This window comes from Zingiber officinale, chromosome 7A (assembly GCF_018446385.1).
Source record: "Zingiber officinale cultivar Zhangliang chromosome 7A, Zo_v1.1, whole genome shotgun sequence".
In the NCBI taxonomy this organism is placed as follows: Eukaryota; Viridiplantae; Streptophyta; class Magnoliopsida; order Zingiberales; family Zingiberaceae; genus Zingiber; species Zingiber officinale.
Genome location: NC_055998.1, coordinates 141,935,830 through 142,041,178, shown reverse-complemented (window position 1 = coordinate 142,041,178; position 105,349 = coordinate 141,935,830). Strand labels below are relative to the sequence as shown.

Sequence of the window (105,349 nt, the reverse complement as noted above, 5' to 3'; positions counted from 1 at the left end):
GAGGAGCATATTTTTATGTCACAACCTGAGGGATTTAGTCAGTCCTAACAAGAGCGGCTAGTTTGCAAATTGAAGAAATTGCTCTATGGATTGAAATAATCTGCTAGGCAATGGTACAAACATTTTAATTCATACATGATGCAAAACGAATATAGAAAATGTGAGTATGATTGTTGCATATATGTGAAGAGTCTTGAAGATAAATCACTGCGTTTCTTACTATTATATGTAGATGACATGCTCATTATTGTGAAAAAGATGAAAGAGGTCGATAAATTGAAGAGGTTATTGAGTAAGGAATTTGACATAAAAGATTTGGGAGAGGCCAAAATGATTTTTGGAATGAAGATTCATAAGGATAGAGTTGTAGGGAGATTATGGTTGTCTCAACGTAGCGATGTGGAAAAAGTGTTGGATATGTTTAACATGAAGAATGCAAAGTCGGTGAGAACACTCCTCGTGCATCACTTTAAATTATCTAATACATAGTGTCCAAAGATAGATGACAAGATCTAAGAGATGTCAAAGGTTCCTTATGCTAGTACAATTTGTCATCTGATGTATGTCACGCCATAGTTTGCATGAGACCAGATTTGATGCAAGCAATTAGTATGGTTTGTAAGTTTCTCGCAAATCTTAGTTGATTATATTGGGATGCAGTGAAGTTGATTTTTAGATACTTGAAAAATTACAATTGATTATGATATCATGATTAGTAGATAACCGGAAGATCCTTCAGTTGTTGGGTACGTAGATGCAGACTATGAAGAGATTTAGATGACAGAAGGTCTATTATATGATACGTGTTCACTGTGGTAGGAGGACCTATCTATTGGAAATCTATTGCCTACTATAGAGTCGGAGTACATGACAACACCTAAGGCAGTGAAGGAAGCTTTATGGCTAATAGGTTTAATCAGAGAATTAGGCGTTCAGTAAGGCGAAGTCAAGTTGTTATGTGATAGTGAAAGTGTTATCTATTTGGTGAAGATCAAGTGTATTATGCGAGAACCAAGTACATTGATGTGAGTTTTCACAAGATCAGAGAGCTGATTGCTTTCGGAAAAATTCAACTTGATAAGATTCACACTGCAGACAATGTTGCAGACATGCTGACAAAGCCAATGATCACAAAGAAGTTCAAGCATGCTTGAACTTGATTCATATCTCTAGATGTTAGAGGAAGGAAGCCCAGACCTAAAGATCCCGGTGGAGTTTGGTTTAAATACTCGTATTCTTCAAAGGGGTGAATATTCGCCAAGGTGGAGATTATTGACGAGTGACTCATATTTGGATGAAGGTCAATGCGAGGGATGTTATGGAAGAAAAATTTGTTAAGATTTTTCGTAATAAAATTTTATTATAATTTTATATAACAGAATTCTATTATGATTTTTCATAACAGAATTCTATTGCGATTTTTCATAACAAAAATTTGTTACGATTTTATCGGGTTTGGGATTTAGGTATTATTTATAGGGATCATTTTAAACCTATTTGAAAATAATAATCATTAAATATGATTCTCTTGCGTAGAGAGACTTCTAATAAAACTTAGGCCATTTTGTGGAGTAGGTATGTCGCTTAATCACGGTAACTTTTTTTTTTCTTCTTGAAGAAATTTTAGTTTTATATTTTTTTTTGTTTGTTATATTATATAAATATGTATCATTCGTGATTAAAACAATCTGTTGGAGATATAAATGAGGCTTTAGCAAATTTTTTTTTTATAAATATGTTTTATTCATCTGACAGAATATCAAGATAAATAAATTTGATTCTGACTAGACTTTACCTTGTCCCAGATTCACAAAAAGTATATAAAATACTTTTTTATCCATTGCTAGAAACTATCCATAGGTAGAAAGTATGAACTATTATATACAAGCTCATGATTATACATATTAAATGAAATATATTTAAGGTTAAATATATTTCATCCTGATTTGAAATTCAATTGAATTTGTTTTTTTATATTAGAGGAATGTTATAGTAAAACTTTGTTTGAAATGATGTAGTAGAAAGCAACATGCGACTTGAAGGACATGATCGGTTGTAGATTTTTACCTTCATCATTTTCCATAAAAATGAAGATGTTCTTGTCTCGATATAATTTGTTTTGTTCTATTAAGAATCTAATTTGTCTTAAGTTGATAGTACGCGATGAAGCTTGAATAGAAAAGATTGGTTTATTTATGAAGAGGAAGAATCTAGGGTTAATATTAATCAATCAATAAGCTTGACCAATTTTGTAAATATATCCTTAATATTAATATTAAAAAAATCGAAAGAGTTAAACTTGAAACAAGTTAAAAAAAAAACTCTATAAAAAGAAAAGTGGGAAATCAATTCTTCATATTCTATTTTTATATCTATAGGTATTCCATTTATATAGAAGAAAATAGAAAAAAAAAACAAAAGTACGGTGTTATCCTTTTGAAAAAGAAGTAAGGATTACTGAATAATATTCTAATGATTTGTACTTGTGTACCGTTGGCGATAAAGTCATTTCACTAATTTATATAAGTATTTTTTCACTGATTTCTATTATATCATATACATCATCATGATATAAAATCATTTGGATTACAAAATCAAATCAGATTATAGAACAAGATCTAATAAGTACTGCTTAATAAATTAGGATTCATTTATCGACAAATTTTTATCTTCCCTTTTGATCTAATTTCAATATTTTTTTTTAGTTTTCTTGATAGGTGTAATTACTATGGCTCACTAATAATAAATACTAATGATCATGCATACGCGTTATGTGAACTAGATCTCTTATATCAAATGGGGCAATACAGAGACATCTGAGAGAAGAAAAATTGACCTATGAAAAATGATTTTAATTTTTAAGAATTGTCCTTATTTTTATTTTTTTTATGGGCAAAACTCTAATATTTTTATAATTTTATACACCTTTAGGGGTACTTATAAAAAATTAAAGTGGGCAACTGTCCCATCAAGTTATACGTCCCTCCGCCCTTGGTTGCGTGTGTAATATAATATATGAACGCATGCGGGTATCGGACTCTCCGTAATAAAAAATTAATTTAATTTTTTATATCAGATATTTACGCCCATAAATTGGGTAATTGTACGTCAGACTCATGCAATAGTATGTTAGGGTAACGCTCTAAAATTTCAGTAGCAAGCAACTATAATAGACTCCCCTTACAAAAAATTAATTTAATATCATATTTGTAGTGTTGTCAATTCTGAAATGTGGGACTAAAGAAAACTTTAAATTTTTAATTGATTAATAAGAAAAATTCTCAATAATATACTGCAGTTGAGTCTCGAATTCTAAATCCCTAATTGATTAATGAGAAACATTCTAATAACACGTCGTAACTTAGTCTCGAACTCTATATCACTTATTGATATATTTGTGGAAATTACTAATAAATCTTAGAATTATTTTCGATGTGAATAGAAAAAAGGATATTAACGTAAATTTATTTAGGGCTCCACTAAAATTAGTTAATAAAGAAGAGAGATTCTTAATAAAATAGTAACATAGTTAGAATAAAAAAATTAGAGTTATAAAAATTTTAAATATGAAATTAAATATATAATAAAATCAAAAGGTTTAATAATTTTAGTTAAATTTGTTTACTTTCTTTTGTTTTGTAATTATAACTTCTAGTTAATTGAATCGCTTGAATTGTTGATATTGAAATGAATCGAGATTGATAAGGAGTTAGTCAATGATGTTGGAGTATATATTTTTTTGAGTGTCTATTTATTTGCTATCGGTCTCTATGGATTAATCACAAGTCGAAACATAAGTGTTTGCTATCGGTCTCTATGGATTAATCACAAGTCGAAACATAAGTGCTTGCTATCGGTCTCTATGGATTAATCACAAGTCGAAAAATAGTTAGCACTTATGTATCTTAAACTTATACTAAATTCGGTTAATATTAATCTCGTAATATTTTTTGATATATTTGATAGTCTATAATTAAAAAGAAACATTTTCTCAATATTTATTATAGTCGGTGCAACGGTAAAAGTTGCCCGAAACAGGTCAGGTGACTGGATACTCACGGGGAGACCCGAAGTGGTCAAGGTGACCGGATATAGATACTTATGGGGAAGGCCCAAGACAGGTCAGGGTGATCGTGGGAAGGCCTAGACCATGAGAGTAATGATGATAATTCATTTGAACGGAGGATTGTTGGGATTCAGTTAAAGTTTCACATTGAAAAGATTTGATAAAAATTATGAATTTAAAAGGATATATGATATTTCCATTGACATAAGGTCTTTTGAGTAGTACCCGAGAACAAAATCATAAAGACTTAGTTCTAAAATGAACAATATCATATTATTATATATAATAATATGGTCCTGTATCGGATTTAGAGTTATGAATAATGATATTTATATTATCCGTAAATGGGCGGGAGATCCATATTCTTATTTTCACATATCTTTGATGGTTGCTTGGGCGAATGTGATTTGTATAGGATTTTTAGTAGTAATTTGCACTCATTTTATGGTAGTTTAGGAGCTTACATTGTCTGATTTAACCTCTATTAGCATTTACTATAAGAAAAATGACTTGAGACGAAAAAATTTGTTTCTAAATATGATCTTGTTCCATCTCTAAACAAAGTTTGAGATGGAATATTATGTCTCAAAAATTTATTAGAAAAAATTTGGTGACTAATTTTGATGGAGAAATATATGATTAAAAAATTATTTATAAATATATTTTTAGATGAACCAAATGAATTTAATTTCAAATACCAGTTTTGTCTCTAATTTTATTTTAATTAGTTATTAATATGTCTTAAATAACATATTAAATATAATTTTATTCCATTTATAAATTTATTTATAATTCTATTTAGAAATCGGTATATAATTTTAATTTTAAATTTATCACTAAATTTGATAATATTTCATAAATATATTTCCCATTTACACATTATTTTATAAGAAACAATAGCATGTTTCAAATAAATTAAAAATAATTAATTTTTAAATTCAAAATTACCATATAATTAATATTGAGATAAATAAATATTTACATCATCAAGTAAATTTAACTATTAATCTAACTTTATAAAAATATTAATTTATGATATTGAAAGGACTTCCACTCAATTAATTGATTCATACATTCTTAATAATCACGAACAATAAATAATATTTGACAGGGAGCTTACAAATTGTAAGCTCGAGCTAGCGCTTCATCGATCACTTCGGGGCGGAGATGACCAATGAGCTCGTCACCACATGTTTACCATCATCGGAAGTCCAAGTCAACTTTCCCTCCACAAATTTAATGTCGGAAGTGGAAGGTCCGTCGACACCCCATTCTCCCCTCACAGTGAACGACTTCTGCTCGTTCAACTTGGTGAACGTCAATATCTTGAGGGTGATAGTAGCTGACATGAAAGTCTTCGATACAGTCACTGAAATCGTGTAGCTCGATCTCGTCGGCCCGACGTTTGTGACCGTCCGGCTCACCTTAGTCGTCGCCCTGACTTTCAGGGCCACCAAAATCGACGGGTAGTTGAGTTTCTCTTCCGTCATGCTCTTTGAGCAGTCCACGACTCCGCGTGCCATATTTCTAGTGCCTTTTTGCCGAATTTGCCGCAGATGTAACAGACGTAATCGTCGTCTGTGATGCCATAAATAAGATCAGGATCAACAACTTTGTTAGGGTTGATGTGCCTTGCGCCCTTGGCGAAATAGAGCGCCGGCTCGAGTTACTCGTCAAACATGTTGGCGTCTGCCGTGGTGACAAACGCCGACTTGATAGCTGCCAGTGACCAAGTAGGGTGTGTGGCCTTTAAGAGCGTGGCGACGTCACTGAGGTGAGGCGTCGACAAGGATGTGCCAGATCTGATAGCATACCCAGGAGTGTCATTGGAAGAAATCCAGCCCTCGAGGATGTTAAGTCCAGGGCCGGAGATGTCTGGCTTGAGGATTCCCGGCATTGCCCGAGAAGGCCCCCAGGAGGAGAAGTAAGCCACGACGAGGGTAGGGGATATGCCGAGATCCGTCCCATCGAAGACGATAGATGCAGAGGGGTCAGAAGACGAGATTAAATAATAAATGAGGTTAGAGCCATCTTGGGAGGCGAGCCATATTCCAGGGAAGTCCAACTCCGTGATAATGACGGTGGCACCCTCGAGTTTCGGGGCAATGAAGATCAACGCATTGGCGTCATGGGACTTGACGAACGTCGCCACATCTTTTGGAAGTTTGTTGTGGGCCTCATAGACCTAGACGCTACCCCGGTGACTATCATCAGGATGATCCATGTCGTAGGTCCTCGACTCGGTGGAGTAGTATAGGGGAAGGGAGTTTTTAGTGAAGTTGCGGGGTTGGTCGACAGGCTCTTCGGGAATCACCTTTCCGTTGGGGAGTTTCACGGAGGCCCTGAATCTTCGGTCAACCCTGCTTGCCGCAACATTGAGGACGCACGGTGCCTCATTGGCGAGGGTGAAGTTGTCAGGTACGTCGTTGCCGGCGTCGCAGCTGACGAAGATCCCCTTCTTGACTGCGGCGAACGAACCAATGGCGACGACATCTTGGTCCAATGGCGTATATTGGCTGCCAATCGAGATAGAGAAGATGTCGACGCCGTCCTTGACACCTGCGTCCAACCCAGACCCGATCCTGGAGGAGGACAATCCTGGGCGATGACCCTGGGCCTAGATTTTGAGGGGGCCCAATTTTTTTTTTAAATATTATGTTTAATAGATATATTGCAGGAATGAAAATAGATTTAGGGCAAAAAATTATTTCTACCGCCTGCACTTGCGCTGCTACGCTCCGCGATGGAAAACTCGCCGCAGCGCCCACCTCAACGCCGCCTCCCGCCTACACCTGCGCCTACGAGAAAGAGGACTCAAGATATGTCTTCTCCTCCCTTTCTATTTGAAATTCTTTGTCCTGTCGCATCTCTTCTTCTTCTTTCGCTCACGGCTCTTCAACGGCTATTTCTGTGATTATGTCGCATCTCTTCTTCTTCTTTCGTATCTCTGTCACTTCTCAAGATTTTTTTACCATTAGTTTTGTATCCACAGAGATGATAAATACAACCCATTGAATTAGAATTTTCATTGTAAAGTTAAGCTTTGGTTGTCTATTGTCGTTGAGAAAAAATATTGCTCTCAAATTTTTGTTAGATTTGAACTTTTGGAGGAGAATTTTGTTCGTTCAGTGATGCTTGGTGATTGGTGTATGACAATGTAATCCTCTTTCTTGCTAGCTAAGGTAAGGTGTTGTTTTTCTTTACTCACTTGAACAATTGCTATTTCTTAATAATTTTACTAATTAGTTTCAATTTGATAATGATTTAATTAGTCATCTATGGAAAACTTAATTATTTGTTGTAGCATGTGTATTTAACTCAGAATTCAGTCTTTCTTCTCTTTTTTATTTTTATTTTTAGTGTTTAAAAAATAAAACTTGTTTGCAGCATGATCGCATGTTGACCTTAGAACTTCTGACCTTCGTAGTACAAAGTAGTTGTGAGTTGATTTGTTACAGAAATTTAAGATGAAATGGACCTTTTTTTATTAGGTTTCTGACTTCCATAAAAGTTGTAGCATGTGTTTATAACTCCAAATTGTTTAAGGTCTTAAGGCGCAAGTTGATTTGTAAATCTGCTTACATCACGGAGATCATGGAAAGATAACCAATAGGCTAAGATTTAACTGAATAGGGATATCCCGACAACAGATTGAAACTATGGGGTAAAATGATGATTCAAAAACTATGGAGGCATTCAAAAAACAATAGTAAGCTATAAGGGCAAAATGAAATTTCCCTCTCTCTATTTATAGCTTATACATAACAAAAGTGCAGTGTCAAAATCTAGATCTTAACAGTCACCTCCTTTTTCTATTTACTTTTATTGCATACTTGATATAGTTATACGAACATGTATCCATGCCCTAAATAATTAGTCATTTCTTTATTAATGTGTTGATAGAAATTTCAAATTAGGTGAATGAGCTATCCCTTTAGCCAGTGTCAAATAAACTATCAATAATCCTACAAAAATAAGAAGAGAAAATTGCTAAAGGACTTATGATTGAAGCCGTTAGATTATAGATCTTAGAGAATTATAGCACTTGAGTACTTACTCTATGAGAAATAAAATTCATAATGTCTTTAATACTCTTGGTTGTTCAAGAAACCTCTAAAGTACTTACTCTGCTTGGACTTATGCGCTTGAACTTCTGTTGTTATAATTAGTATTATTGTTTCTTTAAGTATCATAATTTTACTAATTAGTTTTAATTTGATAATGAATTAATTTTCTTTTAACAGGGGTTGTCTGATGAGGTGCTTAACTTAACGACCTAGGATATTTCCATTAATATTAAAAACTATCATATTCCAGGTGCTATTATTCCTTTACTAGTGAAATAATTTGAATTATCTATTTTTTTTTTGTAATTGTTGTGGTTTTGTATATTATAATATATTATCTAAAAAACATCTTTCTGGATGTGAGAAAAGGAAAAAAAAAGAAAAAAGACTAGAATAATTGACTGAATCACAAAGAGGTGCTATTAATAAATTCTTTATTAAAAGTTCTCATGAAAATCCACAAAATTCAACTATGACTGTGAATAATGTAAACGAGTGTAATCAGATTCAGATGTTAATGAAAAAAGGAAAAATTTGAGTGAGCATGAAAATATTTTAAATAGGGTAGATAATGAGAATATTGACATTGATGAATAATTTATTTCTTCACTTGATATATATGATCCAAGAAATTAGAATAATTTTGATAACAATGTACGTGATATTTTAGTTGAAAAAGGACCTATAAGAGAAATGAATATTGTATATCCTTCGGACGACACTTCTAGGTATTTTTCTTGTGCTCATTATTCTAGCCGTAGATCCAGCCGTAGAATTTAAATCGCCAGACGTCACATCAGTGCATGCCACTTTGGACATGCGGCGACTGCGGCGGTGGCACGTGGCATTTCCCCATTGGTCCGCATTTAATGAATGTCATTAAAAGGCATAGGCACGCGCTCGATCTTAATGGAGGTGATTTGCACGAATTCTCAAGAGATTCGGGTGACATCAGCATTGACCACACACATTCGAAGACACCGAAGGAGAAAGCCCAAGTACAAACACGTGAAGCACCGATCGACTTCAAGGATCGGTCCTATGGTCGACCGACACTCTTCGGTAGACAGACCGAAGTCCACCCAGTATCACAGTCGATCGACCTATTGATCTCAAGACTTCTTATATCCAGACAGTCGGACTTGCAGCCTCTTTCGACTAGACTTGAGGGGGAGACATGTGATGCGGTGATGAGGGGCCCACCTAGTGGAGGGTCATTATCACGGTGGAGGTCAAAGGTCAAAGTCAGGGCGGTCAACGCCCCTGTACCATCGGTCGGTCGGGCGGCCCACTCGCTCGACCGGGATAGAGAAGGCCCGATCCTACATCATCATAGTTCGGCCACATACCAAGCTTTTGACGCTCAAAGAAGTGTGTCGGTGAGGCACACGTCGAGCGGCCAGCCCGCTCGAACTTACATCAAACCTCGGAACCAGCCAAGCGGAGCCACAACTGAGCAGATTACATTCAAAGCGGGGCTCGGGCAGTGGGAGGTTGGCCGAGCAGCCATCCCGCTCGACTCTAGAACGATAGCGTCCAGACGACTGATGGTTGGCCGAATGGCTCACCCGCTCGGCCCAGTAACGGACAAAAGGAGGATCTGCGATATCCTTTTGGGAGTCCGTGCCATCGACAGACAACATGGTCGGCGACATAGTCAGGTAGTGGATCGTACGACGGAAGCTTCCACTGTCACGTCAGAGATATGCTTGGGTGTTAAAGTATGATGTCAGGGATGCTTTCCTGACATGTCTTTTCAGGAAAAATTTTGAGAAGTGTGCATACCTCGAGGAGCCCTATATAAAGGGCCCCAAGCTTCAACGGATGTATGCTAGTTTTTACTATAGCCACGCTGTTACTCTGCTCCGCTTCTTTGCTTCCACATCGTCGGTGACTGACTTGAGCGTCGGAGGGCCATCGTCGAGGAACCCCTTCCTGGCTCGGCACTGACACTGCTGTGGTTGCAGGTCCCTCTAGTTCGGAGTCCAGGCACGGTCAACAAGAATACCACGTCTCCTAACATCCATCACTTTGACTTCGGACAGGATAATAATAATAATAATAATAATAATAATAATAATAATAAAGCCTTATTATGTTAGATAGATTAGATCGGCTATAAAATATCTATGTAATTTTTTTTCTAGGTTAAAACCTAGCACATTCCTATCTTATATTGAATCAGGGTTTTACCTTTAGCTTAAAATCTTATTGATCAAAGTTTATATATTCATGTTCGAGTTTTAAAAATATAAACATGATATTCTAATATGATTCGTGTTGTCTACGGGTAGCTTCTGGAGTATGCAAACTGATCGTCGAGGCTAGTGTTCGACACTATCTCCGTAAACGATATTGCTCCGCTACGGTGCTTAACGGATTGTTGCAATTCGTTCCCAAGATACAACGACGACGAACGTCTCGGAATCGTAGCACTCCGACTTCCGAGACCAGCGAACCTTTAGTAGACTTCTTGGACTCTTGAATGCACAAGATGTGATGAATGCTTGAGGAAGAGAAGAGAAGATTGAGTGACCTTTGGGTGAGTGGATGTGTTCCTTGGGCTGGATCGATCTAGATCATCTATTCTGAAGGGTTGTAACCCTTCACCAAGCCCACTTCAATCTCATCCATCAGATCTGAGGAGTTGTGACCCTCAGATCCCGCCTATTGTCATCAGCCATCGGATCTGGATCCATTGATTCGATGCTTCAGATCAAGCCTCATCCCAGGCCATCAGATCGTTACTCTTTGCGATCCAACGCTCTAGATCGCATCACAAGCGATCCATCATATCTATTTGATCAACGTTGATCAACGGTAGCCATCCATTCCCTAAGTCAACTATCCAGTCATCTCCCTTTGCCCACGAGGATGCCGCATAGACGCTGCCACGTCAGGTAAGAACCTGACACGTCACCCGAGTGCCACGCAGGCACTGCAATGTCACCTAACACGTCCCTTTGCAATGTCACCTGAAGTGCAAAGTGCGCCTACAAAGCGCCCATTGCGCACGTGCGCACGTGCGCACGTGCGCACGTGGCGGGTGGCGGGTGGCGGGCTCATAGGTGCGAGCACCTGCTCGCCCTGGGCTAAGGGGTCACCTGTCCTTTTATTTTTTGTGTTAACTCCATTAACACATCTTCATTAATAAGTAGAGAATACACATCGAAAATTTCCGATGTGGGACTATTCTCCTATGCACTTTATTAATGAATAACAAATGTTATTTTGGGTTGACTTTAAACATTAATTTCTCATTCACTCTTAATCGGTTTTGAGCAAATTAATAGTCTAAATCTATCTAAGCGAATCGTAGATTTCAATTTTGAAGTCAATTACGACTTTCAACAATTGATGGCTTCCTTTCTCTAAATCGTTTTGGTCCATTTAAGGTCCCAATATCCAACAATTCGAAGCTCAACAATATAAATAATTATGACTTTTGAAATAAAATTTGAGCTCAAATTTATTTCGAATGGTGCGAATTGGTACCTAATCTGAAAGGACTTAAATTCAAATTGGATTCGAATTATTAGAACTTTTAGCATATTTACATTATAAAAAATTATTTCAAATTCAATTTTAATTTGGTAATTTTAAATATAAATTATTCTGATTCACCCAATAAATTTGAAAGCACAAGTTAATTCATATCTCGCAATTAACTTTTTAGATTTTATCCGACCATACAATTTTTTTTTTATCCGACTATTTTTTTTTAAATGGTTGAAATTCGAATCTGGATATTTTAATGTCCATAAAATGTTTTTTTTCAGCAAAATGTGTGTTTCTCGTAATTCTTTTTTAGTCACGTGTCAAAAAATGATTCATTCATATTTAACGTCTCCATCCATTCATCCTTAGACCAATAAAAAAAAAATAAATCACTAATAACTATTGATTATTAATAAAAAATATGAAATCATCATATTAACAGTCTAAATAGATCCTATAAATATAAAAAAAAATAAATATAAATATACAATTTAAAATGTATTAATCATTAATACGAGTAACCAAGATATAAGGAGGATATATTTGAAATTTTGAATGTATCAAATTTTAATCTTAACATCTCATATTCGCCCTCCAAAATATTTCCTGTACATATCCTCGGTCAATGATTATTCAGCTACTGAACATGTCGGTTACCTTCCCACTCCCATGCTTATCATCAAATTCTTTTAAAAAACACGTGGGTAATTACTTTACAATTTTTATTGTTTTTATTTATAAAACATACTTAAATCTCAAAAATCATTTGCCTTCCAAAAATTATATTTTAAATAACATTTAATTGTAGACAAAAATTTAAAAATAACAACAGTAAGCACAATGTTTATCTTCAAAATATTTTTATTTAATTTTATTATAGCAACTACATAATATAACTATTATAAAGTATTAAAATAAATTATGTTAATTTAAAATATTATATTAAACCTATTTTTATATCATTTTTATTAAATTGGTTAAAATTATTTAAAATTTATCAAAATTATTTTAATATTACTTAAAATTTTATGGCAACTATTTAAGTTTATGATGACACAAACTTAACTAATTTTTGACTATCTTATAACAACATTAAAATAAAAATATTAGTAAGAAAAAGCTATTTTAATTCTTAAACGTTTTTTTACCAAATTTATAATTACAGCACCTTTTATTTTTTTAAATTTTTTTTATCAGTATATATATATAATAATAATAATAATATTTATTACGGGAGTAACGGATTCTGACTAGGGGCAATTTGGTAAATACACTTACCCCTCTCTCTCTCTCTTTTGCTCTGTTCTTGAGCTCTTCCTTTCCTTTCCTTTCCAGTCCACTCCATTCCCTACTTCAACATCTCCAACTCCATTATCGTCCAATCTAGTCGAGTTCAACTCGAAATCCATCAATTTTGCTTCGAAAAAGCGTTTTTTGATCGGATTTTCGTGTTTTATGGAAGGAGAAATGGAGTTTCCGGAGGACTTCCGGTGCCCAATCTCGCTGGAGGTGATGACTGACCCGGTGATCCTCTCCTCCGGCCATACCTTCGACCGCTCCTCCATACAGCGTTGGATAGACTCCGGTAACCTTACTTGCCCGGTCACCAACCTCCCCCTCCCTCCCTCCCCGTCCCTCATCCCCAACCACGCCCTCCGCCGCCTCATCTCCTCCTTCCTCGCTCGCCGACCTCCTCCCTCCGCTGACGCCGACTCCGACGATTACTATCACCATGAAAGTTGCCGCCTTTTTACCCGCCTCTCCTTCCCCTCCGACTCTGCCTCCCTCTCCGGCGTCCTCCGCCTGGCCCAGCAAGGTGGCGCCGCCGCCCGAAGCCTTATCCTCGACTCCGGCGCCGTCGCCTCAGTCCTACTTCCTCATGTCGCCGCCTCCGACCGCCCCGACCTCCAGGACCTCTCCCTCCGCGTGCTCCTCCACCTTTCCCTCGAGGGCGACGACGCTCGTCTCGGCCTCGTCGCCGAGGGCGCCATCGACCCAATAGTCGCCGCCCTCGTCTCCTCCTCCTCCTCCGCCTCCCTCGCCGCTACCCTCCTCACTAGCCTCGCCGTCGTCGAGGTCAACAAGGCCACCATCGGCGCCCACCCCCTCGCGATCCCCCGCCTCGCCGCGCTCCTCCTCGACGGAGGCGCGCGGGAGCGCCGCGAGTCCGCCACGGCCCTGTACGAGCTCTGCAAGTTCGCGGACAACCGTCGAAGGACCTCCATCGCCGGCACCGTGCCGCAGCTCCTGCGCCTCGCCAGAGAGGGCTCCGAGAGGGCGGTCCGCGTGCTGGTTCTCCTCTCCAGGTGCCGCGAAGGCAAGGACGAGATGATCAACGCCGCCGGGTTCGCCGCCGCCATGACCGAGGCGATAAGAACCGGCACCCTGTTCACCATCGAGCACGCCCTCTCGCTGCTTAACTTGGTCTCCTCAGAAAGTAAAGCCGTGGCTCTGGAAGCCATTAAAGAAGGCATTTTGGACCTTTGCTCTGCTTTCTCCGGCGACCTCAACCAGAAGACGAGGAAGAACGCCAAGCAGCTGATCTTCACACTGCAAAATGCGCGGTTTCAAGCCTTCTTCCCATGACTTCAATTCCTCATGCCTCATACAAGAAGCAAGCATAGGTTAGCAAAACTCTCCCTTGTCGCTAGATTTCCTTCTTGCTAGAACACATTGGAGAAATCTTAGGAATAATTAGGCTGTTTATAGTGAAAAAGCTTGTAGTTTTCAGGAAACCAATTATCCAAAAGCTCGAAACTTGTTAGCTCAATCTGTTATGTTTCAATAAGATGATTTACTCTTAGCAACACAGTTCAGTGGTAGTGCCTGCATTACTGTCTTTCTTTGAGGTATATCCACTGTCAAAATGCTAAGTTGATAGGTTTTAAAGGTTGGACAATCGATGGAGCAAGACGGAGGAAACTTGTTATGTGCTGTGTCGCCGATCAAACAGGGACGCGAACTTGGTTAGTTACTAGAAAGCTGAATCTGAAACAAATAATTCAGCCATTTTCGATATCACTGAAGTACTCTTTTGATACTAGACAGAAATGAAGATGGGATCACTTATCACTGTAGATAGAATCGTTCTGTTTCAGTCGATGTCGGTATTGGATGAATTGCAAAGCTGCAAGTAGTTTTTTTCAGCAGAATTTACATTTCTGCAGACTGGTAACGATCGTATCGAACTGGAGTGACAAACCGGTTCTTGTGAGTGAACTGGGGTTTCCCAATTATTTGACGCGCCATTTCAGAATCATCCAGTTTTAAAAATCTTTTAGTTTTCAAAGCAGATGCACGACGACCCAGTTTATAAGGAGGCTACGATCACACACAAATAATACACAAAAGTAGATATAGAAGTCTTTGCTCGACAGACCTTTATGTGATAGCACTCTGATACTAGCTTATCGAAAATGAGTTTGATTCAATAACAAAAGATAATCAATAACATCAACTAAATAGAGTTATATAGACCCCAAACCTTAATTTGTAAAATACGAAAATACCTTTAAATATCAAAAAAAAAAAAACCCAAAAATTATAAAGAGATGCTTGGAATCTCTAAAAAGATCCTAAACAATATTTTTTTGACCCGAAAGTTGACGGATTAAGGGTTCCACTTGATAACAAATATAGATCTCAATTTGTATCATAGATCATCTCATTCTAATATCCAAGTTAAAAGTTATGATCAGTTGAAATTTAACTTTGCCTGCATTAGTCCTACATCACTAGATTGGTTTGCCATGAACAATTAATGTTTGATTGTATATTTGATTATGTTATTGTATCTTAGAAAACAGACATCTCGAAGTACTGTCAAAGGAAACTAATCTACTTTAAAGAAACAATGTCAACGGAGACTTCGGTGGCTTAATTTCACACTCGGACTCGATAGTCGGGCACACGGCGTCCCAACTTGACATTTGGCTTCCCGACTTGCAATTCGCACTCAGCTTAAACTTTGTAGCACTCGGGAGCATTCGAAGTTTGTCCAATGACATCCCATTCGGACTCAGAAAGTCCACTTAAAAGTTCAACATTAGACGACTCATGCTAGACAATTAACTACTCGGCCAACTCAACACTCTCGGCACTCAACAAGACATATAAAATTTTATTTTATTTTATTATTTTATCTTTAGCTATATTATTATATTAGATAAAATTAATAATATGAATAACTGCTAAAATGTTCCTAAACCATGAAAAAAATACTTATTTTCAAACGTCACTATAATTTTCTTATATTTGATTATTGATCCTCGCTTGATAGAAACTTAAAAGTGTTTCTAAACAAGATTTATATGTTGGTTGTTTTTTTTTTTAAAATGAAACGTTGTGTTCTTATTGTTCCTTTTGCTATCGTAATATCGAAAATCGAAATTACTATGTTGGGTTACTATATTGTCTATGAATTATTACTAAGACTAATGAACCCAAAAGACAAAAAAAATAAAAAAAAAACGAAAAAAATGAACGCAGTTAATGAGAAAGTGAAAATTGAAAGTAGGAGATAAAGAAAATTTACACTTGGATAAAGATTTCTATAATTATTTTAAAAGATAATATAGATATTTTTTTTATATGGAATATCATTTTTAGGCATGTGCCTACAAATGGAAAATTGTTGGAGAAAATCAAAATCTAATTAAATTCCACAAAATATGACAGAAGGCGGTTCGGACCGACCAGCCTCGACCCGGCCGGGCTAAGTCACCCCGATATTTCGAATGATTTTATACGAGTATACGCGGTAGAGTTACCGCATACCGGTATCTGACTTCCTGTTGTTCTCTATAAAAGTTTATCAATGCGGAACAAGTTAAATACACGCATCGTAATTCTCTCGTCTTCTCCCCCTTCGCGAGGGAGCGTGTGCGACAAAGCGAAGCGGCCGAGCCAACGAGGTAGCGGCGAAGTAGGGCGCCGAAAGCCACCGCAAGCGGAAGCTCCGGCGGAAGGGAGGGCGGGCACCTCGATTCGGCCTCACTTCCTCGTCAGATCCCCGGATCGACGACTCCGTCCTATCGATCTCCTGCCGGTGCGCTCCCCCGTGGTTATTCTCCCCGGAAATCTTTCTTTATTCTTGAATTGTAGGGTCTTTGGGCGCGGAATTTAGGTTACCGGTTCCGGCCTGTTGGAATTCTTGCATTGTTTTCGGCTTGCCGCTCGATTAGTGTCTGACCTCATGTGGCTGAAAAGATTTGGTTTTTCTTCTGAGTTAGGGTTTCGATCTTGGAGCACGGGAGCAGACAGTGGTGACCTGGAGATGAGCGTCGAGAGCCCCGGAGCAGTCCGAGGGTAGGGTTTTGGCTGCACGGGTCTGGCACTGGACCCCCATCTAGGGTTCCGGAGGAGTTCCATGGGAGAGGGGGGAGTCGCGTGTGCACCCTCGCAGCGTATCATGGATCGCTTCCCGATTCCGGAGTCACTCTGTGGGGGCAAATACGTGGTTTCTTCGAATTCCTTTAGGGCGGAGAAGAGCTCGAGGAATGGCGAGAGGAAAGATGATGTCGAGAGGAAGGGTGAGTATGGTGGTGAAAAAGAAATGAAGCTGGATAAGAAGGTGAAGAAGATGGAGTTGGAGAAAGGAGAGCTTGTGCTGGAGAGGCATCGGAAAGGGGAGTTGGAGGAAGGGGAGTTCCTTAATGGCGAATTGGAAAAGGAGGAGCTCCGAAATGGTGAAGTGGAGAAGGGGGAGTTTGTTCCTAGGAAATCACGGAAAAGTGACGTTGAGGTGGGAGAACGACGAAAGAGAGATGAGGCGTCAAGAGAAGTTATTTCAGATCGACGGAGTAAAGTAGAGCTGGAAAGAGGGGAGTTTGTTCCAGATAAATGGAAGAGAACAGCAGAACCGGAGAAGACACAGACTCAGTCCAGCAGAGGAAGGAAGTTGGACAAAGACAAAAATGATGTACTGGAGAGATTGCGGAAGCATGCCCGGGATTTTTCTCCAGAGAACAGTCACCGGAGAAGTGATAGACACACAAGTGATGCTGACTCCAGGAAGCGATCATCATCCAGATGGGATGGCAGTGTCTCTGATAGGGATGCTAGGAAATCATCAGGCGAGGCTAAGCACGATAGGCACCATTCTAATTTGCCTGATCATTCAGGATCAAGGACTAGTTCTGCTAATTCTGAGAGATGCCGTAGAACTGAATCCTCCTCTGCATTCAAGGTCTTATCTTCCAGCAAGTATTCATCTTCTAGATTCACTGATCCATCTCTTTCTTCTGGAGGTACCCATGATCGCCACAGTCCGGGCCATTCTGAGAAGTCACCAAAAGAGCGCAGCAGCCACTCTAATAGCAAGGACCTTAGTCCTCGACGCACCAACCGGTCCCCACACGAGAAGAGTCGCCACTTTGATCGTAGGGATCGTACTCCAAGTCGTTCAAATAGATCTCCACGTCTACGAGTTCGTCACCAGGATCACAGAGACCGAACTCCTGTGCGCTCAGTGCGGTCACCAAATCCACATGATATACGGCATTCTGCAGATCACCGAGAATCAAGCAGGAAAAATAAAGTCGGCGAAAAGCATCAATCTAGCAGAAATGATGATAAAGTAGGAGGAAAGGATCATGGTGAAAAAGATATTACTAATGGTAAGTCAAATAAGAGTCATGCAGACAGAAGTAGTGTTGATAAACTCTGCAAGGAAAAGCTGTTACATAATTCAAATAGGCAGTCTAGTGAAATTCCGCCTCTGCCGCCTCTGCCACTACCTCCTCCTCCTCCACCTCCTCCACCTGCACTTCCTCCACCACCACTTTCTGCACCAGGAGGTTTTGAAGATCCATCATCAATGGAAGAGGATATGGATATATCAGACACTCCACCACGTGACCCCATCTCATCTGATATTGATGCATGGAAATGGTTTTATCTTGATCATTTTGGTACTGAACAAGGGCCTTCGAAACTGGTTGATCTCAAACAGCTAGTGGATGACGGATTCCTCCTTTCTGATCATCTGATAAAGCACGCTGACAGTGATAGATGGGTTACCGTTGAGAATGCAGTTTCCCCCTTGGCGCAGTTGAACATTCCCTCCATTGTTTCTGATGTGGTAACCCAGATGGTAAGTCCTCCAGAAGCCCCAGGGAATTTGTTAGTTGATGGTGCTGTTCTTTACCAGGAAACATCCGGTTCTATGCCTCTGCAACAAGCACTTCTTACTGATGAACCTTCAATTTTACCAGAATTTATTCAAGATTATCATATAGATGAGAGGGTGAAAATGTTGTTGGATGGATACAGTATTATAGATGGAAAGGAGCTCGAGATTATAGGAGGTACTTTTATTATTCTGTTTTTTTTTTTAAATTTCATCTTCAAAACCTTTATTTATAAATGCAAGGTTAGGCCGATCTTTGCACTTGCCTATTCAGATCCTACTTATTTAAAACAAGAAAAATTTATTTGAGGCATATCTTTCTTTTATGAGTGGTGATAAAATACTATTTTGTGTTAACGGTTGATCCTAATTTTATTTGTCTTGTGAAATTTCACAATCTTGCAGAAGCTCTGAATGCGTCATTTGAGCATGTGGACTTGGAAAACTGGGGTCAATCTGAAGGTATTATATATTCCTACCTTAATGTCTATTTTGACAAAATAAAAACATATGAAGAACCGTTCTTTTGATATGCTGTAGTTTGAATATGCAAAAATTGACTTGTGATTCTCTAGTCTTTTCGAATATAAGCTTGTGGCTGGTCATCTTCCCCTCCCTCTCTGGTTTTTAATTACTTTACTAGGTACTAAAATCTTCGATCTGCTACTTCTTCCATGGCCCTTCAAAACAAAAATCGTAAGTAGAATGACATGAATCTGTCATATATACAAACAAGGAGAGATGATGTTGGATGATGGGAAAATGTTCTCTCATTTTTGTTGAAGTTTTTTATTGTTAGCAGAAATGTTTCCTTTACACTTTTGACTGAATTTCTTGGAAGACCAGTGACTTCCAAACTGCAATAATTAGACTGTCTCTTCATGTTTGATTTATTCATTTCATTATTTTTATTATCTATGCGTGGCTTGTAGGTTTCTCAAGATTCAAGGCTCAAACGCCATTCATGTATCCAAGAAATGAGGTTGCTAGAGATCAAGAAAATTTCTCAACAGAAGTTACCGAAATTAGGCCAGTTTTTGCATCTTCTGAGATGGATCATTTTGTTCCTGGTGGTAGCCATAGTGATTGGTTTGCTGGGAGGTGGTCTTGCAAAGGTGGTGACTGGAAGAGGAATGATGATGTTAATCTTGAGAGATCTTACAGACGGAAACTTGTCATCAATGAAGGTTATCCTCTTTGTCAGATGCCAAAGTCTGGGATTGAGGATCCTCGTCGGCAAAAGAAGGAAGATCTTTATTATCCTTCCCGGAGTAAAAGGCTTGATCTGCCAGTTTGGAGTTTTTCATCAGCAGATGATAATAGTGATAACAACATTGATCAAAGTAAAAATGTAGTTAGTAGCAGATCAGTCCAAACTAAACCTTTGCCTCCTAGGGGTACGAAGGGTATACTTCTTCCTGTTGTCCGGATAAATACCTGTGTAGTAAAGGATCATGTTTCTTCAGAACCTTCTGGAAAGGTTAAAAGCATTGAACTGCACCCTTCAAGATCTTCACGATCACACTCTAGTAGCGAAAGGAATTCTCTTCGTGAAGGTTCCTCTCGGTCAAAGAAGTCGCATGAACATGACCAACAAATTCTGCAACGATGCAAGACTGTGCTCACTGTTCCCAGGGATCGGATTTGTACTGTCGATGATTTATCTATTGATGCGGGTGATTGGTTCTATCTAGATGGTGCGGGCTGTGAACATGGACCTTTCTCATATTTGGAATTGCAAGAGTTAGTTGGTAAAGGTACCATATTGGAGCATAGCAGTGTCTTTAGGAAGAATGACAATACTTGGCTACCAATTACTAAAAAACTGAAGTTTTCCGAAACTATAAATACTGAAGGTGGAGCAGGCACATCCGCTGAAAAAGGTTGTTCTACTCTTGCTCAGTCATTTCTAAACAGTGCTAGTAGCTCTTCTCATTCACTTCATAGCTCGCACCCTCAGTTTGTTGGGTTTACACGTGGTAAGCTGCATGAACTTGTCATGAGGTCATATAAGAACCGGGAGTTTGCTGCTGCTATCAATGAGGTTTTGGATCCATGGATAATTGCGAAGCAACCAAAGAAGGAAATGGATAAACATTTTCCATTTAACTCATCTATCACAAAAAGCTCTGCTGTTTTAGCTCATGATTTGTCAAGGGATACTAGCTGGAAATCAGGTTTGTTTCTCATTAATGCTTTGGATGGTATGCTCATCCTCTGTTCTCTATTCTGTACAATTCCTCATACATCTGAGCATGTATTGAAGTCCCATTGGCTGGTAAGACATTAGGCACTTTATATGCATGCACACCATCACCAATATACATGTGTTATAAATTAACCAATGATAAAAGTTAAATACCACATTGATAGGATTGATCAGGAAATCAGTTGCTAAAATTAGTTGAAAATTTATAATCATAATGTGAATTCAACGATATAGATTGTTAAGTAATCCAAACTTGCCTAATATCATCCAATGCTTTATTATAACGCATAAATATTAGTCATAATTAAAGTTGCAATAAAACTATCTTCAATTCCATAATTTTTATATGTTTAATATTATATCGTATTTGTTTTATTTAGTGCTAGGAATGAACATACTAGTGATCTCACCTCATAGAAGCACATAGAAACATTATGTATTTTGAATTGCATTACTTTTTTTTTTTAAACATATTTATTATTTGAATACTTATTCAGCAATTAGTACTATTAAATATACAATTTTAAATTTTAGAAATTTTCTGTGAGTTTTTAAAATTCTGGATATATGATATTTTGTAGCATTTTCTTTATTATTTTAATATATTGATTATTCAAAGAATTTATTATGTCTAGAGATGCCATTTCTATTTTGTATTAACAAAATCTAATAATCCTAGCAGTGAAAATATTTGTGTCAGGTGTATTTGTTAAGTAATGTGTATTGTATATATTGAAATACTCTATAATCCCTTTTTCACTTACTCTTGCCTACCTACTTCTAGTGTTTCATGGCAGCCAAAGCCAACATATGCACTAAATACTATATACTACTTTATAATATTGCCTGCTTGATGTTTTCTTCACCATCTGTCCATTTCCCATCAAGAAGTAATGACTAATTCACTCTTCCTCTGTGACATTGTTGGTTGAGATTTCGCCACCTTCAATATATCAGGTTCCAATATCAAGACTCACCCTTGCTCCACAACAACATTGGTGGAGACCTATTTGCTTTTGAATGCAAGTATATAAACTACTGTAATCTTTGACAAAGATTTTAATTTCTATTGGTCTGATCTAATGGCATAATGCAATCAATGTTGTAGCAATTTTGCTTGATTCAAGAAACTTTCACAAGTTGGTCCAATATCTTGTTAGTTCCATCTTATTCACATTAGCAAAACTTCTGGCAGATTCACGCATTTCTAACTGCTGAACCTTATGAAATACCACCGTTGCCTAGTTCCTTGTACCATTTTTCCTTCCCTCTTTTGTTTCTTAATACTTTGTACGTGTAAAGTCTAATTAATTAGTTCATACCTTAATCCTAAAATTACAAAGTACACTTGTTCACCTCAGCATCAAGTGCTTGGATATTCCTTAGCTGCTTATCCTGAATCTTTGTTGGAGATACACTGTTAAATTCTGTCACACCTGCATTTAGCTCTGTAAATTATCAATCTCAGTGGCGAATTTTCGGCATTTCTGCTTGTGCATGCTCCCTTCAACTGTCTTAGAGTACTGCTCTCACCAAGCCTTCAAAAAAGAAAAATAACTAACACACACACACACACACATGCGCGCGCGCGCACACACACACACATCAACGACAACTTGTGCATTCTTGTACTTCAAGCAGAATCTGTTAGATATGAGGTACTTCTAGCCATTTCTAACTTTATTCTAGCATGCCTCAGAAATTTGTCTGATTCATTGGTAGATCTAGGAATACCTTGTGCATCCTGATTTGGACTAGTTCTTTCCACAACTATGCTGTAAAGGACTTGTAAAACACATGAGGATTCACCTTAGTCACATCAATTCTTTTAATGGCCATGCATTTTCTTTGTTTTTGTATAAATTGGGCGGTCAATATTTCTGCTTTACAATGATTGGATGGGTGTGCTATTTACATACGAGCAGACTAATCATGATTTAACTTTTCCTACATTGGTATACCCTGTGATAGTTTACTTGTTCGTTCATATGATACTGCTCTCTGGTTTTACTTGTTCCTACATATGGTATCAGTCTATGTTTATTTTTTTCCTTGAATAGAATCCAACGGTTTTACTTAGCTCCTGATTTTTTTTTTTAAAAAAAACTTATCCTATACGCTTATGCAGAGGATTTGTTGTATCGTGATGGAAAAAGAGCTCGATTGCTCATTGGAGATAGTGATGAGGACTCTGAAATGGGGGAGGCTGTAATTCCCAGTGAGAAGCTTGACTGCTCATTTGAGGAGTTATGTGGTGAATGTGATGTCTTTGCAGATCTTGTTACTACTTCACAGGCAGAGAATGAAAACTGGGGTCTGTTGAATGGGCGCATTCTTGCTAGAATCTTTCACTTCCTAAAGAGTGATATGAAGTCTCTTGTCTACTCTGCTTCAACATGTAAACATTGGAATACATTGGTAAATTTTTACAGAAATATTTGCAAACATTTTGATTTGTCCTCTGTTGGACCAAAGTGCACAGATGCTATCTTCCACTTGCTTATGGTATGTTTACTTACAGTTTTTTTAAACTAACCTGGTTTATGTAATTGGTAAATACTAATTTTAGATGGCCTCACAGGGTGGTTGTGACAGGAAAAACCTTACGTCCATCGGCTTAATGAACTGTGTCAATGTTACTGCCAGTGCTGTTGAAGAGGTCCTCCTGGTGTTTCCACACATATCTTTTATTGACATCAGTGGATGCTGTCAGTTTAAAGAACTAAAAGTTAAGTATCCAAACATTATGTGGATAAGAAGATCAGGTTCAGCTAAAAGTAAAAATCTCGAGGAATCTTATTCAAAAACAAGAAGCCTAAGGCAGATAACAGAAAATTACTCATTGTCAAGAACGTACCAGTTGTTGAATGGCTATCTGGATGATTCTGACGATCTAGGAAATTTTGCCACTGATGAGCCAAATTCCTTCAATAGAAACAATATTTCAGGCCTCCAGTTCAAGCAAGGTTTTTACAAGCGACCCAAGCTACTTGATGCTAGAAGGTCTTCAGAACTTCTATCTAGGGATGCACAGATGAGACGCTGGTTGCATAGAAAATCTGAGAATAGCTATAAAAAGATAGAGGAATTTATTGCCAATAGTTTGAGGAGCATCATAAGAGGGAGCAAGTCCGAAATCTTTATGCCCAAAGTATTTCCTAGATTCTTGCATTTTATTTTATTTTCTTTCTTTTTGATACCTGCAATAAACATATTTTGCATGTATATGGATTATGTTTCCACATCATATTAATGTTTGATTTCTGTTTCAGATTTCAAAAATTGAAGATAGGATGAGAAGTGGCTATTATGTTCGACATGGCTTGAGCTCTATCAAGGATGATATTAGTCGGATGTGCCGTGATGTATTTAAGTAAGATAGTGGATTTTTCTTTTCACCAGTTGTGAAGCATTAAATATTTTTATGGCTTCTCATTATGTCAATCTTGGTAGCTATAAATTATAAGTTTTAGATTAAGTTTGCTTAGCTTATCCTGTTAGATTTTAACTGAGCAATGAACATTTCGATAGATCAAATAGACGGAATGATGGAGACATGAAAAAGATTATCATTTCCTTCCTTCAATTGATAAAGAAGTTGGACAACCCAAGGTTGATCAGTGAAAGAGATGAGATGGGAAAGGCAGGAAAAGACAATTCTGATGCAGGAGCATATATATCTGAAAAATACAAAAAGAAACAAAGCAGAACTTTGGGTGAAATTAAGAGGAGTCTCTCCAAACTAAAGCAGAGAGCAATGGATTCTGAAAGTGAAACATCAGAAGAGAATGAAAATGATTTCTCTGATGAAGATGAAAGGGCTGACGATGAAAGTACTGCTTCTGATACAGAAAGTGACATGGAAGTTCATTCAGGAAATTCAACATGGGAGTCAAGAGGAGATGAGTTCTGCAAATTGGAGTCCATTGAGTCAGTGGCAATAGATGACCGGGAATGGGGTGCTCGCATGACTAAAGCTGGTTTTGTTCCTCCTGTTACCAGAAAGTATGAGATCATTGACAAATATCTTCTTGTAGCAGATGAGGAGGAAGTACAAAGGAAAATGCAAGTTGCATTACCTGATGATTATTCTGAGAAACTATTAGTCCAAAAGAATGGTATTGAGGAGTCAGATATGCAAATTCCTGAGGTTAAGGAATACAAACCCAGAAAGTCTCTTGGAGTTGAAGTAATAGAGCAAGAAGTATATGGAATAGATCCTTATACGCATAACCTCCTCTTGGATTCTATGCCAGATGAACCAGAATGGGTTCTTACAGATAGACATAAATTTATAGAAGAGGTCTGGTGAATGTATATGGTTTACATTTAAAGTCGTCTTTCCCTTATATTGTTGCTTTATTGAATTTTTAATGCCACGTGCACTTTTCTGCCAGTCTCTTCTCCGGACATTGAATAAGCAAGTCAGACAATTCACTGGTGCTGGTAACACTCCAATGGTTTATCCTTTGCGACCTGTTTTAGAAGAAATGCAAATGAATGCAGAGGAAGGAGGTGATAGACGAACACTGAAAATGTGCCAGGCCATCCTAAAGGCTATAAGGAGCCGTCCTGATGATAATTATGTTGCTTATAGAAAGGTATTTCTTCCAAATCAGCTGCACGATACTAGGTAGGACCGTATTCGATGTGGTTGCCATTTTGCTAATCTTAGCATTTTCATTTGTTCTATCAGGGCCTTGGGGTTGTCTGTAATAAGAAGGAAGGATTTGAGCAAGATGATTTTGTTGTTGAGTTCTTAGGAGAGGTACTACTTTTCTAATTTTCTTCTTTTACATAGCAGTATAATTTTGTAAGTTATATCATAAAATTAGTGCGGCGAATATGTGTAGATCACTTTTAAGTGTTCACAATAATCCATATTCTATATGAGAAGGGACCATGGTCAAACATATGATAATCTGGGTCCCTTGGTCTAGTTTCACATGCAATTGTACACAAATCGTAAAAGACTTGGTATGTTTAAATAATTCAAATCTGTGCTTGTCTTAAGATAATATAACAATGTTCTACATAATGCAACTCTTTTATTTTGGTGACTACAAATAAACCTTCGTTTCACAATGCTATAGAGAAAATGATCGTGCAGAGAAAATGAAAATTTTGGAACTAAATCATAGCAATAGTATATAGTAATACAATGTACCTTGTCACTGTGTTTCTACTCAAATGTGAATTGTTGGGCAACACAGGCAATTTGTACTTGAATCTCTCTGCTCAAGCTGAGATGTTTCATTTTGTTTAAATTCAGGTTTATCCAGCCTGGAAATGGTATGAAAAACAAGATGGTATACGGTCCTTGCAGAAAAATAATCAAGAACCAGCACCTGAATTTTACAACATATATCTGGAGAGACCGAAGGTGGTATCATGCATTTTCAACCTAAATACTAGCTTGTCGCATTTCATTCAAATAGCTAATTTCTATTTTTATATAATAGGGTGATCGTGATGGGTATGATCTTGTTATTGTTGATGCTATGCACAAAGCAAATTATGCAAGCAGAATTTGTCACTCATGCCGACCTAATTGTGAAGCAAAGTAAGCCATATCTTATATGGACCTTCCTCCAGCTGCCTATTTATGTTTAAAAAAGTACTATTATTAATTATCAACATGAGTTGCTGCTTACAAAACTGCATTCCATATGGGGTCGTAGGCTAGGTTACCATTTAAAATTTCAGACTGTATTTGTTTGCTAATGTCCAAATTTACTAGCCAAATGAGGGACTGAATTTGGCATTTGAAAGAGAAATGTGTTCTTATGTCAGTATGGGCTGTGCACATGCAGTACAAATGGGCAGCCCAGTGTACGAAGCTCTCGCCATGCGGGGTCCGGGGGAAGGATCCATTGTACGCAGCCTTACCCTGTTTTTTGCAAGAGGTTGTTTTCATGATTCGAATCCGTGACCTTTTGGGCACCTGTAGTACAACTGACTTCATAAAAAATAGGATTGTTTTTTTTAGGTATTTTTGTCGATATGGTTAGATTGGTATGATATGTGACATGAAATGCACCAATCTGACAGATCAGTATTGAACCTGTACTTTTAAATGTTGGTGGTATTTGTAGATTATATTTTTAATTGCATTTGAATTTTTGTTATCCTAAGAAAATCAAGGGTTTCTAGTGGACTCAGTTTCAGTGAAAGAAATAAAATTTCTTCTTTCTTAAGATAAAAAGGGAGTTGGTTATGATCATGTGGACTTGTTCTGACAGTTCCATCTTTTATTCTTCTTGTTGTTTGCTGAAACAACCTTCACAAAATCAGTCATATGTCCCATTATTTGGGCTAGCTGTATGGATCTTTTCTTGCCTTTTTTGCTTTGTATAAATCCTTTCATCAATAGAAAGGTCATTTTGTTTTTTTAGTGTGTAGAACTCCAAAATCACGGATGCCAAGTCTTAATATTCTCACATTCCATGTTACCACACTCTTCAACATCAGGTTGAACCACCACTGAGCATGCTCCAAGTTCCCACATCTCATGTACAATCACTCAAAATTTTAGAATTATGCACAACACTGAATGATGTGCAATCTTCTCGTTAATAACAACCTTAATATTAATATCAAGGACAATCTTTAGAATTATGCAAGATGTACCATGTCTGGATTTTTTTTAACTTTCTTCATCTAACTTTGTTAATACCCCTTTTGACTTGTATAACGGTTGACCTGATATAAATATCTTCTTTATAAGAAATTTTTAAGTTGCTCATGCACTTGCTAGCATTAGCATGCAGGGAATTTCTCCTTTGCATTTTTTAATGTTAAAAAGAAAAAAAAAGTATTAGTCTATGTAATTATTAATAGGAGATATCTTTTGCTGGTCATTACAGACAAATTTTTAACTGATCTTACATTTTTCTCTAATGTGATTAATATCCACGTGTAGCCTTCTCTCTGTGGGCTATGAATGAAGCAGCTAGGACTAGTAGTTCAAATAAATCTTAACAGGATTACTTCATTTTTTTTTTTAAAACTTTTTTATCAGCTTAATTTTTATTTTGTGGTGGATGTGATATTTATTCTCAAATCATGCGCTGATGTTGTCTCAAAATGTCTGTTTTAACTGTTGTTTATTATTGCGAGACAGAGTTACAGCTGTTGATGGTCAATACCAGATTGGTATTTATTCTCTAGGACCAATTGGTTATGGCGAAGAAATCACCTTTGATTACAACTCTGTGACAGAGGTGTGCATCATGCCAAAGAAACATTTTGTCCTATTAAAGTATCTCGACTATTTAACACTTTCATTCCTTGCAGAGCAAGGAAGAATATGAATCCTCAGTTTGTTTGTGCGGTAGTCAAGTTTGCAGAGGCAGCTATCTGAATCTTTCAGGAGAAGGAGCATTTGAGAAGGTAATGCTGAAAATGTGCAATGATCTAGTTATGTCATTGATCAGATTTTGAGGTGTCAATTGGCCATGTTTGGTCAATGAAGCTCTGCTGCTATTGCCCTGCATGTCATATTTTTTTTTTTTATAGATTTTCTAATATGCATTTATCCCCTCAATCATGCCAATAATCTATTGAGAGCATTCGCTCATTTTTATGGTGGGATTTAGATTGTATCTATACCATAGCATTGCTACATGACATTCCATGTCTATGCAGTGATACGTCTAAACTGGTATTCATGGTTGCTCTCTTTTGTTTGTTTAACTGATTCGCCGTATGCATCAGGTTTTGAAGGATTGCCATGGAGTTTTAGACCGTCATAAGCTAATGCTAGAGGCTTGTGATTCCAATTTTGTCTCCCAAGATGATTATGTTGACCTAGGAAGGGCTGGTCTGGGACCTTGTTTGCTTGACGGATTACCTAATTGGCTTGTTGCCTACTCAGCTCATCTGGTAGTATTTCTGACCATCTCACATATTTCTGTCCTATGTATATTGGCTTATTAGCTGACAGTTGCTGTTCCAAATCATTGAAGGTGAGGTTTATCAACTTTGAGAGGAAAAGACTTCCGGATGAAATTTTAAAGCATAACCTAGAGGAAAAGAGGAAATTTTTTTCAGATATATGTCTTGAGGTTGAGAAGAGTGATGCTGAGTTACAGGTACATGCCAAACTTGAATTTCTGTTATACTGTTTATTCTGTCTGATTTCCTTCTGAGTACTAATCCTTTCTTTGAATATATAGGCTGAGGGTGTATATAATGCAAGGCTTCAGAATATTGCACTCACTCTTAATAAGGTAGTCTTTTTTGTTTTCTCATTGGTAAAATGCCACCTTTATCCTATATTCAGGTATATGTGTGTTCCATTGGTTGTTAATAAGTCATTCCATGAGCTTAACCTATGGCCAAAGTGGTTACTTCATTCCAAGATAATTTTTTAGGCTGTGTATTGTTGGAGGGGTTGAGAGTGAGAGAGAAGAGGAAGGACAGTGGGAAGAATTCTCAGAGGGGACATAAAGGGCATTCTTTCTCATTCTCTTTGAGGTATGAATGAGAAGGGCAAAGAAAAAGTCTATCTATATCCTCATTTTCCTTGCCGACTTCCTTGTTCTTATCCAATTGCCATTTCACCAGAACCTTCGACAGGCCCCTTTTGGCAATCTTCCCACTTACCAATCTGACAAGAGCAGTGCCACGACCACCATCATCCCCATGCCCTGCATGCTTATAATTTTGCTTTTCTTGGCAATATCGGGGCTGGTCGTGATCCCGTCAATGAATAGTGTATTGTCAACTTGATGGAGTGCTAAGACTAAATTTGAAGAGATAGGCTTAGCTCTTGTGCTGCACCAATGGATAAGCAAAACGGGATCACACACAAGAAAGGGGTATCTGACTTCTTATCTCCTTCAAATGAAATCATCAGATTTATCTTTTTCCTCATCTCTCTCCTATACCTCCTTTCTCTTTCCCTCAAAGGAAACATGATAGCAAAAGGTGGAATCTGCCATCCCAACAGCCTTACACGGTCGGTCCCACAACCATCTGTGAGGAGATACATCGGGAAACTGTAGTTGGCCAATGCAGAGGAGAGTTTTTTTTCCTTGACTTTGTCGAGATTCGAATCCTTATCCGATAATAGCAACTCTGCTCCGCACTAGCCAACTCAACCTTAGCCCGGGGACAATTTATCGTGCAGAAGTTCCCTCAAAGGAAACATGTTAGTAGAGCAAATTCCAATTTCTAGAAACATGGGACTAAATTAGACATCAATATGTGATTCGGTAAAATGATTTTGTATTTTCTTCAAGGATGCTTTAATCTTTTCTGTGGATGAATGCCTAAACAAATTATTGCTGGTTGATTAGAACTAATTCTATTAAATGCTGTTTTTATCTAAACTTTAATGCCGCTTCACACATGACCTAGCCATTTTGGAAAACCCTTGGAACCTTTTGATCTTACATTAGAGATCTTTGTTACCGTGTTGCTTGCTAGTTTTAGCTCTAAGAAGTTCTATTTTAATATGACGCTAGCATTTTGAAACTGATCTATGGTAGTGTTATTTCTACACGTCAGAATCTAAGTACTCATAGGAGCCATCTTTCAGAGATTGCAACTCTCATCTCGGAACGTCTTCATGTTTTTTTTGACCCCTCAAATTGATCTACAACACATTTGATCATTATTGGACTATGCAGGTAAAGTATGTTATGAGGTGCGCATTTAAGGATGCAAAGAAAGCTCCACCTCCGATTGAAAAATTCTCGGCAGAAGGCATGGTTTCAGTCCTTTGGAAAGGGGAGGGTTCCTTGGTCGAGGACTTGCTACATTCCATGGCACCTCATGTAGAGCCAAATGTACTTAGCGACCTAAAATCCAAGATTCAAGCCCATGATCCATCTGGTTCCGATAACATCGAGAATGCAATCCGCAAGTCTTTATTATGGCAAGTCTTCGTGCGCAATCAAATATTGCTTTCCTGATAACTTTGCTACACCTATATTCTAACCGAAGTACTTTCTTTTACCAGGTTGAGGGATGAATTGCGAAATCTTCCATGCAGCAAGAAGTGTCGGCATGATGCTGCTGCAGACTTGATTCATATATATGCTTACACAAAAGTGTTCTTTAAGATCCGGGTAAATAATCGACAAATGCTTCTACACATAATAAGAAAGGGCCATGTTTGACATTTTGAGGCATGAATGCAGGACTACAAGTCTGTTACATCTCCCCCAGTCTACATCAGCCCTCTGGACTTGGGTCCCAAATATGCCGATAAGATGGGGTCAGGTTTCCAGGAATTTTGCAAGACCTACGGCGAGAATTATTGCCTGGGCCAGTTGATCTATTGGTACAGCCAGATGAATGCTGACCCAGAGTGTCGACTAGCGAGAGCTCGCAAAGGTTGCTTATTGCTGCCCGATATCTCTTCCTACTACACAAAGTCCCAAAAGCCATTGCGTGAACATTACAGCCTTCGGACTGTACGGTTTATGATGTCGCGGATGGTGAGTGCATTCCCTAATACTGAGTTTTCTCTGTTAGCTCCACAAGTTCCTCGTCGAATTATCTGACTATGAAAACTCTGTGATGATGGTAACAGGAGAAAGAGCCACAGCGGCCATGGCCAAAAGATCGAATATGGCTTTTCAAGAGCAACCCTAAATTTTTTGGCAGTCCGATGCTGGACGCTGCCCTCAATAAGTGTCCATTAGACAAGGAGATGATGCACTGGCTCAAGACCAGGCCGGCAGTGTTTCAAGGCTGACAGACCAAGCGTGCAGCAACAACATGCTTCTATAGTCCTCACGACATTCCTGGTGCGTCCATTGACAAAATTCTTTTGTTCTCTCTCACATAGAGCCCACCTTCTTTTAGCTTGTGGAGAGTTTGCCCTTTTGTTTGAAGTAGCATTTCCCCACATGTACAGCTTCCTCAGCTTGTAATTTGTATTGATTATTTAGGATAGCTCATCATTGATCCAATGTAGAAAAAAAAATCTCTTTAAAAAAAAAAACCTGTTTCTTTTGCTAGTTCCTGGAGCTGCTGTGCTGACACATTGTACAGATATTGATGATATGTAGCATGCAATCACCATATGGCAAGTTCTTGTGCCTTGTTTCTTTCTGTATTGACATCTACTCTTTTGCCTTCAATACTAACCGAGTGTTCCTTTTTGTTATTTTGTAGCCTCATTTACTATCTCTTAGGAAGCATTGCCCTGGATAGCTCACACAGAACTGCATAAACTTGCGCTTTGCAAGGATGTGAAGTATCTCCATTGACAAACTCATGAACACAACCATCCACCTCGACTGCACTCCTCCCAATCACTTTCTCCATTCCTCTGCAGCTCATCAATCTCCTTATCAATGATGCCTCGTTCCACTTCCCCTCTGCTGCGTATATGTTAGATATCAGCACATACACTCCCCCGTCGTCTGCCCCTACCTTCCTCAACTGCTCGACTGCGGCCTCTGCTAGCTCAGTGCACTGATGGACTCGACAGGCTGCGAGAAGTGAACCCCAAATGCTTGCAGTTGGCTCCGTCGGCATTGTCTCGATCACTCGTCTAGCTTCCTGCAGCAGCCCCGCCCTGCCGAGGAGGTCCACCAAGCAGCCGTAATGCTCGGCCTTTGGCTCTATCCCGAAATCGCTCCTCATCCTCTCAAAGATGCACCGCCCCTCGTCAACCAAACCAGTGTGAGCACAGCCTGTTAGGACAGCGACGAAAGTCAGATCATCCATTGGAACCCCTCGTTTCTCCATCTGGTGGAAAAGCTCGAGAGCTTCAGCTCCAAAACCATGGATGCCGAGTCCTACCATGCTCACGTTCCATGTCACCACGCTCCGCTTTGGCTGTTTCCGTGACAACGTCCAGCAATCCAGTGTTCTTCTTCAGGTAGGAGTGTATCCATCGACCTTGATCAAGAGCACCCAACTGCGAACATGCAGAAATGGCACCGACTGCGCAGACTTGATCAGTTCTAATTCCTTCAACGAGCATCCGCTGGAAGAGCTCCAAAGCTTGTTTTGGGTATCCACATCGCACGTAGCCATGGATAAGAATGCTCCAAGACACTACATTTCTTTGTGGCATTTCGTCGAACAGTTGTCTGGCAGGGCCTATCATGCCCCCTCCAACATACCCATCGATCATGGAATTCCAGCAGGCAACGTCTTTGTTGGGCATTTCATCGAACAGCTCTCGAGCGCGGCCGACATCCCCTACCTTCTTCCCGTATCCGTCGATCAAAATCGTCCAGGAGAACGCATCCCTCTCCGGCATCGCGTCGAACAGCTTCCGAGCCTCCGATGCGTCCCCGCGATCCACATATCCAGCCATCAGAGAGTTCCACGATACCAAATCCTTGAACCGAGATCCATCGAACAGCTTCCGAGCGGAGGCGATCTCTCCGCGCTTGCAGTAAAAGTTGATCAATCCGTTCACCACGAAGGAGTCTTCGGCGAATCCTTCCTTGAGAGCGCTTCCGTGAACAGATCCCCCTTCGTCGAGTCTGGGCACCACGGAGCAGGCCTTGAGGACGAAGGGGTACGTGTAATGGTCGGCCAAGACGCGATTTTGACGCATCCGGGCGAAGGTCAGAAGGGCCTTGATCGGGGAGGAGGACCGAGCGTGGAAGCGGATGATATTGTTCCAGGCGAAGGCGTTGGGCCGGGGAATATGGGAGAAGACGAGATCGGCATAGGAGGGCGGGATGCGGGCGGGAAAGGCGGCGCCGGGGAGCTCGCAGACGGCGTAAAGGAGGCGACTTGCTACCGAGGGACGGTGGACGAGGGATGCGGCGACAAGCTGCGCGTGGATCTGGAGGACTTGGGAGGCGGCGGCGGCTTTGTGAAGCAGGGAGAGAAGGTTGGAGAAGGATGCGGCCATGGCGCAAGGAAAGAGGATGCGCAATATTTTAAACTACTCGAAATTTTAGAATTCTCAAAATACCGCTTATAATTGTCATTCTTTATTATGTAAAATTTTAATAATTTGAGGATTATAGAATAACAATATCAAACCGGGCATCCATATCAATTTTTCTATTATTATATTTAAAATTTAGGATAAATTTTTCTATTATTATATTTAAAATTTAGTATAAATAATTTATTTTATTAAATTTAAATAATCTCTTTTCACTATATACTATATCAAATATCTTAAAATTTTTATCATTCTTAAGTTTTTATTATTTTCTTCTTTTTCTTTTATTTTTTATTATTATATTTATGGAATGAGTAGAAGGAGAAAGATTGAGTGGAAAGAGAGAGATTAAAAAGAAATATTATTTTATTTTTAGAATCAATATTTCATTTTTAAAATTTTTAAATTTAGATAATCATAAGGTAATTGATATTTTGAATAGGGGTAATTGATGGGATGAAAACAATAATTTCAAAGTTCGCTTTTACCCCAAAACTCGTTTTGTTTTTAAAATTTAAACATAACTAAATAAGTTTCATTCGGAAAATAAAAACACAAGTGAATTATCTATTTATCTTCTTAGAGAAATATTTGACTTGAGCAAAGAGACAAATATTTATTAAGATTTTTTTGAGGCAGATTAAATATATAAGTGTAATTTACTATGCACTCAATGACACAAATATTCAATAACAAAAAAATGGAAAAAGGATTTTAAATATATAATTTTTAAAAAACTAATTAAGTTACAAATATTTACTTATTTACTTATTTATTAAATTAGTGATCTGTCGCTAGCAATAGGAAATGTGTGCCATTGATTAATGAAATTTATTAAATACTAATAACCATTTTATTATTATTATTATTCAATAACAAAGTCAAAGTAATTATAATGACAGGTTTGCACGATTTATACTCTGAAGATTACACGCGCAAAAATGAAATTTGATATTTTAAAACAATTAATAATTTTCCGGAAGAAAAATAAAAATTGTTACAAAGAATAATTCTTAAGGATGGAGGAGACGCGATCGCGACCGTCCATTTCGTCTTTAATATTCGTGGTACATCAGAGGGGCATTTCCGTAGAAAAGGTCGTCCCCGCTTCGAGTTCAAAAAAATTCGAAGCCAATCTCGATCGATCGCCGTCGAAGTGGAGCAGGAAGAAGACGGCGAACTCCTCGGCGACGTCGGGAAGAAAAAGGTGCGATTTTTTATTCTTTATTTTTGTCCTCGATCCTTCCCCTTCCTCCTGCCTTTCGAGTCGTCGAAGTGACGGCTCGCGTCGCTCCTCAGTCCTCCCTCTTGCCTTTCGTTCCACTCCATCTTGCAGCCACCCCACCTCACCCGATAGCTCCACCTCCCACCTTAAAAAAATCCTACCTTTACCTTTTATTTCGGCAGAACCAACTCCTTTCCTCTCATATTCATCCCTCCTTCATGTTTGGTAGATCCCTGCTGCGCTTCAGGGTTGTTTTCTAGGGATTTAGCTCGATCCACAGAAGAGTGGTATCGGGGCGTCTTGGGGAAAATGGTGGGATCTGCGACCAAGGGTCTGGCGGCGAGGCAGGCGCTGTCGTGCGTCAGTGACTCTCCCAACTCCGGAGGAGTGTGTGAGCTGGCGGCTGCTGCACAGAGCTCAGATGCTGGAAGCACGGATGGTATCGTGTTCGGGTCGAGGGAGGACGTGGAGAGACTTTTGGCCGAGAAGATGAAGGGCAAGAACAAGCACGACTACAAGGTGATAACTTTCCTTGTTGAGGTTTTCAGTTGATTTTCTACTGCTTTTGCATGATTTTGTTGTTTATCTCGGCGATTCCTCAGGGGAAGAGCGAGAAAATGATCGAATATATCAAAAAGCTTCGGATTTGCATCAGAAGGTACATGGAGCTCAATGATGGGTACACTGAGGAGGTAGAGAAGCTTAGATATTCGTTGGAGACTGAAGAGAAAAGGCATGATGAGATTGGTATTTACCCTTTTTAATCTTTAACTTGAACGAAAATTCAACAAACTTTCATTTGATTTGATTGTGTCAAGTGTTATCAATGGCTCAATTGATATCTCATTTTTCATAGAGTTCCAGATGAGGTCTAAGATCAAAGAATTGGATGCAACCACATGGGAGCTTCAAGGAAAAAATTTATTTTTGCAAGAGCAGATCAAGAAGGAAGTATCTGATAAATTGGTGAGAGCCCTGAATACTCTCATGCCTACTAGTTGATTGATTTTCTTGTGAATAACGAGAACTAGAAAACCTGCATAGGTTGCTATCGAATCTCATGAGAATGAAAGGCGCACAAGAATTGAAGTTGAGAATTCCCTAGAAAGTGTAGCAGCAGAGTTTGAAAGAGTTACTCAAGAGAAGGAATGTATGAGTGACCAGGTATATGTTATAGTTCATTTCAATAATTCTTTTGATGATCTTTATTAACTTTTCTCTGTTATATATTATTTTTCCAGTTAAAAATATTACAAGAAACTAATAGAAGATTACAAGAGTACAATACCAGTTTGCAACATTACAACAGTAATCTTCAGAACGAGGCCAACAAAAATGGTGAAACAATCTCAAGGCTTCAGAAGGAAAAAAGTTCTCTAATGGAAAACCTGGCTAGTACAAGGGACCATACCAACTCACTGAAAAATCAGTTGGATGTGTCCAGGGTTTGTTGTCTACCTAATATACACTTTATTACGTTAGATGTCCTTGCTTACTGTCTCAATATATTGCCTTCTTTCCTTTTACAACACTTTTCTAATCACATGAGTAGTATTGTAGTAGTTCTATGCATTTTTCCCCCTTCCTTTTGTGTTTTTTAATTTATAGGTTAAATTAGTAGCTATTTTGTCATTTCATTGCTTGTGAAGTCTTTCATCTTCCGATTATTGGATCCAAAGGATGCAACAACTCGTCTTTATCACATCCTTCCATAGCTAATCATTTGGCATGAGTTCTCTAATCTGATTATGGACTATCTTAGTATCTTATGTCTTATTGTGGAAGCAATTTCTCCTTTGCATCCACCTTCCATTTAGTATTAACAATCTTTCAACAAATAACAAATTTGAGGTGATACTTTGGTAAACTTCACTTGACCATTATTTTGTACAAGTACAGTCGTTAACATTTCACATTCATGCTTGTTTATATTCACAAAAATGTGGTTGCTTTTGGTTCTATAGCTGTTTTGGTAGTTGTAGTTTGATAGCGTTGCCCATCTTTGCAATAATTTGTCTGTATGTTTTTTACCTCAGTCATCTCAGCAAGACGCCATTAAACAGAATGAAGAGCTAAAGAAGGATGTCAACTTCCTTAGAACTGAACTGCAGCTAGTACGTGATGAGCGTGATAATTTATTACCACAAGTGAAAAACTTGACTATAGAAGTTGATAATTACAAGGAATTTGCTGGCAAATCATCCAAAGATTTGGATAGTATATCCACAAAGATTATTGCTCTGGAGGTTTGTTTTCAAATGAGGCAATCTCATCACGAAACCTGCTTCTTTTATGGATTAACTCTTTATTACTTACAGGAAACATGTGCTTCACAAAGAGAACAAATACTATTGTTGCAGCATCAGCTTGCTGCTTCTCGTGATATGCTTAAGGTCGGTGACTCTTAATACTTTGTAATAATAAATATCATCATCATTAAGTTGTGTTTGTCTCAACTATATGGGATTGGCTAGAATAGTAAATCACATTGGGAAAGTGCAATATTGTTTTTCTATCGTGTTAATGAGAATTAATATATATTTAGCCAATAACTCCAGCTTGTCTGCCATCAAACTCCATGTTTCTGACATTTTTGCTGATTTTATAGAGAGCTGACTTGGCAACCATTGAGACAATGACAGAATATGAAGATCAGAAGAGAATTATAAAGGATTTGCAAGATCGTCTTGCAGATTCAGAATGTCAGATAGTTGAAGCTGAAAAATTGCGAAAAAAGTTGCATAACACCATATTGGTATTTATGTCACTTCACTAAGTGTATTCATTGTCAAAAATAATCTAATTGATCATGAACTTCTTGTATACTTCATGAGAACCTCATTACTACAGGAACTTAAAGGAAATATTCGAGTGTTTTGTAGAGTTCGCCCTCTTTTACCTCCTACTTGCTCAAATGGCACAGATGGAGCTGTTGTTTCTTATCCAACATCCCTCGAGTTTCTTGGGCGTGGTATTGACTTGGCACAAAATGGTATGTCAATGTGTCTTTTCTTTCCACAGGATTCTTATACCGACAACAATGTTCTATAATATGCAATGTCCACCCTAATACAAGATATTTTCCGGACCAATGCAATGACGAACAGCCCAGGTGTATTCCTTTGCTTTTGACCAAGTGTTCAATCATGAAGCTTCACAAGAAGATGTATTTGTAGAAATCTCACAGCTAGTTCAAAGTGCACTGGATGGCTATAAGGTGCTTTATTTGATCTTCGAACTTTATTGCTTCTAGAATTATTGTGATACAAAGTTTGGTTTATCCAAAGCACTTCAATTTGGTCTCTTTTTTTTACCTTTTAGAGATGCTTCTCTTGTTTCTTATCAAAAAGAATTTTTGTATGATGATTTCATGTTTTTATGAAGATGCCATTGTCCTTTTAGGTTTGCATATTTGCATATGGGCAAACCGGTTCTGGGAAAACCTACACCATGATGGGCAATCCTGAATGTGCTGAGCAGAGTGGCCTTATACCAAGGTCACTGGAGCAAATATTCCAAACTAGTCAATCATTAACATGTCAAGGTTGGAAATACAAAATGCAAGTAAGTTTATGGTTCCTTCTTATTCTATTCGTCCTAATGCTTTCTCCGTTCATCTTCTTAGCTTGATTTACTTCAGAAATTTCTATTTCATAGGCGTCTACTCTTGAAATATACAATGAGACGATTCGTGATTTACTATCTCCAATTCGCGGTAGTAATCCAGAAGCAAATGGTACCAAGCAATACACGATCAAGCATGATTCAAACGGAAATACAGTTGTATCGGATCTTACGATAGTAGATGTTTGCAGCATGGAAGAAGTCTCATTCCTCCTACAGCAAGCTGCGCAGAGCAGGTAAAGTTAGGATCATCTTAAAACTAGTTTGTTCATCTTTTGCACTTGTTTCTTTCGTGTAAATTCATTCATCCATTGGACTTTCTGTAATGCTTAGTCTGGCTTGCTTGAACATCTGCATTTCATGTATTTATAGACTCACCACAAAAACCTTAAACACAACTAATTCTATCTAAAACATAGGCATAATACTAGCTATGCCAATATACATATTATCACCTAGTTTCTTCGAAAATATTGATTGCTAAAGTGAAATTCAAGCCTGAGAAATTCATGTGAATTCTGTGAGTAGGTCTGTCGGCAGGACCCAAATGAATGATCAATCTTCAAGAAGCCACTTTGTCTTCACTCTAAGGATCTTTGGTGTTAATGAGGTTCACGATCTTAACTATAAGTTCCATAAGAGGTTTGCTTTGTTTTGAACTCTGAAGCTAAGTGAATATTATCAACTTCAGGATACCGAACAGCAGGTTCAAGGGGTGCTTAACTTAATTGATCTTGCGGGAAGTGAGCGCCTAGCTAAAAGTGGCTCTACCGGTGACCGCCTCAGGGAAACTCAGGTAGATATATATCTTTGTACTGACTGAATTATAGAGAGTAACTTATATGTTTACTTGCCTTTTATCTCATTGTTTTAGGCAATCAACAAAAGTTTATCAGCCTTAAGCGATGTAATATATGCGATTGCGAAGAAAGATGACCATGTGCCTTTTAGGAACTCTAAGTTAACTTACCTTCTACAGGTAAGTATCATTATATATTTTTAACCGAATAATCCTCCGTTTGGCTGATCAACACTTTGTTCATTGATAGCCGTGCCTCGGGGGGGATTCAAAGACATTAATGTTTGTCAACATTTCACCAGAGGCATCATCAGCTGGTGAATCTCTTTGCTCACTTCGCTTTGCTGCCAGGGTCAATTCGTGTGAGATTGGCATTCCTCGACGCCAAACACTTACATACTCATGAGAGAAATGTTCAAAGCCTGCTAATTGCTGCTACCGCCGTTACACGATACGCAATTCAAGTTCTAACATTGTTTTTCTGCTCACTTGTATAGTTTGGAACCAAACTTGCATATTGGAGTTGAATCTGTAACTGGAATTCAAAGTGCTGTTATTTGTAGCAACGGGAGCTGTTTCGTGCTCACACCATGTATTTTATTTTCGATCGTTTTCACACAAACCTATGAAGAGTTAATTTGTGAAGAGTAGTGGTTTGATCACATGAAATGATCAGATAAATCTTTTCATCTTGCTAATCTTTTTTCACAGCATTGATTTCTTAAGAACCGTTTACGACGGCACAATTCTTTCTAATTTCACCTGAAGAACCGGTCTTCACTTGTATGCTGCCCATCCTCTCCATTGACAATGCGAACTGGCTGAAGAACCTCACCAGGGGGCCTTCCACGAGACTCGTAATGGCTTCTCGGGCTGCCTCACTAGTCATCAGAGCTGCGTCCGATCCAAAAAGGCCTCTTCGCTTCAGTACATTCCGGTAGTACCCGACATCAAATGTTCGGAAACTTCCTGGATCCATTTCGATGATTGTTGTGTTGTCATTTGACGACTTGCATTTGTTCTGCTTCAGGTTCATAGCGTAGAGGCTGTCCATGGAAGGATCTTGCTCACCTTTGCCAGAGAAGTTGTAAAGCCGATCGTGGATCGATTGGCAATGAGCAATTCCGATCGTGTGGGCTCCTGAAGCACCAACAAAATGACTTGTAAGTTCAATTGTTCGATGTGTTTTTCGGTTATTAGCCAACAACTACTTTGTCAAACTTTGCTGCACTTGAACATCAGGGTAATTTGTTGGTAACCGAAAGAATGCTTCACATATTTTGCCATACTTGCAACTCACCAGATAGTAGAACAAGGTCTGTAACATCTAGTCCTTTTTTGTTAAAAGAACTCAGCAATGTGCTGAAATTCGATGTCGGGGATGGAATCTCCGACGATGCTTCTGAGAACTTTGATACTAGGCCATCACGACGGCCGGTAGGAACTCTCCAAAATGGTCCTCCCTATCATCAAATAAGTTGTCTCATTAAAACTTCTAGCACTCTTTTTTCATTCAAAGTCTCAATATGATGTATCACATAGACTTACTATGATTCCAACAGCATCTCGAGCAACCAATGCAAGAATGTCAGCACACGATACGATTCCTGGGCATTCTTCTTCGACCGAGCTCTTCACCCGATCAATGAAGTCAAATCCACGAAGTGTTTCGTTCGGGATTGCTGCCTTCTCCGCTTTGTTCTTTCTAGTTGAATTGATGAGGATAGAGCCATCACAACCCTATAAAAGCAATCAAGACATGTTCATCGAAAGCAAAACAACAACTTGTCGAAAGAGGTGAGTTGATACCCTGACAAAGCAGTCATGGAAGTGCATTCGGAGAAGAGAGGCAGCCAAAGAGGGTGCATTGGAGATGTGCTCCCTAACAAAGTCTAGGATCATCATCTCAGCTCGCGGGCAACTATTGGCATAGAAACCGATCTCTAAATCGGCTTGAACACAGCTCAGGAGGCCTAAAATTATCGGTATCGCAGAAACTGAAAATCTCATGTTCCTTGTTGTTGCAGAGGCAAAACAAAACTGTCATATGATGGAACTGGTTTGGCAGCATCAAATATAATGGTCTCCAAGTTATACCAAACTGTAGACTTGGAGGAAGCTTTATACTCTTTAATAAGCTAAAAGAGGTGAGCATATGTTCTATCTTTCCAAAGGCAATGAAATTATACAAGAATCTTTGCAGAAAGAAATTTGGTTTGAGATTAAAATGGATAGATGAACATTAAAAGATTGCAGTGATCCTTTGATCATGCTAATTCTAATCATTGTTTAAGAATGTTGTTTCACGTAGTTGAAGAGAAAATTGGTATATTTTTCTTTTATAAAGGATGAACTGTTGTGTGCGTGGACGGAAAAGTATCTGATCCTTTTGTTTTCTTTGTTTTTTTAATCATGGTATCCGATTCCTCGAACCAACTAATTCTAGAAGTGATTGATTCAATCTTACAAAAATTTTCTATTAACCACCAGGATAAATCGAAAAGTACTAGAAAAGACTCATTCAAACGACCAAGTTTCTTAGATTCGTCGTCCTTGGAGAAAAATCTATGCAGTGTTCCGTAGTTAAGATTCAAATATTAGATATTCTGGATAACCATTTAAAGGATCTAACCAACCGTTGTACAGTTGCCCCAAAGTTATTTGATCCATTTTCTCTTCAAAGAGGGTAAAACATGTATAAATGAATGCATGGAGTTTCTTTTCATTTTCATTGAATAACACTAAATTCATTCTTAGAAAATAAAATGTTGAACAAGATAACAGTGAATCTGGGATGATCTGGTTCGATCTTATGAAAATTTTCTATCGGTCATCATGATAAATTGAGAAACGCTCATGCCATACAACCTAGAAACTCAACATTCAGTAATTGCACGTCCATTTAGAAGAAAAATCTTTATAAATACATAGATACTTAAGTGATAACTTAACATCCTTCCACTATACCATAACTTCGAGGGTAAATTGATTCTTACATATGGTAATTAAAAGAGCAACTAAGATTAAAATTCATTGAGTATGTATAAATTATATTGGAATTTATTTGATAAATGATAGATTATCTACGTCCATGTATGACTCACAACTCATCTCTATATTATATAAAGGTAAATTATAGGATAAATTTATATCCAATTGTTAAATGATTAAATGATTAGATCACATGACGAATTTATTTGGATTAATTGTTAATCAGATAAAATTTGATTTTTGAGTGTATTATGGTTCGAATTTATCCAAGTATATTTTGTCTATTTTCAAAATTAATTGAGTAAAATCTTAACACTTTATTTTTTTTTAAAAAAAAGCTTAACATAGCATCCCACCTCCCCAATTTATATTTCTATAGTTAGATCAGCCGAAAACCCAAAAACTTATTGAGTATGAAATAAAAAATGAGGTATTTTTGATAAATTTTAAAAGAAAATACCCTCTTAATAGTGTGGATAGAAAAAGAGTTGCCAAATATTTATATCTTTAATTGTTTTTTATACCATTCACTTCAAACATGTACTTATTTTTTTTTTTACAAAAAAGCTAATAATAAACATGTACTTAAGTCTTTCAATTTTCAAACTCTATTTTGAAGAACAAAATCTAAAATTAAACAATTTTCAATGGCAAGCAAAGTTGGTACTTAACATGAATTGTAAGCCACTATAGACCTTATGATCAAATAGCAACACTCGAGCATAAAATTATCATTACTGAAGCAGTCAAATCTCATTTAGAAAAATACAAAAAACAGTGAAAAGAAATATTTGAGGAAACATCCAACAAGTCATTAAGATTTAAGATCCTCTGAGTATTGCTACTTGTCTACTACAGAACAGCCAAAATCCAATATATTGCAGGTGTTCTACTAAAGCCTCTTGGATCCAGATAAAAATCAACCAAGTAGTTTACTTGATCTTCTTCTTTGGCCTCAACTGCAAATTGAGAAACAGTAGGAAATAGCTTAAATATCGAAGCATTCTGATCGACAAATTCAAAATAACAGAAACATAAATAAAAATTGCCTGATTGCTGTGGCCACACTTCTTTTTCCGGCAATTGACTGCCCTTGGATGCAGACGTGCATAACACCTGATGAGATGAACCGATGGTTTGGTTACTGAATATAGAATAAATTTAAGTAATTTCATGTAGTGACTGAAGAAAGAAACTTGCAGAATATCGATTCCAATAAAATCTATACTGCAATCAGCAAATTACAGTACTTCAAGGAATCACCAAAATGAGGAAAACATAGAAGTTTTTAAAATTTCATAGTTTGTATATGACTAGAGCCAATTGGCATTTGGCAGGTCAGAATATTAATATGCCTCAAAAGTTCAGCTCATTAGAAAAAGTGTTCCTTAGCACATCTAATTGATTCATCACCCCTGCCAATTACCATTGTTTAGTTTCAATATTTGCCATATAGAACATACAATTGAGGTAAATCAAATGAAAAACCATATTTTAACTTTGCTTATGTTTGCAATCAGAACCTACAATGTCTTCAATCTGACCAAACTGAACAATCTTGGCCAATTTAATAGCCCTGTTCTTTCTTAGAAAGAATCAACTTTTCAAAGAAATCTAGATGGTTTCTCTTTTATAAACATCTAATGTATGGATAGATCTTCAACATTTGATAGAAACGTTATCAAAATATAATCTAAAAAGAACTACAGAATACACATATATAGGGCCCTAACAAGTGCATTTACTACAAAATGCATGTAAAGTATTCGGACTTAATGTTTTGCATGTTACACCTGTGAAAATCAACTGCGAAAAAAATTCAAGGCAGCTGATAAAGTAAAGGCGTATCAATCTTTGGCCCTATGGCAACCTCTACTGCACGATAAGGCTTGGAGGATTTAATCCATAGTTCCATCCAAAACAACTTCAATCGAAATTCACGTTAAACCAATATGGAATCACACAGGCTCATAGACACAATCAAGCGAACCAAGGCACGAAAAAGAAAATCAAACGTTTAAACAAAACAGTAAATTGAGGAAATTGCAAGCTTACTTTCTGCAGATCATCTTCTCTTGGTTGTACTTCCTAGCAAGTGCCATGAGAGAAGGCTCAATGATTCCACCCCTCAGCCTCAGTACAAGATGCAGTGTAGACTCTAAAACCCAGAAAACCACCCATATAACTCGTCGTATTACGAAAAAAGTACGCAAATCCAAGTAAAAAATCATAAAACGCGAACCTTTCTGGATGTTGTAGTCAGCGAGGGTCCGCCCGTCCTCGAGCTGCTTACCAGCAAAGATCAGCCTCTGCTGGTCCGGCGGGATCCCTAGAATCACGAGAAAATGAGCAACGCAAAAAGGGAAAACAACTATCGAAATGGATCGAGTAAGTCAAGCAGACGGATCCAGAGATGAACACCTTCCTTGTCTTGGATCTTGGCCTTGACATTGTCGATGGTGTCGCTGCTCTCGACCTCTAAAGTGATGGTCTTGCCCGTAAGGGTCTTCACGAAGATCTGCATCGCGCCGGCTTTCCACGATCGCCTTCGCCGCCGCCAACAAAAGCCCTAACCTTCGAGCGTTTTATAGTGTTCTTAGTGGGGCTCGCTAGGGTTTCCACCTAGTAACTTATTTACGAACTGACTAAATTACCCTTTACAGGCCGGATAGCGTCCGATTCGGTTTTCTTTAACCCGGTTCGATTGGCCCACGGCTCCCTGGCCCAAAAAATAAACGGGTGCGGATTCAAGTTGAAAGATATCCAAACCCGTACAAAATTGGCTATAAATAAATAAAATTATTCAATTCTTTTTGTGTTCTTCCTCGGTGCGTTCTGAACCTTCTTAACCTCAAATCCCTCGTTCCGGATTCTTTCCGACGCGCGTGGAGATCGTCGAGGTAGAAATCTGCAGTCTTTGCTCTTCCATGGGTTTCAATGCGATTACTTTTCTAGTGAGATCGATTAGATAGTAGCAGAACAAAAGTTTCCAAATCCTCTTTCGTTTAGAAGTATTTGCATTTTTTTTTGTTGTTTCATTCTGATTGATCGAGGAATTTTAAATGAAAAATAAAAACATCTTTTTGTTCAGTTATTTCATCTGCTTGATCCACATTTCCCATTCGTCGGTAGTTCTTATGTGATAATGGCGAGGATCGACGTTGGTTACGCATCGGCACCCGAACCATCACCTTCAACAGATTAGCCTACTACTTTTCTGTTTGAATCATCCATTGGAAGTTTGAAAAAAAAATATTCATCCAGTGAGTGAATTGGGCAGAAATCTTTAGTATCACTTACATTTCATTATTTTGACAGGAAATATTGATCGCATTTGGTTTATATAACACATACTTTCCCCCCAAAACATGAGAGATTGCTGAACATAGGGCGCTCACATTCTGTGAATGCTTGAATTCCCTTTTGCAGATAGCTTATTCTCCTCTAAGAATATTGCTTTTGTTGAACAATTGGCTACTACAAATAAAAGCTTAAGAATGCTTGATTGGATTGTTGGCTTTTACGCAAGTGATAATGAATGGCCACCATCTGAAGGAAATGAACCTTTAAGTTGTTTGTCACTCAGATTCTTCTTGATCGTTAACTCAAGCTCTTCTTCCTTCATATCGGCAAACTGAATCAAATGCTTAAAGCTCTTTAACCTGCCGAGATTTCGATGGTTTGTTGCACTTGTCTCTTCTTTGATAATTTCAACTTCTGTGCTTCTGTACCTGGCATACTGGTAGCACAATTTTATGCAGAATAGAACAAGGGCAAGACCACAAACAATACCACATATTAGGAAGAGACCCCAGAAACTACTGAGACTTAGACGGTTCGCTTCTATGTCAGAACCTCCATAAGCACATCCACCATGCGATAACCATTTATCATGGATTTTCTGGAGTTCACCATCTTCAGACAATGATAGAATTGCGGTAGACATATCAACTGCAAGAGGAGAGTCTCTTTGGAAAGCCTATGAAGCAGGAAGTGTGTTACCGTATTAAAATTGACAACACTAATTATATCAGCAGATAGAAAAGTCAATGGAATTGAGATGCTATTTTCTAGAAGAAAAGAAAAGAAAAATAGGACTGGAAATTGAGTAACATTCAAAAAGTGTCTAAAATATAAGATTTGTATAGTTTCATTATTTGCTAATACTATTTGTTCTCCTCATTAAAGAAGCATCCTGGTCTTTGAATTGTCAAAAGTTCTTATGAGATGTATTTTGTCATTGGATTAATGTGAACTCTAGAAACTTGTGCTTAGGTACTGATGAATAAGAAATTTCTATGAATGATTTATTTTGAGGCTAAAGGTAGCAATGCATGCATTATTCAATCGAGGAACTTACAAATCCCCATCCATTTTTTGTGAATTCTTGGCCCACTATCCTGAACTGGCAGTAGGTGGACAAGAACACGTCAATGTATAGAACCTCATCGACTATGGCTGCAACACCTCCACCCTTTGGTCCAAGCTCGAGTGCCTTAGCATATTGTTCGGGGGAGTTCAAAGGTACAAGCCTGGACTCAGCAATATTGAGATCTTCTATCATATAGTTTCTTGAAAACTTACCTTCCTGGTAGCCGATAGGTTCAGAGGTCGAGAGCAAGCTATCAAGCCCTGTGATCCCTGATGAAAGCTGTTGAACAGTCAGGATGGATGTCAAGCTTGCTGTGTAGCTTGAAGTGATGATCAGGACTACAAACATCCACACTATCAGCACAAAGCGGCCCAGTGTACTAACTGTGTTCTCTCCTGAACAATTTCCAGACATAAAATGAACTAAATCTCAAAGATGGACGAATCAATTGTGGGCTATCAAATGGAAAGATCACTTACTGTGGGCAAAAAACATTGTTGAAAAGCTAAACCTGCAAGTGTACAGGTCAGTATAAGTTGTCTCATATACCATGCAATTACCTTAAAGAAATAGCTAACAGAACTTTGTATGAAACAATGAAACATGCTTTTTATAAGTGGACTGTGCTCTATGTCAGATCTTTCGAAAGTTCTTTTACTGAGTAGCTGATAAATTTTATCATATACATGGTCAGTCAGCACAGATATTGAATAGCAATATAAAAACATTAACAATAGTTGAACTCCTATGTGATGAACTTATGAGAGATGACCTTCAACTAGCTAAAAAAATGTATATAAATGGCTCAAACAGATAGTGTATCACTAGATGTGTCAATTTTTTGAACTAGTATTGTTGCATTAGATGTGTTGATTCTTGTGCAAATTAATGACACTTACCAGAACATTGTTGCTATCTGTCTTCTAGGTTTCCCTCGGAACTCAGGGTTGAGTCGATGTTCAAGAATCCAAACAACAGCCCCTACAACCAAGAAGAAAGCTCCCGTGACACACCACATTTCAGCTGTGAATGGCTTCATGAAAGCCCAAGCACTCGAGCTCTCCTCCCTAACCCGGGTGACTATTACAAGTCCTGATTCAGCATATGGCTGTGTGAAATCCACAAGTCTTGTCCTGTTCCTCACAATGGCCATATCCCCCACCACGGCATCAAGTTCCTAAAAATAGAGAGTGATCAGAAACCATGCCACTGATGGAGCAAAACAAAAGGGGAGTTACAAGATTCAAAACTTTAAAAAAACTCTCACATTTCTAGCAACCATTCTGACAATCTCGTCATAGTTTGGATTCTTGGAACCATCTCCTATCAGGATGAACTTGCATGGAACCGGGTACGGCAGCTGTTTAATCGCAGCATTAAATACATCAATGCAGAACCCACTTAGATTGTCAGGGTCTGAATTGTTGGTAATGAACTCTTTGAAGCTAACTTTGTTGGGCACACCAATTCTCAAAGGCTTGCCATTGTTGGGGAACACCCACCCACGGGGCTGTGTTGTGATCTGGCCGGGCCACACCACAGCATAGAGTTTCTGTGTGCCATCATTGGAGAAATTCTGTTGCTGCTTGTACAGAATCTCAGGAGCAACAACTGATAGCCTAGAGTAGTTTGACCAATACCCGATCAGCCGTGACCCTGTTCCTCCTACATTAAGGATGTCATAAGCTGGCTCAACCAAGTTGCGGTCCGAATCAAACTCGATCCGACCGATCAAGCCGGTAAAGTTGGTGACTAGTAGCTGCCGAAGCAACTGCTCGCCGCCGGTGAAGACTTTGAGTGTCGAAAGGCGAAGAGTGCTTCCCTTCTCATCGTGCAAGTTACGGTCATCTGTAAAATTGATTGTTCCGCCTGAATTCAGAAATTGATTGATGGCTCGAGCTGTTAACCAGATTGAGTCATAAGCATATCGACCATAACTGATAAGAAATCTTTTCCTTGGATCAGGTTGTATTGTGTGCTGCCGGAGCATGATGACTCCTTCGACAAGGCTCAGTGTGCTGGAATCAATGCCACTAATTGAGTCCAATTTCGAAGAAAGCCAATCTGTAGCAATCCATACATAGCCAGCGGCCATCATGCCAAGGTCCTTGGCAAGGGAGAGCACGTTTAGACCAGAGTCTGGGTTGACATGGACCACATAGACCCGAGACTCCATCAGGTTGACCTGGACCAGGAGGTTGTTGATCACAGTGGAGTCCGCGTGTGGCGGGAAGCTAGCCTTGTACCCGATCTTGGATCGCTTTTTGGCAAGCGCATCGCCGAGGGCAGTGATGCCGCCGCGGCCATAGTCATCATCGACAAAGATGGCCGTCACCTCACGCCACCCGAAGTGTTCAACAAGGTCAGCAACGGCGTTCATCTGGAAGGCATCGCTGTGGGTGGCACGGATGAAGTATGGGTACTCCAGGGGGGAGAGGGTTGGGTCGGTGGCGGCAAACGACACCAACGGGACGTGAAGCTCATTGACAACATGGGAGATGACATGGCCGATGCCAGAGGACTGCGGCCCAACAACCGCGATCACATTCTTCTCCATCAGTTGCAAGGCTGCAAGGAGATTCAATTGAATAAGAACATCAATTGTGAAGCTCACAAACATAGCTATTCATCATTAGTTTACCTTCCACTGTGCCGACAAAGCCACTGCAATTAGTATCTTGTTTGATGACATTGAGTGTGATCCCTGCAAGGATTGTTGAGTCCCTATTGACATCCTCCACAGCTTGATCAATTGCAGGCATTGCAGCTCTTCCAATGATGGAATTGAAAGTGAACAGAGCACCAATGTTGACCTCACTTGGCTTGGAATCGGCAGCAGCAGCAGTCTGTGCCATTGTTCCATTTAACCCAAGCATGAAGTAGAACCAAGCAACCAGTAGTGGGGGAGCCAAGCCCATACTTCCTTGCTGCACAAAGTTCAATGCAAATAGTTAGGTATGATCGGTAATGATAGAAAAAAAAAGAGAACTTTATTAGAGGCCATGAAACCTGGTTTGATTGGGAGAGAGTTAATGTTGTGAGACCAAAGTCTGAAGTAAAGAATTCAATGCCTGCTTGCTCTGTTATATGCTGCACTGCATCAGAGAATCAGAATCACCTTTATAAGCTTGGCAAAGAAGGAAAGAAGTAGTCTGAGCTTCAAGAAGAAGATTGTTTTTCTTTGTTATGTCAATTAATTGGACAACACACAAGTGTTTGGTTGTGTGGATTGCATTAAGTTGGAGAGAAGTCTGTCAACCACATAATTTGGATTGGATTGGACTCTGAGCACTATTTAATCAAATTATGGGCGACACTATGACACTGTGTTTTTGTTGTTAGTGTTATTGGGATAAATTAGAGATCAGAATTGGTTCGCTTATGAAGGAAAACTCATGCGAGAATGGGCTCGATGGAGTCCAACTTGAACGAACCAGTGCAAGTCTTTGACAGAAAAGGTTTTGTGGAAATTTTACTGAAACAGTTTAATGAGCATTCATTTGAATGTTTTGTTGTAGAAGGTGGTTGATTTGATGAACTGAGGTCAATTTATCGCTACTGATAAACATTAGGCGATAGAGATCCACATATACGATGGTGACTTTGGAAGTGATACTGATGGTATTCTTTTGTTGTACCTAGAGGAGGATTTTGGGAAAAGGCATAAAAGAAAATTCTACAATTCGATACATGTTTGTGTATACTTGTCTATTTTACCACCTTTGTATTGAAGGCTCAAAATTCTTTTGCGCGATTGTTGGTTCTTTAGTGTTCACTTGTCGACCATAATCATATTGTTGCTAGTTGAGTTCCACATTCTTAGTTTGCTCGTACCAAGCTAAATATCAAGTCTTGACTAGTTAGCACCGCTTGATCCTGTCCGAAAGTTGATGAGATGGATGTTGGGGATGTGGCGCTCCTGCTGATCTCATGTGGTGTGGACTTCGCTCTCGCTTGCAACACAAGTAGCGTCAGTGCCGAGCCAGGGAAGGGGTCCCGGTGATGACCCTCCGACGTTCAAGTCAGTCTCTGACGAAGCAAGAAGAAACGAGAAGAAGCAATGAGAGCTGTAGCGTAACAGTAGAAATCGCGTGTAAAGCATACCTCCGTCAATGCTTGGACTCCCCTTTATATAGAGCCTCGGAAGTGCGCGTTCACGTTTTCCAAGGTGAGCACACATCTCAAAGCTTTCCCTGAAAAGATGTATCAATAAAGTATCCCTGACATAGCACCTTAACGGACCGAGCATATCTCTGAAGTGATAGTGGAAGCTTCCGTCGTACGATCTTCTGTGTGACCATGCCGCTTGTCAGCGGCATTAGCTCCCAAAAGGATGTCAAAAGATATCCTGATGTGTCTGTTGCTCGGCCGAGCGGAATGGTCGCTCGGCTGAAATTTTGCTATCCCTGCGCTGTCTACTGTCACGCCGAGTGGGATAGCCGCTCGGCTGAAAGTTCACTGTCCAAGTGTCGTCCACTGTGGGACCGAGCGGGATAGCCGCTCGGCGAGTAGTTCACTGTCCGCGTGCACGTCTAATGTCGAGTCTGCTGCTAGGTTGAGCGGAGGAGTCGCTTGACTCGGCTTCTGCGTATCCCTTGAGTGCCGGTTTGATTACTCCTTATGTTGAAGGTGGTGGGCCGATGTTTAATCCTTGGTCGGAATATGCCTCACCTAATTGGCCAACATCGTTCACTCAATGACCATCTTGACTTTGACCTCCACCGTGACAGCAGAGTGGAACCCCTCCTAATCACCCCATCACCGCCGATAGAGGCTAGCTTTGAAAACTATCTTTAACTCCACAATGCGGTTGTGCTCGTCTAAACATGTGAGAAGTGTGAAACAAAACTAGAGAATATTTAGACTTGATGGGGAATTTATAGTTATTTTCAAGTATATATTCTCCTTTAATGGGTGTAAAAGAGGAGAAGGAGAAGAATAGCATGCCATTGGATTAGACAAGAAAGCGATCACCATTTTGCTAAATGATGCATGTTTAATGGACAAGAGAAGATTTGCGTGTTTCAATTTCAACTCCATGCTATTTTTTAAAAAAAAAATCAAATCAAATAGAAAAATATTTTGAAAAAGTTTCACAATTTGATTTGGATGATGTGATCACAGTGATGCTTATTGTTTTTGTTTATGAAATAAAGATGCCCGTTCTTTTTTATGTGATTGAATGAAGTTTAGATGAAGCTAAATGGAGATTCAAATAGATTGTTTTATGTTAGAGGTGAAATAAAAAAAAACCCAAACTAATAGAACAATTATACAAAAATTTTCAAAATTTTAATGATTTTAAAGATTTAGAATAACTTTTTTACTTTAGAATAAAGATTTTAAAGATTATATATATTTATAGTACAAAACATGCCGGACATACTTTTTTTATAATCGTATTTTTGTTTCTTTTGACTTTGAGGATTCTCATAGCACAAGGAATTGAATAACAAAAAAAATAGAATCGAATTCTAATTCTTGATGTTGAAAATCATTATTTTGCAAGAACACTTAATAACCTAATTAAGAACATCAAGATTTACTTCAATTGAATTGATCAAATTATTTTTTGAATAAAAATTTGTGCTTTTCAATTCTTATCATCTGCAAACCATGAATTCATGTCAAAGACTGCTTGCATTTAAATATTTTGTCATAATTATCGCGTGCTTAGAAACAAAATTTGATAGTTCGAGGTGCTTTTTGTAATAACTAAAGCGAGATGCCTGCAAGTCTGAGAAGAAACCTACGTAAACAAGAAGTACCATGAATTGATAGTTTGAGATGCTTAGAGGGTATAAAAAATTTACGACAATGGTGTAGTCAGGATCTTCAACTATCTTGGGCTAATGTTGTTTTATGACTGTGCTTTCTATGATTTGCTACTTCTCGATGCGTTGAACGACAAACAAAAGAAAACTCTTTTTGAATTTGAGCTGAATATATAAGTATAAAAATTACTAGACAGCTAGATTTGAACTGAATATATAAGCTAAAAATTATTGGGTTACTGGGTTTCACTAGGATGGAAGCCTAAAAATTAATGGGTTGCTGGGTTTAACTGGGATGGAAGCTTAAAAATTAATGGATTATTGGATTCGGTCCCAATATATAAATCTAAAAATTATTCGACTACTACGCTACACTGGACTAGAGCCAGGTAAACCCAACCCTGGCTATGTCATTGTGTCGAGAGTCATCTGTGCTTCCCGAGTTAATCGGATAGGAGGGATGCTTCCATCCTCACAAACTAGAGTGGTTGAGTAAGAATGATGGATGCATGAGCTATCTCCTCGCGACTGAACTGCCAATCTCTGGCTATGCTTGCAGAAAACTTGAAGGCTGACATCGTCAGTGAATATGATATCGCTGCCTGGAACGTAACGATCTCGTGGGCAGAATTGTATATTGCTGATGGGTGCAGCTTTGCCAACAATAATCTCGCCTGAAGCGTAAACAAGCAAGCACGCACAAGTTAGACGATCACCCGTACTGTCATGGTTGATCATTATTGTTCCTCCGTGTTGGCCCTGGGACGGATTGGCGGGGGCACTGGGGTGAATGTATTTGCCTTTTTGCCACCATGATTGATCATTATTGCACCACCACTTGTCCTCTCGGCTGTCGTAATTTACCTCTCTCATGATGGTCTGGGGTCGGATGCGATGGGGGCGCTGGGGATGAGTGATTTCATCTTTTTGCCACATAGTTGATCATTATTGTTGATGGGTGATTCATATTTGAATAAATGTTAATGCGAGAGATGTTATGAAAGAAAAATCTGTTAAAATTTTTCGTAATAAAATTCTGTTACGATTTTAATTATATGTAACATAATTTTATTATGATTTTATATAATAGAATTTTATTATGATTTTAATCAAAGTCTCACATTGAAAATATTTAATAAAGATCATGAGTTTAATAGGATGTAAAATATCTTCATTGGTATGAGATCTTTTGGAGAGGGTCCAAAAGCAAAGCCATGAGGGTCTAGGCCCAAAATAGACAATATCATGTCATTGTGGAGATATGTGAACATCCTTCGATCACAACAAATGGTATCAAAGTCATAATTCATATCAGATGCAATGTGTGGGGTGGCCTTGAAGGCCCGAAGTAGGTCGGGGTGACCGGATGTTCGGGAGAGGCCTGAAGCAGGTCAAGAGTGACAAAATGCTAGCGGTAGTCCGGACCATGAGAGTAATTATGGTATTTCATTTGAGGGGAAGATTGTTAGGATTCAATCAAATTAAGTCCACATTGAAGATTTGGTAAAATTATGAGTTTAAAAGGATATAAATATTTCCGTTGACATGAGGTCTTTTGAAAAGAGCCTAAAAGTAAAGTCATGAGAACCTAGGTCGATTATTAGGATTTAATCAAAGTCTCATATTAAAAAGATTTAGTAAAGATTATAAGTATAAAAGGACGTAGATATCTCCATTGACATGAGGTCTTTTGAAGAGAGGCCAAGAATAAAATCATGAGAACGTAGTCTTAAAATAGATAACATTACACCATTATAGAAATATGTGAACATCCTTCAACCACAACAATTATCATCGGATTTTCACTTCTAATTCGACCTAGGACGAAGAATTTTTTTATGCATGTTTAGGAATTGCAGAGTGAATACTGAGAACCATGCTTGATGTTCGGACCGGTCAGAAATCAAGTTAAGTTGTAAGTCAAGGAGAAAGAAGCTCGGCTTTGGTGAAAGGGGACCCAAAACAGGTTAAACTCTCTCAGCTCGGTCAATGTTGGATTCCCTCACCTCACTCTCAACCAGACTCCATGAGCTCGATGAAACATCAAAGAAAATTATATATAAATAACTTGTCCAAAAAAAATCAAGAATCCTTAAAAACTGAATGTCCAAAAGGCAGCTATAGCCTACCTGTTCTTTCAATTGCTACTTTCATCTCGGCAACCCCAACCTGCATATATATTCATAAGCAAGAAAATCATTCGAGTTCATCAAATTTATGATAGATTTGCACTAGAAAAATTCAGATGAAGAATACAATTTTTAACTTAATTATTTGTCATTTTTGATGCATCTTCCAAATTAAGAACTCCATGAATGATAGAGCAATTTAAGGTGCTATAAAGAAAAAGCTTGTTTTCTAGCATCGCAAGACTATATCTTTAACAATACATAGCAAAAGGTAATTCACTCGTTCCCGCGTCCTCGTCAATCCATCCCTAGGCCAAGATTGAGGAGATAAATCATGGATAACTACTAGTCATTAGTGCAAGTGACCAAGATATAGAAAAAGATATACTCAAATGCATTGAGTTTTAACCCTAAAACCTCACGTAGCATTAGGTCTGGGTCGGTACGGTATACCGTACCCAAAATCGAATACCATATATTGTACCGAAAAAATCGGTATTCTAAGAAATGATCCTGATATCGTACCGACATTTCGATATACCGAAATGTCGATACGGTATCGGTAAAATATCGTCATGCCGAAGTTATATATATTACATATAATATATAAAAAATCATTCTCTTGTAATGAAGGGCAGTGATCACTATTCACCAATACAAAATAAATCCTTCAAGAAACGCGGCGTGAGTGTCGGCTGTGCAAGTAGAGAATCACGACGTGATGTGAGCGTCGGCTGCGCAAGGAGCCAAGGAGAAGAATCGCGATGTGAGGGCCGACCGCGCAAGGAGAGAATCGTGTGTCGCGACGTGTGCGTCGGCTGCGCAAGGAGAGAATGTGGTTTCGGGAAAAATTTAGTTGTTTAGGGTTTGGTTTAGGCTTTAGGAAAATATAAATTAATCATTTAATCTATAGTTACTCTGTATTTCGGTATACCGAAATATTTTAAATTGTTACCGTTATCGACAAATTCGGTACGATATGATACCGTATCGAATTTTTTGATATACCGAAAATTTCAATATATACGATATTTTTTCGGTATGATTTTTGGTATTTCGATATTTTTTTCCAGTCCTAGGGAAAGCTAGCTAGAGGGTATCTGCAAGGATAAATCACGAAACGATAAAGATTCGGCTCTCGTCGACACCCTCTTCTCCTCTGCTCTGCTCACCTTTCTAATTAACGCTTATAGCGTGCATGCTGTTATCCTCATGGGGCCAGACCTTAGGCTCGTTACGTTAGCTCCCTCCCTTGAGCAGACCTATATATATAGGTAACAAACTTAAACACCTCCCGGCGTTAGCTAGTTGGTACTCTCTTCTTCATCCGGGGTGATGTCGAAAGTGTGGGAGTTCAAGAACGGGGTGATACAGAAGGTGGAGAACCCCGGTGGTCGTCAGCCCCGAAAGGTGTTGGTCCACCTGTCAACGCGGAGGTGATAACTCACACAAGATGCTAGAGAATAGGAGGAGGGTAGGAGCACTACCCCGACATGCTGCCAGAACTCATCCAATTATGCCTAGGTCGGTACGGTATACCGTACCTAAAATTGAATACCGTATATCGTATCAAAAAAATCCATATTCTAAGAAATGATATCGTTACCGTACCGACATTTCGGTATACCGAAATATCGATACGGTATCGGTAAAAAACCATCATGCCGAAGTTATATACATTACATATAATATATAAACAATCATTCTCTTGTAATGAAGGGCAGTGATCACTATTCGCCAATACAAAATAAATCCTTCAAGAAACGCGGTGTGAGCGTCGGCTGTGCAAGTAGAGAATCACGACGTGACGTGAGTATCGGCTGCGCAAGGAGGCAAGGAGAAGAATCGCGATGTGAGGGCCGACTGCGCAAGGAGAGAGTTGCGACGTGTGCGTCGGCTGCGCAAGGAGATAATGTGGTTTGGGGAAGAATTTAGTCGTTTAGGGTTTGGTTTAAGCTTTAGGGAAATCTAAATTAATCATTTAATCTATAGTTACTTGGTATTTCAGTATACCGAAATATATTAAATTGTTACCGTTACCGACAAATTCGGTACGGTATGATACCAAACTGAATTTTTCGGTATACCAAAAATTTCAATATATACAGTATTTTTTCAATACAATTTTTCGATATTTCGATATTTCGATATTTTTTTCCAACCCTACGTAGCATCACATATTACATGTGGTTCCTTATTTCATCAGATGTAATGTGGGCATATGGTCGATAGCAAATTTCACAAACAAACATGCAGAGATATGGGTAGTATATTCCATTCAAATACTTCAAACATATATATGGAGCATTACTTCAAGGTTTATGATAGAATCAACATTGCATATTGTCAAGATATATATGTTTTAAAACATTTTATAGAATACTAATCGATCGAGTTTCAAGGCAAGTGATTAACTACAACAGATAACAATAATAAAAAATATATATTTTTCAACACTTAATATCATATCCATACCTGAGCAAGATAAAACCTTTCACATAGCTTGCTTGTCGCCTACCTCATTCCACAACCCCTATAGATTCCCATTGCCGCTTATCAATGTCTTCATCTTCTCTTTCAATGTCTCTCGTCATAGTTCTATTGGTGGTTACTGTCACCATAGTTCTAATGTTGGTTACTGGACGTAAGTTGCCACTGCCATCCTCACTCCCACCCTCGGCGTAACCTTTCCACCGTTGTTATCATTGTCATCCCCACCCCCACCTCTAGTGATCACTGCCTCCAACGAGAAGACGTCTAAGTTTCGGTATACCAAACTACCAAACTTCGATACACCGAACTTTTATGAATTTTTTTTAATATTACGAACTAGGATCAAGTCATTATGAGCAATAAGTTGCAAGTTTGAATGATGTTGTTTTGACTTTTTTGTGTATGTGAATTTCTTAAGGTGTGTAATGTCATCTCCTTTACCAAAATCTTTCCATTCTGGGGTATACTAAACTTTGGTATATCAAACCTCTGGTATACCGAAGATTTGGTGTACCAAGTATTAGTATACCAAAGATCGGCATACCGAAGTTTCGTATAAAGAACTTCAGTATACTGAAATTCGGTATACTAAACTTCAGTATACCAATACTTGGTATAGAGTGTTGGGAGATTGTTAGTGCAATATTTCCCAGGTCAAGGTTGACCTAGTTTGACTGAGCTTGAATTGGGTCAAGCTCGAGTCTTAATGTTTATGTTTTGATGGTTTGACAATACATGTTTAACAATACATGTAGACAACACATGGAGATTGTAGGTGCAATTGTTCATGTGTGAAGATTATGATGGAGAGTCAAGTAGGTCAAGGTTGACCGAATACTTGATTGGAAAATCCTGGCGAGTGAAGCCAGGTGAAAGTCCTAACTTGGAGGTTAGGCAAAGAAAAAACCTAGTGAGTGAAGCTAGACAGTGAGGAAATCCTAGTGAGTGAAGCTAGGTGAAAGACCTGGTGAGTGAAGCCAGGCAGAAGGAAAGACCTAGTGAGTGAAGCTAGGCAGTGAGGAAATCCTAGTGAGTGAAGATAGGTGAAAGTCCTGGTGAGTGAAGCCAGGCAGAGGAAAATCCTGATGAGTGAAGCCAGGTGAAAATCCTGATGAGTGAAGCCAGGTGAAAATCCTGGTGAGTGAAGATGGGTGAAAGACCTGGTGAGTGAAGCCAGGCAGAAGAGTAATCCTAGTGAGTGAAGCTAGGTGAAAATCCTGGTGAGTGAAGCCAGGCAGAGGAAAATCCTGGTGAGTGAAGCTAGGTGAAAATCCTAGTGAGTGAAGCTAGGTGAAAGACCTGGTGAGTGAAGTCATGCAGAAGAGAAGTCCTAGTAAGTGAAGCTAGGCAGAAGGGAAGTCCTGGTGAGTGAAGCCAGGCACGGGGAAATCTAGATGGGTCAAGGTTGACCAGACATCTGGTGAAAGTCCAAGTAGTTCAAAGGGATTGATCGGATACTTGGCAAGAGGAGAAAAGTCCAAGTGAATCAAAGGGATTGACCAGACACTTGGTGAGAGAGTCCTAGCTGGTCAAGGGTGACCGGATGCTAGGTTTTATATACCAACAAGTCATGGTTAACTAGATGTTGGTTCAGGGGGCTTTGGACTTGATTTTGGGCAAAATCAGGGAGCTGGATCGATCAACTGATCGATTGGCTCATGCCCAATCAATCGACTGATCGATTGGGAGAGTCCTCGTGACAAGCCTTCTCCCAATCGATCAGTGGATCGATTGGGGAGAAGCATCGCGCAAACAGAAGGCCTCCCAATCGATCGACCGATCGATTGTGAGCCTCCAATCGATCAGCCGATCGATTGGGAGTCGCGATTCTGCGCGATAAGCCCTGGATCGATCAGTCGATCGATCCAGGCATTTCCCGAGACCACAGAGGCGCTCTGGATCGATCCAAAGCCTCCCCGATCGATTGGGAGCGTTCCAATCGATCGAGATCCGACCGTTGGCGTCGTATTGAGCTGCAGGCGTTCGATTCCTTCGACAGAGCTCACACTGTTCATCTCCGATCTTCACAGCAGCTTCTCCACAGCGTTTCCCACTCTCACCGCCAGTTCTTGAAGGATCTTGGAGAGACATCCAAGTCAAGAGGCGTGACTACAACAAGAGGAAGAAGCTAGGGTTAGAGTTTTCATTGTATATCTTGTAAGATATTTCTTGTATTTGTCTTCCTTTGCTTTCTTGTTGTATTGAGAGTATTGTAGGGCTTCTCCACCGTTGGTAGTTACCATAAAGGAGTGTTTTTCATAATGGAGGGTGCGTGAGTGTGTGGATTCTTGGATTAGTCACCTCTTGTAATGTGCATACCAAGTAAACCCTTAGTATTAGCATTGTGTTTGTTTTCTTTGTTTTTTCCGCTACATATCCTTGAAGAAACAAGCAACGAAGAGCACGACGAGCGCACCGAGCTATTCACCCCCCCTCTAGCTACATAATCGGTCCCAACATAGAGAACTATAGTACCGAACTTTAGTATACCAACACTTGGTACACCAAATCTTCGGTAAACAAAAGTTTTGGTATAAAAATCTTCGATATACTGAATTTTTAGTATACCGAACTTTAGTATACCAAAATTTTAATATTATTTTATTTTATATCGTTCATATCAAAATTAGTCATTATTGTTTATATATATTTGATATTTTTGGTATACCAATTACAGATTGTAAATTATTGGATATCAAATCTCTCATAAATTATAATGATGTTGGATTTTCAATCAAATGCTACTTTAGTAGATTATATTAATTCCTTTTCCTTTCCTCATCAGTTTGTTGTCAACATGTCAATATTCTACCTAGTACATGACTAGTTTAATATCCTTGCATAATGTATTTTTTTTTTCAAAAAAACTACCATAGTTTATATTTGATCTCATAAATCACTTATTGCAAAACAGGATAAGACGGTATATAATAGATCCTTTTCAGAGACTCCGTATTAACGGAAAATTCGTATGCTAGGTTACCCTTTATTTGATTAGTTTTCTTCCCACTTTTTTTTTTCATGTGTACATTTATTATTGGAATTCACTTTATTATTACTTTTTAAGATAATGGTGGTTTGATATCATTGGCATATTGTGTGAGTTTACTTTAAGATTTGCAATTGGCAGTTGGTTTAATCTTGAATTTAGTTGTACATGTTGTATCACTACTAGTTTTGGAGTTACCTCATATTATAAATGATAGTGTCTTTGAAGTTGCTTCAATATCATCTGATTTTTGGGTTTTGGTAGCAGGTTTGAAGGTTACTAGACCTTTGCTAAATTTTCAATTATAAAAAATTAATTCTTCTTTACGATTTTGTATGTTTCGGAAAATAATTTTGTCTTATCAAGAATAAAAAATGAGTTGTTTTTTTTCTAGTACCGCATCCAAATATGCTTTTGATTTTCTTAAATCCAAATGGTGCTCTTTCAATTAGTATTCTTAACTACAAGATCTTCCATTGCTTAAATAAATTATTAATCGATGAACACTGATATGAGGGCAACACGTTTTCTGTTTGAAAAGTTATACGCTATCGATGTGTGATGTGTTTTACCCCCATGACAGCCTTAATTCATCTTTGCTCTCTTATTATAGGAATTTATTGAAAATGAGAAGGGCAATGGAGAGCCACCCGGAGGGATCAATTCGCATCCTCAACTGAGTTTGTGACAAATATAATAAGTTGTTGCTTCATTATACTTTTCATCTTTGGTGATACTTAGTTTTTGGTTTTCTGTGTAGATCCTATGTCATTCTTCACCAAAATATTGATGTAGTTATGCTTAGCTATTTTTCAGTTGAAAAACCTCGTAACCTCATTAAACTAGATAAACATCATCCCTAACATTTATTCACTAGAAAAAAAAGGATGAACTCTCACAAGGGTTATACGTCATGAGGGAATTGGTGGAAACGATGGCTTTGGGGGCAACTTTGGAGGCTTCGGAGCCTTGAAGGCCTCGTGGAAGGCAGGGGTCACTCCTGCCAAAGGTGGTGGTGGCAATGGTAGTACTGGTGGCAGCGATAGTATTGGTGGTAGCGGAATCGGTGGAAATGGCGACTTTGGGGGCTTCGAGGCCTTGAAGGGCTCATGGGAGGCGGTGATCATCCATGCCGGGGATGGGGGTGGCAATAGAATCGGCGGAAACGACAACTTTGGGGCCAATTTTGGGGCACGCCCTTTCCGCCACTGCTGTCGTTGTCGTCCCCACACCCACCCCTGGCGATCACCGCCTCTGACGAGAAGGTGTCCAAGTTTTGATATACCAAACTTTCGTACACTGAACTTTTATGATTTTTTTTAATGTTATGAAGTAGGATCAAGTCATTGTGAGCAATAAGTTGCAAGTTTGAATGATGTTTTTTGACTCTTTTTTTTGTGTGAACTTGTTAAGCTATGTAATCCTTCTCCTTAACTAAAATCATTTCATGTTGAGCTATACTAAACTTCGGTATATCGAAAATTTGATGTTCAAGTGTTGGTATACCAAAGATCAATATACCGAAGTTTGGTAGAAAGTGTTGGTTGCTACATCTGGATTCCATTCTGTTCCCCTGTACACAAATTTTGTACAAGCACAGAACTTTTCCTAACTACCCATGTGCTCTACTGAAGTTAAACTTGGATTGCAAACGATGCTTAACATTATTAATCCAAGTTGCTCTTCAGAAGTTAAACTTGGATTGAAAACGATACTTAACATTTTTACTCCAAGTTCAACCCATGTGCTCTTTAGAAGTTAAACCATATTATAGAAGTTAATTAAATATCTATTTCAAAAATTGATTTCCAGGTTAAACATGGCGAGACACTTAGCTTTCTTGGGTATGAGATCATCCACCACTTCCTAGACAAAAACTTTCAAAGAAATTGGATATTTAACTTCTTACAGTAACCCTAGGTTTAACTACAGAAACCACAATAGAAACACAAGATCGAAACGCAAAATTGAAATATAAAACCGATAGCACGAAATCGAAACATAAAATCACTAGTCTCTTGTGTTGGTGTTTCAGAATCCATGCAAAGAAAATTAACTAATTAATTCGAAGCGGAAACCATTAATTCGAAGCTAAAGATCTCTTGATCTTCTGCTGTATTCCTCTCCTCCTCTTGGACGTTGTGTGGGCAACGGTCTATTAAGATGGAATTCACCCGAACCACTTCTTCTCCAAGACTCTCGAGCCACCAAGGGATGCCAAAATAGAAAACTTTCTTCCTCTTCTTCTCCTCCAAGCAACCGGCCACCAAGTGCTTCTCCTCCTCTTCTTCTTCCTCTCCAAGCAACCGGCCACAAGGACTTTTCAATCCTTGATATCACCGGCCCTAAGGAAGTAAAAGAGGAGATAAGTGGGGCGCCGACCTAAGAAGAAGGGAGAAGGGAAGGGGCCGGCCACATCAAGGAAAAGAGAGAAGGCTTAAGGTTATGTATTTTATGAGGCACCATCTCCTTTTCTTTTATAATTCTTGGTTATGGCAAAAACAGAAAGTTTTAAACATAATTAAAACTTCCTTATTTGTAGCATCCCTTTAAAAAAAAGAAATTTTAACAACAATTAAGATATCTCTTTTCTAAATTTCCTATTGTACATGGCAATAAAGAAAAGTTTTTAAAATTAATCTCTCTTTTTTAAATATTGTAGACGACTACAAAAAAGGAAAGATTAAATTTAAAACTTTTCTTTTAAATCATGGTTACAAAAAAAGAAAATTTTATCAAAATTAAAATATCTCTTTTAAGCATTATAGATAACTACAAATAAAGAAAGATTTTAACAAAATTAAAAATTTTCTTTAATCCTTTGTAGATAGCTATAAAAAGAAAGATTTTAAAAATTTAAAACTCTCTTTTAAAACCATGTGGATGGCTATAAAAGGAAGGTTTTAACAAAATTAAAATCTTTATTTTAACCATTGTAGATAACTACAAAAAAGGAAAGATTTTAAGAAATCTCTCTTTTAACCATTGTAGATAATTACAAATAAGGAAAGATTTTAACAAAATTTCGTTTTAAAAACAAAACTTCTTTTTCCTTTTCTAGTGGCTGGCCCCTAGTTGGGCACCAAGCTTGGTCGGCCACCTCTTGGCTTCCAAGCTCATGCTTGGTCGGCCCCCTTGCACAAAGCAAGGATATGACCGACCCATTATTTGTGTAAGAAGTGGACTTTATGGATACAAGGATTTATAGAGGCTACAACAGGGACCGAGAGGAGAAATTGATTTTGGTCTCTCGATGAGCATGAGCTTCCTGTGTTCGCCCCGAACACCCAACTCAAGTTCATCAATAATAACTCATACCACTAAAGAGTTATTATTGAACTACCGCACCAATCTCAAATTACATTATGGACTCCTTCTTATCATAAGTGTATTAATCTCCCTGTGTTTAAGATATTGAATGTCCATTCATTAAATGAGTTACTGATAACTCACTTAATTAATATCTAGCTCCAAGAATAGTACCACTCAACTTCATTGTCATGTCGGACTAAGTCCACCTGCAGGGTTTACATGATAATCCTTATGAGCTCCTCAAGGGGACATCATCAACCTAGATTACTATGACACAAGTTCCTTCTATAATCAACAACACACCATATAAATAATATTATTTTCCAACTTATTGGGTCTATTGATTTAATGAACTAAATCTCACTCATTGATAAATTAAAGAAATACATACTAAGTATATGTGCTTGTTATTATATCGGGATTAAAAGTATGCACATCCATAATAATAGAGGTTTTATTTTTTTATGTAATTAGTATAAAAAGAAATTACCTCAAATGGTCCTGCTCAACACACACAGTGTACTAGTGTAATTTTATAGTCAAGATAAATTAATATCAAATTACACTACAACCACTCCAATGGTTTGTCCCATTCCATCTTGGTTATAAGCTACTATTTATAATTTATAAGGAACTGATAACATGATCTTCTGTGTGGCACCACACAACATGTTATCTATAATATAAATTAAATGGATAACTACATTTAAAATAAATACAAATATTTGACCAATGTGATTCTTATGTTCATACAAAAAGCTAGACTTTTAGTATACATCCAACAGAAAGAACTTCAATATATCGAAGTTCGGTATACTAAACTTCAATTTACCGACTTTGGTATACTGGACTTTAGTATACCAACACTTTGTAAACCAAAAATTTTGTACACTATACCGAAGTTTTAGTATAGAGAACTTGGGTACACCGAAGTTCAGTATACCGAAATTTTGTATACCATCACTTGGTACATCAAATTTTCGTTATACCAAAGATTCGATATTTCGAAGTTTTGATATAAAGATCTTCAATATTTCAAAGTTTCATTATATCATATTTTAGTATACCAAATTTTTTATATTATTTAATTTCATAACATTCATGTCAAAATTAGTCGTTATTTTTTATATATATTTGATATTTTCGGTATACCAGCCAAACAAAATTATTTGATATTAAATCTATCATAAATCATAATGGTATTATATTTTCAATCAAATGCTACTTCAATCCAACACCATTTTTATATATATAAAAAAAATAATTAGAGTAATCGTCTCGTATATATATATTAATATTTTTTACTTTTGAAAATTAATTTGAAAAATTAATATATTATTATTATTATTATTTGATACAACAAATTCAAAAAATATATTTTAGTAATTTGGAAAATGGAATGTTAATCCAAATGCTTTTGCAGATTATTAATATATCTTGATGCATTAATTAAGAGTTAAATTACGCTTAATTGTAGCTGACCAAAAAACTTACCGTTTGAAAAATTAATATATTATTATTATTATTTGATACAACAAATTCAAAAAAAATATTTTAGTAATTTGGAAAATGAAATGTTAATCCAAATGCTTTAGCAAATTATTAATATATCTTGATTATTAAGTTTCCCCACAATATCATGACCCATTTAAAGCCAATAAGACTAACTTACAAAATTATTTTAATCTTAATATCATATTTTACGCAAATAAAAAAATTATTATTTTTTCAATCAAACAACCATAATATTTACTTTTTGATATTTTTTTCACAAATACATCTATTCTATTTCATTCAAATTTTAATTATTTTAAAGTAAAACTATTCTTTTAAAATTTTAGATATTTAATAGGTTTAATATTAAACCTATTATATATATTTAATATGTTTAATCATCATTAATATGTTTAGCCATGGCTGCTGAGACACCCTCATTTCGGATCTAATAGGTTTTGTCACCTATAAGTTGACCCTGCTTTTTTTTTTTATGAGTATAACCATTCACATGGGAGTTGTCGGTGCCGGCTCACATGGGATGCTAGTGTCGGCTCACTTGTGCTACCCCTCCTCTTCGCTCATATATCTCCCCCACTAACCTAGTAATCTTTATCATTGTGGTGGTTCTGATGATGACGTTAGCCACCACCTGCGCTTCCTCCTGCTAATTGCTTCTGCTCTAATCATCTGCTCCAATGGAAACAGTGACTTTGGGGGCTTCAGGGCCTTGAATGACTCGTCACTCGTGGGATGTAGTGATCACCTGCGCTAGGGTGATGGTGGCAGAGGTAATACGAGTGGCAGCAGAATCAGTGGAAATGACGACTTTGGGGGTGATTTTGTGGGCTTCGGGGCCTTGAAGGGCTCATGAGAGGTAGCGATTGTTGGAGCAATCTAGATACCCTAGGTTTTGATGTTTGGGCAAAGGTTTAAGTTAGGGTTATTGTTGTGTTTGATATGCATTGTGAGTGTGCAGGATACAGGTAAAACAAGGAAAGTCCAAGTGTAATCTTAGCAGAGGAGAAAAGTCCAAGGATGAATCTTGGCAGTGTAAGTCCAAGTATGTAATCTTGGCAACGTAAGTCCAAGTGTGACTTGACAATGAATGAAGTCCTGGAGGTGAGGAGACTCTTGGCAAAGGAAGACCCGACAATAGGATAAAGCTGAAGGAAGCTTCAGAAGACAAGATGTGAAGGATGGGGAGACATCCGAGGGGCGCGAGGCTGATGGAGGAGGCTAAAAGGCTAGGTCTAGGTTGGTCGAGGTGAGGACGAGTGCTGAGTGATTGTACTCGGAGTAAAATCCTATGGGTTTTAGTGGGTTACTGTAGCAGTCCTGTAGCGACATTGTAGCAGTACTGTTGCGACACTGTAGAAGCACTGTAGCAGGCGACCGGTTACTATAGCAGTCGACTGATACACTGTAGCAGTCGACTGGTACACTGTAACAGTCGACCGTTGGGTAACAGTCAACTTCACTTAAAGGACCAGTTGACTGGTGCATAGCGGGAAAATAGCTTAGTGTTTTCCTCTCGAACTCTATTTAATAGAACTCGGGGTGCTTAGGCATAGTTGATGAAATAGATTTGGTTAAAGCCTATTAGAGTCTCCCAAGCCTTCGTGTGATCCGTGTGTTGATGCAATCTCAATGGTCCGTGCGATCATGTGTTTTGGTGTTTGGGCAAAGGGTTTAAGTTAGGTTCACCCTTGTTATTTGATATGTGTACTTGAGTTGTGCAGGACTGCAGAATACCCATGTGACTCAAGTTGACGGCTTCGGGTCCAGTGAAGGATGGAGCATCCGAGGGACTGTGGACAAGGCAGCGAGGGCAAGGGTCGAGGGAAGCGACTTCGAGGCATACGCGAAGGATGACATTGGGGACGAGCCGCGGGCTTGAATGCATCCGAGGGACGAGAGCCAAAGGAAGTAGACTTTAAGGCAAGAGGTCAAGGCTGCAAAGAAGCATCAAGTGAGTTATAAGAGTGAGGGTGCGAGTGCACGAGAGATTGTACTCGGAGTAAAATCCTAGTTTTAGGGTTTCACTGTAACGTACTGTAGCAGTACTGTAGCGCTACTGTAGCAATCGACTGCATGTTTGAGTAGTCGACTGGTGCAGTCGACCGCGCGTCGACTGAGTGCAAACAGAATGGTTCTGTTCGTTCGGTCAGTGTGGATCAGTCGACTGCACTAGTCGACTGGTATCGAGCCGTTGGGATGTAACAGTTGAATTTCCACAGAGGGCAGTCGACTGCATGTTTTGGCAATCGACTGGTAGGCGGGGTTTTCAACCCGCGGCATATATAACCAAAGCTTGGGAGCTTGGTTATAGTTGACGAAATAGAGATGGTTAATCTCTATTAGAAGTCTACTTGTGTCTTAGCTTGTAAAGAGTCCTTAGTGAGAGTTGTGGTGAGGTTTCTTCACCCACAAAGAGCTACGTGAGCTAGCCGGAGGTCTTCCGAGGAGTAATCCACCAACGGATAGGGATCGTCCACCTCAAGGACACGCCGTGAAGTAGGAGCTTTATCTCCGAACCACATAAATGATTGTGTAGCTTGGTTTGCATTCTTTCTTGTCTTTAGTTTAATTTCCTTTAGCTTGTTTGTTTTGTATATTCCGCTGCGCATACTAATAAGTATAGGAAGATCAATCGATTTGGGGACGCCGTCTATCCAACCCCCCTTCAAGCCGGCCAACCGATCCCTTACACGGTGTGCTTGTATTCAAGTGTTTGTGGCAAGGTTTCTCCACCGACAAGGAGCTTGAGCTAGCCGGAGGTTTTTCGGGGAGTCATCCACTGACGGATCGGGATCGTCCACCTTACGGACAGTCATGGAATAGGAGCTTTATCTCCGAACCACGTTAAATCAACGTGTTAGATTTGCTTTCTATTGTTAGTATTTATTTTTGTTTTCCGTTGCGTACTAACAAGTGTAGGAAATGACGATTTGGGTGAGACGTTATTCCCCCCCCCCCCCCCCCCCCATTCTAGCGGACGTCAAGGTCCCAACAGCGATCACCCCCACCGAGGGTGGTGGTGGCAATGGCAGCGACAATGGCATCAGAATCAGTAGAAACAACAACTTTGGGGGCGACTTTGGGAGCTTCAGGGCCTTGAAGGGCTTGTTGGAGGCCGTGATCACTGCCTCCCACGAGCCCTTCAAGGCTCCAAAACTTCGTATACCAAAGATTTGGTGTACCAGGTGTTGGTATACTAAAGATTAACATATCGAAGTTTAGTATAAAGAGAACTTTAGTATATCAAAGTTTGGTATAATGATCTTAAGATCAGTATACCAACCCTTGGTAAACCAAACTTTTATACACCATACCAAAGTTTTAGTATAGAGAATTTTGGCACACCGAATTTTAGTATACCAACACTTGACATACCAAATCTTTGGTATACCAAAGTTCGGTAAATTGTAGTTTTGGTATAAAGATCTTCGGTATACCAAACTTTAGTATACCAAATTTTTTATATTTTTAAGTAGTCGTTATTTTTTATATATATTTGGTATTTTCGGTAAACAAATTATTTGATATCAAATCTATCCTAAATCATAATAGTGCTGAATTTTCAATCAAATGCTACTTTAGTTTTATATCTAACACTATTTTTATATATAAAAAATAATTAGAGTAATCATATACATATTAGTTTTTTTTACTCTAAAAACTAATTTGAAAAATTATACATTATTATTGATCCGGCGGTAAAAATCCGGAACCCCATAAGGAGTCAACGCTGAGGGGAGGTCAAAGGGTCCAGTGGCTCGCCGGAAAAGGGCGAGCCGACCGGACTCAGAAGAAAGGGAAATCTGGTAGTAAAAGGCACCCTGGTAGGGACCAGGGGTCCGACGCTCAAATAAAGCAGTGCGTAATAACCGAGCGGAAGGAGGTGCCGCCCGGACGGCGCAAAGAATCAAGGCCGTCCGGACGACGTTCATCGCCCGCTCGGCGGGCCAGGCACCCCAGTCAGACGGTGGGTAAAAGACGGGGACATCTTCTGACAGCCATCAAGTCGTATGGCTGTGCCATACTTCTAGTCTGACAACGGGTGGTCCTGCCGTCCCATCAAAGAACATGCTCGGACTGTGGCAGCATGGTGTCAGGTAAGCTCTCTGACAAGTGCATACCGTGGTATGGGTTGCTGACACATACGCACCTCGGTGGGCGTGCATCAGTTCCTTCTCCGTCTTATATAAAGAGGCTATTACTTCGCCGAAGGTACGCAGAATACGAATTTGGCAGCCACTTTCTCCACCACTTACCTGACTTGAGCGTCGGAGGACCGTCGCCGGGACACCCCTCCCGGCTCGGTTTTGTTGCAGGTTCGCCGGAGCACTCGAGGATCCAGCAGAGAGCGTCGCGTGCCCAGCGTCCACTGACTCTTGATTCGGACAGGATCAATTATTATTATTATTATTATTATTATTATTATTTGATACAACAAATTCGAAAAAAATGGTTTAGTAATTTGGAACAATGTAATGTTAATCCAAATACTTTAGTAAATTATTAGTATATTTTGATGCATTAATTAAGAGTTAAATTCTGTTAATTGGATAATGCAGTAGGACCAAAAAACTTCATTTCTAAACCCAAGTGCTTCATCTCTTGGTAGAGAAGGGGCGCACAAATAAGGCCATTGTTTTGTCCAATTAAAAGATTGGTAGAAACGTATGTGAGCAATAATGACCACTTGAAAAGCCACGACGATTCTCCATCGTTTGCTATATCATCAACTAGTCGATCGGTTGAAATATAGACCCTTTTCAAATTCTTTTATAAAAATAATTTTAAAACTAAATTGAACCCAACGTGAATCAAACACGGAACTTTGTGATACGAAGTCGACTAAAATTGCACAACAAAAACAGTTATTGAAATCTTTTAAAAGTATTCACTATTTATTATATAAAAGAATCCTCTCCAAAAGAACTACAATAAACAATCAAGTTGAATGAACCACAATCTCAAAAATATCTTTTGAGAAATATGAAAAAATTAGATAAACCTTTTTAAAAATTCTACAATTTTAAATGCGTCATTTAGTAAATTGTATAAAATTTAAACACAAGAAAAATAACCTTCAAATATATACAACAAGGTGAATCAACCATTCAATAACTTAGAAATAACTCACACATGAAATACCTAAAATCATATACCCTTATCTCATTAATGAGATCTAATCCAAGAGACGCCGATCTATCATAAAGCAATCTCTAAATAGACTCCTCCCCCACTTCAACAAGTACTACAACTTCTCCATCATAAATCAAATGAAAATATATCAGAGTTGTGGTGGCAAAAGGTGAATATGTTCACCCCCAGCGCCTCCGTCAACTCGTCCCAAGGCCAACACGGAAGAGGTAAATCACGGGCGGCTACTAGCCTTTGGAATAATGACTAGCACATAAGGGAGACATTTACCTCGGCTTTGCCGAGATTCGAATCCCAGACTTCATGGTGGCAACACCTCATGCGCTAGTCACTAGATCCATCCGAGGGGACAAAAAAATCTATCAGACTTGTGCTCTCGTGCGGAGTGGTTCAATATCCCATAAAATACTTGGTAGTTCCTCAACTAAGCTGCCACCCACATGGTTAAACTTAGTTTTAAGCTCACAAATAATCTCTTGATTTGTAACTTCCGTCTAACCATTGCTTTGATTCCGAATATTCTAAGTTGCTGAGAATACATGCTGAAATTAAGTCAATCAATATTGTTACTATGGTAAATTGGCAAAAGCCTAAAGTGGGTGTCTATAAGCTCAACACTGATGGGTGCTCCAAAGGTAACCTGGGTCCCTCTTCTTATGGGTTTATTGTTAGAGATTCTAATGGAGTGATTATTAGAGCTATGTAGGGATCCATTGGTATGGGAACAAATATTAGAGGAGAAATATTTGCCATGTGGAAAGGTTTGCAATTTTGTATTGATAACCTTTATTTTCCTTTATGGCTTGAATCAGATTCCATGGTTGCTTTACAAATTAGATTTTAGACATTTGGTACTGAATACTAAGACCTTGATTGGTAAGTATAATGTGCATTGTTTTGTTCCAACTAAAGCTATGATTCGGGCACCCCTACTAGCAATACATGCTCCTGGTAAGCCAGCTGCGACGATAAGTGTAACTCCAGTGCAATGTAGGAGCCGATCGCCTACCTCCATTGGCCAGCAATCTAACTGCAGCTCATCTAGCAACTGAAATGAAACAAACATGGGAAAGAAGAGAATATTAGAAGATTAGACTCGTTATCAATCAAACTATTCTGGGCATAATATAGTGGATTCACAGCATTGAAAGTATATTCACACTCGGAGGCAGGAAGCAATGATGCAACACGGGGAAGTGGTAAGCAAGAATCTACTGACGTATGTGAAGGGTGCAAGCAACCCCATTGGATAAAGATTGGTATCCCTTAGTGATGATGGACGACTCATATTTGGATGAAAATCAATACGAGAGATGTTATGAAAGAAAAATCTGTTAAGATTTTTCGTAATAAAATTCTGTTAATCGTAATAGAATTTTGTTACGGTTTTTCATAACAGAATTCTATTATAATTTTTCATAACAAAAATCTATTATTATTTTACCGGGTCCAGGTTTATACACTATATATAGGGGTCATTGTAAACCTATTATACAATCATAATAATCATTAAATGTGATTCTCTTGTGTAGAGAGAATTCTAATAAGGGTTCGACTGTTTTTGTAAAGTAGGCACGCCGCCGAACCACGGTAACTCTTTTTCTTCCTCTTCCTCTTCCTCTTCCTCTTCTCCTTCCACGAGTTTGCTCCTTTTGTGCGTCTTTGTCTTGTTGCTCCATGCAATCTCTTTCTCTCTTCATCTTCTTCTGCAATAGAGTTTGAGAGGTGTTGCCCCCTCTTTGCGCAACAATTGGTATTAGAGTTATAAGTTTTGGCAGATTTCTTCAACATATCGGAGACGACTTCTCCGAAGTTTGATATGGTAAAGTTTAATAGAACTGGAAACTTCGGATTATGGTAGAGAAGGACCAAGGACTTGTAGGTGCAACAAGGCACGATGAAGGCGCTAGGAGAAAGGAAACTGAAAAGCATGGAGAGATCAGATTGGGAAGAACTTCAGGCGAAGGTAGTGGCAATAATCAGACTTTGTCTTATGGATGATGTGATGTACCATGTCATGGACGAGGAGTCACCGGTGGCAGTTTGGCAAAAGATAAAAAGCGGGTACATGTTAAAGTCATTGATAAACAAACTGTATTTTAAGCAGAAATTATTCAGACTGAAAATGACAGAATGAACCGATCTGAGTTAGCATAACAACGTATTCAATCAGATTGTGAGCAATCTGAAGCGGGTTGATGTGAAAATTGAAGATGAAGACAAGGAGCTGATGTTATTGAATTCTCTACCTTCATCTCCTACGCATGAGAATTTGGTTACTACTTTGATGTGGAATAAGGAAACTCTTAAATTGGAGGAGATCATAGGTGCATTGCTAGGCTTTCACCAAGGGAAGAAAACAAGCGTTGGAGTTTCTCAAGGAGGACTTGTGGTAAATAGCAACCAAGAGCGTGGTAGAAGCAAATCTCGAAATGGATTTGGCAACAAGAACAAGGCTCGTTCTAAGTTGAGAAGGAAGAAGGTGATTATGTGCTACAAATGTGGCGGCAAAGGTCATATCAAGAGAGATTGTCCAGAGATAAAGAAACATGTTGTAGAGAACAAAGGTAGTTTGGCAAAGTCTGCAAACATAGTTGAAGAGAAAAATTGAGAGAGTGATGATGGAGATATGCTATCAGTTATGTCGATTTTAGAGCAATTAACGAATGCATGGATTTTAGACTCTGCATGTTCATATCACATGACTCCAAATAAGGAGTGGTTTGACACCTATAAGGCAGTGGATTTTAGTTCAGTGTTGATGAGAAATGATCCATCATGTAGAGTTATCAGTATAGAGAACGTCAGAATCAAGATTTTTGATGGTGTGATCAGAACTTTATGTCATGTCAGATACATACCAGATATAAAGAAGAATTTGATCTCACTAGATATACTAGATGATATTGGTTGCAATTACAAATCAGTGAGCAGTGTGATAAAGGTCAGCAATGGAGCTCTGACGGTAATGAAAGTATAAAAGATAGCAAGGAACATCTACAAGTTGATAAGGATTATAATTATAGATAGAGTCACCTCGATGGAGTCTGAATCAGACAGTGCTGTCTTGTGACATATATGTACTTCACAAGAGAAATTTGTTGAAGGGTGTCAAAATGTGTAAGCTTGAATTCTGTAAATTCTATGTTCTTGGAAAATAGAGCAAAATATAATTCAAGACGACAACAAACAAATCAGAGGGGATTCTAAACTACGTACATACGGATCTCTCGGGACCAGCCAATATAACGTCACGTGGAGGACACTTGTATTTTGTGAGTTTTACTGATGATTATTCATGAAAGGTCTGGGTATACTTTATGTGGCATAAATCGAAAACTTTTACAAAGTTTAAATTGTGAAAAACTGAAGTGTAGAACCAAACCAGAAGGAAGATCAAATGTCTTAGGTCAGTAATGGAACTGAGTACGTAAATTCAAAGTTCCATAAATTTTGTGAGAAGAATGGGATAATGAGGCATTTCTCAGTTCGTAGGACATCTCAACAGAACGGGGTGGCAGAATGGTTGAACAGGACAATCATTGAGAAGACAAGATGTCTCATGCTAAATGTAGGGCTAGCTAAGAATGTTTGGGTGGAAGCAGTTAACATGACATGTTATCTCATTAATAGATAACTAAGGGCAACACTTGAAGGCAAAATATCAAAGGAAGTATGGACAAGGAATCAAGTATATTACTCTCATCTTTGAGTTTTTGGATGTCCAACATATATGCACACATCTAGTGAGGAAAGATCAAAGCTGAATGCGAAGTCAAAGTAGTGTATTTCTCTAGGGTATTAGAAAGGAGTTAGACTTTAAGCTTTGGGATCCTAAGGTAAACAAGGTGGTGATCAGCAGAGATGTGGTGTTTGACGAGAAAGCTACGCTACAGCGTACTTAGGAAGAAGGAAAGAAAACACCACAGAGCAACATGGAGAAAAATGTTGTGCAGGTGGAGCTAAAGACTCATGACTCTGATGATTCTAGCTCAGAGCACACAGACCATCACATTATAGCTGGTGACAGAACGAGACAAGTCATAAAACCACCCACCAGATACAGATTCGAAAACTTAGTATCTTATGCGCTTATCACTAATAACGGAAACCCTACATCTTTTCAGGAGGCGATACACAGCTCTGAGAAGGACAAGTAGACGAATGATATGGCAAAGGAGATGAAATCATTGCATAAGAACCAAACGTGGGATCTAGTGAAACTTCCTGAAGGAGAGAAAGCTATAGGGTGCAAGTGGATATTCAAGAAGAAAGAAACAATGTCAAAGGAAGAAGAAGTGAAGATCAAGGCTTGGTTGGTAGTAAAGGAATATTCACAGAGAAAGGAGATTGACTAGGAAGAAATTTTCTCTTTAGTGGTAAGACATACGTCAATTAGAGTGGTGTTGGCTTTGGTAACACGTCATGATTTATAGCTGGAGCAAATGGATGTGCAGACAATATTTCTTCATGAAAATTTGAAGAGCAGATTTTTATGTTACAACCTTAGGAATTTAGTCAGCATGGACAAGAGTGGTCAGTTTGCAAGTTAAAAAATTGCTCTATAGATTGAAACAATCTCCTAGGCAGTGTTGTTAAAATCGAGAGTTTAGGTAAAATCGTTAGAACAATCATAAAATCAGATACTAAAATCGAATCGTAAAATCGTAAGATTTTACATCATACTTTAAATCAATTTTAAAAGAAACCTGATATATTCTTTTTAGTTAATCATTAAATATTTTAATCCAAATTATAACATAAATCTACATATATAATATTTTAATTCATATAATCATAAACTACTCATATTTAAACTTTTAAATACCTAAATACTTACCATGAAAATACAACATAAATTCAAGTCTAAACTTAAATCTAAAGATAAATAAAACACAAGATAACAAATTAATATAAATCATTCATAGACAAATGTAAATCTAAAATCATCCCAAAACGATATCATTTTGTCCAAAACAGTTCCCTTTTATTTATGACACAAAATCGATCAAATTATCTCAAAAATCATGTTTTTACAAGTTTAAATGTGATTTTACGATTTTGATCTGGTTTTACGATTTTGATCCGATTTTACGATTTTGATCCGATTTTACGATTTTGATCCGATTTTACTTTAATACACGATTTTATCATGATTTCACTCGATTTTATAAGTAAACTCATGATTTTGTATGATTTTATGAGTTGACTCGCGATTTTGATAACATTGCTCCTAGGCAATGGTACAAATATTTTGATTCATACATAATTCAAAACAGATATAGGAGATGTGAGTAAGATTGTTATATATATGTAAAGAGACTTGAAGATGAATTACTGATTTTCTTACTATTATACGTAGATAACATACTCATTGTTACGAAGAAGATGAAAGAGGTCAACAAATTAAAGAGACTACTGAGCAAAGAATTTGACATGAAAGATTTGAGAGAGGCCAAGAAGATTCTTGGGATGAAGATTCACAAGGATAGAGCTACAGGAAAATTATCGTTGTCTTAATGTAGGTATATAGAGAAGGTACTAGATAGGTTCAAGATGAAGAATGTAAAGTCAGTTAGCACACCCCTATTGCATCACTTCAAGTTATCCAGTACACAATATCCAAAGATGGATGACGAGATCCAAGAGATGTCAAAGGTTCCTTATGCTAGTGCAGTTGGTTGTTTGATGTATGTCATAGTTTGCATGAGACCAGATATGATGCAAACAATTAGTATGGTGAACAAGTTTCTCTCAAATCCTAGTTGACCACATTGGGATGCAGTGAAGTGAATTTTCATATACTTGAGAACAACTAATTATGACATCATATTCAATAAACAATCGGAAGATCTTTTAGTTACTGGGTACGTAGATGCAGACTATGCAAGAGATTTAGATAACATGAGGTCTACTATAAGATACGTGTTCATTGTGGTAGGAGGACTTATTTGTTGGAAATCTATAATGCATTGTCTACTACAAAGTTAGAGTACATGACAACAATTGAAGCAGCGAAGAAATCTTTATGGATTATAGGGTTGGTCAGAAAACTTAGTGTTCAGTAAAGTGGAGTCAAGTTGTTAAGCGATAGTCAGAGTGTTATCTATTTGGTGAAGAATCAGGTATATCATACGAGAACCAAGCACATTGATGTGAGGTTTCACAAGATCATAGAGTTGATTGCTTTTGAAAAAATTCAATTTGAGAAGGTTCGTACTACAGCCAATGCTACAGACATACTGACAAAGCAGTGACCACAAAGAAGTTCAAGCATTACTTGAATTTGATCTATATCTCTAGATGTTAAAGGAAGGAAGCCCGGGCCCAAAGTTCCAGGTAGAATTTTATTCAAATACTCGTGTTCTTCGAATGGGTGAGTATTCGCCAACATGGAGATTGTTAGCAGGTGGCTCATATTTGGATGAAGGCCAATATGAGGGATGTTTTTGGAAGAAAAATCTGTTAAGATTTTTATAATAAAATTCTATTACGATTTTATATAACAGAATTGTATTACATTTTTCGTAACAGAATTATATTATGATTTTTAATAATAGAAATCTATTATGATTTTACCTGGTATAGAATTTATATACTATTTATAGGGATCATTGTACAATCATAAAAATAATTGAATATGATTTTAGAGAATTCTAATAAAAAATGTATGTTTTTACGTAGGCACACCACCGAACTAAGACACCCCCAACTGCTCCAAGACCTGCTCTCTTTCGTGATATCCTTAGTCCTGTGGAACACGTAGACCTTCGTCAAATCGACAAAGCCCAGTTCGTGGAGGTGGACCTCGGGAGTAGGTGTCAAGAACGAATAGGAACACGGGAGGCACCGACGGCGCAGCGGCATCGATGGGCGGGTGAGCGTACTCGATTGTGCTGCACTAGGGATAAATCTCTGTCTGGTAGTTGGTAGCGCTGATGCCAAAGTAGTGGGGAGGGAACTGGTTGCAGGAGAAGCAAAGGGGGAGAGGAGCGGATCGGAGCGAAAGAGGCGGCCACGGGGACAACGCACTTGCTCACCTCCACCTTGGAGCGGGTGATACAATGGTAAGGAAAAGCAAAAGAGCTGTATTGGCATGGAAAAGCAAAAGAGATGTATTGGAAATGGAAATGCTCTGCTCGTTGATAAAGAAATCGAGCCTATAAATAGGCTTTACATAGGAACTTTTCAAACTCTATCTCCTATACAGTAGGATCAATAGATAAGAATCAAAAGACTCGAACAAATTAAGAATGGCTAACACCTAAAAACTTGGACAATGGCTAAAACTTTCAATAAATAAAATATTTTAAATCTTAATACTCTCCCTTAAACTGAAATGTAAAGAAGTCAGTTTAAAAGAAAAGTAGCAGTGCGTGAACAAACTCCAAGTAGACCACACAACCTTACGAATGTAGCCAACTTGAGCAGCTTGGTCTGTGTATCTGCAACTTGATCTTCACTTCGATAATATACCGGTTTGATTGTTTCATCATTGTTGAGATCTCTTAAAAAATAATACTTCACATCGATATATTTGCTTCTGCCGTGTAGCACAGGAATTTTAGAGAATTTGATTGTTGAATTGTTGTCACAAAAAACTGTAGTAGCTTCAACTTGTTTGAACTGGAGCTCTTCAAGAATTCTTCTCAACCAGATAGCTTGACAAGCACAAGTTGTTGCAGTAATAAATTCAGCTTCTGTAGTTGACAGGGAGACAATTGGTTGCTTCTTAGAAGACCATGATACGACCCCTGTGCCCAACACAAAAACATAGTCTGAAGTGCTTCTTCTATCATCTTGATCTCCTATATAATCATTGTCAGTAAACCCGAATAACTCTAACTTTTCACCCTTCCTGAAGAATAGCCCAAAATCTTTAGTTCCTTGTAAGTAACGAAGGATTCTCTTGGCAACTAACAAATGTATTTCTATTGGATTTTCCATATATATGCTTATTAAACTCACAGAATACATTATGTTTGGCCTTGTTGCAGTTAAATACATTAAACTACCAACAATTTGTTTATAAATTATACTTGAAGGGCGTTGGAATTCCATTCTGTTTAAATTTTTCGTACAAGAATTGTACAAGTACAGAACTATTCCTAGCAACCCGCACGTTCAATCAGACATGTGTTTGATCAATCAAACAAGTTCTTGAATGATCAAAGCACACCTTGATCGAAATACAAGATTGATGGCCTCTTGTGTTGGTATTCAAAATCGATATCCAAAATCGATACGAAGAGAACAAAACTAGATACGCAGCGGAATTAAAAAACTAGTTGTACCTTTCTTCGTAGCTAAAGATCTCTTGATCTTCTGTCGTTTTCCTCTCCTCTTCTTGGGTATCGTGTGGGTGACGATTTACAAAGACAAAACCACCCGACTCCTTGTTTCCAATCTTTCGACCACCAAGAAATGCTAGAATAGGATGCCTTTTCTTCTTCTTCTCCTCCAAGCAACCGACCACAAAATAAACTCTTCTCCAAAGGGGTGACGACCCTAATGAAGAGGAAGGGAAAGATGCCACCGACCCTAGGGAAAGAAGCAAGGGGAAAATAAGAGAGGAGGGGTGCCGGGCACAAGAGAATAGAAGAGGATCTTTTATAATCTTTGCTGACGGCTAAAAAGGAAAGATTTTAACAAAATTCTATTTTAAATAAAATTTTCCTTTTATTCCTATTGTGGATGGTTAAAAAAAAGAAAGATTTTAACAAAATTAAAATCTCTCTTTTAAACCATTGTAAATAGCTAAAAATGAAAAATTTTAACAAAATTATGTTTTAAATAAAATCTCCCTTTTATTCCTATTGTGGTCGGCCCCTTGCTTGGGCACCAAGCAAGGCTTGGCCGACCCTTATCTTGGGCACCAAGCAAGGCTTGGCCGGCTCGATGCTTGGGCAACAAGTAAGGCTTGGTTGGCCCCTTGCTTGGGTAAGAAGTAGGGTTTGGGTGGATGTGAGGTTTTATATATATAGAGATTACAACAGGGACCGAGAGGAGGAATTGATTTTGACCTCCTAATGGACTTGAGCTCGTATAAATATGAGAGGGCGATCGAGATTGAATCGGGGTGGAGGAAGTATTTAAATGGAGAGACAAGGAGTAACGCTTGGAGGAGAAGATGAACAAAATGGACTCGTATAATCGACTCAAATTGGGCCGGCCCATTATAAAATTTAAACACGATTACGGTCTACTGAAGGAAATTTTCAATTTAGTACCAAAATTATATTTCCAGTTCCAGTCGCCTTCCACAGTTTTAAAATTGTCAAATTGACCACCCTCAGAGCTTAAAATGCTTCTTGTTACCTCTAACCACTCGCATTGCTACTATCAAATGACTTAGAAGAATAATGGCATGATAATTTTCCGATAAGTAGCTCCTATCGCGATGATATATCGTTCATCAAGTCTTACATCAGAAACTTTAGTTTGTAGTTGTTGGTTATCTCGAACGGATTCAAATCGAGCAAAGCTCAATCAAACAGATCTAAGATGGTTTGTAGTATTTTGTTGGCACGAACGGCATCTTCGTGATGACACCATCATTCGACTTCCCGCGAATGATGATTTTGACTTCAGTTCCGGGCTTGTGGACACCTGACTTGACATACCCCATGGCGATGTTCTTTTTCAGGCAGGGACTGAAGCCGCCACTCGTCACCTCTCCGATCTTTTCACCGCTGCTGCTGAAGATCTCGCTGTGGCTTCGTGGGGGTGGGCCTGTCGAGAAGAAACCGACACGCCTGACTGGTGGTCCTTCCTCGAGTTGCTTTAGGATCACGTCCGCACCCAAGAAGCCACCTTCTTTTCTCCTTCGTTTGCCTATTGCCCACGAGAGGCCAGCCTCAACCGGCGTGGTGTGTTGCTCCATGTCATTACCGTATAGACAAAGGCCAGCTTCAAGGCGAAGACTGTCGCGGGCACCTAATCCTGTCGGCCTTACTTTCCCTTCAGATTTCTCCAGGATGGCTTTGGCAAGATCTACGGCATTCTCCGATGGAACAGATATCTCGAAACCGTCCTCGCCTGTGTAACTGAAACATTCAGAAAGATGAGATAAGGCAGTGTAAAATGGTGGCACAATAATGCAAAACCAACTACAAAAGCTTTCCGGTACTTAAGATAGAAACTTAGAAATGATTTCGAGATAAGTAGAGATCGATGATTAAACAAGTTGACTTAAATAGTTACGAAAGAGATTAGGATGTCAAAGGTATCGCCCATTAGTTTCATAGAATACACTGTTAAACGAGAAATCTTGAAAAGCAGTGCAACTTTTGTATCATAGATCAGAATTTTATCAGATTTCGAACGACAAAGCAAATATTAGATACATGAACATGCAAAAACAACTTTAAGAGTAACAAAGACCACCGTCAAAGAATCGTCTAACACTTTTCTTGAACTGAGACGCACAGAGTTAGAGAGTTTGTGGTGCATATATTTCACTTTGTTTACAATAAATTTCGATCTTTACTGCTTATACATAATATTACTTGAAGAAATAAACAGCAGGAAAATGATCAGATTTTACTTCACCAAGATCTACCAGTGTGTGATGATGATATAACAAAGAAGATCCAATTTCTTTTATTTCCTCGAAACTCATAGTTCGATGTCTTGACCTAAAGATCATTTACTTGCTAAGTTCTTTTGTTGCACTATTATTCTTAATCCAATCAAGGGTGATCGAACGATAAAACACCATGTAATTTTTTTCTGAAAAAGAAAGCCTATTGTATCTGTTCCAAATTGATAGATGCCTTGGACTTTCGGTACACAGAAGTTTAATTCTTTGAAAACAAAAAGAGAAAATGCACCCGGTTCTTGTGAGAAAACAATGGGATCCGTGGATGTCCAACGTGTGGAAGTCACCGAAATAGATTTTGCTCAGATCCACCTTTGTCAACAACTGAAGAACTGGTGCAGCGAGAGGGCCCTAAGTTTGTCCGAGAAACAGTGAAAGCCAATTTGGAGTTAGCGAGACAAGAAATTTGATCAAAAAACAGTATGTATTACATATGAGCAAAGAAAATGAAATGGAATGCTGACAGTTATATTTAATACTAAACATGAAAGTAAGAAGAGAAATGTAATCATACTTAAAATATGAGAAAGCAAAGGCATTAAAGATCAAGAAACACATCGTCTTCCATTTTCTAATTGACGCCCCACCTCATATCAAAAGTTGATCGTTAGAATTTCTCAAGAATAAATCTGACAACAAAAAGATGTTTATATCTATCACAATGTTTTAATTTTCTAAATTCTTTATGGATAATACAAAAATGGCCACATCTATAACTGTATGATACACTGGCCATTTGCTTGTAGTAGGTCAGTCACAAATTTGATGGACAAATGAATGTGATATCAGATTGCAACAATATGTTTGCTTCAATGTTTTAATTTTCTCCTTCTTCCTAATTAGGAGTTCAAGGATGGCATTTCGCATGCGCTATTTCGTCAACAAATGGTAGAACTAAACCCTGAGCTCTAAAGTAATTTGATTGTGTTTAATGCTCACATTGCATATGATGTCCATGCAATGTACATAATTGAAACACCAACCATCACACAACTGATCAACCTCTTTACATTTGACTAAAAGCTTGAACAAAGGTGAATTCAGATGATTGCCAACCTCAAAGCTGGAAATGACATAGATCACTGTTTCATGATGAAGAACGAGCAAAATGCTCACCAAGAACATCACCTTTGATGAACTAGATGAAAACACAAGTAATAGAATCTCAGAGAAAGGGAAATCGTTTAATGTATGGACTGATTTCTGTAAGAATCAAAATCAATCACAGAAGGAAGAAATTATCATCAGATTTATGGCCTTAAAATCGGCCTGGAGCAGATGTCGAATACCTGGAGGGCAAGTAGCGACCTTTCGTCGTGAATGTGCCAATCGACAACCCCTCCCTTCTTCTTGAAAGCTTCCATATGCGCACCGATGTGCGCCAGGTCCTTGTCCCTACAGCCTGCGTTCACCACCAGGTAGACGTGGTCGTCCTGCACCTTCGTCACCACGGAGTCATCGATGGCGCCGCCGCGCTCGTTGGTGAAGACGGTGAGCGATCCGGTGCCGGGGCGCATCCCGGCGATGTCAGCCACGACGAGCGTCTCGAGGAAGGGTATGGCGTCGCGGCCACGGAGGCTGAGGCCGCACATGTGGGAGACGTCGAACAAGCTCCCGGCGGCGCGGCAGTTGAGGGTGGAATCCATGATGGAGTCCTTGTACTGGAGAGGCATGCTCCACCCCGCGAAAGGCACCATCTTTCCGCCGTTCTCGACGTGAAAATCGTACAGCGCCGTCTTCTTGAGCTCCGCCGGCTCGGCGGCCGGGGCGGCGGCGAAAGTGCGGGGTTTGAGGGCGGATCCGGGCTTCGATTGGGCGATGCGCCGGGAGAGGCATTGCCCGAGCTGCCACAGGCCACCTCCTCTCATCTCGGACTCGGATTGGGTCGGATTGGAGGGGGAAAGCGAGGGATCTGACAGAGAGGAAGCTCGGCGGAGGGATAGGAGGGCAGATTGGAGTGAGATCTATATGCAGAGGAGGAGATAGAAGAAGAGACGAAGTGGGTGGAGGAGGATTCCTTGATCCATTGCGGTGTGCGGGCAAGGGATGGGTCGTGAGTGGCCGCCATTGATCTCTCTCACACGCACCTCAGTTTTTGCTATTCAGCTGTTTTTTTTTTTCCATTATCCAAAAGAAATGTTCTCAAAACATTTTACTTGGAAAATACGTTTATTTATCATTTAAATTTTAATATTGTAAATATATTTCATTTTGATATAATTATAATGATAGTTATCATTATTCATTAGTTTAAATTTTAATATTGTAAATATAATCATTAGTTATCATTAGTTTGATATAATTATATTTCATTTTGACCAAAACATCTCGTCTAATAATAATTTTAATCAAAACTACTGCAACAAATATTAAACATAAGTTTCAATGGTATTTGTATAAAGGCTTTTAAGTTTAATAGTGGTATATTTATAATATAAAAATTTAAAGTGGCAGATATGCAAATTATAGTTGGAGTCTTCAAATTTTCCCTCCACAAAACAAACTCTTTCCTGTTGAAGTCTACACCATCAATCAAATTGCATCAACAAGATTATTTCGATGAAGTTGGTTTGATCTACATCTTCGAGAGATTTCGATTCGAATCCGACTCAGTCACGACATGATTCCGAGTGATTTGCTCGATGGAGGTGCAGCCGCTCAAGGCCATGGTGAGCTCGAGCTCGTCTGAAAGCATTTGGAGCACCTTCCGAACCCCAGCCTCTCCGTCAGCTGCCAATGCAAAAACCACTGGCCTTCCGATCTGCGATCAACAAGGGAGAGTTATCTAAGTAGAGAGGAAAGCATTCATAATCCTTTATCTTCTTGAAAATGGCTAAATTTATCGAGAAACGAAGAATGGTTATCGGCATTCAAGAAGAAAACACTTACAAATACTCCGGATGCTCCCAAGGCTAAGGCCTTGAAGATGTCGGTGCCTCGACGAATACCCCCATCCAAGAACACTGGGACTTTCCCTTGTGCTGCTTTGACAACCTGGTTTAGTCGTCAATCAATTGAATTTACGATAAGTACTTATCTCGGAAATTCAAGATTGTGAATACTAAACATGTTTATGTACCTCTTCCAAACAAGTAATGGTTGCCGGGACATAATCGAGCTGACGAGCACCATGGTTAGACACGACGATGCCAGCAACTCCAGCTTGAACAGCCAATCGAACTGCAATTGCCAGAAACAATAGATATGATCATGTCGAAAACAAAAACATCGGCGTTACTGATTGCTTACTGTCCTCGGCAGTCATTACTCCTTTCAATATAATTGGGAGGCTTGTAATTGTCTGCAACCACTTCACATCCTGCACAAACAGTTGTTATAAGTAGCAATAAGATGTAGTAACTTTCTTTGTTATGTTAATCGGGTGTCGGTGTCTTTGCGAGTGCTTAGAATCGGCACACCTTCCACGATAGGGAACGATCAACTTGGCTGCCGACGTACGATGCTAGCCCCGAATCATTAGTCTACAAAAACCACAGATTGTTTGTAAGCAGCATGGTATAGGGAAACAAGATTCACAACGGCCTACCATATCCATCTTTTCAATGTTCAGCTCCACGAAGTTCTTGAGTGTCAGAGAAGGTGGTAAAGTGAATCTGAATTGAACCGAGAATCGGATTTTTAGATTAAGAATCGAATTATGAAGCATACTCATCAGGATCAAATACAGTGCCATGGAATATAAGACCTGTTCTTAATGTCTGCTTCTCTTCTTCCGAGTCTCGGTGTGTCCACTGTGAGTACAATTGCCTTGAAGCCTGCCTTCTCAGCTCTCCCGACGAGTTGCCTCACTACATTTCTGTCCTTGTAGACCTACCAATAGATTCAAATACGAAGAATACGATCGATATCAGAAAGCAAAGCTAATGAAAAGAAGTGAAGCCAGAAACAAGACTTGAATATGCATAATTACATAGAGTTGGAAGAAGCGAACTCCGGGCCCTGTTGAGTTAACTTCTTCGACACTGGAAGTCGACCATGAGGATAATGTCTACAACACAGAACAGGAAGAAGGATCATTAGGAAATCGATTTATTACGAATAACAAACTAGGGGAAGTGATAAGACATTGAATTGGTTATGACCAGTAAACAAAGTTGATGGTAATTCGCTTGTCTCAAATGTGAGATTTTCTATTATGTTTCTAAGTGATGAGCAAGATTTTCTATTACGTTACCGATGACAAAAGAACGATAAACTGTGACTCAAGAAATTCTTGTATGTATAACAACAAACCATGATAGTGTTGGCTGCTGACGCTGCTCTAGCTGTTGCAAGTTCCCCTGTTTGGTCATTACAAGATACACAAAAACTACAATAAGTAAATTAGGCAACTCGATTAGTATATCTTCTTCGTACATAAGTTAGTGAATTACTAAAGCATGAAGAGAATATGGTTCGAATGTGAAGCCTAACCGAGGTCGAACACGAAAAGAGAAAGTAGCCACAAAATACAATATATTAGTACTATTCTCAAGTGCTAGGGAGAAACCTTCAGGATGTGCCATCTTCTGCATAGCTGTGGGGGCAATCATGATAGGCATCGAAATCTTGAAACCCAAGATTGTTGTGGTCATATCGATATTCGATACATCAACCAGAATACGGGGTCGAAAGCTAGAAGAAGAAAGAAAAAAAACATTGTGAAAACTATCAGATTTAGATTCAATAACTGCATTTATCATATATGTTGTGTGCAGAGTTTCAAAACTAGAGAATTGTATAAATGAATCAAACGTTCATGAGTAAATTTGTGTTCAACTTGATATGAGTGTTTATGTTCATTCAATACACATAAAGTCAATTAAATGAACAAACTTGAATAACTTATTAAATTAAATGAACAAGCGTGAATATATATGTATTCAACTCATTTATATTCATGAACAAAGATTATAAACTATTGGTGAGCAATGTCCATGAGTTTGTGAATTATATTCATCAATAAAACTCTCTTCAATATAACAAATAAACAAAGAAATTTTCAAAACGAACAAACAAACTTATATTATCCAGCTTAATAGCCTATCAAACAAATTTAAAATTGTAAAATTTTTAAACAATTAAACAAGCTTGAACGGGGAGTTCAATAACATTTAAACAAATCAATCTCAAGTCAAACTTAAACTAAGCTCAAGCTCATAAAGAAGAAATCAAGTCAAGCTTGAATAATCATTTCAACAGCTTGATTCATTTTAAAATCGGCTTGACTTAACTTGATTCGATTACCTTATCAAATAAACTTAAACACCATAAAGCTTAGCTCAACTTGACTTGTTTATGGCCTTAATAAGGCATATAATACATGAAACTAGCTTTCCACCCTATTTAGTAGAAAAGATAGTTCGAGTGCCCGACAACACAGGCGAGACCATTTTACCTATGCACTACAATTTCCTGAATCAGATGACGTTTCTCAACCATTGGTCACTGTATTGTGTTCCTTTTTTCTTGGATCTCATTAACATGAATTAGCAAGTTAACTTTCCTTCAATTGAAGTTAAAAGGATCCCAATGCAAGTGAGCTAGCAAGAAACTCCCTCAGGACCAGGAACAAAACCAAATACCACTAAGATCAGCCATGGATACTCTCAGGATCTAATACTAAAAGGACAATAAATTGTATGCTAACACACAATATACTCACAGAATCCTCGAGAATGCGCTTCGATTCTCCCTTAGTGTCCACTGATCTTCAGCTCCTGATGCAAAGTAATCATATATCATCTTTGGTAACTTCTGCTTGGCAATTTTCTCATACTCAGAAACATTGGTGATTTCCATCCTCATGCCGAACGCCTAGTTAATCTGTCTCTGAGTCAAAAGAAGAAGAAAAGAAGACAAAACTTTTCTTATCATTCATATAAAAGAGAGAACAGACAGAAATCCCCTCTTTCAGTAATTATATCAAGCAAGTATCTAAGAGATGGACTCAAGACTACTCATAATAAGAACGCAAAAGGAAAATGGAATCCTTCATCACCTGTACACAGATCTTGGAGATCTAAACAATATTCTAGCATATCCAGCAGAAAGCTTAGGGGAAAAACCAAGGAGGGATCTTAGGGGAAAAAACAAGGCCTCCACTGAATTATTGGAGGAAAAACATGCACATAATTCTAAACACCGAAGACAAAGAATCCACGTAAGGTTCACGTGGCTAGGCATTCTTACAAACAGTGGATGGACATGAACACCCTCTTTCTTCCATATGATCTATAAATCGAACAAACATGCATCATAATGTTGAAAAATCAAATTTTCTCATCGAAAACAACGAAGAAATGATGGTTTCTGGCGTGGATGAGCATCAACACGCTTCGTTTGCGTTTTCTAAGGGGAAAAATCGAATTTTGGGAGGAAAGTGGAAAGGGAATAGCAGCTAGGCAAGCGATGAGCACCTTGTCCGGCGATGAGCAGAGAGAGAGAGAGACAGAGGGGATTGCTATTTCACGTATATTTTTATTTAATGTTTTATCATTATTTTATACTCATTACCATTATTAAACTATAAATGATGACGTGACGTACGCCTCCGCATGCGCGCCGCCGTCGCGCTCCTCTTCCGCCGCGACTACTCGGCCGGGCTCCAGCTCTATCCTGGCGGCGTCGGCGGCGGCGGCGGCGAGGGGTACTCGTGGTGGGCAGTGCCGCAGGCGACGTCGCCGGAGATATTGGGGAAGAGGGGAGGAGTGTCGATGGTGGCGCAGCTGCAGGTGGCGTCGACCGGTATATATGGACTCTGCCGCCACTGCTCCTCCAAGGCGACTGCCGGCGCCGGGTCAAGTGTAATCTAACATTAACAAGATACAGATGATGGAATATCTTTTTCTGCTGAGTCAAAAGAAAATCAGCTGACCGAAATCTAGAGAAAAAGATCTCTGAATTAAATTGCCATTTTTTTGTTTCTCAGGATTCTGGCGAGCGAATAAGTTCTTGTATATTCTGTTCTTTCAATTATATATATTTATACAGAGAAGAGAGAATTGCGTTAGAGAAGAAATTGCAAGGATGTTCTATGTTTTGTGTTGCTTAATTTAGAGTTGCTTTTTAAGGATGGTTATCGTGAAAGGATCGATTCTCTTTGGAGACAACAAATTTAGCTATTTTATGTAAAGTAATTTAAGTTTATTCTTATTCTTGATCATTCATCTACTCATTACATTCAACGAGTAGTCGAGATACGGAGAAAGTTCCATAAAAAAAAATTGATTAATTAAGTTGGTGGGTAACGTCGTTATGAGATGATTCATCCGGTCTCATATAATTTTTTCGCGTGATCAATCCGGTTTTACAGAAATTTTTCATATACCATCAGGATAAATCGAAAAGCGCTCATAATGGATAACGTATGTCAAAATGGAAACTATTTCAGATGTTAATACAATACATGAAAACGAAGTAGCATATATATGCCAATATCTCATTTGTGTAGGTGCATATATTCCTAAAATATGATCATGGTCTAGTGGCTAGCGTATGAGATGTTATCATTATGAGATTTGGGGTTTGAATCTCGATAAAGTCGAGGTAAATTTCTCCCTTACGTACTAGTCACTATTCCAAAAACTAATGGCCGTCCATAATTTACCTCCTTCGTGTTGACCCTGGGACGGGTTGACAGGGGGCGCTGGAGACGAACGTATTCACTTTTGCCACCATATATACCTGAAATATATGTAGATATATAATTTGGGATGATCGATCCAGTTCCATTGAATTTTTCTACTAACCATCAGGATATATTGGAAAGCACACACGACGGGTAGCCCAAGAGTCTAGTATCTTGTGATTACACGCCCCATTTAAAATTTTTTTTTTTATAAATACATTATAACTAAAGATTGAATCATGCATACTAAATGATAATCTAAATATTCAACTACGGCACCATAGGTCCATGGCCCCAGGCGCATCTTCTAGGTGGAAGATAATCATAAAACGGGGGAAAATAGAGATAGATGATATATCCAAAATAATAAATTAAAACGGATAAATCCAAAACCGAAAACAAGCGTTATATTACCTAATGTTCGTTCATCGATTAATCTGACACAGGTGGATTAAATAATATTAAATATTTTACCAAAGTACAGCTTTGACTAAGAATATATAATACTCAACATGAAAGCTAAGTGAGAAGAGAAATGCAAATATGAGAAAGCAAAGGCATTAAAGATCAAGCTAATTAAGAAACACATCGTCTTCCATTTTTTAATTGATGCCCCACCTCAAATCAAAAGTTGATCGTAAGAATTTCTCAAGAATAAATCTGACAACAAAAAAATGTTTAATTATATCTGTCACAATGTTTTAATTTTCTGAATTCTTTATATATGGATGATGAAAAAGATGGCCACATCTATAACTTTATGGTACACTGGCCAATATTTGATTGGAGTTGGTCAGTCACAAATTTGATGGACAAATGAATGTGATATCAGATTGCAACCGAGCATTCAGCAATTCTTCCTAATTAGGAGTTCAAGGATGGCATTTTGCATGCGCTATTTTGTCAACCAAAGGTAGAACTAAACCCTGAAATCTACATTTATTTGATTGTGCTTGATGCTCCCATTGCATATGCTCCCCATGCAATGCATGTATAGTCATACGGGAGGTAATTGAAGGGTGACACCTCGTGCTAACCCTGACTCCAAGTCATTCTCGATTCTGGATTGTCCCCGACTCCATAGCACTCTCAGCTCCGAATCATCCCCCGACTCTAGACACTCCCGGCTCAGGATCGTCCTCGACTCTGTGCCGCTTCTAGCTTCATGCAATCTTTATATATGTATCGATCCTAACTCCACTGGAGAGGCATGGAGTCATTGCTCACGGAAGATATGGATAACGTAGTCATTTTCTTTGAAAAACGTGGAAAAACATATCCATTTATTCCAAGAAACGTGGATAGCATAAGTAAAAAATTTTGAAACACGTGGAGAACATGAAGATATAACTACAACTCTATAAAAGGTCGCTTGCTCCCGTAGGTAATAAGTACTTGCACAAATATCTAGGTACTTTGAGAAATCTGAAACCACAGTTTTCTTCATTCTCCCCAGTTGAAGACTTACTTGAGCTTCGGAGTAACTGTGCTAAGGAACTCTCGGTCGTTATTTTAACCCTCTCCTTATTTTCCCCCGATCAAGCTCCAACGGATCTCTCCACAAACCTTAATTGTTCCTGGGTGAACGAAGACAAAGTCAACCTCAATGCCAATTTACTGGTGGTTCATTTGTCGGCGGTCTCAAGAAAGATCAAATTGATATTGTCTATGGGAAACACTGAGTTATGACCTAAACTAAGACTTTGAAATAGATGACATCGGAAGATCTAACGTTACCAGTTATCACCATCGCAATGGATGATTTTAACAAGTTGGGCGTTGCAGTGGCACAGGAAATGTTGTAAGGGCAACCCCAACAGCCAATACTATTAGTACCTAACCCTTCATCCACCTCAATCCCTTGAAGCTCCGCAAGCGCCTCATCAAAGGTTGACCCGACCAACCGGAATGCCCTCGGCTACAATCCTCACTCTAATTGGGATGTCAGTTGGGCGAGCGTCATCCCTGGAATATTCAGGAGAGACCCCACATCGAGACGCTTTGAAGGGAAAAACTACTACATCTAGCGAAGGCCCTCAATTTTCTAGAAATATCCTTCAAGACGAACTGTTGCGACATTTCCAAGCACTACGGATTGGGGAATATAATAGAACAACTATTCTCAAAGACCATAGATGTAAGTTTGAAAATATTTTCATGTTGTATCAATACAGATGACATTAAATGCCGAGTCGTCTTTGGTTTAAAGGTGGTTCAATCATCTCCCTGCTTCTTCCATTTGAATGTTTGAAGAATTCATGACAATGTTCATGCATCACTTTACCAGCCGTCGGAGATATTAAAAACCTTCACACAATTAGTTCACCCTTAAGCATAAACTTAAAGAACGTTTAAAAAATATTTACAATAGTTTAACTAAGCAATCATGGATGTTTCCTCAGTTACATCGAATGTCCTAATCAGTACATTCTCACACGGCTTGATAGATAGAGATTTCTTTAGGTCTCTCAAGTAAAGAAGTCTCCCATTGATTTCGACGGCTTGCAAGCCCGAGCAATTAAGTACGTCCATTATGAGGAAGCTTAGTCTATGAAGATAAAGCAACTTCTGACTCTGATTCCCACCTCTAGTCAGCTAGACCGTAAAACTCCCTCTCTTCTTTTGCATAATAGAGAACTCGCAAATCAGATAGGAAGAAAAATTGTGCAGATTGTGGAAATAACCCCAATCCCTACTCTTGAGTTGGGTGAAGGGCTCCTTGAGGGGAATTGTTATTGCGCTTATCATCTTATCATCAATCGGATACTCATTCTACTTGAGATTGTCAACATATGCGAGAGAATTACGGTGAGTGGCTGACTTGAAAGATATGAAAATTATAGTCGTTGAAGCATCATCCTTCACAACCACATCCAAAAGTCTTAAAATTTTCCCTCCCCAAAACAAACTTATTCCGGTTGAAGTCTACACCATCACTCAAATTGCATCAACAAGATTATTTCGATGAAGTTGGTTTGATCTACATCTTCGAGAGATTTTGATTCGAATCCGACTCAGCCACGACATGATTCCGAGTGATTTGCTCGAGTGAGGTGCAGCCACTCAAGGCCATGGTGAGCTCCAGCTCGTCTGAAAGCATTTGGAGCACCTTCCGAACACCAGCCTCTCCGTCGGCTGCCAATGCAAAAACCACTGGCCTTCCGATCTGCGATCAACAAGGGAGAGTTAACTAAGTAGAGGGAAAGCATTCATAATCCTTTATCTTCTTGAAAATGGCTAAATTTATCGAGACACGAAGAATGGTTATCGGCATTCAAGAAGAAAACACTTACAAATACTCCGGAAGCTCCCAAGGCTAAGGCCTTGAAGATGTCGGTGCCTCGATGAATACCCCCGTCCAAGAACACTGGGACTTTCCCTTGAGCTGCTTTGACAACCTGGTTTAGTGTCAATCAATTGAATTTACGATAAGTAGACATCTCGGAAATTCAAGATTGCGAATACTAAACATGTTTATGTACCTCTTCCAAACAAGTAATGCTTGCCGGGACATAATCGAGCTGACGACCACCATGGTTAGACACGACAATGCCAGCAACTCCAACTCGAACGGCCAATTGAGCTGCAATTGCCAGAAACGATAGATATGATCATGTCGAAAACAAAAACATCGGCGTTACTGATTGCTTACTGTCCTCGGCAGTCATGACTCCTTTCAATATAATTGGGAGGCTTGTAATCGTCTGCAACCACTTCACATCCTGCACAAACAATGTTATAAGTAGCAATAGGATGTCGTAACTTTCTTTTTTATGTTAATCGGGTGTCGGTGTCTTTGCGAGTGCTTAGAATCGACACACCTTCCACGATAGGGAACGAACAATTTGGCTTCCGACGTATAATGGTAGCCCCGAATCATTAGGCTACAAAAATTTCCACATATTGTTTGTAAGCAGCATGATAGGAAAACAAGATTCACAAGGGCCTACCATATCCATCTTTTTGATGTTCAACTCCTCTAAGTTCTTGAGTTTCAAAGAAGGCGGTAAAGTGAATCTGAATTGAACCGAGAATCGGATTTTTAGATTAAGAATCGAATTATGAAACATACTCATCAGTATCAAATACAGAAATGGGCACCCTCATGGAATGTAAGACCTGTTCTTAATGTCGGCTTCTTTTCTTCCAAGTCTCGGTCTGTCCACTGTGAGTACAATCGCCTTGAAGCCTGCCTTCTCAGCTCTTCCGACGATCTGCCTCACTATATTTCTGTCCTCGTAGACCTACCGACAGATTCAAATACCAAGAACATGATCGATAATCAGGGAGCAAAGTTAATGAAAAGAAGTAGAGCCAGAAACAAGACTTGAATATGTATAATTACATAGAGTTGGAAGAAGCGAACTCCGGGCCCTGTTGAGTTAACTTCTTCGACACTGGAAGTCGAACATGAGGATAATGTCTACAACACAGAACAGGCAGAAGGATCGTTAGGAAATCAATTTATTACGAATAACAAACTAGAAGTGATAAGACATTGAGTTGGTTATAACCAGCAAATTAAACAAAGTTGATAGTAATTCACTTGTCTCAACTGTGAGATTTTCTATTATATTTCTAAGCGATGAGCAAGATTTTCTATTACATTACCGATAACAAAAGAACGATAAACTGCGACACAAGAAATTCTAGTATGTATAACAACAAACCATGATAGTGTTGGCTGCTGATGCTGCTCTAGCTGTTGCAAGTTCCCCTGTTTGGTCATTACAAGATGCACAAAAACTACAATAAGTAAATTAGCCAACTCGATTAGTATATCTTCTTCCTACATAAGTGAGTGAATTGCAAATGCATGAAGAGAACATGGTTCGAATGTGAAGCCTAACCGAGGTCGAACACGAAGAGAGAAAGTAGCCACAAAATACAATCAAATAGTACTATTCTCAAGTGCTAGGGAGAAACCTTCAGGATGTGCCATCTTCTGCACAGATGTGGGAGCAATCATGATCGGCATCGAAATCTTGAAACCCAAGACTGTTGTGGTCATATTGATGTTTGATACATCAACCAGAATACGCGGTCGAAAACTAGAAGAAGGAAAAAAAACATTGCAAAAAGTATCAGATTTAGATCCAATAACTGCATTTATCATATGTCAAAACTAGAGAATTGACAATGATAAAGCTATAAATGAAGCTAACGTTCACGAGCAAACTTGTGTTCGGCTTGGTAGGAGAGTTTATATTCATTCAATATACATAAAGTCAAATGAATAAACTTGAACAACTTATTAAACTGAATAAACAAGTTTGAACACATATGTGTTCAGCTTGTTAATTTTTCTTAAATAATGTTCATGAACAAGGTTTATGAATCATTTTCATTAATAAAATACTCATCAACATGGCATATAAACAAAGAAACTTTTAAAATGAACAAACAAGTTTGTATTATCAAGTTTAATAGTCAATAAAACAAGTTTAAAACTGTAAAATTTTCAAACAATCTTGAACTGACTTTGACTCCTTGATAACATCTAAACAAATCAAGCTCAAGCTTGTAAAAAAGAAATCAAACCTAAGATTGAACAACAATTTCAATAGCTTAGTTCATTTTAAGCTTCGTTTGGCCTGAATTGGCTCATTTACTGCCCTAACAAGGCGTGTAATACATGAGACTAGCTTTCCTTCCTATTTAGTAGAACAGATTGTTTGAGTGCCCGACAACAGAGACGAGACCATTTTACCCATGCACTACAATTTGCAGAATCAGATGAGGTTTCTCAACTATTGCTCGGTGTATTGTGTTCCTTTTTTCTTGGATCTCGTTGAGTTTGAAGAATGACAGCACTAGCAAGCTACTCCCTCAGCACCAAGAACAAGACCAAATATCGCTAAGATCAGCCATGGATTCTCTCAGGATCTAATACTAAAAGGACAATAAATTGTATGCTAAAACACAATATACTCACAGAATCCTCGAGAATGCGCTTCGATTCTCCCTTAGTGTCCACTGATCTTCAGCTCCTGATGCAATGAAATCATATATCATCTTTGGTAACTTCTGCTTGGCAATTTTCTCATATTCAGAAACATTGGTGATTTCCATCCTCATGCCAAACGCCTAGTCAATCTGTCTCTGAGTCCAAAGAAGAAGAAAAGAAGAAAAAACTTTTCTTATCATTCATATAAAAGAGAGAACAGACAGAAATCCCCTCTTTCAGTAATTATATCAAGCAAGTGTCTAAGAGATGGACTCAAGACTACTCATAATAAGAACAACAAAAGGAAAATGGAATTCTTCATCACCTGTACACGGATCTTGGAGATCTCAACAATATTCAAGCATATCCAGCAGACAGCTTATGGTGAAAGAGAAGGAGAACAAACAAGCCCTCCACTGAATTATTGAAGAAAAAAACAAACACATAGAGACAAAGGAATCCAGGTAAGGTTCACGTGGTGAGGCATTATCGCAAACAGTCTATGGACATGAACACCCTCTTTCTTCCATATGATCCATAAATCGATCAAATATGTCCTCATGGGGATTGAGTTGGTAATACATCGATTTTCACAAACAGTCTATGGACATGAACACCCTCTTTCTTCCATATGATCCATAAATCGATCAAATATGTCCCCATGGGGATTGAGTTGGTAATACATCGATTTTCAACAGGTGTAGAATGTTGCCGGTGGCATCGACCGATATATATATATATATAATTTTTAAAACAGATGAAGGCGATGAACCATATGGGATCACAATGATCATTCATCTACTTCTTACATTCAATTAGTCCAGATATCGAGAAAGATACATACCAATGCTACAGAGATTGATCTGATGCCAAAAAGGAAACTATTTGGTGCTGTGATAATGAACATTTTCAGTTGTTAATACAACACACGAAAAAGTAGCATAGGACATTATCTCATATGAATGAAATATATAGATGCAACTTGTTTTCAAAGTTACTTTGAACAGAAATCCTTGAATATAATCACTAGATTTCGAGATCAAAAGGGGCCGGTTGTGCTTGAGTTGATTTGAATGCGAAGCAATGGTCCAACTCTCCTCCTCCATGCCTTATCGGTCCAAGCTCCTCTCCAACATCTTTCTGTGTACTCAAAATCAGTCTCTATAGCCTCCGTTCTTGGTAGAAGATGATTATCCAAGAATTAACCTGATGAAACCAATTGTGTCCGATCAGAGAACTGAGAAAATTTGAGATAGATCCAAAATAAGATTAAAAATTTTTAATCGTGATAATGAAACATTCTAGAAAAAACTGGATAAACACAAAACAGAAAACAAGCATTACTTAATGTTGATAACCACCAGTTCATACTTTGTAAAACAATTGATTATTTTACCAAAGCAAGCCGGTATTAGCTCTAGCTATTGCTATCTTTACAACATTGACTACGAATAGTCAACCAATCGGAAAATGAAAAATTAGTTTTCCTGAACATTTTCAATGAAATAAATGAGTCACGGATTCCGGTGATCAAGAACTTGAAAAATATACTGACCTCGTACCCTTCAACTCTTCGGTTTTTTGGGTGGCGGTGGCCCCATGCTGCCCATATCAGGTTTCCGTTTGATCCCGAGGAAGTGTTCAACCTGTGGAACCAATTCATCAGGAAAAAAGAGTCGGACAAATCTGATGTCAAATGTTATTTTCACATGAGTACCTTTTTGTCACCGAGCATGGGTGTCAAACTCCCCAAATGATCTTTCTCGACAGTAGCAAAACCACTTCTGGGGTCACTGGTTTGCCTGCATTTGCAGAAAGCATGTGATGTCACTTTACAGATTATGTTTCTAGAAAGGAAAGATTAGCACAGAACAACACAAGAAGCACTGGATCAAATTTAGGCTTGGTCATGCAGATTAATTGTATCGTTTGCTAAGACAGTTGTTATCATCAATTTGCGCATTTGGGGCATGGGGTTCATACCTATCATAACAACACGTTAATGGGCAGGTACTAATTGAAAACCAGGTTCAGCTTGCAGATGGATATTACAAAACCCAATAGTAGTCTAATAGAATGACCATTCATGATGAGATTCAGGTAAAGATTGTTGGGATCCAAATCTTACCTAGACAACGACATATTCCTAGAATCAGATTGTAAGATCAGAGCTACAAATGTTAAATTATATAAAACATTTATAAATTTTAATACAAACAAACTTCCAATATCTAGTATTATCACGAGCATTTCAAAATCTGCATCAATCTAAAATAGCACAAGGCGTAACTAAAATTATCTATACAGCAAATATAGCAAATTTAAGATTAAAACAACATATTAGTTATAATGTCAAATTTAAATAATCCAGAGTTCCATTAGAAGTTTTTTTGTATGAAAATTAAGTCCAACATTTTGTGAATGTGAAATTCTAAAATACATGCATAAACACAAGCATATTGCATTGAGAATACAGTCTTAATTGTAGGATCGTGATCCTGAGAAATCATGCAATAGTATATTGAGATTTCAACTCAATTAAAATCTGATTTGTGATTTGGATCGTTTACTACCCCAATTTGGATCATAGAGTGGTAAGATTCTAAGGTCTGAATTGCAATTTTAACAACCACACTTCAGACCTACAATAGCATGGTGCTAATGAATTGGTTCTCTAACTGGAAAAGGTTCTTCACGCACATGGATATTAAGACCCAAAAAATTATAGCAATAACAGTAGCATATCAGAAATTTTTTGGGATCAATGAGATACTAATTTAGTAGACTATCATGCATACCCTGGTTTAACATGCCCACTTAGCACCAAATAAGGTGTCTTAAGTTGGGCTTGAGCTTCCCTCATTTTTTCCACTGCATGCAATGGAGTGTCTGAAGCTTTCATCTGCTTAGTCTTCAAATCCTCATGATATTGTTTCATTCGCTTCTCCTGCTTCATCTTTCCTGGACCTTTGCCATGAAATTTATGTGAAAGCATTCGAAATGCTTCCTTAGGCGTCATCTGCATCACATTATCAAATATTTATTATTAGAAAAAATCAAGAAATATACAAAACTAAGTTGCTAAGCATGACAGGATGCATTATCAATCAAAAAAGAATATGCAAATGAACCTGTTACTGCATAACCAAAAGAACCCACTCATTACAAGTGAACCAATTCTTCAAACATACCGTTCTGGCTACATAATCATTAGACTAAGAAATATGTTAACATATCCAGCAAGATTGTGAAATCAAGGTTCATATTGTTAATCGTTTAAGAAGTTTCAATTCTTGAACAGCAAGGATCATATAAAATTATATAATATGTTAAGCAGAATTATACTTTATTTTGAATAGTTAAGATATCTTAGAATATGTAATAGAATGATATGTCCCATTTGATAACATAATAACATCATTTTTAAAACCATCAAACCCGTTTGGCAAGGGACCACTTCACCTAGGTGGTAAGCAGCCTGTTGTAAGTGAACATTTTACAAGGTGGCCTGCTTAGGCTGCCCAGATGGTTTGCTTGGACGGTCCATGATGATTTGGGGTAAAAAATACAGTTAATAAGGTTTGTATTGAAGCACATAGAATCAAATCAAAGTGAAACATTGAGGCTCTTTTCAATTTCGATTCATAAACATGAATTTGTGAATCATACAATTTTCGACAACTAGGAATTTTAGTCACAAGTATTGCTTATGATAGCTACAAGAAAAAGAAGTCCATGTCAACAAGACTTCTCTTGTAAAATGTATCATCCCATCCAATCATGCTTATCCCATGTATTTGGAGTTTACTGGATGAATCTTATTCCTTCATTCCATGCAAGACAATATCACTAGTAATCCTCAGATTATTTGTGTTTTATTAGATTCATCTACCCTTTACTTCTACAATTAATTCAACTTTTCTCACTATAAACTATATTGTCATTTTTAAATATGTTCATTTCATCTATTAAAGTAACACCTAAATGCAAGACAATATGTTCTAAAATTCGCTAGGCACTAGTCGGGCGGCGGACCAGCGCCTAGCGCCTAGGCCGCCTAGGCGGGGACTAGGCGGCGCTAGGCAGATTCCTCGGTATTCCTTGTTTCATGTGGACTGTGGATAATGTCATATACAAATCTAAATGTTGTTTTAAATAATTTCATAGCAATGGAGATCTAACTATGTATGCTAAAAAAATTTTATTTTTTAAATCTGAATATCTGATAAATGATAATATTTATTATAATTTTTAAATCTGTTAATATATAAATTAATATTTAATATTATTTATTAAAAAAGTTAAATATATTATTTATATATTAAAATCTGATTAGTGATTATATAAATAATAAATTATAAAATTAATAATGGAATTTTATATATTTAAATTTGTTTTATATCAATTAATAAAATTTATTAAAAAAATAAATTTTAAATATATTTAAATTTTAAAGGAATTGTTTGAATTTATTAAATTAAAAAAAAAAACAAAAAACACCGTCTCGCGACGCAACACTGTCGCGAGACTCGCGACTCGCGCGACAGCTCGGACGCCACCGGCGCCTCGCGGGAGGCCTCCGGCGCCGCCGGAAGCTCCGCCGGACGTGTCCGGCGAAGTCCGCCGTTGCTTCCAGCGGCGCCGGAAGCGTCGCGGAAAGCTTCCAGCGCCGCTGGAAGCATCACGCGATGCTGTCGGACGCGTCCGGCGGCTGCGGACGCGTCCGGCGTCGCCGGAGACGTGCCGCGACGATGACTAGGGCCGACGAGGCCCGCCGAGGCCCGCCGAGGGCCGCCTAGGGCCGCCGAGAGCTGCCTAGGCGGCTGGGCCGCCGAGGTCACCCGCCTGGGGGTTTTCCGGCGCGGCTTGCTGCCGCACAGCGACTAGGCGGCGCCTAGGCGGCCGCCTAGCCCGCGTTTTAGAACACTGATAATTTCTAGTAAATCCATACATCCATCCTAAAATTCTAACTTCAGCAACATTAACTTTTTGTAAAGTTTACCAACCGCCCAACAGGCTGATCTATACTGGAGAATTATCATAGTCATGCAGAAATTTTCTTTTAGCCTAAGGGAGACACGATAGTCACACAAGAGACTCCAAAAGCTGTGCTCCATTTAGAGCACCAATTTGTTATTTTATTATTCATCCATGTCTCCTTTCACATTGAATTTTATTCTACTTATCTATTAAATTAGTTTCTAAATTTTTCATTCACAATTCAAGCTTTCAATTTAATCAAATTGCACACTCATCAAGCTTTGAATTCTCTTGTAAAATGCATATATCAAATAAAAGAAAATCTTATAAGGGTGAGTTAAAAACAAATAAGGTAGGTATCTAAGACCAATGATTCCATAAGACAATTGGACAAATTGCATGTCTTTTTATGCTAGAAAATTGACAAGAAAAGGAGATCATAAGAATGAACTTACTATACGGCCAAATTCATCAGTCCTCTCAATTCGGATTTCTTTTGCCCCTTCATTGTCATAAATCCCGACAAGTTTACTTTTCTTTTTGTCCATAGTTCTGCCACCCCAATCTATGGTCTCCTTAAGTGCACCTCGTTCTTTAAGTAACTTCAGTGCACCTGATAAACCTTTTCCTACAGCAACCTCATGAATAATCTCATCTGGAGAAGCATCATCCGTATTTTCATTATCAGAAACTTCAGCTTTTGTAGTTTCTTCCACTTGGGTCCATCCAACATCATCACCTTTTGTTTCAGTATCGAGAGAAATGGGAGAATCATCATCATCCATAAAAACATCTTCTGATTCAGGTTTCTGGGCTCCTGATTATGCAAACAAAGAAGGATAAATAAAGACAAACAGGGAAAAGAAAGACTAAGTGGGAAATAAAGGTCCAGTGCCAAAAAAGAGCCATTTCATTTGTTCATGCATTTATTCTGATAAAAATCAAATATGAAAGATTAGGATAGCAAATACCTTGTGTAAGTTGAAGACCAAGAACAAACTCCTCAACTTCTGTAATTACAACTTTTTCTTCTTGTGGTTCTCCTGTGTATTGGCTCTGAGAATGTTCTTGTTCTTTACTAGACGTAGCTCGAAGAGCAACAGCCTGAAGACCAGAAGCAGCAGTTTCATCCTGTTTTCTATGAGCAAGTTTTCTTTCTTGTTCTAGAGACCTTTGCAGATCTTCATACTCTTCACCAAAGACGAAATCCTCATCCTCTGTAGACTTGAATGTTAAGGTTTGCTCATGACGCAAAATTTTTGAAGCCGCTTCTGCTTTGTCGTATGCTGCCTGGTATGCTCTGTTTCTTATTTCAACTTCAATTTTCTCCTTTTCCTCCTTGGCAGCCTGCCTTCTCGAGTCGGTCCTCGAACCACGATCACTGGCTCCTAACCCAGCAGAAACAGCCTCAGCTTCCATGGCATCCAAATCTAACTTTTCTTTTTTTCTCAGAGATTTCTTTTTCTTTGGCTTCTTAAACTGAAGCAATTCTTCAGGAGTATAATAGTCTGATGTAATTTTTGCTGAAGCTCTCAGATCTTCAAAGCCTTTCTGGACAGAGCCACCACCTTCGATCCTCTTGCGTAGCTGAAAACAATAAAAATGAAGAAGATTGTCAAATAGGCAAACTGATTCTATCAATGTTGCAGAATTACAAATTGAATTTGATTGACAGTTTTAAGTTTATCAGTTGATAATTAGTACTGCAGAGAAGAAAATAAATCATCAAAATAGTCAACACTTTGAAAAAAAATGAAATTGAAGATAATTCCAAATTAGCACTTCAGCAATAAAAGAAAACAAACTGAAGAATAAGTAACTATAATTATTAAAGATTTGATTTGTTTGTTATTTGGTGACTAGTATTTTCTATTTAGGCAATAAATAGAGAATTAATTATAATCCCTACTAAATTATCATTTTTCCTTATTTAACATATTTATTTCCATATTTGCTTGAATTAATTGAATTTCCACTTTTCTTCCTTGAGAGTTTACTCCGCTTGATGAGGATTGTGTTTGTTCATCCGTCGTTCTACATCACCTAACAAAAAAGGGTATATCCATTCCGACAAAAGAAAATGAAGACTTCATGTGGAAGGACATGAAGAATAAGTACATTCCCTTAAAATAGTAAGGACATGAGCGTGTGCTAAAAGAATAGAAATCTTAAAATGGGAAAATAGCACACCTCTGCGAGCTTCTTCTCAGCTTCACCTGTAAAGCGCCCACCTTCATCCAATGATATTCCCTTAAAATAAAGGAAATGAAGAATAAGTAAAAAAATACTAAGTAAATACCACCCAGATTTTAAATATATACAAGCTTCAACTAAATAAGATACCTCATCTTCCATGGGATCATCATATTGCGGAAGAATTGCTCTTTGAGGTCCCGATTGATCGCTAAACCTACAATTTTAAGTGAATGTCATGAAGGAAATCAGAATTAAAAAGAAATTCCAGAATAAGTAAGCACCAAACACTCACTTATCATCATATAGTCCAGTTCTCTTTTTGGAAGCATTGTAGGCCGCATCTCTCATTTTCTGCTCCCCAATCTCCACATTCTCAAGCATATCAATCTCTATAATATTGTAGTATAGGTAGGTTAATAAAAAATGTATGGAATGCTAGTTCAAAACAGATAAAGCCTCGACAATGGAAAAAAAAACTTGTACCGTCATTGACATCACCATCCCTAAGAATATCTTGATCTTTGAGTGTCAAAACAACTGCCCCACCCTCTATTACTTTATCAAGCCCATGAAGAATTTTAACTCCTGCTAGATCTGTAGCAGATGTACCAAGCATTAACACAGTATGTTAGATCTAGATACTCCATAAATAATGTGTCTTGAAAAAAAGTGTAACATGTCCAGGGTTAAGGACCAATACTTTGTGTGTTTCCAGCTGGTTCCTCATCATCACTCTCAGCTAGGAGATTATCCTAAGAAAAATCAAGATTGCAATATGTAACTACATTAGAAATAAAAAAATAAAAAAAAAACAGTGGAAATCCTCTAGCATTGACATTCAAACCTGCTCCTCAAAAACTTTTGAAAGCCGTAGAGCTTCCTTTTCAGCATTCTTCTTCTCCTCAAGCTTCCTACTCTTGCTCACCCATGCTAGTATATCAGAATCACCATCAGATTTTTTCTTCGTTCTTTCTTCTTTCATCCTGAATGGACAACACTGATATTAAATGTGTGCATGTTCAGAGGATCTTCATATGAAATGAGAATTACATATAAGGATTTAGTAGAAAATAATTGTCATAATTTGAGAAAAAAGTCCTACAGGAACATTCAATTACAAAAATCAATTTAAGCTAAATAAATAGGCCTCAAGACAAGAGGAATGCCAATTTTTGCAACTCCTTTTGTCAGTTCTCATACTTGTAATAAAAATCTTCTGTGCAATTGAAATAATTTCCTTAGTTTTGACAGACTGGAAATAGAGACTGGTAAACCATATTTGGAGCTAACCAGCTGAACTAACTGCGTAAACTCAATATTAACAATAAAAAGAAAGGAAAACATAGATAAGGAACTTACAGCTTAGTCCAAGCATCAAGAAAACTCATACTAAACAAGACAATGAAGTCATACATATCAGCTTGGATGAAAATTTAAAATTAAGAATATGATGACTCAATCATGATCTAGTAATGAAAAAATTGCTCTACTTCTGTTTGTTAAACGTAACTTTCAAACAAAAAAAAGTGTTAACAAGGTCCCTTGGTTTACAGCACATAAAAAGACTGGGAGTATGTGCCCAACAATGCCTATCTATCAATTCAAATAAACAAGCTGGCCTGAAAAAAGGATGTAGACTATGGCCAACTTTTAGAATTTCGTAAGTCAGCATAATTACACATTCTTAAGAATGAGATTATTGTAGAATAAAATTGTGTTTACTCTCATGAAATTGATTAGTGAAATAATAGAAAAAAAGAGATAGAAAGTAACTGAATACAGTGTGGACTGGAACAAATCCTTAAGTGATAGTGAACAGGGAGTGCTTACTTTGTTATCCTCGTCTCAAGAACTGAGGTTGATGGAAATTCTGCCAGCTTTTCAGTTTGCTGATTCTTGTGTTTAGACATTTCGTGGGTGTCTATCTCATTCCAAGATGCTTCTTCCTCCCTTGCATCAAGCCTATCAATCTCAATATTAGATTGTATTCTATCATCCTTCTCACTTTCTTTAGCTCCAGCTGCCCAATTTTCTCTATCCTTTGTTCTTGGTTTAACTCGATCAGACTCCACACTTCTATCAATTTCCTTCTCTCTCAACTTTTCCTTACTCTTGTCTCTTTCTTTTTCCCAATCTCTATCCCTATCTTTTTCTCGATCTTTAGTTTTCTCTCTTTCCTTGTCCTTTGTTCGGTCACGGTCCTTCTCTTTTTCCCTGTTTTTATTATCCTTTCCCTTCTCAATATTTATCTCTTTTCTTCTTTCCCTTTCTGATTCTCTATCACGAGTTTTACTCCTATCATGATCACGGTCCTTCGCCATATCATGGTCTCGCACCATCTCCCTTTCCTTCTCAATCTCACTGTCATTCTCTCGTTCTCTTCCTCTACTTTTTCCATGATCCCGACTTCTCTCATATTCCCGATCAGTACTTCGCTCCCTCTCTCTACCAAGGTCCTTTCCTCTATCCTTCTCCCTGTATTTATCACGGCTATGTTCTTCCTCGCGAACCCTATCTCTGCTCCTCTCTTTGTCTCGATCCTTGTCATGATCTCTGTGTTTCCCATATTGTGATCTTTCTTCTTTTCTTCTGTCCCTACCGCTCTCTGATCTATCCCTATCCCTTGCATCATATCTATCAGAATCTCTGGCAGTGTAATCTTCACTCACTCTTTCTTTGGACCTTTCCCTTCCCTTGCTTCCATGATCCCTATCTTCTCGTTTTGCTTTACTTCCGTCTTTGCTTCTGTGTTTTTCAGACTCTCTGGACTTCTCCTTGCTAACATTGTTGGTCTCCGCATCATCATTCAATCCACCTGCATCATCTCTGCGTGTTGCTCTATCATCTTCATTCCGTTCCAAGCTAATCTCGCCCATCTCCAAATCAATCATCCTTAGAACTCACAAGTCAAGAAGATCAAGAGCTGTCCAACAGTCCAAGAGTATTGTCTTGCCCAGAAGTCAAAACTCCATCATCAATGCTGTAAAATGAAACAGATAAACCAATTGGTATTAAAAAAAAAAACAGTAAGAGTGGGCGGGAAAACAAAAGAGAAACGCAGCAAAAATGGCACAAGGACTCGAAGCTTATCAAAAAAGTAAACAATTCGACGGAGCAAGAACACCAAACCCTAGAGTGTTCAAAGCAAACTAAAAAAAAACCCTAATTTCACGAATTCGAGATCAAGTAGGAGAAAATTCAATTTGATTTAAATTATTTGACAGTAAAATCAACCTAGGAATAACAAGAAGTATAACGGAGATACACGAAACCGAATTCAAAAGGAATTACTCGAGAACAAGAAAAGTGGAACAAAAAAATAAAAGCGCGAGGCGGGGAAATCAACCAGAGCTCACTGGCACTTTAGTTTCGCGGAAATGTTGATCGCGCGAGACGGGGAAATCGGCGGCGATATCGCCTGAACCTGGCGACAGCAGCAGCGATCTCGTCGACGGCAACTAGGTTCTCGCAAGGTGTATGGCTCGAGAGGACATCAGACAAAAGAGGGGCACCGGGGGCGTTTATGCCATTACCTTAAATATTCAAGAGTTTGTTGATATTTTCAGAGGAAAATTCCATCTACACCCACGAATTTATTTGATTTTGTAAAATGCCCTTGAACTTTTGCAATTGTTAAACACCTCTACTATTTTCAACTTTTGCGATTAGGCTCCACTTCGAACGATCAAACATTCGACTCCACCTTTTAGCCCAAATTGTCATTCAAGTGACAATCTTAATGCATAGCCATTGTAGGTGTCGATGTTGAATTTAATTTG

The 105,349-nt window shown here is 38.3% G+C and overlaps 11 protein-coding genes, 1 long non-coding RNA gene, 1 other non-coding gene and 1 pseudogene across 16 annotated transcripts; 4 read left to right on the top strand and 10 right to left on the bottom strand.

The window, feature by feature from the left end:
* Positions 1 to 5,217: 5,217 nt before the first annotated feature.
* LOC121999800 (subtilisin-like protease SBT1.5) lies at positions 5,218 to 9,643 on the bottom strand. The gene is made up of 4 exons (XM_042554432.1): positions 9,552 to 9,643; positions 6,381 to 6,648; positions 5,737 to 6,251; positions 5,218 to 5,644 (listed from the first exon to the last, which is right to left on the bottom strand). The coding sequence occupies exons 1-4, from the start codon at positions 9,641 to 9,643 to the stop codon at positions 5,218 to 5,220; spliced, it is 1,302 nt and encodes a 433-aa protein (XP_042410366.1).
* Positions 9,644 to 12,947: 3,304 nt separating this feature from the next.
* Positions 12,948 to 14,750, top strand: LOC122003028 (U-box domain-containing protein 8-like). The gene is made up of 2 exons (XM_042558454.1): positions 12,948 to 14,255; positions 14,522 to 14,750. The coding sequence occupies exon 1, from the start codon at positions 13,087 to 13,089 to the stop codon at positions 14,215 to 14,217; it is 1,131 nt and encodes a 376-aa protein (XP_042414388.1). The 5' UTR covers positions 12,948 to 13,086; the 3' UTR covers positions 14,218 to 14,255; positions 14,522 to 14,750.
* A 1,721-nt stretch (positions 14,751 to 16,471) lies between these two features.
* Positions 16,472 to 32,036, top strand: LOC122003026 (histone-lysine N-methyltransferase ATXR3-like). Its single transcript, XM_042558453.1, has 21 exons — positions 16,472 to 16,678; positions 16,863 to 18,938; positions 19,166 to 19,222; positions 19,693 to 20,937; positions 23,098 to 23,474; positions 23,551 to 24,120; positions 24,242 to 24,342; positions 24,501 to 25,272; positions 25,367 to 25,570; positions 25,666 to 25,737; positions 26,242 to 26,352; positions 26,432 to 26,532; positions 28,093 to 28,192; positions 28,266 to 28,361; positions 28,686 to 28,853; positions 28,937 to 29,062; positions 29,147 to 29,200; positions 30,605 to 30,852; positions 30,937 to 31,045; positions 31,118 to 31,417; positions 31,513 to 32,036. The coding sequence occupies exons 2-21, from the start codon at positions 17,000 to 17,002 to the stop codon at positions 31,675 to 31,677; spliced, it is 6,915 nt and encodes a 2,304-aa protein (XP_042414387.1). The 5' UTR covers positions 16,472 to 16,678; positions 16,863 to 16,999; the 3' UTR covers positions 31,678 to 32,036.
* LOC122003027 lies at positions 31,074 to 33,942 on the bottom strand (annotated as a pseudogene).
* Positions 33,943 to 34,914: 972 nt separating this feature from the next.
* On the top strand, positions 34,915 to 40,181 carry LOC122003024 (kinesin-like protein KIN-14H). The gene is made up of 17 exons (XM_042558451.1): positions 34,915 to 35,050; positions 35,298 to 35,587; positions 35,671 to 35,815; positions 35,925 to 36,034; positions 36,113 to 36,232; positions 36,310 to 36,513; positions 37,105 to 37,314; positions 37,387 to 37,461; positions 37,677 to 37,823; positions 37,919 to 38,060; positions 38,176 to 38,285; positions 38,471 to 38,632; positions 38,726 to 38,928; positions 39,221 to 39,302; positions 39,384 to 39,488; positions 39,567 to 39,671; positions 39,742 to 40,181. The coding sequence occupies exons 2-17, from the start codon at positions 35,378 to 35,380 to the stop codon at positions 39,895 to 39,897; spliced, it is 2,286 nt and encodes a 761-aa protein (XP_042414385.1). The 5' UTR covers positions 34,915 to 35,050; positions 35,298 to 35,377; the 3' UTR covers positions 39,898 to 40,181.
* A 31-nt stretch (positions 40,182 to 40,212) lies between these two features.
* On the bottom strand, positions 40,213 to 41,501 carry LOC122003025 (peroxidase 3-like). Its single transcript, XM_042558452.1, has 4 exons — positions 41,301 to 41,501; positions 41,040 to 41,231; positions 40,792 to 40,954; positions 40,213 to 40,631 (listed from the first exon to the last, which is right to left on the bottom strand). The coding sequence occupies exons 1-4, from the start codon at positions 41,499 to 41,501 to the stop codon at positions 40,213 to 40,215; spliced, it is 975 nt and encodes a 324-aa protein (XP_042414386.1).
* Positions 41,502 to 43,178: 1,677 nt separating this feature from the next.
* On the bottom strand, positions 43,179 to 45,064 carry LOC122003023 (ubiquitin-60S ribosomal protein L40). Its single transcript, XM_042558450.1, has 5 exons — positions 44,904 to 45,064; positions 44,725 to 44,811; positions 44,538 to 44,640; positions 43,532 to 43,598; positions 43,179 to 43,441 (listed from the first exon to the last, which is right to left on the bottom strand). The coding sequence occupies exons 1-5, from the start codon at positions 45,004 to 45,006 to the stop codon at positions 43,415 to 43,417; spliced, it is 387 nt and encodes a 128-aa protein (XP_042414384.1). The 5' UTR covers positions 45,007 to 45,064; the 3' UTR covers positions 43,179 to 43,414.
* On the bottom strand, positions 43,811 to 43,906 carry LOC122003291. The gene has a single exon (XR_006117929.1). It is a non-coding gene; the product is annotated as a small nucleolar RNA Z266 (small nucleolar RNA).
* A 233-nt stretch (positions 45,065 to 45,297) lies between the features above and the next one.
* Positions 45,298 to 47,919, top strand: LOC122003022. Its single transcript, XR_006117761.1, has 4 exons — positions 45,298 to 45,382; positions 46,895 to 47,006; positions 47,085 to 47,379; positions 47,782 to 47,919. It is a non-coding gene; the product is annotated as an uncharacterized LOC122003022 (long non-coding RNA).
* On the bottom strand, positions 45,755 to 49,983 carry LOC122003021 (glutamate receptor 3.4-like). Of its 2 annotated transcripts, XM_042558448.1 has the most exons (7): positions 49,864 to 49,983; positions 49,496 to 49,781; positions 48,122 to 49,422; positions 47,754 to 48,031; positions 47,334 to 47,365; positions 46,843 to 47,249; positions 45,755 to 46,461 (listed from the first exon to the last, which is right to left on the bottom strand). In XM_042558448.1, the coding sequence occupies exons 2-7, from the start codon at positions 49,770 to 49,772 to the stop codon at positions 46,003 to 46,005; spliced, it is 2,754 nt and encodes a 917-aa protein (XP_042414382.1). In that variant the 5' UTR covers positions 49,773 to 49,781; positions 49,864 to 49,983; the 3' UTR covers positions 45,755 to 46,002. The 2 variants fall into 2 exon arrangements, with proteins under 2 accessions (XP_042414382.1, XP_042414383.1); XM_042558449.1 differs by lacking the exons at positions 45,755 to 46,461; positions 49,864 to 49,983 and having other exon boundaries at positions 46,843 to 46,977; positions 47,067 to 47,249; positions 49,496 to 49,806.
* Positions 49,984 to 79,568: 29,585 nt separating this feature from the next.
* LOC122003017 (aminomethyltransferase, mitochondrial-like) lies at positions 79,569 to 82,899 on the bottom strand. The gene is made up of 3 exons (XM_042558444.1): positions 82,107 to 82,899; positions 81,050 to 81,168; positions 79,569 to 80,263 (listed from the first exon to the last, which is right to left on the bottom strand). The coding sequence occupies exons 1-3, from the start codon at positions 82,683 to 82,685 to the stop codon at positions 79,717 to 79,719; spliced, it is 1,245 nt and encodes a 414-aa protein (XP_042414378.1). The 5' UTR covers positions 82,686 to 82,899; the 3' UTR covers positions 79,569 to 79,716.
* A 322-nt stretch (positions 82,900 to 83,221) lies between these two features.
* Positions 83,222 to 87,047, bottom strand: LOC122003020 (peroxisomal (S)-2-hydroxy-acid oxidase GLO3-like). The gene is made up of 12 exons (XM_042558447.1): positions 86,819 to 87,047; positions 86,483 to 86,649; positions 85,328 to 85,452; positions 85,072 to 85,118; positions 84,749 to 84,826; positions 84,524 to 84,648; positions 84,365 to 84,431; positions 84,237 to 84,299; positions 84,067 to 84,136; positions 83,897 to 83,997; positions 83,707 to 83,811; positions 83,222 to 83,578 (listed from the first exon to the last, which is right to left on the bottom strand). The coding sequence occupies exons 2-12, from the start codon at positions 86,623 to 86,625 to the stop codon at positions 83,393 to 83,395; spliced, it is 1,110 nt and encodes a 369-aa protein (XP_042414381.1). The 5' UTR covers positions 86,626 to 86,649; positions 86,819 to 87,047; the 3' UTR covers positions 83,222 to 83,392.
* A 4,217-nt stretch (positions 87,048 to 91,264) lies between these two features.
* Positions 91,265 to 94,877, bottom strand: LOC122003018 (peroxisomal (S)-2-hydroxy-acid oxidase GLO3-like). Of its 2 annotated transcripts, XM_042558445.1 has the most exons (12): positions 94,720 to 94,877; positions 94,383 to 94,549; positions 93,374 to 93,498; positions 93,118 to 93,164; positions 92,793 to 92,870; positions 92,567 to 92,691; positions 92,398 to 92,464; positions 92,269 to 92,331; positions 92,100 to 92,169; positions 91,930 to 92,030; positions 91,741 to 91,845; positions 91,265 to 91,613 (listed from the first exon to the last, which is right to left on the bottom strand). In XM_042558445.1, exons 2-12 carry the CDS (start codon positions 94,523 to 94,525, stop codon positions 91,428 to 91,430), a joined length of 1,110 nt encoding a protein of 369 aa, XP_042414379.1. In that variant the 5' UTR covers positions 94,526 to 94,549; positions 94,720 to 94,877; the 3' UTR covers positions 91,265 to 91,427. The 2 variants fall into 2 exon arrangements, with proteins under 2 accessions (XP_042414379.1, XP_042414380.1); XM_042558446.1 differs by lacking the exon at positions 92,269 to 92,331.
* Positions 94,878 to 95,252: 375 nt separating this feature from the next.
* Positions 95,253 to 105,088, bottom strand: LOC122003016 (SART-1 family protein DOT2-like). 2 transcript variants are annotated; one of them, XM_042558442.1, is made up of 14 exons: positions 104,917 to 105,088; positions 103,401 to 104,550; positions 102,415 to 102,553; positions 102,271 to 102,322; positions 102,054 to 102,164; positions 101,863 to 101,959; positions 101,718 to 101,784; positions 101,565 to 101,624; positions 100,346 to 100,961; positions 99,830 to 100,191; positions 97,193 to 97,413; positions 96,112 to 96,196; positions 95,950 to 96,040; positions 95,253 to 95,600 (listed from the first exon to the last, which is right to left on the bottom strand). In XM_042558442.1, the coding sequence occupies exons 2-13, from the start codon at positions 104,459 to 104,461 to the stop codon at positions 95,960 to 95,962; spliced, it is 2,952 nt and encodes a 983-aa protein (XP_042414376.1). In that variant the 5' UTR covers positions 104,462 to 104,550; positions 104,917 to 105,088; the 3' UTR covers positions 95,253 to 95,600; positions 95,950 to 95,959. The 2 variants fall into 2 exon arrangements, with proteins under 2 accessions (XP_042414376.1, XP_042414377.1); XM_042558443.1 differs by having other exon boundaries at positions 104,927 to 105,088.
* Positions 105,089 to 105,349: the final 261 nt, after the last annotated feature.

Excerpts from the sequence above, each read along its gene's own strand:
- LOC121999800 (XM_042554432.1), bottom strand. The coding sequence starts at position 9,643 with ATGGCTGCTCGGCCAACCTCCCACTGCCCGAGCCCCGCTTTGAATGTA. Across the intron at positions 6,649-9,551 it reads GGCTGGTTCCGAGGTTTGAT|GATCGGGTCTGGGTTGGACG; the intron begins GTAAGTTCGAGC and ends GTCCTCCTCCAG. Across the intron at positions 5,645-5,736 it reads GACGCCAACATGTTTGACGA|ACGACGATTACGTCTGTTAC; the intron begins GTAACTCGAGCC and ends ATGGCATCACAG.
- LOC122003028 (XM_042558454.1), top strand. The coding sequence starts at position 13,087 with ATGGAAGGAGAAATGGAGTTTCCGGAGGACTTCCGGTGCCCAATCTCG.
- LOC122003026 (XM_042558453.1), top strand. The coding sequence starts at position 17,000 with ATGGGAGAGGGGGGAGTCGCGTGTGCACCCTCGCAGCGTATCATGGAT. Across the intron at positions 24,343-24,500 it reads ATGTGCCGTGATGTATTTAA|ATCAAATAGACGGAATGATG; the intron begins GTAAGATAGTGG and ends ACATTTCGATAG. Across the intron at positions 25,273-25,366 it reads GACATAAATTTATAGAAGAG|TCTCTTCTCCGGACATTGAA; the intron begins GTCTGGTGAATG and ends CTTTTCTGCCAG.
- LOC122003024 (XM_042558451.1), top strand. The coding sequence starts at position 35,378 with ATGGTGGGATCTGCGACCAAGGGTCTGGCGGCGAGGCAGGCGCTGTCG. Across the intron at positions 36,035-36,112 it reads AGGAAGTATCTGATAAATTG|GTTGCTATCGAATCTCATGA; the intron begins GTGAGAGCCCTG and ends AAACCTGCATAG. Across the intron at positions 38,633-38,725 it reads GTTGGAAATACAAAATGCAA|GCGTCTACTCTTGAAATATA; the intron begins GTAAGTTTATGG and ends TCTATTTCATAG.
- LOC122003025 (XM_042558452.1), bottom strand. The coding sequence starts at position 41,501 with ATGAGATTTTCAGTTTCTGCGATACCGATAATTTTAGGCCTCCTGAGC. Across the intron at positions 40,955-41,039 it reads GAGATGCTGTTGGAATCATA|GGAGGACCATTTTGGAGAGT; the intron begins GTAAGTCTATGT and ends ATTTGATGATAG. Across the intron at positions 40,632-40,791 it reads AGACCTTGTTCTACTATCTG|GAGCCCACACGATCGGAATT; the intron begins GTGAGTTGCAAG and ends TTGGTGCTTCAG.
- LOC122003023 (XM_042558450.1), bottom strand. The coding sequence starts at position 45,006 with ATGCAGATCTTCGTGAAGACCCTTACGGGCAAGACCATCACTTTAGAG. Across the intron at positions 44,641-44,724 it reads TGACTACAACATCCAGAAAG|AGTCTACACTGCATCTTGTA; the intron begins GTTCGCGTTTTA and ends TCTGGGTTTTAG. Across the intron at positions 43,599-44,537 it reads GAGAAGATGATCTGCAGAAA|GTGTTATGCACGTCTGCATC; the intron begins GTAAGCTTGCAA and ends TCATCTCATCAG.
- LOC122003021 (XM_042558448.1), bottom strand. The coding sequence starts at position 49,772 with ATGGGCTTGGCTCCCCCACTACTGGTTGCTTGGTTCTACTTCATGCTT. Across the intron at positions 48,032-48,121 it reads TCAGAATGGTTGCTAGAAAT|GAACTTGATGCCGTGGTGGG; the intron begins GTGAGAGTTTTT and ends CTCTATTTTTAG. Across the intron at positions 47,366-47,753 it reads CAGATAGCAACAATGTTCTG|GTTTAGCTTTTCAACAATGT; the intron begins GTAAGTGTCATT and ends GTACACTTGCAG.
- LOC122003017 (XM_042558444.1), bottom strand. The coding sequence starts at position 82,685 with ATGAGAGGAGGTGGCCTGTGGCAGCTCGGGCAATGCCTCTCCCGGCGC. Across the intron at positions 81,169-82,106 it reads GGTCGCTACTTGCCCTCCAG|GGCCCTCTCGCTGCACCAGT; the intron begins GTATTCGACATC and ends GGACAAACTTAG. Across the intron at positions 80,264-81,049 it reads TGTTTTCTCACAAGAACCGG|TTACACAGGCGAGGACGGTT; the intron begins GTGCATTTTCTC and ends TGAATGTTTCAG.
- LOC122003020 (XM_042558447.1), bottom strand. The coding sequence starts at position 86,625 with ATGAGGATGGAAATCACCAATGTTTCTGAGTATGAGAAAATTGCCAAG. Across the intron at positions 84,827-85,071 it reads CAGCAGCCAACACTATCATG|ACATTATCCTCATGGTCGAC; the intron begins GTTTGTTGTTAT and ends TCTGTGTTGTAG. Across the intron at positions 84,300-84,364 it reads ACATTGAAAAGATGGATATG|ACTAATGATTCGGGGCTAGC; the intron begins GTAGGCCGTTGT and ends TGGTTTTTGTAG.
- LOC122003018 (XM_042558445.1), bottom strand. The coding sequence starts at position 94,525 with ATGAGGATGGAAATCACCAATGTTTCTGAATATGAGAAAATTGCCAAG. Across the intron at positions 92,465-92,566 it reads GAAGCCGACATTAAGAACAG|ATTCACTTTACCGCCTTCTT; the intron begins GTCTTACATTCC and ends GGTTCAATTCAG. Across the intron at positions 91,614-91,740 it reads TGGGAGCTTCCGGAGTATTT|ATCGGAAGGCCAGTGGTTTT; the intron begins GTAAGTGTTTTC and ends TGTTGATCGCAG.
- LOC122003016 (XM_042558442.1), bottom strand. The coding sequence starts at position 104,461 with ATGATTGATTTGGAGATGGGCGAGATTAGCTTGGAACGGAATGAAGAT. Across the intron at positions 102,554-103,400 it reads CTTGAGACGAGGATAACAAA|GATGAAAGAAGAAAGAACGA; the intron begins GTAAGCACTCCC and ends TTGTCCATTCAG. Across the intron at positions 100,192-100,345 it reads TGGTCTTCAACTTACACAAG|GAGCCCAGAAACCTGAATCA; the intron begins GTATTTGCTATC and ends TTGCATAATCAG.